Source organism: Solanum verrucosum, unplaced genomic scaffold (assembly GCF_900185275.1).
Source record: "Solanum verrucosum unplaced genomic scaffold, falcon-dt-bn FXZP01000022.1, whole genome shotgun sequence".
NCBI classification, from domain to species: Eukaryota; Viridiplantae; Streptophyta; class Magnoliopsida; order Solanales; family Solanaceae; genus Solanum; species Solanum verrucosum.
The window spans coordinates 1,567,634-1,689,529 of NW_026020086.1; the positions used below are offsets into that span (position 1 = coordinate 1,567,634).

General features: G+C 33.4%; 10 protein-coding genes, 1 long non-coding RNA gene, 7 other non-coding genes and 4 pseudogenes across 22 annotated transcripts; 15 read left to right on the forward strand and 7 right to left on the reverse strand.

Annotated features, from left to right (window-relative positions):
• Positions 1-634: 634 nt before the first annotated feature.
• LOC125824623 (uncharacterized) lies at positions 635-1,377 on the forward strand (annotated as a pseudogene).
• Positions 1,378-6,657: 5,280 nt separating this feature from the next.
• Positions 6,658-6,851, forward strand: LOC125824717 (U2 spliceosomal RNA). The gene has a single exon (XR_007442797.1). It is a non-coding gene; the product is annotated as a U2 spliceosomal RNA (small nuclear RNA).
• Positions 6,852-7,245: 394 nt separating this feature from the next.
• LOC125824729 (U2 spliceosomal RNA) lies at positions 7,246-7,410 on the forward strand (annotated as a pseudogene).
• A 13,360-nt stretch (positions 7,411-20,770) lies between these two features.
• On the reverse strand, positions 20,771-21,142 carry LOC125824624 (uncharacterized). Its single transcript, XM_049504022.1, has one exon. The coding sequence runs from the start codon at positions 21,140-21,142 to the stop codon at positions 20,771-20,773; it is 372 nt and encodes a 123-aa protein (XP_049359979.1).
• Positions 21,143-22,966: 1,824 nt separating this feature from the next.
• On the forward strand, positions 22,967-23,161 carry LOC125824713 (U2 spliceosomal RNA). The gene has a single exon (XR_007442793.1). It is a non-coding gene; the product is annotated as a U2 spliceosomal RNA (small nuclear RNA).
• Positions 23,162-23,620: 459 nt separating this feature from the next.
• LOC125824728 (U2 spliceosomal RNA) lies at positions 23,621-23,785 on the forward strand (annotated as a pseudogene).
• Positions 23,786-24,492: 707 nt separating this feature from the next.
• LOC125824705 (U2 spliceosomal RNA) lies at positions 24,493-24,688 on the forward strand. Its single transcript, XR_007442785.1, has one exon. It is a non-coding gene; the product is annotated as a U2 spliceosomal RNA (small nuclear RNA).
• A 414-nt stretch (positions 24,689-25,102) lies between these two features.
• Positions 25,103-25,173, reverse strand: TRNAG-GCC (transfer RNA glycine (anticodon GCC)). Its single transcript has one exon. It is a non-coding gene; the product is annotated as a tRNA-Gly (tRNA).
• Positions 25,174-26,825: 1,652 nt separating this feature from the next.
• Positions 26,826-27,021, forward strand: LOC125824732 (U2 spliceosomal RNA). Its single transcript, XR_007442804.1, has one exon. It is a non-coding gene; the product is annotated as a U2 spliceosomal RNA (small nuclear RNA).
• Positions 27,022-28,783: 1,762 nt separating this feature from the next.
• On the forward strand, positions 28,784-28,979 carry LOC125824698 (U2 spliceosomal RNA). The gene has a single exon (XR_007442779.1). It is a non-coding gene; the product is annotated as a U2 spliceosomal RNA (small nuclear RNA).
• Positions 28,980-29,464: 485 nt separating this feature from the next.
• On the forward strand, positions 29,465-29,646 carry LOC125824730 (U2 spliceosomal RNA; annotated as a pseudogene).
• Positions 29,647-30,704: 1,058 nt separating this feature from the next.
• Positions 30,705-30,900, forward strand: LOC125824706 (U2 spliceosomal RNA). The gene has a single exon (XR_007442786.1). It is a non-coding gene; the product is annotated as a U2 spliceosomal RNA (small nuclear RNA).
• Positions 30,901-35,811: 4,911 nt separating this feature from the next.
• Positions 35,812-37,016, forward strand: LOC125824364 (defensin-like protein). The gene is made up of 2 exons (XM_049503735.1): positions 35,812-35,931; positions 36,671-37,016. The coding sequence occupies exons 1-2, from the start codon at positions 35,868-35,870 to the stop codon at positions 36,835-36,837; spliced, it is 231 nt and encodes a 76-aa protein (XP_049359692.1). The 5' UTR covers positions 35,812-35,867; the 3' UTR covers positions 36,838-37,016.
• Positions 37,017-42,950: 5,934 nt separating this feature from the next.
• On the reverse strand, positions 42,951-44,545 carry LOC125824357 (uncharacterized). Its single transcript, XM_049503725.1, has one exon. The coding sequence runs from the start codon at positions 44,342-44,344 to the stop codon at positions 43,142-43,144; it is 1,203 nt and encodes a 400-aa protein (XP_049359682.1). The 5' UTR covers positions 44,345-44,545; the 3' UTR covers positions 42,951-43,141.
• A 1,434-nt stretch (positions 44,546-45,979) lies between these two features.
• Positions 45,980-53,676, reverse strand: LOC125824348 (putative chloride channel-like protein CLC-g). Of its 2 annotated transcripts, XM_049503713.1 has the most exons (8): positions 53,473-53,666; positions 52,523-52,723; positions 51,929-52,106; positions 50,425-50,687; positions 48,274-48,543; positions 47,042-48,170; positions 46,284-46,454; positions 45,980-46,035 (listed from the first exon to the last, which is right to left on the reverse strand). In XM_049503713.1, the coding sequence occupies exons 1-7, from the start codon at positions 53,655-53,657 to the stop codon at positions 46,320-46,322; spliced, it is 2,361 nt and encodes a 786-aa protein (XP_049359670.1). In that variant the 5' UTR covers positions 53,658-53,666; the 3' UTR covers positions 45,980-46,035; positions 46,284-46,319. The 2 variants fall into 2 exon arrangements, with proteins under 2 accessions (XP_049359670.1, XP_049359671.1); XM_049503714.1 differs by lacking the exon at positions 45,980-46,035 and having other exon boundaries at positions 46,204-46,454; positions 53,473-53,676.
• Positions 53,677-65,766: 12,090 nt separating this feature from the next.
• On the forward strand, positions 65,767-67,558 carry LOC125824366 (uncharacterized). The gene is made up of 2 exons (XR_007442766.1): positions 65,767-66,071; positions 67,354-67,558. It is a non-coding gene; the product is annotated as an uncharacterized LOC125824366 (long non-coding RNA).
• Positions 67,559-71,798: 4,240 nt separating this feature from the next.
• Positions 71,799-83,437, forward strand: LOC125824352 (synaptotagmin-5-like). The gene is made up of 13 exons (XM_049503717.1): positions 71,799-72,003; positions 72,824-72,928; positions 73,027-73,077; positions 73,184-73,304; positions 75,999-76,120; positions 77,083-77,184; positions 77,688-77,762; positions 78,499-78,578; positions 79,649-79,799; positions 79,882-80,112; positions 80,933-81,217; positions 81,336-81,449; positions 82,998-83,437. Exons 1-13 carry the CDS (start codon positions 71,899-71,901, stop codon positions 83,142-83,144), a joined length of 1,689 nt encoding a protein of 562 aa, XP_049359674.1. The 5' UTR covers positions 71,799-71,898; the 3' UTR covers positions 83,145-83,437.
• A 112-nt stretch (positions 83,438-83,549) lies between these two features.
• On the reverse strand, positions 83,550-94,002 carry LOC125824354 (bifunctional purple acid phosphatase 26-like). Of its 3 annotated transcripts, none has more exons than XM_049503720.1 (10): positions 93,805-94,002; positions 92,221-92,460; positions 90,799-90,999; positions 89,867-89,978; positions 88,663-88,889; positions 87,525-87,663; positions 85,316-85,536; positions 84,594-84,715; positions 84,355-84,516; positions 83,550-83,871 (listed from the first exon to the last, which is right to left on the reverse strand). In XM_049503720.1, exons 2-10 carry the CDS (start codon positions 92,383-92,385, stop codon positions 83,787-83,789), a joined length of 1,434 nt encoding a protein of 477 aa, XP_049359677.1. In that variant the 5' UTR covers positions 92,386-92,460; positions 93,805-94,002; the 3' UTR covers positions 83,550-83,786. The 3 variants fall into 3 exon arrangements, with proteins under 3 accessions (XP_049359677.1, XP_049359679.1, XP_049359678.1); XM_049503722.1 differs by lacking the exon at positions 93,805-94,002 and adding an exon at positions 93,464-93,599; XM_049503721.1 differs by lacking the exon at positions 93,805-94,002 and adding an exon at positions 93,502-93,522.
• A 5,169-nt stretch (positions 94,003-99,171) lies between these two features.
• LOC125824356 (uncharacterized) lies at positions 99,172-100,498 on the forward strand. The gene has a single exon (XM_049503724.1). It carries the CDS (start codon positions 99,224-99,226, stop codon positions 100,460-100,462), a length of 1,239 nt encoding a protein of 412 aa, XP_049359681.1. The 5' UTR covers positions 99,172-99,223; the 3' UTR covers positions 100,463-100,498.
• Positions 100,499-105,201: 4,703 nt separating this feature from the next.
• On the reverse strand, positions 105,202-112,952 carry LOC125824347 (translocase of chloroplast 90, chloroplastic). Of its 2 annotated transcripts, none has more exons than XM_049503711.1 (4): positions 112,821-112,952; positions 112,236-112,273; positions 111,082-111,213; positions 105,202-107,869 (listed from the first exon to the last, which is right to left on the reverse strand). In XM_049503711.1, exons 3-4 carry the CDS (start codon positions 111,206-111,208, stop codon positions 105,591-105,593), a joined length of 2,406 nt encoding a protein of 801 aa, XP_049359668.1. In that variant the 5' UTR covers positions 111,209-111,213; positions 112,236-112,273; positions 112,821-112,952; the 3' UTR covers positions 105,202-105,590. The 2 variants fall into 2 exon arrangements, with proteins under 2 accessions (XP_049359668.1, XP_049359669.1); XM_049503712.1 differs by having other exon boundaries at positions 112,236-112,281; positions 112,821-112,931.
• Positions 112,953-113,775: 823 nt separating this feature from the next.
• On the reverse strand, positions 113,776-118,386 carry LOC125824351 (ubiquitin C-terminal hydrolase 22-like). The gene is made up of 3 exons (XM_049503716.1): positions 117,300-118,386; positions 116,641-116,765; positions 113,776-114,930 (listed from the first exon to the last, which is right to left on the reverse strand). Exons 1-3 carry the CDS (start codon positions 118,232-118,234, stop codon positions 114,158-114,160), a joined length of 1,833 nt encoding a protein of 610 aa, XP_049359673.1. The 5' UTR covers positions 118,235-118,386; the 3' UTR covers positions 113,776-114,157.
• LOC125824625 (uncharacterized) lies at positions 118,258-119,426 on the forward strand. The gene is made up of 4 exons (XM_049504023.1): positions 118,258-118,291; positions 118,405-118,530; positions 118,910-119,124; positions 119,220-119,426. Exons 1-4 carry the CDS (start codon positions 118,258-118,260, stop codon positions 119,424-119,426), a joined length of 582 nt encoding a protein of 193 aa, XP_049359980.1.
• The last annotated feature ends 2,470 nt before the right edge of the window (positions 119,427-121,896 follow it).

Genomic DNA, 121,896 nt, shown 5'->3' on the forward strand with positions numbered 1-121,896 from the left:
CCCTCAAAAGTATTTAAAATTTTCAACTAAAATTCACACACATATGCACGCACATGCGCACACACGCACACACATACAAAAGATAAGATACAGACATTATTATATATATATATAATACCTCTTCTATTTAAATAATATTTAGTGTATTATTATATTTTGCATGATCTCGCGAAGCAGGGATGAGTTCACTTGTCTAAAATTAAAGAACAAATATCATTATCATTCTTAGTGTTGAAGTAACTTTTTTTTAGCACTAGTATTGATTTGATTTTAATTTGAGTTTTGTTAAGAGTTACTAATATCTATGGACTATAACCTTTATTGGACCATTCAAAATTCAACTCTCAAAAACTAGAAATAGTATGATAATAGATAAAAACTATGAAAAAGTATATGAAATATTTTTAAAAATAATACAAAGTAAATACTTTTATGTATAAAAACTTATAATTTTAAAAATTATATATATAATATCGGGTTGGTTTGATCTCGAATTGACATTTTTTTTTAGATAAAACCAAACCAATCAAGTATAGTTGTGGAATGGACCGAAAACCACAATTGACATTGAAAACTACCAATATCTCTTTTTTAAGTTTAAATCTGGACTCATGGTCCATTTTATTTAATAAAAAATGGGCTCCTAAACGGATCCACACATAAATATACCAAAAAAAGAGATGGTCGGCCCAAAAGTGGTCAGACCAGGTGAATATAAAAGAACCCTAAATGATAGGGTTTTATGATTTGTGCTCTCCGCCTCTTCTTCTCCATGTTCTCATCGCCTCTGCGGCGATGTTCTCTCTTGTGCTCCCCAATTGTAGCTTCTTCCCCCTTTGGTTATGGGGGATTAACATTCCCCACCTTGATGTTGTTGCTATTTTTGTTGCTGTTAAGATCAGCTTTTAAAGGTTAAGTTTTTTAGCCATCTGGCTTCTTCATTGTTTCGTTTTTCAACTGACTCTGCTTTTTGTTTAAAGGTGTACTACAAATTATTAATTATTGGGAAAAATGGTGGAGATGGAAAAAAATTGATGTTGAGATTTTATATGCAAAATCCAACTGATTCAGGATTGAGGTATTATTGTAGTTGTTGAATTCCTATTTCTGTATTATTACTATACTGCATTTTCTTAGAAAAGGAAAAAAAAAGTATAACGTACTAGCTAGGCTAATCTTATTTGCATCAATTTCACGATCCAAAATAGAGTAGAAAATCCTAAAACTGCCAGCAACACTACGTGTGAAAAAGAATTCAGACTCCTCCTTTGTTCTAGTCTGACCTCAAGTTTGGAACCTTCTATTTCAGGAGACAGATGCAACTCTTTGGATAGCTACAAAAGTTTAACTACTAATGGTAATAATACAAATACTTAGTTTCATTCTATTTTTTCCCTCCTATTTAAGATTAAGATGATATATGTTGAATTCGATCGGTTAAGTATCCACTCTTTCGTCAAATTTCTTTCTACGCCTATATTGACTACTTGTTTTTATGCCTTTTTAGTCATTGTTCTCTAATTTGGCGTTGCTTCAATAAATTAATTATAGGAAGAAGGTAGTTGAATTTGCTTAATAGAAATGTTAAAGAAAAGGCATTTCATAAGGTTTGTTTAACTCAAAATTATAAGAGATTTATAAAAATTAGATGAGACACTTTCTCATAAGATCAGTGTAGTAATTGCTCATGGACTTTAAAGATGTTGTCAAGTCATTACATTGAATGAAGAACTGAATGTTGTCATTACCAATATACTTCCATTCCCCCCTGAAAATATATCAATTAAACCTTAACCAAAGAAACTTAATATTCAGGGAGCAAGTATCATCTGTTTGTTTGGTGAATCTCACGAAATTATAAATTGGAAAACCGACATGAGGACCTATTTGGTGGAAGGTGATGCAGAGTTGTGAGATTCAACCTCTTCTGTTTCTCTTGCTAATCCTAGTGAAAATGATTTAACTACTACATTGACTCGCACAAATTTTAATTAATCACCTTATTAGAATTTTTGATATATTAAAGATATATTAGAAGCTTAGACTTGGTAATGGCAGGATTTGTGTTGAGTGAGTCTCAGAGTATTATTGCTCTTGATCTCTTTTACCACTAAGAGAATCAGAAGGCTTGAATTAATAAAAATACAAAAGAGCATGTGAAGATTAGGAGAAAAGTGATGTTTGATTAGGTGGTTGAATGTCTAGAATTCAGATGTAAACAGAGTTTTGGCCGAGGTTTTGAAGCTTGGGCAAAATGGACAACATTGATCAAAAGGAATAAGTGGTTGTCCACTTTTCCCAAGCTTCAAGACCTCTGCCAAAACTCTGTTTACAATCAACTGAAATTCAGACATTCAGCTACCAATCAAACAATACTCTTCTCCTAATCTTCAGATGCTCTTCTGCATTATTAGTTCGAGCCTTCTGATTCTCCAACTGGTCAAAGAGATCAAGAACAATAATATTATGAGTCTCACTCAACATAAATCTTCTTGTTACCAAGTCTGGGCTTCTAATTATATCTCTAATATATCTAAACTTCTAGTAAGGTGATTCATTGAAATTTGTGAAAGTTGATTTAGTAGTTGAATTCTTTTCACCAGCATCAACAAGAGAAACAGAAGAGGCTGAGTCCAACAACTCTTCATCACCTTCTACTAAATGGGTCCTCATGTAGGTTTTCAATTCATGATTTCATGTGATCCATCAGACAAATGATACTTGCTTCTTTAATCATAAGTTTCATCAATCAAGATTTAATTGATATTTTTTTACGGAAAAAATGAAAGTATACTGATATCATCACAATCTGAAATGGCAGAGAAAAAAAGGAATGAAACTAAACATCAGTATTATTACCATCAGTAGTTAAACTTCTATACATTTCTAAAGAGTTGTAACCAGTGCTTTCAAAAATGTTTTTTGGGCGAGTCTCAGGGAGGAGCGTACCAAAAACGCTACGGGCCAAATTGATAAGTCCTAGAATTTGGGGCGTAAAAACTAAGCATAAAATAATAAGTTCTGGGCGTAAAAACATATGTCCTGAGTGTTCTTAATTATTATTTTTTTATCTTTTTTTTTGCTTTAAATCATCCTTTTTATTATTAGTGTAGTGATATTTCTCAAATAGTAATTATAATACTTTTTTTCTTCATTATTGCTTATTAATATTTATCTCAAATAAAAATCATAATAATTTTTCTATATATTATAGCTTATTTATAAAAATTTACTTGTAAAATCATTGAAAGTTTAATTCTACTTTTGCTTATTTTCGTAGTAATAAAATTATAAAATTGAATATACATGAGACTATGCCCCGTAGATCCATGGGACTTACTCCCTATGTCTCGGGGATTACGTCTCACCCTGTACTACATAAAACGTCTCGCCTCATGCCCCCGCCCTGTCACTCTCCGAGCCTACACCCTGGACGTGGTCGGCACTCGGAGACCATTGTTAGCCCAAGCGAACCCTTGGTCTGGCTTACTTACTCAGCGGAAGACAATATTCATATCTGTAATGATAAATGAACTTAACTGAACTGAATAACAAAATAACTGAGAATGTTTTAAAGATTAAACATTCAACTTGGCCAAAAGTGGCAACCCAAGTCTTAACAATAAGAAAAGATAATGAAAAGACTCAAGGACTAACATTTGACTGTCTATGAAGCCTCTAATAACAACTAAGATGGATGTTGGGACAAACCCTACAACATCCTAATAAACTAAACTAGAAAGCAATGAAATGGATCCTCCGGAAAGCAAAGAGGCTCACCAATAGACTCTGAACTGCTCACTGCATCAACGATGCATCGGAATGCCGATCCTAGTTACCTATGTCTGCATCATAATAAGATGCAGGCCAACTGACATCAGTACATTGAATGTACAAGTATGCGAGTTGGAAAGCTAAAACAACATAGGCTTGAGAGGGAAATTTGAAAGAAACACTTACCTTGGCTCTTCTCAAGTCATGAATACTTACTGAACTCATTTCAATATAAAGAAATTTAAACAAGTGCAATATAAAGAAAAGTTGTTTAAAAATATAATGTCAACTCTGTGTATATACAATGATACAACATAACTCTGAAATGTATGTAAGAATACAATAAACTGATGTATATAAAAATACAATAACTTATGTGAGAGTTTCTCTAACCGACAACCATCACATAAGAGTTATAGTGATGATACAGCGATCTACCTCACGCTGCCAGCGCATCCTATACCTGGCCAAATGTATAGAACCTGAACTGCCTAATGGATCCACTAGTCTATTGCGAAAAGGATTCATCTAAAAAGTATGACCCTTTTCTACCCATGATGGCTACATGGTTCTATGGTGACGTGAGTTATCTAAACTCATGCTCGTCCCCAATTCGGTGCTCCATACTACTCCCAAAATATACTGGCTCTTATGTTTTAAAAAAACATACTTCTTCTGTGATTTGAGATTAGTGCTCAAAAACTTAGCTCAAAGGCAATCTTGGAAAGCAAAGTTTCCCCTCTTGCTTCATTTAGAAAGCAATTTCTTTTTCTGAAAACTAGCCCGAAGGCTTTTTGGAAATCTCAGTTTCCGTTCTTCTTTAAATGTGAAAACAATTTAAATCTCTTTAATTTGGGAATACTTAGTCCCCATATACTTTTGAAGAAATGAACTTCAAACTTTACTCTTTACTCTTTACTCAACTTGAACTTTAAGTCTTAAACAAAGTTAAAATATTTGGAAAAGATTCTTGGAAAACTCTTGGAACTTATCTTGACTTGACTCTTACTTCTCTTGACTTTGATCTTAACTTTCCTTGAATTGGATTATGGATTCAAGATTCATTATCTCATGTTTATGGATGATTTCATGATGTTTAGATGTACCTTAGAGTGTTAGAATCAACTAGGAAATATAGGTACATCACTTAGGAACTAGTACAAAAAGGTGGGGGAAGAATGGGGTAAACTGGCGTCCTTGGCGCTCTGAGAGGCGTGGGGCGCCAGAGCACAAACTTCAGAGCTGAAGTTGTTGCGCTCTGGCTGGCGCGTCGCCCCAGAGGCCAATCTTCAGACTCTGAAGTGGGGCGCTCTGAGAGGCGCGGCGCCCCAACCCCTTGGCCAGCAAACTCCGACTTTTCTCCTTCGTTTTTCATCTCTAAACCCTCTAAACTTCTATGGTTCTTTCCCCAAACACTTAGGATCATTAGTGCCCTCAATACCCAATAGATTTAACTCAAAAAACAACCCGGAAACACGAATCAAATCAACACTGGCATTCAACAATCAACCAACAAGAATTCAAAATTGTTCTTCAAGAACTTCACTTCTTAACATGTAAACAACTCCAAATCGCTGAATTGAAACAAATTGGTGTGTGGGTGAACTAACCCATCACTAAAAGATCTCACATACCTTAATAGACATCACCCCCGACGAATTCCACTTCAAATGCTTGACGTTCTTGGCGAAATCTTGGCTTTTCTCCTTTCTTTCTTCTTTTCTTTTTTGTCCAAGCCTAAGCGTTCTTAAATTTACCAAAAACTGATTTAGGTTCTGTTTTTACCCCAATAAACCCCTAAAATCGAATTAGGAAATAACTTAGAGAAAAGACTACTTTGTCCTTCCCTAAATCCGGATTGGAACTTCCCGCAATCCAACAGCCCAACTTCCGAAAGGCATATCTAACTCATACGATGTCGAAATTGTGTAATCTCGGCGGCGTTGGAAACATATCTCCAAGGGATTTCCAACCATATCAAGATCTACTACTAACTCATCCTGAGCTAGGAGTTATGGCCGTTTGAAAATGGCCAAAACTCACTTTCTTAACTTAGACAAAATTTCCAGATTTCCTTATTCTTTTCAAAAATCAATATTTTCATATTTTAAACTCTTTATAGTTGTTTCTAGGTGCGAGATGTTACACGCCCTTTAAAACACTGGTTGTAACTGCCTCCTGAGATAGAAGGTTCCAAACTTAAGTCCAGATTAGAACAAAGGAGACTAAATTCTCTTTCACATGTAATGCTACTGATAGTTTTAGAATTTTCTATCCTATTTAGATCCTGAAATTGATGCAGATAAGATCAGTCTGGTACATCATATTGTTTTTTACCTTTCTAAGAAATGCAGTACAACTATAATACAAAAATAGCAATTCAACCATTGCAATGATGCCTCAGTCCTGAATTAGTTGGGTTTTGCATATAAATTCTCAACATCAATTTTATTCCATCTTCACCAAAAAAAAATCCAAACTAAATAATTTGTACAATGAAACAAACTAGAGATATTGGTGGTTTTCAATATCGATTGTGGTTTTCGGTCCATTCCACCATCATGATAATCTACCAACCACGTAGATATGGATAATCGAGTTCACCAAAAACATAAGAAAATGAAAAGAAATCACTTGATACTTCTCCTCCTGGAAGATATTGAACTTAATCACTGGTGATTTTTATCAATAAATAAAGAAAATCCATCGACGAATCAAAAAAACAATCAAAAACTTTGTTTCCATAGCCTTAATTTTGATAGATGAACTTCTTAGAGTCCTTCTAATTTTCCAGAAACACAATTTTATCCCACACTGCCTAAAAAGAGAGATTCAATTTAACAAGTGACATATAAAATATCCCGGCATAACACATGGAAAAGCATACCTTTCTCGGCCTTTTGGCTAAGATCAAGTGTAGTATCTGTTCTTATCAGTTTAATATCTGATATGTGGGTCATCGACTCACACGATATTAACTCTATTTTTAAGGGGGAGGTTCACCACGGTAGCTTGCTATCGGGACCTGCATGAGTCGCCCTGGTGTTGCACTACTGCCTTGGCCTGGCTCACCCCACCAACACTAGTTCTAAAAAACTTTTTTTTCATAACAGTACAACTTTCAGTAAGTTGTACTGTGCTACTCCTAAAGATAAATGGTGACCCTATATATGGTTTTAGCAGAGTCAATTTCAGTATGATCCAATATATAATTGGACCAAATTCGATTTCACATCTTGTAATCTCTAACAACATTAAAAAATAATAATGGAAAAAGAGACTCAGATGCACTATTTTGTCATCTAAAATCAAACACAAGGTGAGCACCCAAAGTTCTCACTGACTGCACAATTTATCTTCACAGCACTCAGATATTTTCACCAGCCGGGATTCGAACCCAGGACTGTACAATGGCAGGGTACTGGTGCTTGATGTTTTAAAAATACCATTTTACCTACATAGTCGCAAAGTACCACCTCTAATGTAAGATCAAGTGTAGTATTTGTTCATATCAGTATATTACATTATATTGACTCTATTTTTTAGGGGATGTCCATACGGTAGCTTGCTATTGGGATTCAGGACCTTCAAGCGTCCTCTGGCATTGCACTACTGTCTTGGCTTGACGCACCCCCACTAAATTTAGTTGTAAAACTTACTTTACATTATCACTTATCATTTTTTTTGGAAATATAACGTCATACTCAACATTCTGAAATCTCTAGATGACCAAAAGATTTGATTTGTGTTATTGATTGACAAATCTTTGAAGACTCGTGAAAAAATAATTTATGTGTTTCTTCTTAGTTTTCAATATTGTTCACAACTAAGGAATATGAGGGGAAGGTCCATCACGGTAGCTTGCTATCGGGACCTTTAAGCCTCGCACACCCCACCAATTTTAGGTTGTAAACCTTTCTTTCAATGGTTTGTTGAAGGAGTTTCTTTCCGATCCAGGACAAAGATATTAGTACGTAGGTTTTTTGTTAATTAGCCTTCAACATTTTTGGAGCAAGATCAATACGTTACGTGGAAAATGTTATGTAGGCAAAAAATTGTAATTTACCTCTCTTGTTTTCTATCTTATTTTGGAGTGATGAACCTTAGGAATAGACAATGGACCTCGGTAAACTTGTTATGTCCAGATGACTTTTATAAGCCATCTGTATAATTGATCAACTTGTCGCAGGATAAATGAGGCTTGCTCAAGTGGTTGAGCATCTTCACATCAACCTGTAGGTTGACGGTTTGAGTCATGTTGTAGGGTAAGTGACATTACTATTGATCCTCCTGGGGTACGGTCGGAAAAATAACTTCTTTTTGAAGAGCATATTGATACTAAAAATCTTCTTCTCTGTCAGTAATGCAGCTTAGGAATAGGCAATACGACTCATGTTAGCACTCACACAATGCAATGCACAAGCCAGGAATCGAACCACTCTGTTTTGTCATCTACTATCAGACAAGGTGAGGACTTTTTTTTTCCAGTAAGATGACCTATAATAATGTGTAATACTACTGAGTTCGATTTCCCATCTTGTACTCTTCAACGACATTTAAAAATGATAGTGGAAAAAAGAGAGGGCTCAGACGCACTATTTTGTCATCTTTTATCAGACAAGGTGAGGACCCAAGTTCTCACTGATTGAACAATTTATCTTCACAGCACTCTATAATGCACCAGCCGGGAATCGAACCCCGATCTGTACCGTGGCAGGGTACTATTCTACCACCCCTAAAATTTTGATTATCAATAAATTGAAAACGAAATATTAAGTGTAGTATTTGTTTCAACCTAGCATTTGGCACCTTTTTTTTTTTTCTGTAAGATGTACTGTACTACTACTAAAGACAAATGGTGATGCGAAGAGAGCTTTAGTGAACAACTAACGCTACACAACATTTATAATAGAAAAGAATGATGGATAACAAAAAAGAAGAAGGCATAGATGCAAGAATTATCAAACTACTTTTGATACGAAAAAAGATTTTGAATAGTGATAGACTTGAAGTGAATATCAACAAGAGTGATGCCTCTATACTTTTGTTTAAGAAAAAAACTCATGAATATTGACAGTCTTGTGAAGTGGATATCAACAAGATCTTACACAATTATGTATTAATTTTATTTTTCCTTCTATTTTTAACTATTAAAGTCGTAATGATACGTGTATTGTATTATTTCTTTCTTTTTCCTTTCTTTCTTTCTTTCTTGTGTGTCTTTATGATGTCTCTTAAGTTTAATTTTTATGCCAACTTCTGATTGGTGTAAGTTTATAATTTCTTTTAGTTCAAATTAGTATTTTAAAATGCTAGAGTATATCCTAAAGAGATACCACTTCCTCACGAATTTATCTTAATTATGGTTGAAATTCTGCTTAAGTATAAATCAAATTTAAAATTTATAATTATTTTCTCTTGGTTCATATTCGTAACTTAATTATGTTGAAAAAACTGCTAATTACTAATCAAATTTTAAAATTTATAATTAATTGCTTAAAAGAAATAAATCTTAATGATTAAAATATATTCTTTATTGGTGTTTGTTATGTAAGTTATAAAAACTATCGAGAAAAATGCATGCGTGAAAACTTTTTTAAAAATTATATGCGCAAAAAAAATATATATATATTTTATTTAAAATAATTGAGACATGATCATTATAAAGAAATGATATAACTTACTTTTTCATCATAAGATTAAGTTGTATTACTTTCATATGACTCCATAATAATTGTTTATTATATTTCTACAAAATTCAATTCATTAAACATAATTATGATTCATATTTGGTTAGAGAAGGGTGGAAAAGATCGAAATGAATAAAGTCAAATTGAATTACGCAAATACATGATATAAAGTATTAACTAATATTAGTTTGTTTTATACTGAGGGAATTATAAATTAGTGCTAGACTTATCACAAAAATTTAAAATAAAAAGACGATGTATGTATATATAGTCAAATATATACGTAGAAATTTCCACGATTAAAAAATTACTCGCTATTTAATTGTAACCATTACTTATTACAATAAAAATATATTAATTATAATAAACAAACTCAATATATCTAATCTATTCTTCAAAGTATATTTATTTATTTCTTCTTCAGTTGCTTTTTTTTACATTGAAAATTGTATATTTATGTTATTTATTTTGAAATCGTTATAAATTACAAGAATGTTCCTTCACTTCAAAAAAAGATGATTACACGTAAAAAAAATAATGTTTTTTCCCATGGAACCAAATTATACATCTACACATTTATAGGAAGGTATAATATAATTATTTCATTTTATATTCTTTTCATGTAAGAAGAAACCCTCAACAGTAATTAAAATATTCAACTAAAATTCACACACATACGCACGCACATGCGCGCGCACACACACACATACAAAAGATAAGATACAGACATTATTATATATATAATACCTCTTCTATTTAAATAATATTTAGTGTATTATTTATATTTTGCATGATCTCGCGAAGCGGGGATGAGTTCACTTGTCTAAAATTAAAGAACAAATATTATTATCATTCTTAGTGTTGAAGTAACTTTTTTTTTAGCACTAGTATTGATTTGATTTTAATTTGAGTTTTGTTAGAGTTACTAATATCTATGGACTATAACCTTTATTGGACCATTCAAAATTCAACTCTCAAAAACTAGAAATAATATGATAATAGATAAAAACTATGAAAAAGTATATGAAATATTTTTAAAAATAATACAAAGTAAATACTTTTATGTATAAAAAATTACAATTTTAAAAATTATATATATAATGTCGGGTTGGTTTGATCTCGAATTGACATTTTTTTTAGATAAAACCAAACCAATCAAGTATAGTTGTGGAATGGACCGAAAACCACAATTGACATTGAAAACTACCAACATCTCTTTTTTAAGTTTAAATCTGGACTCATGGTCCATTTTATTTAATAAAAAATGGGCTCCTAAACGGATCCACACATAAATATACCAAAAAAAGAGATGGTCGGCCCAAAAGTGGTCAGACCAGGTGAATATAAAAGAACCCTAAATGATAGGGTTTTATGATTTGTGCTCTCCGCCTCTTCTTCTCCATGTTCTCATCGCCCCTGCGGCGATGTTCTCTCTTCTGCTCCCCAATTGTAGCTTTTTTCCCCTTTGGTTATGGGGGATTAACATTCCCCACCTTGATGTTGTTGCTATTGTTGTTGCTGTTGAGATCAGCTTTTAAAGGTTCAGTTTTTTAGCCATCTGGCTTCTTCATTGTTTCATTTTTCAACTGACTCTGCTTTTTGTTTGAAGGTGTACTACAAATTATTAATTATTGGGAAAAATGGTGGAGATGGAATAAAATTGATGTTGAGATTTTATATGCAAAATCCAACTAATTCAGGATTGAGGTATTATTGTAGTTGTTGAAATCCCATTTCTGCATTATTACTATACTGCATTTTCTTAGAAAAGGAAAAAAAATGTATAACGTACTAGCCAGGCTAATTTTATTTGCATCAATTTCAGGATCCAAAATAGAGTAGAAATTCCAAAAACTACCAGCAACATTATGTGTGAAAAAGAATTCAGACTCCCTTGTTCTAGTCTAACCCCAAGTTTGGAACCTTCTATTTCAGGAGACAGATGCAACTCTTTGGATAGCTACAAAAGTTTAACTACTGATGGTAATAATACTAATACTTAGTTTCATTCTATTTTTTTCTCCTATTTAAGATTATGATGATATATGTTGAATTCGATCGGTTAAGTGTCCACTCTTTCGTCAAATTTAATTCTACGCCTATATTGACTACTTGTTTTTATGCCTTTTTAGTCATTGTTCTCTAATTTGGTTGTATAGCGTTGCTTCAATAAATTAATTATAGGAAGAAGGTAGTTGAATTTGCTTAATAGAAATATTAAAGAAAAGGCATTTCATAAGGTTTGTTTAACTCAAAATTATAAGAGATTTATAAAAATTAGGTGATACACTTTCTCATAAGATCAGTGTAGTAATTGCTCATGGACTTTAAAGATGTTGTCAAGTCATTACATTGAATGAAGAACTGAATGTTGTCATTACCAATATACTTCCATTTCCCCCTGAAAATATATCAATTAAACCTTAACTAATGAAACTTAATATTCAGGGAGCAAGTATCATCTGTTTGTTTGGTGAATCTCACGAAATTATAAATTGGAAAACCTACATGAGGACCTATTTGGTGGAAGGTGATGCAGAGTTGCGAGATTCAACCTCTTCTGTTTCTCTAGCTAATCCTAGTGAAAATGATTTAACTACTACATTGACTCGCACAAATTTTAATTAATCACCTAACTGTAATTTTTGATATATTAGAGATATATTAGAAGCTTAGACTTGGTAATGGCAGGATTTGTGTTGAGTGAGGCTAAGAGTATTATTGCTCTTGATCTCTTTTACCACTAAGAGAATCAGAAGGCTCGAATTAATAAGAATACAAAAGAGCATGTGAAGATTAGGAGAAAACTGATGTTTGATTAGGTGGTTGAATACTGGAATTCAGATGTAAACAGAGTTTTGGCCGAGGTTTTGAAGCTTGGTCAAAATGGACAACATTAATCAAAAGGAAGAAGTGGTTGTCCACTTTTCCCAAGCTTTAAAACCTCTGCCAAAACTCTATTTACAATCAACTGAAATTCAGACATTCAACTACCACTCAAACAATACTCTTCTCCTAATCTTCAGATGCTCTTCTGCATTATTAGTTCGAGCCTTCTGATTCTCCAACTGGTCAAAGAGATCAAGAACAATAATATTATGAGTCCCACTCAACATAAATCTTCCCGTTACCAAGTCTGGGCTTCTAATTATATCTCTAATATATCTAAACTTCTAGTAAGGTGATTCATTGAAATTTGTGAAAGTCGATTTAGTAGTTGAATCCTTTTCACCAGCATCAACAAAAGAAACAGAAGAGGCTGAGTCCAACAACTCTTCATCACCTTCTACCAAATGGGTCCTCATGTAGGTTTTTCAATTCATGATTTCGTGTGATCCATCAGACAAATGATACTTGCTCTCTTAATCATAAATTTCATCAATCAAGATTTAATTAATATTTTTTTTAAGGAAAAAATGAAAGTATACTAATATCATCACAATCTGAAATGGCAGAGAAAAAAAGGAATGAAACTAAATATCAGTATTATTACCATCAGTAGTTAAACTTCTATACATATCTAAAGAGTTGTAACCAGTGTTCTCAAAAATGTTTTTTGGGCGAGTCTCAGGGAGGAGCGTACCAAAAACGCTATGGGCGCAAATTGATAAGTCCTAGAATTTGGGGCGTAAGCGCTAAGCATAAAATCATAAGTTTTGGGCGTAAAAACGTATGCCCTGAGTGTTCTTAATTATTATTTTTTTATCTTTTTTTGTGCTTTAAATCATCCTTTTTATTATTAGGGTACTGATATTTCTCAAATAGTAATTATAATACTTTTTTTTCTTCATTATTGATTATTAATATCTATCTCAAATAAAAATCATAATAATTTTTCTATTTATTATAGGTTATTTATAAAAATTTACTTGTAAAATCATTGAAAGTTTAATTTTACTTTTGATTATTTTCGTAGTAATAAAATTATAAAATTGAATATACATGAGACTATGCCCCGTAGATTGATGGGACTTACTCCCTATGTCTCGGGGATTACGTCTCGCCCTGTACAACATAAAACGTCTCGCCTCATTCCCCCGCCCTGTCACGCCCCAAGCCTACACCCTGGACGTGGCCGGCACTCGGAGACCATTGCTGGCCCAAGCGAACTCTTGGTCTGGCTTACTTACTCAGCGAAAGATAATATTCATATCTATAATGATAAATGAAATTAACTGAACTGAATAACAAAATAACTGAGAATGCTTTAAAGATTAAACATTCAACTTGGCCAAAAGTGGTAACCCAAGTCTTAACAATAAGAAAATATAATGAAAAGACTCAAGGACTAAGATTTGATTGTCTATGAAGCCTCTAATAACAACTAAGATGGATGTTGGGACAGACCCCACAACATCCTAATAAACTAAACTAGAAAGCAATGAAATGGATCCTCCGGAAAGCAAGGAGCCTCACCAACAGACTTTGAACTGCTCATTGGATCAACAATGCATCGGAATGCCGATCCTAGTTACCTGTATCTGCATCATAATAAGATGCAGGCCAACTGACATCAGTACATTGAATGTACAAGTATGCGAGTTGGAAAGCTAAAACAACATAGGCTTGAGAGGGAAATCTGTAAGAAACACTTACCTTGGCTCTTTTCAACTCATGAATACTTACTGAACTCATTTCAATATAAAGCAGTTTAAACAAGTGCAATATAAAGAAAAGTTGTTTAAAAACATGATGTCAACTATGTGTATATACAAGGATACAACATAACTCTGAAATGTATGTAAGAATACAATAAACTAATGTATATAAAAATACAATAACTTATGTCGGAGTTTCTCTAACCGACAACCATCACATAAGAGCTATAGTGATAATACAGCGATCTACCTCACGCTGCCAGCGCATCCTATACCCAGCCAAAGGTATAGAACCTGAACTGCCTAATGGATCCACTAGTCTATTGCGAAAAAGATTCCTCTAAAAAGTATGACCCTTTTCTACCCATGATGGCTACATGGTTCTATGGTGACGTGAGTTATCTAAACTCATGATCGTCCCCAATTCGGTGCTCAATACTACTCCCAAAATATACTGGCTCTTATGTTTTAAAAAAACATACTTTTTCTCTGATTTGAGATTAGTGTTCAAAAACTTAGCTCAAAGGCCATCTTGGAAAGCAAAGTTTCCCCTCTTGCTTCATTCAGAAAGCAATTTCTTTTTCTGAAAACTTTCCCGAAGGCTCTTTGGAAATCTCAGTTTTCGTTCTTATTTAAATGTGAAAAAACAATTTAAATCTCTTTGGGAATACTTAGTCCCCATATACTTTTGAAGAAATGAACTTCAAACTTTACTCTTTACTCTTTACTCTTTACTCAACTTGAACTTTAAGTCTTAAAACAAAGTTAAAACATTTGGAAAAGACTCTTGGAAAACTCTAGGAACATATCTTAACTTGACTCTTACTTCTCTTGACTTTAATCTTAACTTTCCTTGAATTGGATTATGGATTCAAGGTTCACTATCTCATGTTTATGGATGATTTCATGATGTTTAGATGTACTTTAGAGTGTTAGAATCAACTAAGAAATATAGGTACATCACTTAGGAACTAGTACAAAAAGGTGGGGGGAAGAATGGGGTAAACTGGCGTCCTTGGCGCTCTGAGAGGCGTAGGGCGCCAGAGCACAAACTTCAGAGCTGAAGTTGTGGCGCTCTGGCTGGCGCATCACCCCAGAGGCCAATCTTCAGACTCTGAAGTGGGGCGCTCTGAGAGGCGCGGCGCCCCAACCCCTTGGCCAGCAAACTCCAACTTTTCTCCTTCTTTTTTCATCTCTAAACACTCTGAACTTCTATGGTTCTTGCCCCAAACACTTAGGATCATTAGTGCCCTCAATACCCAATAGATTTAACTCGAAAAACAACCTGCAAACACGAATCAAATCAACACTGGGCATTCAACAATCAACCAACAAGAATTCAAAAATGTTCTTCAAGAACTTCACTTCTTAACATGTAAACAACTCCAAATCGCTGAATTGAAACAAATTGGTGTGTGGGTGAACTAACCCATCACTAAAAGATCTCACATACCTTAATAGGGATCACCCCCGATGAATTCCACTTCAAACGCTTTCTTTCTTTTTTTCTCTTTTCTCCAAGCCCTAGCGTTCTTAAATTTACCAAAAACTGATTTAGATTCTTTTTTTACCCCAATAAAACCCCTAAAATCGAATTAGGAAATAACTTGGAGAAAAGACTACTTTGTCCTTCCCTAAATCCGGATTGGAACTTCCCTCAATCCAACAGCCCAACTACCGAAAGGCATATCTCATTCATACGATGTAGAAATCGTGTAATCTCGGCGGCGTTGAAAAGATCTCTCCAAGGGCTTTCCAACCATATCAAAAGCTGCTACTAACTCATCCTGAGATAGGAGTTATGGCCGTTTCAAAATGGCCAAAACTCACTTTCTTAACTTAGACAAAATTTCCAGATTTCCTTATTCTTTCCAAAAATCAATATTTTCATATTTTAAACTCTTTATAGTTGTTTCTAGGTGCGAGATGTTACACGCCCTTTAAAACACTGGTTGTAACTGCCTCCTGAGATAGAAGGTTCCAAACTTAAGTCCAGATTAGAACAAATGAGACTAAATTCTCTTTCACATGTAATGCTACTGATAGTTTTAGAATTTTCTATCCTATTTAGATCCTGAAATTGATGCAGATAAGATCAGTCTGGTAAATCATATTGTTTTTTACCTTTCTAAGAAATGCAGTACACCTATAATACAAAAATAGCAATTCAACCATTGCAATGATGCCTCAATCCTGAATTAGTTGGGTTTTGCGTATAAATTCTCAACATCAATTTTATTCCATCTTCACCAAAAAAATTTCCAAACTAAATAATTTGTACAATGAAACAAACAAGAGATATTGGTGGTTTTCCATATCGATTGTGGTTTTCGGTCCATTCCACCATCATGAAAATCCACCAACCACGTAGATATGGATAATCGAGTTCACCAAATGTAAGATTAAATACTTTTAGGATCTTGAACATGATGATCTTACATATAGAATGTTAGAGGCACATACCTGATGCGGAAGGCATTATCACGAAGTGAAGTGGAAGCGATAGTCGTAAATTGGTTTCTACCTCCTTGCCCTAACTTTATGTTACCACAACCGTCAGCGATGGAATTAATGTAGAGAATATGTGGTAGCCCTAATGGGTGGAGGGAGGACCAATTTATAGATGTTATGACTTAATCTGGTACGTCCAGCAAGTAACCAATGTACGGACGAGATCTATTCCTTATTAAATATTATTTATGGTATTACTTTGATTCCAAGTAAACTTGGGCCATAAGTAAGAAATAATTAATAGTAAATAAATAATAATTCTTACATTCTCCCACTTGGCCCAATGACCATATAACATTAATATTTAATAAACATTAGTTGCGCGTCAAATAAATCTCTTTTATAATGTCCATCATAAATACCACAATATAACAAACTACGAATGCGAGTTATGGCGGTTGTACATAATTTTTAAGCTACATACTTCCTTCCATATACTACTGCATTAGCAACTTTATCATACTAGGTTCTTAAGCTATAAAAACATATAACATTTTATGGTCCACAATAATGTCTCATAGAGACTTATCTTGTGATATCTCAAACAATAATGTGTACACCATTATGAGAAACAAGCAATTCATTAATGTATATCAGAAACACATAATTTGAGCTCAGAGTGTAAAAATATCATAAGTGCATCAATCATAAGTACAACCAAGACCCATTCTTTGAACATGTTCTTTAAATGTCTTTGGTTGTAAGCCTTTTGTTAACAGATCTGCAATCATGAGATCAGTTCTAATATTCTCAAGTAACACTCTTTGTTTCTGAACTTCTTCCTTGACGGTAAAGTACTTTAATTCCATATGTTTGGCACCTTTGGAGTACTTATCGTTCTTGGAGAAGAATATTGTTGCAGTATTATCACAATAAATTTTCAGCAGCTTGGTAATGGTGTCGACAACCCCAAGTCCTGAAATGAAGTTTCGCAACCATAATGCATGAATTGTGGCTTCATAACATGCCACAAATTCTGCTTCCATTGTGGATGTAGCAATGACGGATTGCTTAGCACTCTTTCACGATATTGCTCCTTCAGCTAATAGGAACAAGTAACCAAATGTGGACTTTCTAGTATCAACGCATCCAACAAAATCTGAATCCGAGTATCCAGTAACTTCTAAGTGATTGGATCTCCTATACATGAGCATGTAATCCTTCGTTCCCTTCAGGTACCTTAAGACTATATTTGCAGCTTTCCAGTGATCAATTCCAGGGTTACTTTGATATCATCCTAGCATTCCGACCGCAAAACTAATATCCAGTCTTGTGCAAGTTTGAACATACATCAAACTTCCAACAATAGAAAAGTAAGGAATTGTTTCCATTTCTTTTCGTTATATATCATTCTTTGGGCATTGCATGAGATTAAATTTGTCCCCTTTTTGAATAGGAACTATTCCTGCTAAACAATTGTTCATGTTAAATCTCTCTAGAACTCTTTCGATATAACCTTTTTGAGACAGTCCCAATGATCCTTATGATCTATCACGGAATATTTCTATCCCTATCACATAGGATGCCTCACCCATATCTTTCATTTCAAATTTCATAGAGAGAAAGTCTTTCGTCATACGCAATATGCCTAAATCATTAGCAGCAAGTAAAATGTCATCAACATACAGGACTAAAAATATAAACTTATTCCCACTAATATTTTGGTATATGCACCGATCAACGGTAATTTCCTTAAATCCAAAAGATGTTATGGTATCATTAAACTTTATATATCATTGTCATGAGGCTTGTTTGAGTCCATATATTGACTTCTTTAGTTTACACACCATCTGATCTTTTCCTTTAATTTCGAAACCCTCTGGTTGGTCCATATAAACACCCTCCTCGAGGTCTCCATTAAGAAAGGCAGTTTTCACATCCATTTGATGTAACTCTAAATCATAATGAGCTACTAAAGCCAAAACAATTCTTAATGAGTCTTTCTTTGAGACCGGTGAAAAGGTCTCTTTATAATCAATGCCTCATTTTTTAATGTATCCCTTGGCAACAAGCCTAGCTTTATATCGTTCAATATTACCATTAGAATCGCGTTTGGTCTTGAAGACCCATCTACATCCAATTCTTTTAAAACTTTCTGGTAATTGAACAAGATCCCAGATTTTGTTGTATTCCATGGATTTTAACTCTTCATTCATGGCATTAATTCATTTATCAGACTCAGTGCTTTCTATAGCCTGTGAAAATGAAACTGGATCTTTATTAATTCCAATGTCAAAATCTGACTCTTGCAAATAAATCACATAATCATCTGAAATGGCCGATTTTCTTTCTCTTTGAGATTTTCTTAATGGCACTGTTTGTGATTCATTTGCGTCAAATATTTGTGAGTTAGTTCCTTCTTGAAGTGTTTCACCCAAATATTGTTCAATATTGTTAAAGTGTTTTTCAACAAGAGGAACAACATTTGTTATTGGTGCAGAAGTAGGTACATTTATGGGCAATGAAATATTTACCCTTACCTCATTAATTTCCACACTTTGTCGTTCAACACTCCCACTAACTTCACCATTCTCAATGAATTTTGCATTATCGGTTCAACAATTCTCGAACTATGATTTGGACAGTAAAACCTATACCCTTTAGATTTCTCTGGATAACCAATAAAGTAACCACTTACCGTTCGAGAATCTAATTTCTTTTCATGTGGATTATAAACTCTAGCTTTCGCTTGACAACCCCAAACATGCAGGTGTCTTAAACTAGGCTTCCTTCCCGTCCACAGTTCAAAAGGGGTCTTTGGAACTGTTTTACTAGGAATCCTGTTTAATAAATATACACCGGTTTTAAGAGCATACATCCACAATGATTTGGGTAATGAGGAATTACTCATCATACTCCTAACCATATCCATAAGTGTTCGATTACGCCTTTCTGCAACACCATTTTGTTGAGGTGTTCCAGGCATAGTATAATGTGCACATAAGCCATGTTCTTCAAGGAATTTTGCAAATGGACCTGGACATTGTCCTGATTCGCTATACTTTCCATAATATTCACCACCTCTATCTGACATAATGATTTTCACTTTTCTATCTAATTGTCTTTCAACCTCATTAACGTACACTTTGAGAGTGTCCACTGCTTAAGATTTTTCTTTCAACAAATAGATAAATCCATAACGTGAAAAATCATCGATAAAGGTGATAAAATATTTTTCTCCTCCAAAAGATGGAACATCAAAGGGTCCGCAAATATCAGTGTGTATAATTTCAAGAAGCTAAGTGCTCCTTGTGGCACCTTTTTTGGTATGTTTGGTTTGCTTTCCTTTAATGCAATCCAAACATATATCAAGATCAGCAAAATTCAAATTCGGAAGAATTTCATTCTTTACTAATCTTTTTAATCGTTCTTTGGATACATGACCCAAACATTTATGCCACAAATAAGCAGAACTTTCATTTAGTGAACTACGTTTAATTCCAATATTTTGATAAATAGTAAGCAGGATTCAAAAAAATTATTATCGAGTTTCAATCTATATAAACCATCAATAAGAACAGTAATAGTATTCTTATATAAATTGAAACATCCATGTCCAAACTTAAAATCAATCCAGAAACATCAAGTCTTGAAAGGAAAATCAAATTCCTAGAAACTGAAGGAACATAAACAGTCTGTAATAGATCAAGGTGATGTCCAGTCTCCAAGATCAATCGATAAGTCCCTATGCCTTCAATTTGAGCCTTCATGCGATTTCCCAAAAATACGAAATCCTTATTTGGATTTGTAGTTTGGATCGTAGTGAATCCCTACAACATAGTGGATACATGAGTAGTTGCACCAGAATCAAGCCACCAAGTATAATTAGGAACTTCTACTAAATTTGATTCGAAACATACAAAAACACTAAATGTACCTTTCTTTTCAAACCAAGCTTTATGTTTCAGGCAATCTTTCTGATAGTGTCCTTCCTTTTTACAGAAACGACACACATCAGCCTCGAGTTCCTTATGAGCATCCTGTGGAACTTTAGCGGGTGCTTTCTTTTTCTTAAACTTGTTGGCCTTCACTTTAAGTCTTTTACCAGCTCCTTGACCAATGAGGTTAATGGAATGACCTCCTTGTTTCTTAAGTCTTGACTCCTCTTGAGTAAGCATACTGGACAATTCACTAACATCCCACTTATCCTTAATAGTGTTATAGTTCATACTCAAGAGGCAATGAGTTCAGAATGAACTAAACCAAGAAGGTGTCATCCACTTTCATCCCCAAGGTCCTAAGTCTTGTTGCAATGTTAGTCATCTCGATGATATGATTTTGCATACTACGCGACCCATCAAACTTCATGGTCGTAAGTTCAGCCATTAGTGTACCAACGAGAGACTTATCAGCAGAACGAAAATGTTCTTCCACAAACTTCAGGTATTCCCTGGCACTTTCTGTTTGTGGAATAGTACTCTTAATGTTGTTAGCAACAGTCATTCGCATGAACATAAGGCTTAATTTGTTAGAGCATTCCCATGAATTATGAAAAGACTTCTCATCCTCACTGCTCTTATCAGTAATTGCAGTAGGTTTGTCATTCAGCAGAGCCAAGTCAAGATCCATCACACCTAAGTGGAACTATACTTGTTCATGTCATTCAGAGAAGTTTAATCCATTGAACACAGTAACAAACGAAGCATGCGAATGAAGAGGAATAACTGCAAAATAGATATACATGCATGCTCACAAATCAGAAAATAATGTGAATTCAGTAAAGCGATAAAAATATATCGTAATTCTCCTTTGGGTAGATATTACGACATATTATCATAATTAAAATGCCAATTTTATCTTTAATAGGTAATTGAATATTTTTAATCAAACATATATGACATCTTTGGATATACAATATAGGTTTGACTAAAAAGATTAATTTACCTCATAATTTTCACTATTCGTAGAATGATGGATTTACCTTTGGGTAAATTCTTAAGTTCTAGCAATAGTGAAAGTCAATTTATCTATTTATTTTTTCAATAAATAGGCATTTAATTAACCTTCATAGATAACTGACAGTTTTATGAATGCATATTTTTCTTAACCATACTAGTTTAGCCACTTTGGTGACTAACATGCTATATGAATACAAATGCATACATAATCTCATAAAATTTTGTGCACGCAAATAATTTTAAAAATTTTAGTTTGGCCACTTCGGTGACTAACAAACTATAGAAACATAATACATGCATCAAGTGATCATAAGCATGATATGTGTAAACGTTAATTTCTCTAGTTTGGCCACTTTGGTGACTAACAAACTATTTTGCACAAAGTACACACATAATATTTATTGTTTAGTATAACGATCACTTTAATTTATTGCACAATCTAAAACAAAACATAACCATTACATTAAATTAACTTGCAAGTTTTCCGCAAAAACTAGCTAAATCAGTTATGGACTAATATTGGACAGTGCAACTTTTGCTTTCCCTATAAATTATAATGGGTCGGAGGAAAGAGATCTACTTCAAACATATTTTAATAATAATACTAGTGTTATGAAAATATTTGTTTCATACAAAATTAATAATTAATGGTTTTCCATTATTTCAATAAATCAGTATATCTTTGATACATATGAAAATAATTTCTATGAAGAATCTCTGGGAAGTTCCGTCACCAATACATGCAATCAAGCACTAAGATATGACGAATACATAATTTTTATTTATTTTATATACGAAGATTATCCATTCAAACAATCTAGGCTCTGATGCCACATGTAAGATTAAATACTTTCAGGATCTTGAACATGATAATCTTACATAGAGAATGTTAGAGGCACATACATGATGTGGAAGACATCATCACAAAGAGAAGCGGAAGCATTAGTCGTAAATTGGTTTCTACCTCCTTGCCCTAACTTTATGTTACCACAACTGTCAGCGATGGAATTAATGTAGAGAATATGTGGTAACCCTAATGTGTGGAGAGATGACCAATTTATAGAGGTTATGACTTAATCTGGTACGTCCATCAAGTAACCAATGTACGGACGAGATCTATTCCTTATCAAATATTATTTATGGTATTACTTTGATTCCAAGTAAACTTGGGCCATAAGTAAGAAATAATTATTAGTAAATAAATAATAATTCTTACACCAAAAACATAAGAAAATGAAAAGAAATCACTTGATACTTCCCCTCTTGGAAGATATTGAACTTAATGACTGGTGATTTTTATCAATAAATAAAGAAAATCCATCGACGAATCAAAAAAATAATCAAAAACATTGTTTCCATGGCCTTAATTTTGATAGATGAACTTCTTAGAGTCCTTCTAATTTTCCAGACACATTTTTATCCCACACTGCCTAGAAAGAGAGATTTAATTTAACAAGTGACTTATAAAATATCCCGGCATAACACATGGAAAAGCATACCTTTCTCGGCCTTTTGGCTAAGATCAAGTGTAGTATCTGTTCTTATCAGTTTAATATCTGATATGTGAGTCATCGACTCACACGATATTAACTCTATTTTTTAAGGGGGAGGTTCACCATGGTAGCTTGCTATCGGGACCTGCATGAGTCGCCCTGGTGTTGCACTACTGCCTTGGCCTGGCTCACCCCACCAATACTAGTTCTAAAAACCTTTTTTTTCATAACAGTACACAATTTGTCCCTTCTAATTTTGGCAAGTTTGATCCATAAGAGCTACTGAGCTAATATTAGTTCTTTTCTTTCAGTAAGTTGTACTGTGCTACTCCTAAAGATAAATGGTGACCCTATATATGGTTTTAGCAGAGTCAATTTCAGTATGATCCAATATATAATTGGACCAAATTCGATTTCACATCTTGTAATCTCTAACAACATTAAAAAATAATAATGGAAAAAGAGACTCAGATGCACTATTTTGTCGTCTAATATCAGACACAACACTGACTGCACAATTTATCTTCACAGCACTCAGATATTGCACCAGCCGAGAATCGAACCCAGGACTGTACAATGGCAGGGTACTATTCTACCACTAGACCACTGGTGCTTGATGTTTTAAAAATACCATTTTACCTACATAGTCGCAAAGTACCACCTCTAATGTAAGATCAAGTGTAGTATCTATTCATATTAGTATATTACATTATACTGACTCTATTTTTTAGGGAATGTCCATACGGTAGCTTGCTATTGGGATTCAGGACCTTCAAGCGTCCTCTGGCATTGCACTACTGTCTTGGCTTGACGCACCCCCACTAAATTTAGTTGTAAAAGCTTACTTTACATTCTCACTTATCAATTTTTTGGGAATTATAAAAGGTCAGTCTCAAATCTCTAGAGTATCAAAAGATTCAATTTGTGTTATGAATCGACAAATCTTTAAAGATTTGTGAAAAATAATTTGTGTTTCTTATTAGTTTTTAAAATTGTTCACAACAGAGGAATATGAGGGGAAGGTCCATCACGGTAGCTTGCTATCAGGACCTTTAAACATCGCCTAGGTGTTGCACTACTACCTTGGCTTGGTGCACCCCACCAATTCTAGGTTGTAAACATTTCTTTCAATTGTTTGTTGAAGGAGTTTCTTCGAGATCCAGGACAAAGATATTAGTACTTAGGATTTTTGTGAAGTTATTATTAACCTTTAACATTTTTGGAGCAAGATCAATACGTTATGGTGGAAAATGTTATGTCAACAAATTGAAATTTACATTTCTTGTTTTCTATCTTATTTTGGAACTATTTTGCAGCCAACAAAACGTAAAATATTGTTTCATTCACTACTATTTGATCAATGGAATTATAGACGATTAATGGGATTGAATTAGTTTAATATATAAAACCAGAGAAGATGATTACTAGCTTAACATATAGAAGCTCTTCTAGTCCCATACTGACTGGAAAGAGAGATTTTATGTAACAAAGTGAATATAAAATAGCCCGGCATAACACATGGAAAATCATACCTTTCTCGGCCTTTTGGCTAAGATCAAGTGTAGTATCTGTTCTTATCAGTTTAATATCTGATATGTGAGTCATCGACTCACACGATATTAACTCTATTTTTTAAGGGGGGAGGTTCACCACGGTAGCTTGCTATTGGGGCCTTCATGAGTCGCTTTGGTGTTGCACTACTGCCTCGGCCTGGCTCACCCCACCAATTCTAGTTCTAAAAACCTTTGATTTCATTGCAGTACATAATCTGGCACCTTTTTTTTTCCAGTAAGATGACCTATAATAATGTGTAATACTACTGAGTTCGATTTCCCATCTTGTAATCTCCAACGACATTTAAAAATGATAGTGGAAAAAAGAGAGGGCTCAGATGCGCTGCGCTGTTTTGTCATCTACTATCAGACAAGGTGAGGACTTTTTTTTTCCAGTAAGATGACCTATAATAATGTGTAATACTACTGAGTTCGATTTCCCATCTTGTACTCTTCAACGACATTTAAAAATGATAGTGGAAAAAAGAGAGGGCTCAGATGCGCTGTTTTGTCATCTACTATCAGACAAGGTGAGGACCCAAGTTCTCATTGACTACGCAATTTGTCTTCACAGCACTCGAATAATGCACCAGCCGGGAATCGAACCCGGGTCTGTACCGTGGCAGGGTACTATTCTACCACTAGACCACTGGTGCTAGACGTTTTAAGAATTCCATTTTATATAATTACTCGCAAAGTACCTCCCCTTAAATATATGATATCAATAAATTGAAACGTAAGATTAAGTGTAGTATATGTTCTTATCAATATAACAATAGTAGTAAAAAACTACTGAGGTCGATGGGGATAACGATTGCTCTTATGACTAGTTTGCCTACTTAAACTACATCATTGTGCCATACGACCTGGAGCAATGCAATTTATTAGTATGAATTTCTCGTTAGATCTAAGAGCATCACTATATATGAAAAATAACAAAGATGTCATATTTAAAAAAAAAAAACATATTCAATTGCAGTTCATGAACTAAGCCACAATTTTTGTTATAAAATTTTATTAGGGTCCATCCGTAATGAGGCACACTCCAATATTTTTTTTAAAAAATAATGTTGCGATTCGTTGAGTTATGAGCGTACTCTAATTTTTTTAAAAATAAATAAATTGATCCAACTAAGACAAAGCAGAACGTCAACGTTTCTTTTTTTATGAACATGTTTTCTGCTCACCAAAAACAATTGCATCCATCATTTTCCTGAAATAACAAAACAAGAAACAACTGAATACCAAATATTTTGAAGTGAACAAATTAGTTTTTTTACCTTTGAACGTGCACAACTCCAAAATTTACAACCAAGATTTCTTGGAGTCCTTGATATTTTCATTTTACAATACTCTTTGCATTTACAAATATCTAGTTCAATTGAATATACAAACTTTCCGGATTGTTGAGACATGTCTATCAAATTTCAAAAATCAGATAAAAAAAAGTAGAAGATGAATGAGAAAATTTGGAGTGAATAACACATATTTATTGTTGAAAATGGAGATATAGCTTCATGTGAGGAAGAAAGAGACATAGATTCACGTGAGGATCTAGTAAAAAGAACTGTAGTTTGCCCATTTGTGGGTGAACTACCTTTAAAGTTATGTAATATTATTTTGGATGTATTTAGAGTTAACAGAGATGACGCTATTAAAAGATGGAAGTTATAGTTCATTCATAAATGGGAGAACGGTCCGTTTTGGTGTGTGTTTTTAGAGAGGGTCCTTTTTGGTGTTTAGGGTTCAAAAAGTGTCCATTTTGGTGCTGGACTCCTCAAAAAATAGCTTTTAGATCACATGCATAAATCCCGTATCTTATGTGACAACATTCCTGATTCTATCACTGATAACATAATGTTAGATTTTTAGCAAAAGGTAGCTAAATAGATGAAATAATATTTGGGAAGCTCTCAAAGAATTAAACTAACTTGACAAGTAACCAACAGTTAATTTCAGCAAAATTGTTGAAACTATTATGAAGCCTACACCAGTTGTTTCGAACCATAGTTCTTCTTAAGTTTTAATAGTGCTCAATTCTCGAAAAACATCTAATAAATATCGAAAGATAAATTGTTGAAACTATTTTGCAGCCAACAAAACGTAAATTGTTTCATTCACTGCTCTTTGATCAATACTTACTATATTATAGACGATTAATGGGATTGAATTAGTTTTATATATAAAACCAGAGAAGATGATTACTAGTTTAATATATAGAATCTCTTCTAGTCCCACACTGCCTAGAAAGAGAGATTTTATGCAACAAGTGACATATAAAATAGCCCGGCATAACACATAGAGAATCATACCTTTCTCGGCCTTTTGGCTAAGATCAAGTGTAGTATCTGTTCTTATCAGTTTAATATCTGATATGTGAGTCATCGACTCACACGATATTAACTCTATTTTTTGAGGGGGAAGGTCCACCACGGTAGCTTGCTATCGGGACTTTCAAGAGTCGCCTAGGTGTTGCACTACTGCCTTGGCCTGGCTCACCCCACCAATTCTAGTTTTAAAAACCTTTTGTTTCATAACAGTATACAATTTGTCTCTTCTATGTTCCATTGCAATCCACATTTGAATTAAAATCAGATACTGAACTATATATTAGCTATAAGCCTATAACTCATAAAATCTTTAAACCAATGTTTCAACCTAGCATTTGGCACCTTTGTTTTTTTCCAGTAAGATGTACTGTACACTACTAAAAAAAAATGGTGACCCTATATATAGTCTTACCAGAGTCAATTTCAATATTATTTGATATATAGTCGGATCGAATTCAATTTCCCATCTTGTAATCTCCAACAACATATAAAAATGATAATGGAAAAACAGAGGCTCAGATGCACTATTTTGTCGTCTGTTATCAGACAAGATGAGGACCCAAGTTCTCACTGACTGCGCAATTTATCTTCACAGCACTCCATAATGGACCAGCCAGGAATGCACCAGACGGGAATCGAACACTGGTCTGTACTGTGGCAGGGTACTATTCTACCACTAGACCACTGGTGCTAGATGTTTTGAGAATTCCATTTTAAGTAGTTATTCGTATAGTACGATCAAGTGTAGTTCTATTCTTATCGGTATATATCTTATACCAACTATTTTTTAGGGGCAGTCCGCACGGTAGCTTGCTATTGGGATTCAGGACCTTCAAGCGTCCTTTGGCGTTGCACTACTGACTTGGCTTAGCGCACCCCACTAAAACAATTGTAAAACTTACTTTACATTATCACTTATCATTTTTTTGGAAATATAACGTCATACTCAACATTCTGAAATCTCTAGATGACCAAAAGATTTGATTTGTGTTATTGATTGACAAATCTTTGAAGACTCGTGGAAAAATAATGTGTTTCTTATTAGTTTTCAATATTGTTCACAACTAAGGCGTATGAGGGGAAGGTCCATCAAGGTAGCTTGCTATCGGGACCTTTAAGCCTCGCGCACCCCACCAATTTTAGCTTGTAAACCTTTCTTTCAATTGTTTGTTGAAGGGGTTTCTTTCAGATCCAGGACAAAGATATTAGTACGTAGGTTTTTTGTTAATTAACCTTTAGCATTTTTGGAGCAAGATCAATACGTTCCGTGGAAAATGTTATGTAGGCAAAAAATTGTAATTTACCTCTCTTGTTTTCTATCTTATTTTGGAGTGATGAACCTTAGGAATAGACAATGGACCTCGGTAAACTTGTTATGTCCAGATGACTTTTATAAGCCATCTGTATAATTGATCAACTTGTCGCAGGATAAATGAGGCTTGCTCAAGTGGTTGAGCATCTTCACATCAACCTGTAGGTTGACGGTTTGATTCATGTTGTAGGGTAAGTGCATTACTATTGATCCTCCTGGGGTAGGGTCGGAAAAATAACTTCTTTTTGAAGAGCATCTTGATACTAAAAATCTTCTTCTCTGTCAGTAATGCAGCTTAGGAATAGGCAATACGACTCATGTTAGCACTCACACAATGTTAGATTTTTATCAGAAGTAGTAACATAACAAGTGATCTACTCTTAATTTCAGCAACATTGTTGGAACTATTTTGCAGCCAACAAAACGTAAATTGTTTCATTCACTACTCTTTGATCAATGGAATTATAGAAGATTGAAGGAATTGAATTAGTGTAATATATAAAACCAGAGAAGATGATTACTAGTTTAATATATAGAAGCTTTTCTAATCCCATACTGACTGGAAAGAGAGATTTTATGTAACAAAGTGAATATAAAATAGCCCGGCATAACACATGAAAAGTCATACCTTTCTCGGCCTTTTGGCTAAGATCAAGTGTAGTATCTGTTCTTATCAGTTTAATATCTGATATGTGAGTCATCGACTCACACGATATTAACTCTATTTTTTAAGGGGGGAGGTTCACCACGGTAGCTTGCTATTGGGACCTTCAAGAGTCGCCTTGGTGTTGCACTACTGCCTTGGCCTGGCTCACCCCACCAATTCTAGTTCTAAAAAACTTTTGTTTCATAACAGTACACAATTTGTCCCTTCTATGTTCCATTCCAATGCACATTTGAATTAAAATCAGATACTGAACTATATATTAGCTGTAACTCAAAAAATCTTGAAACCAATGTTTCAACCTAGCATTTGGCACCTTTTTTTTTCCAGTAAGATGTACTGTACTACTAAAAATAAATGGCGACCCTATATAGAGTCTTACCAGAGTCAATTTCAGTGTGATCCGATATATAATCGGACCGAATTCAATTTCCCATCTTGTAATCTCCAACAACACATAAAAATAATAATGCAAAAACAAAGGCTCAGACGCACTATTTTGTCATCTTTTATCAGACAAGGTGAGGACCCAAGTTCTCACTGATTGAACAATTTATCTTCACAGCACTCTATAATGCACCAGCCGGGAATCGAACCCCGATCTGTACCGTGATAGGGTACTATTCTACCACCCCTAAAATTTTGATTATCAATAAATTGAAAACGAAATATTAAGTGTAGTATTTGTTCTTATCAGTATAATATCTGATATTAACTCTATTTTTGAGGGGGAGGTTCACCGAGGTAGCTTGCTATCGGGATTCGAAACATTCAAGCATCCTATGGTGTTGTTGCACTACTGGCATGGCTTGGCGCACCCCAATAAATTTAGTTGTAAAAGCTTACTTTACATTATCACTTATCAATTTTTTGGGAACTATATGGCCATACTCAACATTGTCAAAACTCTAGATGATCAAAAGATTCAATTTGTGTTATATATTAATTGACATATCTTTAAAGACTCGTGAAAAATAATTTATGTGTTTCGTATTAGTTTTTAATATTGTTAAGAACTAAGGAAATATGAGGGGAAGGTCCATCACAGTAGCTTGCTATCAAGACCTTTAAACGTCGCCTAGGTGTTGCACTATTGCCTCAGCTTGGCGCACCCCACAAATTCTTATTGTAAACCTTTCTTTCAATTGTTTGTTGAAGGAGTTTCTTCGAGATCCAGGACAAAGATATTAATACTTGGGATTTTTATGAAATTATTATTAACCTTTAACATTTTTGGAGCGAGATCGATACGTTACTGTGGAAAATGTTATGTTGGCAACAAATTAAACATTTTTACATATTTCAATTAATAACTTTAAGCTCAAGTGAATTTCTTCAAGCATTGAACAGTTGAATATATATTTCAATTTATATATAAACAGCTGAGTCCCTTTAACATAAGGAAAAGGTCGATCTTTTGAAGCCTCAAATTTAAAGAGGGTCAAAAAGTAGCTTTTAGATCACATGCATAAATTTCGTACCTTATGTGACATTCCTGATTTTTTCACTAACTGCATCACCTCTTAAAACTAACCTTTTTGCTTTTTCATAGTAGAATGTTAGATTTTTAGCAAAAGTAGTAAAATTTGATAGAAATATTTGGGAAGCTCTCTATGAATCTCAAAGAATTAAACTAACATGACAAGTAATCAACTGTTAATTTCAGCAGAATTGTTGAAACTACTTTGCAGCCCCCAAAATGTAAATTGTTTCATTCACTGCACTTTGATCAAAAATTATATTATAGAGTATAGACAATTAATGGGATTGAATTAATTTAATATAAAGTATAGAAGCTATTCAAGTCCCACACTGACTAGAAAGAGAGATTTTATGCAACAAGTGACATATAAAATAGCTCGACATAACGCTTAGAAAATCATACCTTTCTCGGCCTTTTGGCTAAGATCAAGTGTAGTATCTGTTCTTATCAGTTTAATATCTGATATGTGAGTCATTGACTCACACGATATTAACTCTATTTTTTTAGGGGAAAAGTCCACCACGGTAGCTTGCTATCGGGACCTTCAAGTGTCGCCTAGGTGTTGCACTATTGCCTTGGCCTGGCACACCCCACCAATTCTAGTTCTAAAAACCTTATATTTCATACCAGTACACAATTTGTCCCTTCTAATATTGGGCAGTTTGATCCATAAAATCTCATATCTATAGCTATAACTCATAAAATCTTGCAACCAATGTTAAATGGTGACCTTATATATTGTCTTACCAAAGTCAATTATAGTATGACCAAATATATAATAATTCGATTTCCATGTTGTAATCTCTACCGACATTAAAAAAAAAAAAATAGCGGCTCAAATGTGCTATTTTGTCATCTAATATCAGACGTGGTGAAGACCCAAGTTTTCACATTTGCACAATTATCTTCATGGCACTCAACTAATGCACCAGACGGGAATCAAACCCGGGTCTGTACCGTGGCAGGGTACTATTTATCACTAGACCACTGGTGCTTTGATATTATAATACTTTCTTTGTTTCAATTTATATGCCACCATTTTAAATTTACGTGCATTAAGAAAGTAAGCAAGTTTACTATTCTTTCCTTATTCACCCCATATTAGTTTCTATATTGGTCAAATGAATATTTTCAAGACTAATAACTCATAAGGGTAAAATAGAAAGATTATTTTAATTATTTATGTATTGATTTTATGAATGGCAAGTATTACGAGTCAATTATTTATAGTAAGGATGACATATAAAAATGAATAGAGGGCGTATATTTCATCTTCTTTACTTAGCAGCAAGGTACCACCCCTAAAATATTTTATATCAGTAAATTGAAAATGTAAGATCAAGTGTAGTATTTGCTCTTATAAGTATAATAACTAGATATCGGAGCCCGTGCTAGTACGGGCCCAATATGTATTTTCAATTTATGTGACAAAGACAAAATTAAAGAGTTAATCAAACTTTAATATTGATTTAAAATAGTTTAAATTTTTAATTATTGTTAACTATGGTAAAAAAAATATTTATGTCTTTTAACATTCTAAATTGCTAATTATTGTTGTATGATTTGTAATATCTCTTACGCAATTTTGAAATAATAAAGGTTATTTCTTCTTTCTCAATTTATGTGGTACTAATAAAATTTAGAGATTCAATCAAATTTTTTTTGTCTTTAAAATATTCTATTGTTAATTACTATAAATTATTGTACTTTCTAAGTAATTTTCAAATAATATATATTATTTTATTTGTCCAATTTATGTGTCACCGATAAAATTTGAAGAGTTAATTAGATCTTTTACATATTTTTATATCTTTTGAATATTTAAGTAAATAATTATTGTGATTTATAATATTTTATACAATTATTTTTAAAAAAAATAAACAACAAACAAAACGAATTCATCATAGGAAAATTACTAAAGCATCCTTGAATACATCAATAATGGGTCCCACTTTTTGTTTAAAAAAATATGCATATTGGGAGGATATTTTTGTCCAAAGTTGAAAATAGAATAAGTATAAAGCATTAAAGTCTTTTAAAATTTTAAATTGTTAATTCTTATGGTATGATTTGTAATACTTTTATGTCATTTTCAAATAATAGAGGTCATTTCTTATTTCTCAATTTATGTAGTACTGAAAAAACTTTGAGATTCAATCAATTTTTTTTGTCTTTGAAATATTTCTAGTTGTTAATTACTATAATTTATAGTACTTTCTAAGAAATTTTTAAATAATATATATTATTTCATTTGTCCCAATTTATGTGTCACCGGTAAAATTTAAGAGTCAATCAGATCTTTTATATATTTTTATATCTTTTAAATGTTTAAGTAATTAATTATCGTGATTCATAATATTTAATACAATTATTTAGTATAGTAAAAGAAATTTAAAAGAAACAAACAAAACGAATTCATCATAGGAAATTACCAAAGCATCCTTCAATACATCTTGTCACGCCCCGAGCTACCCCCGAGACGCGGACACGGGACCTAGGACCACAAGTGATCCCAAGCTAACCCTGCTGGCATGATCATGAGCATACTAAAGAAAATAAACTGATGCGGAAGCTAATTCATAAATAAATCTGAAAAGATGGGGAATACCCATATACTATAGCTGAATATATCAAATCTGAGAGTTTAATACAAAAGAGATATCAAACTCAAAATACTAGGCTGAATCTAACTATGTCTGAAATAAGCCTCTAAACTGACTAGAAATGTTGGGACATGCCCCAACTAGATCTAGCAAAACTGAAACTAAAGACTAAAAATACTGAAAAGAAACTCATGACTATTGTCCTCGGAGAATAAGGACTCACCACTGATTCTGCTGAACTGGAGATCGGGAACCGACTTAAGCGTGATCTGGATGCTGAGAACCTGAACCTACATCACGAGAAGATGTAGCGCACGTATGCGTCAGTACTTGAAAGGTACTGAGCATGCAGGATGGGGTAAAGCTGAAATAACATATAACTGAACAAAGCATACTGAGCAATGATATAATCTGAACATGATATAGATACTGAAATACTGAATACTGAGCTAACTGAATGCAATGACCAAATTTATAACAAGCTGAGACTGAATACTGACTGTACTGAAATATGGTCAATGCAATAGAGTCTGACTGAACTGTGGGAGCTACTAATAACCGACATAAAACCACATGAGCTAAATGTGGAGTCTGATGTATACGCCCCATCGAGAGGACCCAATATACCCTGCCAGAGGTATAGAGGCATGCTGGCGTGATCACTAAACTGATGTTGCCCACGGAGGGGACTTACACCTACGTGGCTCGTAGTTCTGGGACTATATGGGTACGCTGAAACCCTAGTCCAACTCGGTATTATGCTACTCCCAATGAATTAAGTAGTTAACTGGTTATGACTGAGTTTCTGTAAATACTGGATAGCTCGAAACTGAACATGCAAACAGAGAATGCAACAATTAATCTGATAATGATGCATTCATAAACTGAGGCATGTAAAACTGAATACTGAAATATCTGACCTAGCATGTGTAATTCAAGAACTAAAGAAATACATAGCTAGGGTTCTGAAATTCATGCGATAAACTGAGCAATAACATGATAATCTGATTTGGAACATTTAATTAACTAATTCATAATGATCTGCTGTAATTCTAGAAACCCTAGGTCTGTTCATAATCATGGAATCAAGAATCTGACTGAATTCTAAGGACCTAATGGGCGAAAGGAACCCACTAGTGAAATCCCACATACCTGGTGACGAATTCCACGGAGAAATCTTTCGATTTCGGGGCTGGAATTGATGGAACCTTGCTGCGTTCTTGAACTAGGGTTCTTGGCCTTTTTCTCCCTTCTTGCTTCTAATTTTCTAAGTTTTGATTAATGAATTTGACTTAGGTAAGTTCTAGTTATGTTTCTAGGTTTAAACTGATTAAAACCTCATGATTTAGGGTCTAAACGACGTATCTTAGGGGTTAAACGAAATAAGAAAAGACCAAAAGACCCCTGAATTAACTGCTGTCGGAGTGACCGACGGTTTGGACCTACGGGCCGTAGGTCAATCTACGGTCCGTAGATTGGGTCCGTAGTTCGAGTCTGCCCGACAGGTCTACACTAAAATGGGCATAACTTTTTACTCGGAGGTCGGAATTTAGCAAACTCGGTGGCGTTGGAAAGGTAATTCAATTATCTATCTAACCATAGGTTATGGGACACATAATTCATTTTGTGCTAAATGTTATGACCATCTGAAGTTGACCTATCAGAATTTTCAGCTAACTGGCTGCTAACCTTCGATCTACGGTCAGACCTACGGACCGTGGATCGATTGACGGTCCGTGCTGGTCGACCGTAGTTCGTGTCAGAGGCTGGGTAAAGGAGGTCTTGATCCACGGACCGTGGTCTGATCTACGGACCGTGGGTCTGTCCGTGGGTCGAGACTTAGCCAATTTTTTTCTGAGCTGGCTGGGAGGGGTTGCAGTGGTGAACCACGGACCACCAGCACGGGCCGTGGTCTGACCTACGGTCCGTGGATGGTGACCGTAAGTTGCACCTGCAACTTCTCAAAATCTGCATTTTTGTCTATTTCGAATACGGGGTGTTACAAATAATGGGTCCGACTTTTTGTTTTTAAGAAATTGCACATTCGAAGGATCTTTTTGTCCAAAGTGAAAATATTGTGTAAAAAATGTGTATTTATTGTGATTTTGAATGTTTTGTGGGGTAATAGGACGCACGCAAAGTTAAGGTGTCTTTTTGTAAATCTGGGACAACTTCAAGTATCACTTAATGTTTTTCTCAAAATCTAATTTACTTTGGAAAACTATGTGTCAGATCAAAATCAGATTAACAAATTCAAAAGGAATGAGTAATAAATAGCTCATACAATGACATATTTATTATTTAACTAAATAATAAATATGTAACTAAAAATCTTATTAGCTTTTGGTTGAAAGCTAACAAGATAGTTACAATGATAGTTGCATTGTGACTTATTATATATAAAAATATCTTATATTAAACTTTAGTTAAACTTTCCAAAAAAAAATATTTATAGTAACTCGACACGGTATAGTCACTATTAAAAAACTATTATTTTCTCCACTAAAAAATATTCAGCTGCAGATACTTTGATTAAATCGATAATAAGAGAGAAAATTAGGAAACTTTTCATTATTTTAGTGAGATTTTATTGTCCATCACCCTGTATTTTTTCATTAACCTGATTCAGTGAAAAATGAAAAGAAAAATCATATTCTATTACATTAATTTTTCACTGATTCATGTAAAAAAAAAATATTTGTTTCTAGTAGCACCCGACCCCACACGGATCAAATTTAGCCATGAAAAACCCAAACCAATTGAACATGGTTTCCCAAACCCAAACCTAAACAAATCGGGTTGTATTTTTGACCCGATCTGATCCGACCCGACCCGACAACTGAGTATCTATAAAAAGGCCCCTTCTAGTTCTAGTTTACTCTCTACTCATAAACTTCTCAAATTAAATCTCGTTTCTCCCTTCTCTCTCTAAAACTATCTCTCTCTCTCTCTATAAATATGGGAAACTCCCTACGTTTGTTTGCAACTTTCTTCCTTGTAGCTATGCTGCTTTTGGCCACTGGTTTGTCTTTCTTTTTTTATCAACTTAATTGTAAATTTTTTTTAGGAATAAAAGTTCAAATATATCATCGAATTTTGATAAAAGATAGTCTATATTTAAAAAAAAAAAAAAAAAAAAAACTCATTTATGCATGTCGTTATTTGTTAACTTAAATGAGCAAAATTTTGAACAGGTGATATATATGAGCTTTTTTTGTTAAAGTGTGATGACATATTTGAAATTTTTTTCTTTTCAAAAAATTACTTAATTAATGACGTGACTAATCATAATTGATCACGTGTATAAAATGATTTTTGCAAGATCGAAATTATTTTCAGTTAACAAATAGTGTCAATATGGATGAGTCCGTTCTCAAATGGAAATGCACAGATGAGTCAAAATTTTAATGAGCGTATAGATGAGCCTTTTCTTAAAGTTTGATGGCATATTTGAGCATTTTTCCTTTAATTAATGACGTGATTGAATTATAATTAACCATGCATTAAAAATAATTTTGCAAAATCAAAATTATCTTTCATAAATAAATAATGACATGTATAAACTCTTTCTCAAACGAAAATAACATAACAGGAATGAGCTAAATATTTAAGGAATGATATAAATGGAGTTTTTCTCAAAATTCTATTTGAATTTTTTTTTCCATATCAAAAACCATATGTGTAACTTGAAGTCTATCTTATCTTAAAAATAAAAATGACATAATAATATAAAAATAATATTTCGAACTTTTATTATACAGGACCAACAACAAGTGTAGAAGCAAGGACTTGTGAGTCGAAGAGCCACCATTTCAAGGGGAAATGTCTTAGCGATACCAATTGCGGTTCCGTTTGCCATACCGAAGGGTTTACGGGTGGCAACTGTCGTGGCTTACGCCAACGTTGCTTCTGCACCCGAAACTGTTAATAGAAGAAAATGATCTTTTCAGAACTATCGCTTTAAAAGTGTATGCTCTATCAATAAAACGCGTACTCTCATATATATGGTTGTACGTTATGTTGTTTTATTTTCTTTGTTAAATATTTTGTATTTGATATGTATTGGCTTGATAAATTCAGACTCGCATTACAATAATAATAATAATATGCTTTTTTTTTAATGTTGTTCGTCTGGTCAATGATTAATTTGGCAAAAGTTAAGGTTATATTGTTTATATTTTTGTATAACTATTTTTTCATATTAATTTTTTGTATTATTACTCATTTTTTTAGTGGCCTTTTTTTATATTTAGTTTACGTAGTTTTACGCAACTTTGGTTTACTTTTTTTATATTCGATTTATGTAGTATTATGCATTATTTTGGTGATTACTTTTTATATTTTATTATAAAACAAGATATACGTAAATGTTAAGCTATTTTTATTTCTACTTTTACCATAATAATTTTAAAAATAAATGAGAAATTGAAGGAAAAAACAATTTTAATTTATCCAATACACTTTTTAGTAAAAAGGGGATGCATGGATTATTAATGTTCATGCATTCTATCCTCTTGCCAAACGTTGATGGTATCTAAACACATGTAATCAAGATGGACACGTGTTAATCAATGGGAAGAGCCTCAAGCTATGCAAAATATATATATATATATATATATATATATATATATATATATATATTTATTTAGGTTTTCAAAAGTCTCAATCGATCTCTTTTTGAGTCTATAAATAATCATATAAATTTGTTTAAAATTAAATAAATAGACATACAAGTGTTATATAATATAAAATATATAGGATGTCAGATAGGAAATAAATAATTGCGTAGAATAATAAGTATGACACATGTGTCTATTTGTTCAAGTTAAATGACTTTTTTATATATAAGCTAGTCTCCTATCTTCATTTTTCTCCTTTTAAGTATTACTTATATTACTTTATTTTGTGTTTCTTTTGTCATATTTTGATTTGACATAAAATTTAAAAAAAAAACAAAGCTTTTGAATCTTGCGTTTTTAGAGTAAAAATATATTAAATATATCAAATGTCCTTGAATTTTATGACTTTAAACATGTTATGTAAAATTTAAATTAAAAAATTATAACAAAACATATTATTTTCCAAACGAATAAATAAATTATTGAGAATTTATTAAAAATATCATCTCTACTTACATAAAATCTAAACAAAAAAAAAATTGGAATTTTAGATTAGTCCAATACTCCAATGTACGCCACGTAATCATTGAAAATGTGAGTGGCAATTTTTGTAGGTTTGTGTAAACCGAATGCCTTCCTTGTAAGAAGAGGTTGCACGAAACTCTTTAAGGGTACTGCCAATAAATCTTCTTGAATTTAGTGATTGCTTTTATAAAACGATAACTCGGTGCATAAAGTATCTCTCGCTCACATATAAAAGTGGTAATAGAGTGGAGCGGGTCTAAGACTATACGGGTTGAGACTTGAGAAGGTCTTACGATTGTGGTGGACGGTAAATTTTTTAAAACTAATATAGATTACAGATCTATACAGTTTTATGCGAGTTTAAATTTAATTTTAATTTTTTCAGCTGTCATAAGAGAGTGATAGTGCAACCTTCAAGAGTAAGAATATACAAAGCTCATGATAAATTCTTTATTTTTTATTCAAACAAATATTAATGGAAAGTTTCTTTAAATTCTAATTCAAGATAATAAATTAAAATGATTCAATCAAAATTAATAAAGTTTCTAACATGCTTCCAATTGACCTGTGAAAAAATAATATTTTAAGTCATTATCTATTAAATTAAATATTAATTTAATAAAAAAAATTATTTTTGATATTAAACGTAATTAAAAAAATAAAAATTGAAAAAATTATCCGGAGCAAGTATATGCTGATGGAGTGGGTTGAAAAAGAAAAAACTTATATCCATAAGAAGTGATTTCACTTTTTTATTGGATCCGTAGCAAAATTATGTATATATATATACATATAAACATTTTATCACGCATCCTAAAATATTGGGATTATTTGATTGGAAATAAATTATTCTAAAATTGTTTAATTTCTGGATAAGTTATTTTGGTATAGATTATTCCACTATGTATATGGGATTACTCATTTCATTACTATGACAAAAATGGTGGGATAAATAATCTAAGAGCTACCAATACCTCCAACCAAATATGAAACAAAATAATTCTACATTTTATCCTGAAATTATTATACCTCAAATCAAATGACTCCTAATGTTAAGCCAGTTCCGGTCCTTCCATCTGCCTCTATCTCAATAGCTTTCAAAATCGAGTGATTTGATTAGCTTATATCGGAGGATGGTCTAAAGCAGGCCCTTGCTATCAGTCCAACCAAGGGCACCCCTTCCTAGTCCACTTAGTTGGTTGAGTAAACAAACCCGGACCACTGGCCGACATAGTGAACTATTTTATGATCTTTTAACAACATTTTTCAACAAAGCAATGTCGATATCACATAATACCGCCTCAACTAACCCACATCCGCCTTTAATTTACCCTCATTATCTTCATATCCTAAACTCGCCTCTATATCTATAAGATTGATCAAATATTTTATCACCCTGAAATATTGGAATCATTTAGTTGGGAACAAATTATCCTAAAATTGTTAATCTTTGGATAAGTTATTCTGGTATAGATTATTTCACCATGTATATAGGATAACTTATTCCATTACAATGACAAAAATGGTGGGACAAATAATCTAAGGGCTACCTAATACCTCCAACCAAGTATAGAATAAGATAATTCTACATTTTATCTTGAAATTATTATACCTCAAACGTTAAGCAATGTCGATGTCACGTAACACCGCCTCAACTAACACACATTCGCCTTCAGTTGTACCCCTATTGTCTTCAAATCCTAAACTCGCTTCAATATTTATAAGATTGACAAATGTCTAACCCAAAACATATTAGCAAATGTCAAAGACTAAAAAATTACTTCAAAAGCAACTCAAAAAAAAAAAAAAATCCTCTTATGTGTTGTTCTGCTGTAAAATATCTCACAAACTAATTTTCTCTTTATCATAACTTTAACATATTACAATGAATGAATGCTTATCAAAATAATAATAGTAGAGCAATCGCCTGTATTATAGGTAAAAATAAATCTTTAATAAGAATTACGATTTTTGTTTGACGTCTAGATGTTGAATCCTCTTGATTTTTTTCATATATTTTACTTCTCTATATTTTGAAACTCCTTAAGCTACATCACTAAGACCACACAAACATATAAATGAAAAAGTAAGGAGGCAAACATGAAGGTGATATAAAATCTCAACCAACTCCTCTCGTTAGAATCAAGTAGCTTCCAAGCCCTCTCTGTAGTTACGGAGTTCTTCTTCTAATCTCCGAAATAGAAGGTCAGTTGACCGAGGAGTTAGTATTCATTCATGTAAAGATGCTCCTTTGAAGCTGGGGTAGGAATTGTCCACCTTATCACCCCGAAGAACAGTGGCTCTGTTGTTTTGCAAATTGCACGCCTACAAAGAGAGAATCCAAAAGTATTGAAGCTCACTCGAAAGAAAGAGCAATCAACTATATACTTAACTCATGCCACAGGAATTGTGTCTTCCTAGACACAGAGAGTGGAAATAAGCTAAAATCTCAACCAAACAAGGCATTGATCCAAAGACACTTGCATGACAAAAAAATATCTCAGGCAACGGATCAAAAAGTAAACACGACCATGGCAAGAAATCAGGATCAACAGATAATATTGACCAGAATACGCAGGGTAACAACAACATATCCTAGAGAGGGTAGAATGTATGCAGACTTTACCACTGCCTCATGGAGGTAGAGAGGTTGTTTCCGAAAGACCCTCGGCTCAAATGCCACAATTCCAGATACCAAGAAGAAAATATAGCATGTCACAAGGAAACAGTGAGAAGTCTACCAAAAGGGAAGAATACGCAGGGTAAGTATCCAGAAAAATCTAAACATGGATACCTAGCTAACTTGCTCGCGTTCGTGCGATCATGAATAACCTCATTAAATTAACAAATGATCATTCTCAACTATTTGAAAAGGTAAATTCTTGTAAAAACTAAAGATACTAAGAACATTAACATAAATCAGATGATTTGGCTAATGAAATAATCAATCTTACTTCTTCTTTTTTGTGTAGACACGAAAAAGTACAAAATATCCAATTACAATGGCATAGATTACACTTGTTATTAAAGCACCTCATACGTACAAAAACCAACAATAAGTTTAAATGACCAACAGGACATGCATAGCAGACAAAAATAAGTTGAAGCAAGACAAAATGGAACGACACTTTTCATAAGAATTCACATAAGCAATAGGTTAAATATCGGAGAAATGGTCCCAGAAGTACCTTGTATGTGTATACTCATTACAAAGAGTTCATAAGGCGAGATAAAATATCATTGTATTTGTATATCTGAAGTAGAAGCTAGTCTGGGAAAACAGTGACATCTTTGCGTTAACATAGTAATATTCTGAGTACAATTGTAAAATGGCATGGCTGAGAAAAATGAAATAAACCGCCATTACAAGATTTAGATACAAAAGTTACCCATTTGAGGCCAAATTCTCATCATCCTTCAATATTGATTCCTTAGTGTTCCGACAAAATAAAAGAAACAACATTTCTCGAATAAATCTGCAACAACAACAGGAGAAAGTTTGTCTACAAAATTTCTCCGATAAGACAATTTTAACAGCCATGAAATAGAAACAATAAATGGTCACAACAAATTGAACACACAAAACTAAAAGGTTTGTATCAGTGTTAACTACTACTAACAATAACAGAGCAAAAGACTGATACCTAAATGAATACTGAAGAACATATTAAGAATTCATACGGTTAAATAATGTACTCCTAGTATGAATACCACCAGAGATGGTTTATTTTCATAGGAGTACAGAAATACATCAACTATGAAAAAGAGAGTATTGGAAGGAAAAAAGTGCTTAGCCAGTGGAACTTGAAAGTATATTAACACAGCAAAAGAAAAAAGGCCTCGCTTTTCTTCGCATGGTGCAGACTACTGTTATAAGATATGAATTTGAAAAAAAATATCCAACCAAAGCATACAATTCAAAAACCAACATGATAGTAATGCAAGACCAAAAGCATACAATTCAAGAACCAACATGATAGTAACGTAAGAAAGTCAGATGGAAAGACCAAACACTTAGTTACCTTATTTCATTTTGAGCTTAAACAGTTACTGTGTGAGACTTTAAATCGAAAAGGATGAAATTGAATGAACCAAAGAATTCAGTGGGCGACAAATTAACAAAAAAATGCAATTTTGATTCTACAATTAACATAAAATCAAGCAGCAAATCGAGAAATAGAACATTAAGAGAATGTTATCAACCAAACATGAAAGAAAACTAGAGAATCTCAAAAGAGAAAGAGGAAATGTACCTTGGTGGCGAGGAGTATATTGTGGGTGAATCTGTGGAGAAGAAGTATCCTTGTTAAGGAGAGTTTTTCCCTAAAATAAATTCAATGTTACAGCCAAGTTTCATTCTAGTTACTCTCTACTTCTTTCTACCATACTATATATTCCTCCATTAAAATAAGACGGGTGGCAATAAAAGTAATTTCTACCATACAACTCTTTTCAAGATGAGATAGAGTAACAAGATGTAGAGAGGGTGTCCTTGAAACGAAAGAAGAAGAAGGGGAAAAGTGGAGATGTTGGGCATTAATTAGAGGAAGAGGCGTAACCAGAATAGTAGAAAAGTCGAGAGAAAAAGAAACAGAAAATACAGGAAAAAAGATAAATAGGATTTACAGACAATGAGATGTGCCATTCACTGGCTTAATGTCTTCCATTTATATATAAGTTTCAAGAAAAAGATAACTTATTTGAGTTAAAATGTACTGCTAAAGAAAATCAATGGAGAGAAAGCCAACTATCTCAAGTCATCAGACATGTTATAAAGGCACAACCTGACGAACATAGTGAATACTAAAACCTAAATCCTCAGAATCTAATACAGGAGATATTATCTCTGTCAAGCTATTGAAGAATTGCTAAACAATGGAAACAAGCAATACAGAAATGCTTCACCATGGTGGATACAAGTGCCTTGAGTATGTAACCCACAAGTTTAATAAATAGGAAATCACAATAACGAAGAACAACAAAAGGAAACTACATTTGAAACAACAGAACAAAAGCCAATTGAGGTGTTCAAATTCTCATTCTCTTCTCCACATTACACTAACATTATGCAACTCGCAACGACTTGCACTAATAAATATAAGGAATAAGCTTGTATCTAACTTTACTTGCATACTCCATATATCTCTCACCAAAGTTCTCTACCATCAAACTTTCCTCTAACTTAGCTTTATTCCCATAGTACACTGAACAAACAACAGCAATGAAGAGAGCACTCAAAGGCGCCCTAAGAGCAATACAATAAGTAACAAACAAGAGCATGGTTGAAGCATAAATAGGATGGCGAATAAACCGGTACGGACCAAACTGTACGACAGCAGTAGGCACAACCACCTTCTCTGAGTACTTGGCTAAATACAATGTGGAATGATATTGCATAAACAATGTCATCACAATCAAACCCCAAATACCCAAATTGCTCCATCCACCAGGGATAAGATGCAACTCTGGGCCTTCAAACGCTGCAAGCCAATGACCAACCATAACTCCAACACAAAACAACAGCTTCTGCCAATCGGGTAGGCTGATATCCCATCTGGGGTCATGCTCTCTTGGATTGTAATCACCATACAAACGTTTTCGAATACTCACATTCAAGAAAAAGAAATAATGGTACACCAAAAAGAACACAACAGGCCAGCCTTCAAGAAAACCATTGAAATGTGCTGGTGGGACAAGTGTAAGCCAAGTGAAAGCTGAAGTAACAACTGCAAATTGCTCAAATACATTTGCATCCCCACGTAAATGCTTGTTTAAGCAATAAAGACTGTAACTTGCAAGACTTATGGCCACCAACCATGGCCAATATAACCATGTCATACTAAAATACATCCAAAAGAATGGATTCACAAGTACATTCATTGTCCATTTGGACGCAGCAATAGCAACAGAAAACAACAAACCCCACTTTAACACTTTAAACGGAGTCAATTGGGAAAAACCCATCTTCACTGACTCCAAAGATAACCCCTTTATGCTTTCAAATACCCTTTTTGGACCATCTGTTTCTGTTGCATTTGAATATGAACCCGAACACTGAACTGGCAGTAACAACGACCGAAACCCACCAATATATGGCCGTACAGGAGAAGAATTGACATCACGGATGGAAATTGATAAGGAACTACGCAAGTGGGATTTGGGTATTCCAAGATTTAACTTGCTCACCAACTGTTTGTGGAAAGGTCTGTAAGAAAAAGTGTGTTGTTTTGATACATTCCCGCCGAACGAGGAAGGTAGCTTTGAACAGACCAGAATTGGCGATGCTTCCATTGATATTAGTAGCAGAAATTTTCGATTGAAGAAAACTGGATCAGCTCATTAGAGCGTTTAGTAAGCTTCTTCTCCTACCTGAAAATTGGTCAGTTTTATTACCTTCAAGTTCTTTATCGTACCGGATAGTTCACGCTTGGTCTTTTTTTATCATCGGTATTCTTGTAATTTTTTCCCGGCGAAGCGACGGCGCCGGCGTCGAGCAAAATGTATGTGTTTTGTTTCTGGGCGTGAAGGGATAATAACAGATTTGCCCTCTAATTGGGCCTGCTCATATTCAAATGATGGCCCAATGTAAAGAACAACTTGCACAAATAGCCGGTTGAAGCACCATTGTTTAAATAATAACCAAATTTTAAGTATTTAATACTTAGCTGCTTTAGAATCACTTTCAAACTTAAAGGAACTGAAGTTGAAAATCTCGATTTGAAATTTGAAACTTAAAAGTAGGGGTTTGTCAAGCCTAACTTCAGACTCACATGTCTGAAGTCAATAATGTCGCATTGGGAATTCAAATCGAAAATAAAGAATAAAATTTGAGTTAAACTTTATTTCTAATACTCTTTGAAATAGAGTTTATAGTTTGTCCTCTGTTTTTTTCATATTTATCAAACACGTACAAATAACTATGCAATAGAAGTACAAAGCGAGAGTAAAAATAAAACATCAAAAAGTAATAAGGTTGATACATGATAACGAAAGCTAAAGACAATTTAGTCATTGACAAAAAGTTTTGCAAAGCAACTACAGTAACTTTTTAGATCAATCATATTATTCCATTTTAATTAAAATGACCATTTTGCCGTTGAAATCATAAGTAAGCATGTTAATGTGCTACCTGCTTTACCAACAAGGATTGTGGTAGAGTGGTAAGTATTTCTTCATTCTTAATCAAAATGTCTCAAGTTCAAGCCCCCTTGGGTACAGAGTCGCCTTTGTTAGGGAGCGCTTTACCCCCAATGTGTGGGACTTCTCGGATTTATGGAATAAGTAAGGCAAATTCTAATTTTATAATTTTATTTTAAAAATTCTCGAGACAGGTAATATAACTGTAAAATAGTTCAAGTCAAACGTGTGCATCATACAACAATTTTTTTTACTTGGACTAATAAAATGGTGTTAGCTACACTTTGGAAAGGTTGAGTGTGCATAAAGTTGGATGACATTTGTTTTCTATACACATTTATTATGTACCCATTTTGCAATCAAAATGTATCAAATCTCCAATTGGTAATTTGGTATGGCACATTATAGTTTCCTTCATACCTAACACACCCCATATGTATTTGTGTAAAAATGCATAATGCAGTCTACATAATATGAAAAGCAACAGTTCTACAATGTTGGATTAAGGATAGTATACAGACGAGAAGCTTGTACCCCCTGACGGAGGATAGGTCGACGAGAAGGACAAGAGGGGTGCATATTACATCTCAGGTGAATCTCACGTCAAAATTGGAGAGAAAAGTGAAGATGACACAAGGTTACATGTACACACATTTTTTTCATCTCGATAATCACATAGTCCGAGGAACAAATATGCAAACGTCTGTTGGGCCAAAACGAACAATACATGCAATGGGATTTGGTCGTGACGGAGTTGGCAAAGCCTTAAGAAAAGAAGAAAAAAAAAAGTCGTCCTGCCCTTGTTCTAATTGGCACTTTTCTCTAATTTCAACAGATTGTTAAACCTGTCTTCCTGGCAAGTGCAAAGAAAAATTACAGAACATCAAAACTCAAACTGTGGAACTTCATAGCTCCGTTTACGAAGAGATTTATTCACGAGAACGGAACAACTATAACCGAATTGATTAATCAAGGGCAAAATAAATACAAAATCACCCTTGGGATCTTTGAATTTGACAAGAAATATTAGGGAAGAATGAGCTTTACTACCTAGCATATTGCAGTCATGTTGTACACAGCTCTATTCACATACCTCAGTAGGACTAATTTTAGAACGTCGATGTAGTCTCTAAATGATTTTAACCCCGTGAGGTAATTTCACTCTTAATCTTTTCCACTTGATCTTAGCCAAGGATGGATGCAAGCTGAGCACATGCTCTGGCATGAAATCATGCCTTGTAATTATCCCCACAACAGGTATCCTCTGCAGACAAGAGACAAGAACCATTTATCAGGAAAATAAATGGAAAACATGTTTGGTTCCAAACAAGTAACGATTATACAATCAACATGGTAGATGAAATAGGGAGAGCAAAAGAAAATTTAACTGTGAGGGAACGGTTCATACTTAATCACCATCAGTGGATGATGAGAATGTTGATCGGTTGATGCAACCAGGAAGATATTCAAAATGTAAAAATAAACAAGACAACGGGAACTCAAAAATCACAAGGCTGATTCAGAAGAATTTAACTCTTACAGAGAGGTATTGATCATTGAACCTATTCGGTTGTCTATAAAAAAAAATAATGGACAATTTATTTCACATCAAATACCTAAAAAGAACGAGATTTTGGTGAAAGATTTCATGAATGAATGAATATTAAAAATTAGCGAGGTCATACACAAATGCACTGAAACATGCATGCAGAAAGCTGGGTAATCTATCCTTCAGGTTATGTTAATGTATCTTTTATCAACTGTTAAATTACTTTTAGGGATAAGATACAGCATCTAAGTATATCATTGAAAAAGAATTTGAAACAGAAAAAATGAGGAAACAGTTCTTACCCCAGAAACCTTGGGTATTACCAGAAGGTGCCTTAAACCAACTTCTCGGAAGAGCATCAGAGCCTTCGCCAAGGACATAGTCTCTACAACAGTGAAAGGCGAAGTGTTACAAAAAGGATGCAGATCTATAAACATATCTATCTCTTCATCTGTCAGTTGTATATCTTCCACTCTGTCTCCATGGTCTAAACCTTTCTTTGCAAAATCATCAGCTGAAAACTGCTCAAAAGCGTCAACTCCAGCAGGTACAGGATTTTGAAGAAATGCTTTCTTCTTTAGCAATGTAACCAGATGTGCACGGAGTACCAAACCAAATAGAACTGGTGCTGCGGAATGCGGGGGCTCATCCACCACTGGAAAGCCATTATGCCCGGTGGTTTTGAGAACATGAACTATGTTACCAACTTTCTCAATGCCATTAAAGAACTGGAGTGGACCTGTGACCACATCACTCACTGATAGTTGTCTTAAGTAAGGTTCAGCATGACGTTCCAAGTAAGGGAAACCCTTCGCCCTCATTATGAGGTCATATATATTCCTATTAAATGCATCAGCTACAGTTTTGGAGATAAGAAGAACTAGCATCATTAGAGGTAGCAAGAGGAGGTCATTAGTCAATTCTAGGATAATGACGCATAAGGAAACTGTCATTCTCATAGAACCCCCAAGAAAGGAAGCTGAACCTAAAACAGCAAATAGGCCATGGTTAAGAGTTGAGTGCGAACCAAACATCATCCCAATAAAACGACCATAAGCCGCACCTGTCACAATGACAGGCACAAAGAGACCTGCAGGTGCGACTATCCCATAACTAAAGATGCTCAGGAAAAAACAGGTGATAAAGAAAATCAGCATTGAGAAAGGGTGAAACTCGGCATCAGTGTTCTTGCTGAAAAGGTTCTTGATGGCATCATCATTCGTGTTAAAAAATAAACTGGCAAGATCATTGTAGTGACCTGGAGGACACTGAAACTTCTTATAGTTACCATTCCGTCCAATTGTGGGGCAAGGTTCTGATGTATCTGAAGGGCAAGGGCGGCAAGGTGCCAACCATGGTAATCCAAAAAGAAGACAAGATGTAAAAATGGAGACTGTAAGAGCCAGAACTATTTTGTAAGCAGCTCTTCTCCTAAAAAGAAAATGAAAAAGAAGCCACATAAAAACATTAACTTTATCATGCCGTGAAAAGGAAAGGAATATATGAAAATCTAAAAGCCAAAGTGAGATCATACTCGTTAATTCTGTTATAAATCCGCAGAACCTTATCCTGTAAAAAGTTGTACAAACTTGCCCATATGCCTCCAATAACTGCTAGCAAAAGAACAGGAGGCACATCCCAGATCTGATATGCAACGTTAGCTGACGTGACATCGAACATTATGAGACCTCCTTTACCAAAGAGTCCACATTTCCCACTTAAGCAAACATCAATCAAAGCACGAAGGACAATTGCAACCACAGCCGTAGTAAAAAAGGCTCTCCACAATAGAGCACTTCTCCACCTGCAACACAAAGGAAGTGCGTACAATGTCAAAAAACAGAAAGGAAAACTACAGCATCCTTTTTAATCACACCAAACAAATCCATATTTCAGTATACATCACATCAATCTACTACCGTATGTGCGATATATAAGAGATGAGAGACCTGATAAAGGAAATTTTCAAATTGTTTAATCTCCAAAAGCTGACTTGGCATAGCCATCTATCCCATGGGAAGAAAACCTTACTCACTTAAGTCCACACATAACTACTTATGAATAAATGTTCCTTTGATAGACCATTCCTTTACCATTTAGACACCCATTAAGACTCAACTTTACAGGAAGTTCACGTCCAGCAAAATCAGCTCAGGCAAAACTATCTCCTCTTAAGTATGTTGAACGAAATACGATTCAAGAAAATCAAAAGCGAGTTTGGACCATCCCCATTGCCTAATCGTCTTTCAGAGATCATTGATAGTGTCTCCACTTGGGAGCCGAATATAAAAATATCAGAACTTATGGTCAAAATACATTAATGATTAAACGACAGCATCAATCACTTCAACAATATGCTTTTGGCCTTGGATTTAAGGCAACACTTGCTAACAAATATCTAAAGCCACAGAAGATGTTAAAAAAAAACATGAAACTAAATATCAAAAAAATTGAGAAAGATAAAATTAAATATAAATAAAAGGAGCATATTTCAAGTACCGGAAGAAACTTTCAATTATTTTGAACAATGAAAAAAGCCTCAAAAATTCAATTAATATGGAAAAGAGGGAGTAATAATTAAAGCTTCTCTCTCTCTCATAATCTTCAATCATCAACAGTCAACATATAGGCTATTTTGCAAGACCAAATCCTCTCCCAAGAGCCAACCTAACAATTCAGTAGTCCATGCACCACATTTTTTGTTGGACTACAATAACTGCTTTAGATATTCCATCCTTTAAAGACAAATTATAACTTACAAGAGGAAGTGCAAAGCCACCAATTATAAGGCAATCCAAAAAGTCCCAGTCGGACAGTGAAGTCAATTTCAATATCAACGTTGTGCGTAATGTGCGGGCATACTAGAAGGGATAGGTTTAGGAATGAAGTTACACAAGACAAGGTGGAAGTGGCCTCCTTGGCAGACAAAATAAGGAAAGCGAGGTTGAGGTGGTTCGGGCATGTGAAGAGGAGGTGCACAAAAGAACCAGTAAGATGGTGTGAGAGTTTGGCTATAGCAGGTTTTAGGAGAGGTAGAGGTAGGCCTAGGAAATAATGGGAGGAGGTGATTATAAAGGGTATATCACACCTTCACCTTGTTGAGGACATGACCGTATATTGGAAAGTATGGAGGTCATGGATTAGGGTAGAAATGTAGTAGGTGGCTGAGTGTTATGGTACTTTTACATGGCAGAGGCAGGGGTCTAGTCTCCTCGTCTCATCTTCTCCTTAATAAGTAATCTTATGTATTCACATAGTATCTTATTCTCTATTTTTACTACTACCTGTTGCTTCATTTGCTTTGTTTACCTTGCTATTTTTACAATCGTTATTTCCTTCAATTTTGCTCTGAGTACACTTCCTTTGAGCCAAGGGTCTATCGGAAACAACCTCTCTACCCCACAATAGTAGGGGTAAGGTTTGCGTACATCTTACCCTCCCTAGACCCAACTCATGGGAATACAATTGGTATGTTGTGCCAATTGTCCTGCCGATACTCGATAGAAATATCGACTTTACAAAGGCTAGCGGGTGTTGTTGAGTTGTGCATAGTATCAACCATCTGAGAGAGAATATCTACTATCATCTTACTAACACAGATATAGCGATAAAGGCTATTATCTTCCGAAAACCTGTTTGTTTACCAAGAATCAGCCTAAAGCATGTTCATTTGTTTTAGATATACCAAGATGCCATTTCTTCGAGAGCAAACAACAGACCGCCAACAGGAGCTCGGAAAGCAGCAGCCATCCCAGCAGCTGATCCACATGTTACAAGATCTCGTCGATCTCTATCATTTTTAAAATACTTCAGCCATTTCCAAGTTAATCCATACTTCTGTGACCCGCCTTGACTTATTAGTGCTGCAATGCAAGCACCAGTATGAACCATGGGGCCTGCTTTTCCGATTACCAGAGATCCTGATACTGCAGAAATGCTTCCAACAATCTGTTCATTAAAGTTTCAAGTAAGGCTCTTACTCTAACATGTTGCACTAGGCCTTCGAAAAAGAGAAATAGAGGAAAGACAGACAGAAAATATGATGCAACGACAACATACCGAATATATTCCCACAAGTAGGGTCTAGGAAAGGTAGAGTGTAAACCAAACCTTACCTCTACCTAGGGAAAAAAAGAGACAAAACTCAAAAAATGTTTTATCAACTATTCACAGACGTGAGATAAGATGATCATAAACACTATGGAAGATTCAAATATCCATGCACAAACTGTAGACAAGCCCATGGTTAAATTGAAAAGGAAGTATCTTCAATAGGAAACAAATAGTTAATTGATTGATTTTGCAGATTTAAAAGCTCATAATTCATAACTTCACCACAACCCCAGGTAGAACACCTCCCAAATGTTATGAACAGTTTAAAACAGCACTGTTAGCTGCAGTTTAAGTCTGTTCTGGACTACGAATGGACAAGATTTCTAGACAACTTTTAGAAGTTAGTTGAAACTAAAGTTAGAAGAACCAAATGTTTTGATATGGAACAAATATAAGAGCTTATGTCAGAGGTTGGAGATCAAGCTGCTTCCAAGCATTGTCTAGTGAGCATTTATGAAGCACTAGGATGAGGAGGAAAAAATGTATGTATCACTAGGTTAAGCATGCACAGGATTCTCTTTCAAATAACAAACAGGTCTAGCTTCACTTGATATCTTGGAAATAACAGTAAAGCCTGAGTGTTTCTTAGGGAGCTCAAGATTTTTCACATTTTAAAGGTGCTTTGTGTCCAAACCAGTTGATCTATAATCTGAACCTCGAAACTCGTAAGAACTTCAAGCTTATCCAAAATCATTTAAGAGCGTCCAACAGCAACATATCCAATGTAGTCCCACAAAGTGGGGTCTAGGGAGGATAGAGTGTATCCAGACCTTACCCCTACCTCAGGGAAGTTCCATAAACCAGAATCTGCCTCACCTTATAAAATGAAAATAAAAGTAACCCTCACCCCCCAAAAAAAAGAAATCCTCTATGAGCTCACTTATGTAGTATGAAAGGCAATCCACATATCACATTAATTGATCAACCACGCAATTACATAATCCTTAATTCATGCAATCGTTCCCAAACACATAAATACACCACCAACACTAGAACTGAACATTAGTAAATAACATGTAAAATTGGGATAACGAAAAAAGGCATCTATATGAAAAGGCAATTCAAGGTCACGTTACCTTGACAAACAGTGTTCGCAGAGAAAATATTGCTGGTGCATCTACGCCATTCAAGTAAGCCTTAACTTCAGGTATACCTGAACCAGCAGCCTCTGGTGCGATAAAAGCCGTAATTAGACCGGCAAATAATGTCAGTCCGAAATTGGAAGAAGCAAATACAAGAAAAGCCGTTGTATACCTGTTGCATTATATCAAGAGTCATTCACCTCAAAAACATATTTATACAAGTACATGGAGTACTTTCTATTTATTAATACAAAAGAAATCATAGTATTCCACTCCACAAATTTAGAACACAGAACAGGGTTATTTCCATATTCCACAGTTCAGTTACCCTCAGAAACATATGCATAACATATACATGTATTTATATGACCATAAAATTCCAGTAAATAACCTCAAAAATAACATTTAATATCAGGATTGCACAAACAATTGATTATATCTTTTAACTAAAAGAACTTCAAACAAAAATTAGATGAAATAGCAGCAGATATCAGTTTGTATTATTTAGTTCAAGTAACTTCAACACAACAATCGAAGTCGTAGGAGGGCATTATACATCAAATCTAAAAATGAAAGAGAAGTGTATACCTTCTCGCACGCATCAGATCAGAAGTCACCACAAATTTCATTCCAGCAATGTTCTCAACAGCAAGATTGTTACAGAAACCAACAAGGCCAACAAGCAATCCAATGAAAAAGCACATCATCCATTTCATGGATACGTACTGCAATATTTGAATCTTCTCTCCACGCCTCCAATCTTGCTTGAAATAATCATTCTCCATGATTCTTCAACCAGGCAAACACCATTATTAGGCTTCTTTTATTTGCCAATCTAATCAGAGAAAGGGAAAGAACAAGGAAACATTTTCCAACCAAAAATATACCGAACTCAAAACCAAAATCTCCTTCCAGGAACTTCAAAACTAGAAAGAAAAAGGAATTGTACACACTCTTTATCATGTTTAACTCCAAGCTTCCAAGCATATCTTTCTACCTTTCCGGGTTTTTTTTCACCCAACAATACTTTAATGTAAACACTCTCATATATTTGCTCGAATACAATAATCATCATAAAAGTATCAAAATTCTGATCTAATTTTTCCTACTAGACTTGGACTTACCAAAGAATATGGATGAGTCTTCAGCTAATTCATGGACTTATCAGGTAAATACTGATTTTTTCTCTCTATTTTGTGAAATCTCTTAGTGTCCTTTCCTATCTCCCATATTCTCTTAGTGAAATCTCTTACGAAGCACCAGATGATTACTTAAATCCCGAGATTTTCTAAGCACAAAACTCTCTACCCCTAAAAAATCGATAGACACAGTAGAATAACTATTATCATGAATTATATGCTTCTGTATAGAAACAGTTGAATTCTCTCTCAGAGCATCAAAAAAATTCCATTTCTAAGACCAAATAATGAAGGGCTTCATCTTCATACCGAACTCCGTTACTATTAATTTACTGCAAATTAAACAATACATTACAACGTATACACGAATAATAGGAATAGAGAAAAGGAGAAACGTACTCGTAGTCGAGGCTTTCAATAGGGGAGACACTGGAGCCGACGATAGCGACCTGAGAAGTGTTGTTCGATGTTGATCGAGAGAGGCTGTTAAGCAGTGGATGAGTTAGCGACTCCTCGTCTTCCTCCGTCTCCGGCGCCGGCGCCGATGAACCATTGAGAAGAGCTGGAGAGATTAGTACGGACATTGATAGGGGTGGGGAGTTCAAAAGGAGCTGGTATTTGATGGCAGTTACTACACATTGATGAAGAAGAAGAGGAGGAGTTATAAGGATTGAATATTTGAGTTTCCAAAAAAGATTTAAGATATCTAATTTAAATTTATAATTAAAGAATAAATATATATATATATATATATATATATAAATATAATAAAATAAAATTATTATTTGATGAGAAAAATGAAATATTTTTGTTTGTTAATGATGGTAGGAATGATTTATGGTTGGTGTTAGTGACAAGTAATGGTGGTGGTGATTATTGTGATGGTGGAGGTTGTTGTTGTAGTGACTGGCGTGATGATAGTGATTCTTGGTGATTAAAATGGTGAAGTTAGTTGATGTTAGTAGTTGATTGCGTTAATTGTGACGATTGATGATATGTTGGTGTTAGTTGGCGAAGGTGATAATTATGATGGTTAATATGGATGGTAGTAAGGATATATTGCCCGATAGTGGCTGATAATGGTGGTTATTGGTGATTAAGTTGGTTTGCGTTGATTGTGGTGGACTGGGGGTTGATGATGTGTTGGTGGTAGTTGGCGAAGGTGATGGTTATGCTGGATAGTAGAAAGGATATATTGACTGATAGTAAATGACGGTGGACTTGGCGACGTTAACGGTAATGATAGTGATAGTGAATTTATTTATAATGATAGAAATGGTAAATAGTGATCCATAGTGATAGTGGTTGTGATAGCAAAGGTAATCGGTGGTTGGCGACACTAATAGGTGTTGACAATTGTGGTTGTAATTGTAAACACGGATATGGTTAGTGATGGTGGCAGATGATTGTGGATAGAGTGATGGTCAAAACTATCCATCTAAAAAAAATTTTTAATGACATTATAATTTTCTTCAAAATCTTAATAATTAAAATCTATTTAGATCAAATAAATACTTAAATCTTAAGGTTTAATGACATAAGGTTTTGCACCATTCAAATTTGAATCTTTATTGAGTGCAAATAAATAAGAACTTAATCTTCAATTAACTTAAATATGTGTATTTTGTCCCTTTATATATGTATAATATTTGATTATTTTAAAAATCTATGTTATTTTCGAATATAAAATAAACAATATACATGATACATTTATATTTGAATGATTTCTTATTTGTGCTACATAAAAATAAAAAGAACTCCTACAGAATTTTGTGCTACACATTAGGGAAATTTCTTATTTGCATTTTTGTGATAACAAAGACCAAAATTTCCTAAATGGGGAAGTTTCCTTTTAACAGCTTGTATATAAAATTTTGATTTTGTATTAATTTTACGAATTCACCAGAATTCAGTAGTTTTATAGTTATGTTTTGTATTTCTATTTAATATTATTTGATATGTATACTAAGTGTTTGGATTAATACATAATTGAGTAACATCTAAAGTTAAGTTGGTCATTTCCACTTGTTAATTATCTAATTAAATTAATTGATGAATTTATTAAAATAAAAATGAATTTGAACTAAAGTTTTATTAAACAATAAAGACAAAGGATTAACGACAGATATATGAGACAAGGTTAGTTAATTAATTTTGAAACTAACATTGATTTTGGTACCCCAGTTTATTTCAATTTCTTATGAAAAAAATAGAATAATTAGAACTAAATAAAGTTTCTTGATAACTAAAATCCAGTTCAACTTTTATATATTTTACTTGTTTATATAAAAAAAAAAGGGATAAATATATTTTTTAACTTTGTGATTTAGAGGGCATATACTCCTCTTTAGAAAAAATCATACATATATATCCTCATCATCCAACAAATAGTACATATATATATCGTCATCCAACAAATAATAGTGCATATTTATCCTTTTCATTAACATACTAAATTTTAAAAATAATAATTTTAAAATTATTTTTTTAATTTAAAAAATGTCATGTGGGTTTCAAAAATTATCTCACACATTTTTTTTACCCCTATAGACCCAACCCAACTAAAAAAAATTGATTCCTCTTCTATTCGTATTCTTTTTTTGGTTTCACATCCGGTGTTTGGTACCTTCATTGGAGCCCGATTAAATTTGGATTCCCACCAGAAAGTCCCACATTAGGGGATAAAACACTCCCTAACAAAAGCAACTCCGTACCCAAGAGGACTCAAACTTGAGACATTTTGATCAAGGATGAAGAAGTACTTACCATTCCACCACAACCCTTGTTGGTTTTTCTATTCGTATTCTATCCAAATCATTTTATGACTAGGAAAGGAGTTAGTTTTTTCTCATTTAGGTTAGGTAGGGGTAAAGATAAAAAAAATGTGAGGTAATTTTTTAAAGGTACGTAATATTTTTAAAATTAAAAAATCAGTTTTAGGATTTGGTTCCCTTTTAGTTCAGTAAATATAAATTCGTTAACAAAAAAAGATAAATATGTATCACTTATTAGATGACGAAAATATATATACACTACTTTTTAACAAATACTATATAGTCACTCTAAATTTTATAAATTTTAGGTTAGGTTTTATAAATTTCTTATTCCTTATATCACCATCTATGTTTTCTCAACAACCCCAATGGTCATTTGTAAGATTTTAATTAATACTCATGGTGAAAGAAAGAAGGGCATAACCACTACAAAAATTATATATATTTAGACTAACTACTAAATAGTTTATTATTAAAAGATTATTTTTTAATAATTTCTTTTAGTTTACTATATTTTTATGATAAGAAGTTATGTTTTAATTCTTATCAATGTGATGAGAAAGTTGAGAATCTTTGTTGGAGTACATGTTTTTGAAATGGGCTCCATTATTATAGGAAAAAGCATTTTGAGTGAGTTTATGATAGGTAGGTGATTAGAATATATGAGGACATAATTTTTTCTGAATATCATAAATATCCGTTCCTTCTTATCTCCTCTTCTTTCTATTTATAAGTCACTTATTTCGATATTTTTATTAATATTTGAGAAAGAAGTTGACATACTACAAATTGTCATATTCAACCTTTTCGCTAAATAAGATAACTATTACAAAATTGATCAGTCATTAATTTTTATGTTTGTAGCTGGTGAACGAGCTAATGACAATTATCAATTCATTCAATCACGTTATCCCCACAAACTTGCATGTCTTAGATTAATTTTTCGAGTTTAATGCTAAATTTGAATATTTCACTAATATAGATATCGAATAATTGTGTGAGAATATTGCCTAGTATTTATTATTATTATTATTATTATTATTATTATTATTGCATGAACCGATGTTAGACAATATCTTAAGCAAGTAGCATTCCTAGTCATCATATGAATGATACCTTTTCCAAGTAGAAAAGGCTAATAAACAAATAATTGTGTAAATATCCCAATTATATATTTTATTTTATTTTTGTGTATTAGATGGCCAACTTGATTATCCACTTGTGACTAATGATCCAATAAGGCCATTGGTGAAATTCGTCATTCTCCACTTACAAAATTCATTTTTTTAAAAGAATCTTTTAGAATATTCTAACGATTTCAAACAAAGATAACTAGCGGATCGAGCTTCAAGTTATCAAAAAACAAAATATTTGTTCTTTTAGAATATTTGATTATTTAATCGAGATAAAATAATATATTTTGACATAAAAATCGAGATCAAGTATTTTTAAAAAAAGTATTGTCTTATGTACATGTCTCTTAGCAATTTCGAGTAGCCATGACCCAAAATAATTTATAGGCAACTTGAGCAGTCTCTTAGGAGCCCCTTTTCTAACTTCAAGCTATTTGTCCTATTTTCTTGTTATGTGTTAATTTAAAATATGTTTTTCATTTCTTAATACATTTTAAATATCACAAAAAGCTTTATAGGATCCATGTTTCACATTTTCTTTTGATAGCTTTTATCATAAAATAATACCACTTCTTCAACATAAAACAAAACAAACAATCCCCCTACCCCCCCCCCCCCACCCCCAACCAATAACCTAGCATGAATAACAACATTAACTATGTCCTAATTTTAAATGTAAGTTGGAATCGATAATATTAATTTTTATTGATTGTATTTCTTCGTTGAATTTTAACTCATATCATAGTACTAAAATGACTTATAATTTTAAACACTTTCTTGATAATTTTATCAATTAAAAAAATGGAGATATAACAATGTGTAATGTGTTGGCTATAAGAGTAAACCATTTCAACAAGTACTACACAAAATTATCCACATATGCAAATGTACACTACACATGTGTTTACGACAATAAATAAAGGATTTCTCCATAATTATTTAGTTACAATAATATAATTGTCGCTACACATTATATTTAGCGACAATAATATAATATGAGCATTTATAGCCAACACTATATACAAACGTTAATAAAATCTTTAACGACTCTAAATACAATAATATTAACTCAATTGTCGTTGAATGTATCTATTGCCACCAAATATCTCTTTTCGTTGCTACATATGTTATCATAACCTTCTTAATATTATGAAGTTTTGTCCCAATCTTGACAATTTACCATTTTTGGAAAAGAGATACAACCATAGGTAGGAAATTTCTTGAGGAGATGGAATTTTGGAAAAGGGAAGTGGTTACTCTTTTCTCATTTCATAAAAGTCCAAAATGAATCCAATCTTCATGCAAACCATTCACTTTTTGGTTCAAACACATCACAAAATATCATTAATTGGTGTTTGTCTGTTTTCCTTAATAATTTGTTTATCTTTCATGTCATTTGGGGGATTCCACTTTTGATAAAATTTCTCTAATTCACAAGAAATAAAAATTTCAAATTCATAAACTTTAAATACTAATTTCATGATTTGGTGAGAATAGAGATGCTTTCGATAGGTAAAATTTTATCTCATTAGTAAGCTCACGTGATATGAATTTAGAAGTTGAATTAATAAGTATCGAAGACTAAATGGTTAAACAAAAAAAGAAGTTAAAGATCATCCCTATAACCTTTTTGGTACTTGCGTTTGGGATGAGAGTACTTTTAGGAGGCGTTTGACCATGAAAATTACGAGTATTTGGAAAAAAAATATAGTTTTTGTTTTCATAATGAAAAATGATATTTGAAAACTGAAGTTGTATTTGTCCGTGAATACAAATTGAAGTTATTTTTAAAATTTTATGAGTAATTTGAAGCAAAAATAACTTTTTAGTGTTTTTTCAAATTTCTAAAAAAATTAAAATTCAACTTTTGACTTCAACCATCCTATAGACATAGAATATAATCTCATGGGCAATTTTGCATTTTTTGTCAAAGAGATAAGTTGGACAGTAAGCCCAACTTATGGTCTTTAGCCCAAATAAGTTGGCCCAGCAATGTCACTGGGCACAATTATAACAGTGGAAAATAGTGAAATGATTAAAAAAAAAAAAAGTCACAATTCAAGTCATGATATGTATCATCGAGTTTAAAAATGTGCTTATCAAGTGAGCTTTTGTTTGTCTTTTTGATGTGAGATTTATTTAAGATGTCATGTGTATCTCTTTCTTTAGAAGCTTACCAAACGTAGAAGTATGTTATTCCTTCTCTTTGGTCTGCTCTTATCATCCCGACTTCTATCATGATCACCCCATCATAGGGTCTTAGCGTACTCACTGAGATAACCCTATCATCATTGATCGTACTACAAAGGTTAGATTTTGATATCATATTTATCATAATTCATACCATGTATTGTTTATTTTGGATTCGTATCTAGGGGCTATATTATCATCGAGTTTCTAAATATATGTATAATGTTAACTAGTGTTATGTTTTATACGACACTTCATATTTTTTTCTCTTTTCAATATGACATTATCTAAGATATAAACTGTACCCCTTCAACAAAAGTTTATCAGTTTATAAAAAAATAAATGACTAGTACAAAGTGCAATAAAATTATTTAGTTATCAAAATAACATATTTGGTAATTAGGAAATTAAGGGAAAACTAAAAATAAAGTGATAAATAGAATAGTATTAAGTGACTCCTTATATATGACTCTACTTAATTGGATGCATTTTGTTATATAGTATGTGTAGACATTGAAATTTTATGACACTCTACAAAATGTGTTTATTTTCAATTTGGACTCTACAAGACGTGTTGAACTTCAATTAGGTTCTTTGAGGCTACTCAATTGTAAATCATAGTCCATGCCTACATTTAAGGTAATATATTTCGCTTGAAAAGACATCTCGAATATCTCATAAACTCTTAGGATATTCATAAAGAGATCAACTCATAATATATGCGGAAACATAAAAATGTCTCTTTTTGCAACCACGTATATAGAACAAGTTTATAAAAAAATTCTTAACATAGACAATGACAAAAATGATTAGGAGGTGTTTTGCCGATGACTTTGCAGTGACCTCCCTTACAATTTGCCTTGCAAATATTATCACATTTTGTATCATCTTCACTGCCTGGAATGCAACGTCCAATGTGATTGTCTGTGCAACAATTCAAACCATCTACTTGAAATAAACCTGAAATTCAAATTTTATTATATGTATTTTTAATATCTATGTCCAAAATCCTCTAAGGTAAGGTAACATAATAAATATAAGAAAAAAACATAAGTTAATTATTTGTTTATTTCTAGAATTGAAATAGATTTATTGTTATATGTTAAATGATCATTTGCACACTTCATTAGTTGGTAAAATATAATAAACTCTTATACTAATTTTTAAGCAAACAAAAAAAATTGTAGACGGAAGAAACAAACCTGTTGATGCTATCAACATAACTAGGAGAACAGAAAATATCAAACTATTCAATTTACCCATCTTTTCTTTCAAATTATATTGTATTTGTTGTTGTTTATCAACTTAAGAAGATGCTATTTATATAGTAAATTTTCTCAAGAGTCAAAACAACTTTTATAGAAAAAAAATAATGACTAGCACAAAAATGGTAATATGATGATTTTCATCACAATTTTATTCTTTTACTCATTTTCTACTTGGTAATAAAATCTTTAGTTACCAAAAAAAATATTATTTGATCAACTTAGACATTTAAGGAAAAATAAAAAATAAAGTGATAAAAAAAAGTAGTACATGACTCTATTTAATTACATGCATTTTGTTATATAGTATGAAATCCCCAATTTTTTTAATATAGAAGTCAAAACTTTTCATATATAAAAGGAATAAAGATAAATTATTATGATTTTTGGAGATATAGACATTTTAGGAAAAGAGGATATGGCTTAGTATACATGCTATTGTTGTGGATTTAAAGCCCTAAATTTTTTCGATTTAATTTTTTTAATTTAAGGGGGCAAACTATCGATATATAATTTTGATTTAGATTAATATATGAAAATTCTTATATTGAGGAGAATAAATTTATGTCATAGTCTAATATTTTAATTACTTTGCCAAAATTGACTTTTCAAATTTACATTTGACTTTTACATTAATCTGACATAATCATAGTGAATAATATTATGAAATATTTAAAACTAAAAGTTCACAAAGTCTTCATTCTTTATTAAATTTTATGTCAAGTCAGGTTGTGATAAACATATATATATATTATGTGTTTCTGATTTAAAGTTTATATGAAATTCTCAAAATCTCTATAGTCACTTTCTTAATATAACCAGTAACCGTATATGTTATAATAGTTACTTCAACCTCTTTATTTTTGACAAAACACTTTTTTATCGAGTTCATTTTTTTTATGAGTGCTTGACAATCTTCATTTTTCTTTACTATCTTTTTATTTATATGTTGATCAAGTTTATCTACATATCATTCCTTTTGTATTTTTGTTACTCATTATTTTCTCTTATGGGGAAAATAATGATAATGTGAATTTTCTCAAAAATACAAAATTAAACTTTAAAAATATCTTATAATCATTGTATGATATTGTTTTAAATATTCATTTTTTTTTATCATACTTTCATATTATTTGGTTTATAAAAGTGGTCAGCTTTGCTTTTGGAAAGCTAATGAGGAGTTGTCTATATTTTTTGAGATGCTAAGAGGTTTATTTCATCAAGTTCCTATAGTCAAACTTAAAGATTTTTAAAATATTTGCTTTCTTTATTTTATAGTAATAATCAAAACTTTATATTTTACCGGCAATTTTAATATTTTTTTGGACACCCCCTTTCACAATTTTGTAGTTATGATTTTTTTTTCCCTCTTTATTTGTAATAAAAATTGTTTATTTTTTTGTGTATTTAAGTTTTTAAGGTTCTCTAATTGTTGCAAATGATAGGCTTTGAGCAATTGAGAATTCCATAATATGTTTGAAAAAGGTATAATTTTAAATGGAAAGAGATGAAGTATTTTTATTTAGTGTATTATTATTATTATTATTATTATTATTATTATTATTATTATTATTTAGTGTATTATTATTATTATTATTTAGTGTATTATTATTATTCTTATTTAGTGTATTATTATTATTATTTAGTGTATTATTATTATTATTATTTAGTGTATTATTATTATTATTTAGTGTATTATTATTATTATTTAGTGTATTATTATTATTCTTATTTAGTGTATTATTATTATTATTATTATTTAGTGTATTATTATTATTACTATTATTATTTAGTGTATTATTATTATTATTATTATTTAGTGTATTATTATTATTTAGTGTATTATTATTATTATTATTATTATTTAGTGTATTATTATTATTTAGTGTATTATTATTATTATTATTATTATTATTATTATTATTCAATATATTTGTTAAATAGTCCAAAGATTTCATAGACAAATTCAGTACTATTTTTATTTATATTTTACTTTCTACAAATCAACTAAGTAATAATATTTTGATATGTGCTAAAAATATATAATGTGAGTTATACTAAATTTTTAATATCTTATTACTATTCTTCAATGAGGTATAATTTAATAATGTAATTAAAATGAATTTATCATTGAAAATAGTTTTTTCGACGTTAAAGGTACATTTAAGGTTATGACTATATTAGGAAGGATTTGCCAAAAGAACTATTTACGATTGGTGCTTCCCATAAAAAGAAAAAGAAAGTGAAAGTATTTTAAAATAACTCGATTATAATGAATGCATTCTTCTAAAATATCTTGTACTATAATTGCTAATCAATTTGATCGTATCAAGGGTTGTCATAGGAGCAATAAAAATCTTAAGGTGTTTCCACGGTTCCATCTACAAATTGTTGTTATTAGTTTCGATCGACGATCTTTTAAATCTTATGTTCACGCTTATGATTGTTAATACATTTACTTTCATTTTAGATTAAATGGATTAGAGTTAATTGTAAATTCAACTAATCTTTTTATGACCGCACGAAAAGCGGACTTGTTCACTAGTAAATAGATAAATCTTAGAAGATATAGAATAGATAGTGATTCACACATTTAATATGAGAACATCTATAACACCAATGCAAATAAAGAGTTTTAAAACGGGTTGTGATTGGAGATTAAATTGAGCTCAATTAAAGATTCATTTAAATGGGTTAAGATTCGAGTGGGTTGAGATTGTGTAAATTCAAATTTTATGCAGATATACAAACAGAATCATTGATACATATATAGTAGTTATATATATATATATACACAATTATCTAACCGATATACATATATAATTCACCTCTCTTCATTCTCTGCTTTCTCTCGCTCGCCTCTCTCCCCTTTCTCTTAATCTTGTTCTCCACTCTAGACTAACACAAAGAACATATACATATACAAACACAATTTTCATAGCACAGACGCCCGATTTGTACAAATTATTGCGATTTATACAAATTAGATGCTCTATAGCAAACTATGTTTGCTATGAGCGCAAATATCAAAATTGTAGCTATAAAGCGCTAATATGATTTTTATGTTTGCTAGTCTCAAAATTTACTCTTCAAATTATCTTGAACCCAACTCATAAAATTATGAGCGGGTTACCTATATTTGAGCTCATTTTGACACCCTTAGTTAGTGTTGTGGATTCAATGTCCTAGAGTTTTTCAATTCGGTTTTTGTATATTAAAGGGGGCAAATGATCGATATCTAATTAATATTGATTTCATTTAATGTTTTGATAATTCTTTTATGAAGGAAAAAGCATTGATCGTCTTAGTCCAAGATTTTAACCACTTTGTTGGAATTGACTTTGGAAATCAACATTCAGATTTTACGTACACTACTTTAACCTATAAATTAAAATTTAGGAGAGTGTTCATCTAAAAGTAACTAACCATTCTAAACTCAATATGCAACGTCAAGACTAAATAATCTATGTATAATTTTACATAAACTTGTATATATGTGGTGTATAATAATATATAAACTTGTATATATAAGATGTATAGTCATTTGACTCGTTATAAACAGTGTTATCGTCTTCATAACACTTTCTAACTCAATAATAAGAAATTTCTTGAACCGCAAGGTATAATCATTGAGTTTAAACTATATCTTTTTTACACAACCAAGGGCAATTGATAATGTTTCGGCTACTTCCTTGACTTGTCTCCGTTCACAAAAAAAATATACCAAATGATTTTGGTTGTTGAACAGAGGTAAGTTGAAGTAGTAGCCAAAACAACTGTTTGGAACATTTATAGTTGCGTATCGATCAAGCATTGCTTCAAAGTATATAGTAAAGTTAGAACAAAATATGTGAATCAAAAACTCATCACACAAGCAAAAGAGGAAAATAACTATCGAGATACTATAAAATGACACGAAATTAGCCCTCTACAAAGTCTACATAGATATAAAAATATGTGGTACATCCGCAGACGGATCAAGAGATATAGAAGGGTGTTCATTCTAATTCACTCGATAAAAAATAACACTAATATAAAAAGGTAATTTTTGAATATTTTATGTTTATATCAAGAGTTTAAATCTCCTAAACACAAGATAAATGATTGACTCAGTAGTTTAGGGAGTTCAAAATTTACCTTGAAATTTTAACTCCAAATAGGTACTACATTTTTATTTTTCGAACCCCCTTTATAAAAATGATAAAAGTGCCACTCGATACATCAACAGTAAAATTCAGTAGGAATCAAATTAAAAACAGAGTTATTAAATAATGTACAAAAGCAATAATATTTTTTTCCGATTAGAATTAGAACTTTATTATTTTTCTTTTTAATTGTTTTCACTACCGTCATCAACCGTTCTCTTTTTTTTTATTTGATTACCAATACATTTTCATAAAAGATCTTCCCACGATATATAATTAGTTGAGTACATATTCATGTCCAAGAATCTTAGGGGAATTATTTAAAATAGTCGACTAAATAAATAAAAACAAAATTAGGCTGATCCCACAAAAATGTCATCATCATCGAATACAAGTATAGTATAACTTTCAAATATTCTTTTTATTTTTAAAAAAAAAACTATTTTCTTTTTAAATTTATCTTACTCTTTCAAATTTTGTATTATAAGATCATATATGTATAATTTAATTAAAAATATTTAGAAGCTTTGGGTAAGAGTCATTGAATTATTGGACTTTCCAAATAAAATCTACGGAATAAGACACAAGTACCTCCTAGACTTTAATCGAAATCTCAGAGACACACCTTAACTAAATTAATGTTCTATTACCCCTCAAGCTCATTTTTATATAATTTTATACACTTTTTTTTTTTACTTATGTGGCATCCATTTTCCACACGCGTCAACTATGTGGAGTCACAGAGTGTGCCACGTAAACCAAAGGGTGTATAAAACTACAAATAAAACGAGTTCGGAGGGATAATACGACCTTAATTTAATTAAAGTGTGTCTCCAATGATTTCGATCATAGTCTAGGGCTACTTGCATCTTATCCCGAAAATCTATGTGAAACATGGAATAATAATTGGGATGATCTTAGCTGTACACGTGTCATGTCGGCAAATGGCGATCTTCACACTTAAGGAAAGTGGCGATGTCTGTCCAAATCTTAATAAACATAAAGTAGTATGAATATTTCTATTTCTATTATATAGAAAAGTGAAGCCGACCAGACGACCAATGGCAAACCTGTAATTATACATATTATGCAAGGGTAAATTAAACAGAATGCTTCTGGATCATTCTTTTTTTCTTTTCTTTTTCATCTTCTCAATCATTCTTCAGGAGATATTTTTACAGAGAAACGATACTTTAAACACCCAATTGATTTTATCAGCAAAACATTTCATACTTGAGTCATTGGCTCATTGCCCATTAATGGAGTGTTTTTTTTTCCGAATTTTTAACCCAGATTGAAGTTCCCTTCATTGTTCTTTCGAATCAGTCAGTGTTGTGGATTTAACTATAATCATAAGCACCCAATCGATTATCTTTTATCATTTTTTAGCTCTGAAATAACCTATAGTTAAAGAATCTCATTAATGGAGACTCGAACGGTTATCAATAATGGAGGATTTTGAAGTTTTCCACCAAAACCTTCTTCTATTCGGTATGTGCGTGATCAAAACACGCACCTTCTCGATTTAGTTGATATTGATTTACTTACTAAGGTATACTTATTTAGGTATGAATAAATTTGAGGAATTTTATTTTATATTAGATGCACCTAATAGTAGTTTGATAGTGTCTTTTTTTTAATAATGCAACGGTGCTTAGCTTTTCTATGTTGAGCATTCATAGTTCATGTATAAAAAATATTGGTACAATTTTTTATCCTAAATTTTGCTCTCTTTTAATTTTTTATGGCTGTATAGAGGTGATGAATGATTATAAGGTCCATGGTTATTTATGCTTGTCATGGCTCATAATCAAAGATAAAGATGAAACTTTTAAAACCTCAATGCCGATGTCATCTTTTGGCTTTTATTATGAAAAACTATAACTGAAAGATCCATTTGAAAAAAATATATAACTAAAAGTTGCTTACTGACTTTCATATGTTATTTATGTAGGTTTTGATAAATTCACTGTCTGTTTTGTACCAGCAAGAAAAATAAATATTATAAAACTATGAATTAATGATCTAGACTGAGTTTTTGCTGTCTTTTAATTTAACACATTTCACTACCATGTTTTAATCATATTGTTAATTTCATAGAGTATTATTTATGTAGGTTTTGATAAATTCTCTGTCTGTTTTGTACCAGGAGGAATAATAAGTATCATAAAACTGTGAATTAACAATCTAGACTAAGTTTTTGCTTTCGTTTCATTTAACAAATTTCACTGTCATAATGTGTTAGTTTCATATGTTATTTATGCAGGTTTTGATAAATTCACTGCTTGTTTTGTACCAGCAAGAAAAAGAAGTACCATAAGACTGTGAATTAACGATCTAGACTCAGTTTGTGCTTTCTTTTCATTTAACACATTTCACTGCCACATTTTAATCATAGTGTTAGTTTCATTTGTTATTTATGCGGGTTTTAATAAATTTCCTGTTTGTTTTGTACCAACAAGAAAAATAAGTATCATAAGACTGAATTAATGATGTAGACTAAGTTTTTGCTTCTTTTTCTTTTCATTTAACACATTTCACTGTCCCGTTTTAATCATGTTGTTAGTTGATCTTATTTGTTTTTTCTATGTGTAAAAATTTATAGTTTTCATGATTCATTTTTCTTGATATTAGGCTCAAATAATTAGTAGGACAAAACGGCTAAGAAATTCTTGAGTATAGCTAGCTGTCAAACTTCATCTTCATTACTGAAGAACTTATAGCATGTAAATTAATTTCTAAGAGTTTCTCAGATATATTGCTCTTTTTTCAGAAATTTTTCAATAGGAAAGCACCATTTCTCAAGGCAATATGGTAATGCCATTATCTATGAGCAGCAATATCTATAGATGCATACCAATTTTTTAAATGTTTCTCCCACAAAATGATCAGTTGAACATCTTTCGAAGAACTGCGGTCAGCCATACTGCAAATGCAGTTGGAAGAACCCGTTCGACGATGCAATTCAAAGTAACTCGGTAAGAAATTCTTCTCATCCTTTCCGCAACTCTCTATGAGTTTAGTTGAACAAATATTATTTATTTAAGTTAAACAAGTAACTGATAGTATTCCTACTCTTTTTTGAACCACCACGAAGCCAAAAAAAGAAGAAGCTAAGCTTATATATGTCATGTACAGGCAGGTAGTGGTAGAAACTAAAGGAGTTAATGTTGCTGAACTTCTTCTTTTTAAATTTTTTTTTTTTTTACCCTTAACTCTATGGACCTGATTTCTATAATTAAAATGGTAAAATGGAGGAGATTGTTGCTTGAAAGTTGTTATTGAAGGAATTTACTACTACTGAATATCCCATATGCCTAAATCAACCATGCTGCATCATACATTTCTATTCTATTTTTTTTCTTTATACATGCAAGATATTTTGTACTTCGGCTATGTCATGGTACAAGTTCTAACACGCATTGTGTTGTGAATGTGAATACTAAGAGAATCCTCCTTTTACCTTTGGAGTTGGTGGAAGGTGTTGAGTTTAAACATCAAAAGGTACATATATATTTAACATTCAAAGTTTTAAATGTAAGAGAGTGACTTTTGATGAGATTATATATTAGATGTACACAAATGTATTTTAGGATGGATAAGATAGTTAATATATATTGTTAGTGATTGGACAAGCTATAGATGACTTACATTTTTGTTTTAAGACGAGAGTTGAGATGTAACATTATCAGTTTCAAGAAAAAAATATGAGAGTTGAGATGTTCTTACTCCTCCTCTAGATGTTACATTTATAAGAGTAAAGAGGCAAACATGAATTCCTTTTCTTTCTTTCTAAAACAATCTGCTACATGAATTTTTTATTCCTCAGCATAAAGTGCTTAAGTACCATTATGCTTTTCTAAATGGTATGAGTTTCGTTATGCTATTGTTTTTGGCACATAGAGATCTTCCTTAATCAAGATTCATTATGTCGGGTCTGTGCTTACAACATGCTTCTCCTTTGCATCACCACCAAGTAACATTTTCTAGGAGCATCTATAAGGGAGCTCCTAGAAATATAAAACATTGGCCCATCAGAGTAATCAGATACACAATTTGAACTAAAAGTACAAACAATAATTCTCAACAGATGTATTGTGCATTTTTTCTCAACTCTTGAGTCGCAAACTTAGCTTTGCACTTTTTATATGTCAAATGATAATTTGTATATGTGCAGGAGAAAAAATTGACTGAACAATGTTGAAGCTTAACAAAGAATAAGGTTAACATTTAAACTTATATCATCACTTTTTTCATTTAAACCTTTTTATGTTTTGTTCTTTTACTTAGATTTTACAGTTGTGGTTATTTTTAAGGGTATTTTCATGAATTTAAGGTTGTACAATAGAGATCAATGGTAACTTAGAGCAGGTTTATATCTATTGAATGAATTTTATGATTATTCATCTTCATTTCTTCTATTATAGCTAAACTTACTGAAATACGTATAATATATTTTTATATTACAAAAATCAGGAAGGAAATTTATCATTGAAAAAACTGCATAAAGTATCAACATTTCCTAATGGATTAGTTGCATAAGGCAGTGATGCATAATCTTTAACCCAATTGAATGTACTTCATTTAGGAATTGATTAATCTAGAGTCTTCACTTTAATTGACCCACCAGTCTTGCTACTACATGTAATTGCGATACATTCTTTGTGATTGGATTTGATGGAAAAGCTTTTCTTTTCGACTTAAGTTATGAGGATTTTTTCCGGAGATCAGTTATACAACATCAATTAAGTTGATATTTTTCTTTTCTATAAAAAAACTATGAATGGTCAAGAACACAGAGAGATATTTGACAATAAAAATACATTGAATAAAAGTAGGCTTAATATCTCTTCTTATGATTTCAACAAAATAGATTTGATCTAAAGTGTCATATTGTGATTGGTCAAACTAATATATAGTTTGCAGACTGTCTAAACTTTCATGCCTATTGGATTTTCAGATTTATATTTTAGGTTTTTATTTATTTTTTCCTTGGAACATTTTATCTTTGCATCATTTGGGAGCTCTTCCTCTTATTAACACCATATTAAATTTGAAAATTTTAGAGCTTCGTCCAAGAGATTGCATTTTAATTATGAATTTGATCATACTATGGATGCTCTTCTTCCTGTTGAGACAACAGGTATAGTTTTAATCAATAATCTTACATGCTTTCATGATTTTGTTGCGGATACCTTGACAAAATTAGTTGTAGGAACAAGTGTTTCTATTATTTGTAGTTTTATTTAAAGAGGACCCTAACGACTATTCTTTTCTTTACTTTTTTAACAATAATAATCTATTCATATTATATTTTCTACCGTGATTATGATTGTCTTTTCGCTATCTGAACCTTCATCTGCTCTTCAGTTCAATCTTTTTTGTTATAATGTTTCTACATTAAAAGCTTAGATTTAAAATGTGTATCTGAATTTTTTCTTCCTTTTGTTTTTCTTTTTTTAGTGTATGACACCTTGCATTAGATTAATATACTTGGATGTTCTCACTACTATTGATCTTATGAACCTAAGGAGCAAGTACTAAGATCCTTTTAAATTTTAAGGATAATACTGAATCAAATTGGAAGTGCAAAATACACGTAATTTTAGATTAACTCATGAAGAGTACAAAAAAGCTGCAAATTGTCATGGTACTGAAATTTTGTGAACAAGTAGCTTCATGCTATATGACAGTTGCTTAAAAAATACTATACGTATCAAACCTGTCAATTTCTTATATATATATATATATATAAGAATCTTTTTTGATGATATTATTTATTGATGATGTGAAATAAAGTTTCAAGTGGCTTGGTACTGAATTAACAATGTTGTCTTTATCCCTGTTTTCTTTTTTCGGTTGACAAGTTTTAATAAATTTAGATTGAAATGTATTCTAAACATATTATTTGATTAATTATTTTCCTGAAAATACAAGTGGTGATGAAACCTAGATATGTTTTCTAGAGATTCTGTGTTGATCTGTTTATCAACATTTTTGATAGCTTAATTAGGTGATCATTAATACATTTATTCATGTTGCCCAGTTTGAATAAGACGCTACAATTGAAATGAAGATAGAGTTGTGTCAACAACCTATATTGTTTGTTTACTTTTTCTTATCAAATGTTGCAAGAATTTTTAGTTTCTTATTTTACTTAAACTTTCACACAAACAACAAAGGGTACCTAAGAGGCAATTTGTAGTATATTTATAAATTTAAATTTGCATTCCTTACAATTTTGTAATACAAATAATTTATTTTAAATATCTCATAATAATTAAATTTTTCTCAAGTAAAATGTATCAAAAAAATTCATTAACCAATTTGTTGGGCCCGTGCATTGCACGGGCTGCACTGATCTAGTAATAATAATAAAATACACTATCTGTTTTTGTTTTCCATGAAAAAAACAAAAAAAAAACAGTTCATAGCACAAAATATTTCACGTTAATAAAATTTATAAAAAAAACCACACTTCAAGGGGTGTGTAAACATTTTATCTTAATGCAATTATTAACAACTATTTTCATTACTCAAAAACTTTACTGTATTTTCGTAGCTCACTTAGAAAATTAGAAATCATTCATAAGTTTTTATTTTACACTTAATGAGAGTATATTATAACTACACAAATTTTATTCAAAAAGGAGGATTAATATTAAAACTATTTTCATTGTTATTATACTAGTATTAAATATTATTTATCATGTTTAAATCATTATTTTTATTTTCTTATGATTATGCTTCTTCTTTTTTTGATGAAGGAAAATCTGCAACCGCTACTCTTTGGGTGCGCATAGGGTAAAACCCCTGCTCCTATGACATCTTTTTATTCATTTTAATAAACATTTCTTAAATTGAAAATCTTTCAAAAATATATTCTGTACCACAAGATAAAATTACGTATATTTTATTCTTATCATACTCTACCAATAACATTTATATCTTGTTGTATAGATAAAAAAAAGTTATTTAAACTTAAAAGATGAATAATCCAAACAAAATCTTCACTCTAAAATCTCTTCATTACCCTACAAGACAACACAAAATTAGTTACATAATTTATCGATAATTCCTAAGTAAATGAATTAACATGACATTACAAGATTTTTATTGTTTAGCTACGAAATTTTATCGAAAACTTGTAATCTTTATGAGTTATGACCCACCACCTTTTTGTTTAATTATGTGAAAACCCCACAAGCACAAAAAAACACAACAAAAACACGTTCTAGTAGTCTCTTAGCTTCACTTTCACTGAATCTTGAAAAAAAGAAGAAGGGAACTTTGGAAGAAGAAGAAGAAGAGCTAAACGATGTCGTTTGTATTGGGTGTTGTGATTGGGGTTTTAGTTGGAGTTGGTTTGATAGTTGGCTTTGTTAAATCTGAAAATTATCGATCCAAATGCCGTTCTGAACTGGTTAGTTGAAAATTGAGTTCTTTTACTTCTGTTTTAGTTGAATTATTAGTTATTAAGAAAAGGGTATCTTTAGTTTTTTTTTGGTTTTGAGTGAAATTTTTTTGGTTGCATTTTTATGTATGATTTGTGTGGTTGTGTGTGTAGTATTTTTGCGATGACTTCTTCATTTTCGTTATTTATTTTTCTATACTGTTTTGAACTGTGTTTTTCATGAGCTGAGGGTGTATCGAAAACAACTTCTTTACCTTAGTAGGAGGTAGGGTAAGGTCTGCGTACACTTTCACTTTAGCATTCTTAGACTATGCTTTGTGGGATTATACGGGATATGTTGTTGTTGTTGTTGCATTTTTATGTATGATTTGTGAGGTTCATTTTTGTTATTTCTTAATCTATACTGTTTTGAACTGTTTTTTCATGCGCTGAGTGTCTATCGGAAATTGCCTATCTACCTCGCTACCTGAGTTCACATAAGGTGAAGTGTGCGTACACTTTAGCCTCCCTAGACCTTATTTTGTGGGATTACAGGGATATGTTGTTGTTGTTGTTGCATTTTTGTGTGTGATTTGTGAGGTTGTCTACAGTATTTTGCGATGGCTTCTTTATTTTTGTTATTTCTTTCTCTTTACTGTTTTTTCCGTGAAGTGAGGGTCTCCTGGAAACCGCCTCTCTTCCTAGAAGGTAGGGGTAAGGTTTGCGTACACTTTACCTTCCCCAGACTCTACTAAAGACTTCATTTTGTGGGATTACATTGGATATGTTGTTATGTATGTTGTTGTTGTTGCTGCATTTTTATGTATGTTGTTGAATTTGAACTGTGAAGGCTACTACAATTGCGGCGTTTGCTAGAATGACAGTGGAAGATTCCAGAAAGATTTTTACACCAGAGCAGTATCCTCCTTGGGTTGTTTTCTCCAATCAGCAGAAGGTTAATTTTTATTTGAACTTACTTTTTAATGTTAAATTTCTTCATACTTATGATTAGTGATTTTTTTAATGTTTTTTTTTCATGTTTAACACTTACAGTTGAATTGGCTTAATTCTCATCTTGAAAAGATCTGGCCTTTTGTGGATGAGGTTAGTCTAAATGTCTATGCATCTTTGGTTATGTTAATTTTTGAGTTTCCATTGGTTTTTTCCTACTCCTCCGTTTCAACTTTTGAGTTTCTCATCTTGTATTCAGGCAGCATCAGAACTGGTAAAGTCAAGTGTGGAGCCAATTTTGGAACAATATAGGCCTATGATTTTGGCATCATTGAAATTTTCCAAGTTCACTCTTGGTACGGTTGCACCTCAGTTCACAGGTTAGATGATGATGGCCGGTATTAACGTTCTTCAGCAGTTGCATTTTCTATTTCTGTGTCATATTGTCATATTGTCATATAAGGAAAGGAAATAAACAGCATAGAAAACTTAAAAGTGGCTGTTTCTTTCCAAATAAAGAAAAAGATAAAACAATGAAGTAGTTAGCTTTCACTCATACTCGTCCCAATTTATGCTTTTGCATGTGTAAAATTTATATTTAGAAGTAACAATCTATTTACGTATAACTTAAAAATGTTTATTTAGCTTATATATACAGATTAAACCTTACAGAAAGTGCAGATTTTATCTCTTAATAATTGTATTATGCTGCAAAAAGCCTTTCGTTCCTCCTTTATAAAACTTTCTTGAGGAAGGAATGAAGCTCATGCAACATTCGAAATGATGAAAAATGGAAATACAGCTTCTTCTGCTGCTACTAGAGCAGTCTTCTTCTACTCATCAGATCCTCCCCGTAGGTACTTTCTGCATTTCCTGTCAACTGCCTTTAACACACTTTGGGGTAGTATATATACTGAGCTGTCCGATCCCCAAAAAGTTGTGTAATGGGGAAAGGACTGAGTTGAAAACTTGTAGTCTTCTAGCATATGATACATGCCTAGCAGGAACTGAGCATATCTTAGTTGTGATCTTCTCCAATAATTGGTGGCATTCCAATTTAGGACATTTCTTTGGAGACAATGGTAGTCCCAGTCATCTTATATAGGGAAAGATCCCAGGGAGAAACCAGTCATCTCCAGTAGGCTGTTCACTGTATCGTCATCAACACCACCTAGAAAGATACTGGGATTTCTCCAAATAGCCACTAAATCAGTAGTCATAGTGCAGGGGTGGATAGCCTCCATAACTCTGTTGATAGATGCTTGATTCCCTTTGATTATTCTAAAATTTTGCATTTAGATCATCTAAGAAATTACATGGACCAGTTTTATCCTAACCAAAAGTCATACTCATTAGTGTTTCAAAGGGTGCGGGCATGAGGAGAGGTGTTTTACCTGACACAGGGCGAGGTGTAAGCCTGAGGCTTGGGGCGTAAGTTCCTTGGATTTTTTTAATAAATGTTTAATGAATTAATAAGATAAGCATATAATAAATTCAAATTGTAGAAATTTCAAGTTTATAAAATTAGTGGAAAATGTATATATGTACATAGATGTGCTAAGATATGCACAAACATTACAAATAATTTTCTTTTACAAACTTGGACAAGTGGAAAAACCAAAGAGTTCATTACACTTGTAGTGTGGTAGTAATGGAACATACTTAGATCTAATTCCATTCACAAAGTAAAATGGAATTGTTTGGTATCTTTACTTTTTTGGTGTAAACAACTCTGCATAGAAGATGTAGATCAAATTATAGAATTAATAAGGAGCTTGTAATTTCGCTTAGGGCTGTAAATTTTGAAGGTGGCCACCATGTCCTTAATTCTGAAGAATACAACTTACCAATGTTCAAAAAAAAAAAAAAAAAAAAAAAAAGTAATGGAACATACTTAGTATTGTAAAAATGTTATTTCCTAATAATTCAGAAAACCAATTACAGATACTCATTATCATACAAATAAAGCATTTTTTGAAAAAAGTATCTACAACAATATCTAAACTTAAGTGTCCAAAAGGAATTGCAAAACATAACACTAACATGAAAAGAATAAAGAGACAGCAAAAAAGAAATTCGTACATGGACGGTAGTTGGAGTCGGCGGCTCTCCCAATTCTGACAAAAATAAAGCATGATGAATAATCCTTCTACGAGAAGCGTGGGAGCAGAGCAAGTGTTGGAAGACAAAAGCTTACTTTGCAGCTGACAATTTGCTAATAAAGAGCCAAAGAGTATTTGGTTGCTTAGTAAACGACAAAGAGAAAGGATTATACAATCAGAGCTAACAATTATAAAGCCCTTGATCTTTTGAGTTCTTTTGAGAATTTACAATGAGTTGACCTTTGTGTATTTTAAGTCTTAAAAAGGGACTTATTTAGCAATTTACTCCCAATTTTGGAGAGTTCTCTTGGCTTATGCTCCAAATGAAGGACTGAAAGTTTGGGACTTACGCCCCATGATTTTTGCGAGCCAGTCCTCCTTGGTGCATTTTAGCCCCTTCTCCAAGGAAGGGCCTTTGAAAACATTGATGCTCATTATCCTTAACTTCACCGTCATAGTAGTCATAACGATTCTCCAATACCATTGTCTCTTTGAGAAGTCAAAATGTGAATGATCAAGATATGTTAAAGAATGGATCTTGGGTCTAACTCAACCCCAAAAATTAGCTCATAGGGTGAGGATTGTCCAAATCCATTTGAGCAGACCAAATATCGTTTCCATAACTGATGTGGGACTCTTAACACTTCCTCGCACGCCAGACCTTCTTAACTGGAGCATGGACAAAGAATTGTGATGGGTCTGACTCTGATACCATGTTAAAGAATGGATCTTAGGCCTAAACTCAACCCCAAAAGCTAGCTCACGGGTGAGGATTGTCCAAGGCCATATGAGAAAACCAATTACTCATCCCATATTAGACAAAATAATGGAGAAGACAACTGAACCTGATGAAGCTATTTAAACAATAATTTAGTGTGTCATCTCACTTAAGCCGTGTAAAAAAATTGCCTGTGAGGAGAAATACATTTTATTCGACACATTCTTGGTGCTCATACTGGTTTTATCTTTCAGGAATTTCTATTCTTGAAGGTGGAAGTGAAGGTATTACCATGGAATTAGAGATGAATTGGGATGGGAACCCAAGCATTATACTCGATATCATGACATACGTTGGTGTAGGATTACCAGTGCAGGTAATTTAGTTGGTACTTGCTGATTAACATTACACTGAATAGCTTCTGCTCCTCAGAGTTGGTGACATTTTTGTTTCTTTGCTACACTTGATATGATCTCGATTGTGCTGACATGCTAATTGCCTCTGAGATATCAATTGTTTCCATTGTAATTTTTGTTTCATTGCTACACTTGATATGATCTAACATTCGAGCTGCATGCTTAGTGCCTCTGAGATATCAATTTGTTTCCATTGTAAATAACTCAAATTTATAATGACTGAGCTATTTGTTACCATCTTTAAGGTTGGATATTTTTTTTGAGAATGGTAACATAGCTTGCATTTGTTAGTATCAGGACCCAAACTTGGACCATGACTGATACAGCTTTCCACTGTGCAAATCTGCTGATCCAGTACTCACAACAAGAGAAACCTAATGAAACCTTCACAGAATTCTCAAAGAGCATATTTAAGCAAAAATAAATATCTAGTAACAGAGTACTTAACAACAAGAAGGATCAATACAAGTACTTCTTAACTATCCACTAGACATTCCATTATGCTAGAGTTCTCTGGTAGTGTTTTTTCCTTTTTTATTCCCACCCTGTAGAATCTGCTTGTTCTAGGACTCCATCTTAGAAAGATGGCTGGCCCTTGGTTTTACTTCTCAACTTGTCCATTTTAACATGTTTATTTTGCCACCTATCTGTATTTTTATTTATAAGTTTACACTGCCACCTATGTAATGACTTTCTATTTGTTTCCAATATATTACATTATTATTTCTTCCTTGAGCTGAGGGTTTATCGAAAACAAGTCTACCTCCCAAGGTAGGGGTAAGGTCTGTGTACACACTATCCTCCCCAGACCTCACTTGTGGGATTAAACTGGGCATGTTGTTGTCATTGTATATTATATTATTATTTCTTGCTTTTCTCAGGTAATTTGATTTCACGTTGTGATTATTTTCTCCCTTTTTAGGTGAAAAACATTGGATTTACTGGGATTTTCAGGCTGATCTTCAGGCCGCTTGTTGATGAGTTTCCCTGCTTTGGAGCTGTTTGTTATTCACTAAGGAAAAAGGTGTTAATCTTATTTCTCTTTCATTCTAAAAGGCTATTGAGCGCACTGAATAATTTGTTCTAATACAAGTGAGTGTGATCACATGTGTACATACACGTGCCAAGTTAACTTATGAATGTTACTTGCACAATATGGAAGGAGACATGTTACGTAATGCTTGGGTTTAGAGTTAAGGATTTGGATGATTATCTAACACCAACTTGGTCAATAGCACATGGATTTGCCAACTGATTCGTGGATTTAGATGCTGATGTTTCAGGATTTTGTTTTTTTTTTGAAGGAGAATTAAGTCCAAATCTGTATCTTGATGGACATGCATGAGTCATGACACCTAACATGTCCAAAATTAATAATCCTGTATATTGGTTTTTGTTGAGGTGTAGCCCTGTAAGGTCCACATCAGATGCAAGCTCGCCTGGACAGCCACACACACATACACACCTAACACCAGACCTAACTTATATAAGGAAAAGAATGACAATAAAATCTTTTCTGGTCTGCAGAAGAAGCTGGATTTTACGCTTAAAGTGGTTGGCGGTGACATGACAGCAATACCTGGCATTTCTGATGCAATTGAGGTTTGGGAAAAACTTTACCATCTAATTTTGTTACTCATATAATCATATCTTCTTATCTTTCATTTACTTCTGCAGCATGATTAGATATCATAACCCATAGATGTTCTAGAAGTGGATAATGCTGCCATGGTCCGAGACTTATCTTGTGTTTCGTTTCCTTTCTAGAAAAGGGTGGAAGAAACTGAATGAACATTAAATATCTATGTGATTAGTACAATGATAATTTTGTGTTTTTAATTTCATATTCTCAATAACATTGTGTATTAAATCAGTAAAAACGTAGTTATGTTTCCACTTTTTTAAACAATGGAAAAAAGCATTCATACATTAGCAAGGTCCGGGGAAGGGCCGCACCCCAAGGGGTGTGACATAGACAGCCTACCCTAATGCAAACATTAGAGGTTATGACTCAACCTGTGACCTATACACAGAGACAACTTTATCGTTGCTCCAAGGCTCCCCTTCATAAATGTAGCTATGGTGTACTAATGACAATTGAATATCTAATGAGAGTGAAGATGAAATTTTTTCTAGTATAAATTGATTTTTTTTTTTATCTTTTGGTGTATTTCAGAACAACTGTTTTCATTCGTAAGAACATGAGGACGAGCCATTTGTTTGTTTGAATTGTTCTCTCATGATTTGTGATTTTTGCTCTCAAGGTTTGGGAAAGTTATAAAAGTGTTTCTTATGGCTTCATACTGTCCAGGTGTACTAAGTGAATTTCTCTATGCAGGGCACCATCCGCGATGCCATTGAAGACTCTATCACATGGCCAGTCCGAAAAATTATTCCCATTTTGCCTGGGGATTATAGGTACTCCTTTCTATAAGAGAGACTTCAAACCTTGTCATTTTCACTAACCCAGTTTGTTTTGGCTGTCCGATATTGGTTCCAATTGAACGCATTCACTTTCACATGTAATCGAGATGACTTTCTTCCATTTTCCATCTAGTCTCTGACGTAAAAAATTAATATGTTTAATTTTATAATGACCCCATGTCTTCGTGGAAGGTGTTAAATTAAGATGTTTATCTAAATATTGACCCTGAAAAGACAAGCTAAACGTTTTAATCTGTTAAGGCAAAACCTGGACTTTGACTGCTTTTTCAGTTTTATTAAAGTCAACTTGTCATGGGAATGGGAATCTATTAGAAATATACAGCAACAGGTCAGTTTCTATTGGATCCTGTGTATGTCGAGGCTACACTGTGATCTTACCTTTTACTGAACTTCAATGTTATTTGGATCCTTCCCTGTAGCACCCGTGTCAATTCAACACGATTTGGGAGTATTTGGTTTATCTCATATATATATATGTAAAATATATAACATAAAGTACTAGACACTTTGCTAGATAAATTATGACTAAATTAGTAATGATTTACAAAGAATTTAGTTATACTAGCTTTAATTTAATACAACAACATACCCCCAGTATAGTCCCACAGTCCCACAAGCGGGGTCTGGGAAGGGTTGAGTTTACGCAAATCTTACCCCTGCCTTGGCAGGTAGAGAGGCTGTTTCCAATAGACCGTCGACGCAGTGAAAACAAAAACACAACATTTATGAAGATATAAGCAGTAACAACAACAGGATAACTCCACTTAATTGTGACACAATATATTCTTATTAGCCATATTGTAGCACCAGACAAGTACTTTGAACCGTAATCGTAGAATTATGTGATGAAGAGTCCAACCTCTAGATCTACATCTGTATCAGATTCCCGCATTCGTATCCAAGTAACATAGATGATTAATAGAATTTTGTAATTCTGTGAATAAAGAAGAAAACATGTATTTGTTGACTTTCTTCTCTACTTATCTAACCTTGCTGGCCTGAGACGCCATTTTCTATTTGACAATCTACTTTATTGTTATTAGTGACCTTGAACTGAAACCTACTGGAGTATTGGAGGTGAAACTTGTTCAAGCAAAAGAGTTAACAAACAAAGACATCATTGGTAAATCTGATCCTTTTGCTGAGTTATATGTACGCCCTGTACGAGATAGAATGAAGAAGAGCAAAACAATTGTAAGTATTTCGTCTGCTATATAGAAGAATTTGGGTAATACATGTATCGAGTTAACATTTAAATGACCATTGTTCTTTTCAGAACAATGAACTGAATCCAATCTGGAATGAGCATTTCGAGTTTGTAGTTGAAGATCCATTGACACAACACTTGGTGATAAAGATCTATGATGATGAAGGGCTTCAGGCAGCTGAACTAATTGGATGCGCACATGTTCGTTTGAATGAGCTTGAGCCTGGTAAAGTGAAGGATGTTTGGTTGAAGTTGGTGAAAGATTTGGAGATCCAGAGAGACCAAAAGAATAGGGGCCAGGTGACACTTGCATCTCCTTTTGTTTTCTGTGATCCTTCTCCATATTGGAACTTGCCACTATCAATTTATTGTACATACAACTTCAATTTTGATGGAACATATATATATATATATATATATACTAGTGGAGTACCAATCTATATGTTTGAGAACCAAGTGTTTTTTCAACAATAATCAATTCATAATGTAAGTGGTTTGTTTCAACAATAATCAGATCAAACTGCATATAATTGTTGTAGATTGAGTGCCATACATAGTCTAGGTGAATTTTATTGAGTTTGATCCTACAGACGTTACCCAAAAAAAACTGCAAATAACAGTTCTTGCTGATTCAATCCACCTTTACTAAACAAGACAGTTAACTAGCGGTGAAACCTCCAATTATATAATCAATATCTCAATCAGTCCGATAAACTTTCGTGTATGAGATCTACATCAGTGACTTTCTTCCTCTTAAAAACAACGATTTCTCACTTGCAAATGTAAACAAATTCATGCAGTACTCTATTTTTAGCATAACAAAGCATTCTGAACAGTAACTATAGCAAAATAGTACTTTGATTATCACATTATTTTGTTGTAGTTACTGTTCAAAATGTTTTGCTATGCTTTCACTTTTGTTTATTCCTTTTCTGGTCTTTTTTTCCTTGAGGCAAGGGTCTACGAAAATGGCCTCTCTACCTCTGAGGTAGGGGTAAGGTCTGCGTACACTCTACTCTCCTGTCTCCTCACACTGCACTTTGCAGGACTACACTGGGTATGTTGTTGTTGTACTCCATTTTTAGCTCTCTGTGAACTATTCCCTTCATCTTTGCTTTAGGTGCACTTAGAGCTATTGTATTGTCCTTATGGCACGACGAATGGATTTAGTAACCCTTTTGCCGATAATGTACAATTGACTTCACTGGAGAAGCTTCTTAAAAGTGGAGCAGAACCTGCCCAAAATGGAGGTGAAATCAACAGGAGGAAGGATGTAATAGTACGAGGGGTACTTTCTGTAACCGTGATATCAGCTGAAGATCTGGCCCCAACTGATCTAATGGGGAAAGCTGATCCGTATGTTGTAGTTACAATGAAGAAGACTGAAACAAAGAACAAAACCAGGGTATCATTTCTTATTATTTGAATATCGAACAAAAATTATCCATTTCTAAAGTAGTTTGCCTTAAAATTCTTAATCAATAACTAGGAATAATGTTGATTATATTTTCTTTTCATTTTAGGTTGTACCGGAAAGCTTAAATCCAGTATGGAATCAGACTTTTGACTTTGTCGTTGAGGACGGATTGCATGATATGCTAATTCTAGAAGTGTGGGACCATGACACTTTCGGAAAGGTAAGAGTACTTCCCTTTAATCAATTCCAAAATACTTATCCTATTGCTATTGGTCTTGGTACAAAATTAACGTTGATAAACCAGGACTTAATATATCTATTCAGATACCAATGTTTCCTGATGTGAGATTTTCTTAAGCTGAGATGCCTTATTTTGAGTTGTCTGATGATTTCGGACATACTAGAATCGTTTTGGAAAATTTAAGTTCTGATAGATCTAAGAATACCAACAACATGAGCAATTGAAAGAACTAAGAGTTAGCCCTCGGTATTACAAATGTGTTCATCTCGTTACGGTTTTCCTGAATTTGAATTGAATGATCAGCATTTAAATTTTGTTAATAAATTCAACATGATATTACTGTGTTTAAAGAATAAGATGATTAGGGAGAAAAAAAATTATGCCTTTATTAAGACCAAAAAAAATCATGTCTCGTCATTTCTCCAAGGATCATTTGCCTTTGCTCGGCCTACCAGCAAAACAATGTGGTCATCTTCAATTGTTTTCTTGCTATACAAACACTATATTAGTACAAATGAACTGCCAAGGGTAATGGTGGAAGAGGCTGGTCTGAATTAAGCCTTTGTTACCCTTTTTTTCCATGACTGTGGCATTCAGACCATCTTGTGCGTACCTCCACTATCACACTGGTACCTGCTATCCCACCAGCTTGTACGCACCTTAACTCATACTGGGTACTTGTGCTCACCTCAATTATCACACTGGGTGCCTACTGTCCCCCCACCCATACATTTACTGTTTAACTTAGTCCACCAAGGCTTAAGATCAACTATTCCATTGGGTACCTGCCATCTCCCCACCCATACAGGTACCGAGTAACTTAGTCCACCAAGGCTTACTGTCGATCGAAGGTGCTATGATATTTGAGCTCAAATCTAACCTTTAAATCAAGGCTTAGGCAGATTTGAAGAAATTACCTAGTGTATTTTGCCTTCGTTGGGGTTTGAACCAATGACTTCATGTTTCTCCTCCCACTTCATTGACTAGAACCACCAATGCTATATCCTTGGGCCTTTGTTTCTTTGTTTTTTTTATTCTCCCTCAAATATACTTATGCTATTCAATGTGTGGAGATAGTTCCTATTCCTTTTCAGTTTACCCATCCGATATCCTAAGTCCACTGAGCCTGACTAACTCAGATTCACGTTGAATAGCGCTCACCACCAAAAGGTTCTCCATAACATGTGAAACATTAGGGTTATTCGCTATATAGTATACAGAAAGAGATCCATCTAAGTATTAAGAACAAATCCTATGTATTAAGATATAAGATGGTGTTCTTGAGGAATTTCTCCCTTTCAATTTATTTTTTGAAGTACCACTGCTACATCAATTCTAAACAACAATATACCCGGTGTAATCCCACAAGTTGGATCCGGGGAGGGTAGTGTGTACGCAGACCTCACCCTTACCTTGGAAGGAAGAGAGGTTTCTGATAGACCCTCGGCTCAAGGAAATACATCAATCTAAAGTCTTCCTATATTAGCTGCATTCATTTCCAATACTAACAATTTCTTTTGTTGGCAGGATTACATGGGAAGGTGCATACTGACATTGACAAGAGTACTAATGGAAGGTGAATATAAAGACACCTTTGAACTAGATGGAGCTAAATCGGGGAAACTGAACTTGCATCTCAAATGGGCACCACAGCCCCTATACAGAGACTCCTAATGATAAATATCATGTGATATGTTTTTGTTCTTGTAAGAGTTGTACAGACACAAGTTGCTTCGATTCTGTACGTCGATAGTAGGCTATATGAAAATTTGTATAATAATAGTAGTACATTTTTGTAGATAATTGTTTTGTCAATGTTGAGTTGGTTTACATAAATAGTTTATAGAGTAAAGCATTTTGCTTGGTTAAAAGGAATTTATGTAGAGAGGTGGCATAAGGCTGCAGTTTCTTTTTAAGAAAAATTACAAGGTGTAGCTAATTTTTTCACTATTCGGAAAATTACCATTCGTAGCTAGACTTTGAATTCTGTAGCAAATTCCCTAATTCATTGTATTTCTGTATTCTGAAGGACGTATTTCTGGTATATTTGCAAAACACTTGACAGAGATATCAATCAAATAATACAAACAATGAAAATCTAATATGAAGTAGCTATTTCAAATTTACAAGAGCTATACTTTCCATAATGCTGTCATATAAACAGCACAAATCCTTATTTTACATGAACCAATACACTGGGAAAATAGCTTGATCCACTCTCTCCAACAAAAGTACATAGATTTTACAATATAATACATACTAGGATCATGGCATAAAATTACCCATAGTTTGACAACATGTTTTTGAGAAACTCTCTCAGAACCGCGTAGTGGAGGGCCTTTCGGAAATGACAGAGTTTAGATGATTCTTGTTCAACTTTCTCCTGCGAAGACCACTTCCCCTGCAGAACAATGGCCCTTGTTAGTATCGAGAGTAAACAACAACGTTTACTACTTCATAGCACTCAAGAGTGTGGCTTAGCCGTCAACTATATGGTATCAGGGTTCAAATTGCAGCAGAAATAAAAAGGTAGGTGGGTAGAGTTACCCTATACCTTTGCTGATGGGAGATCACGGTGCATACAAGATGGTCTGGACACCATCATTATATAAGAATGATCATAAAACCAATTTGAATTTCAAGTAATGAAATGGTTGCAAGAACTAGACCAGAACTAAGACAACTTTTAGCATTGAGAATGATATTCTTGATTACAACTTACAAATATAAAAGAAACACCACAAATAGTCACTGTTTTATGGCATGGATCTAAAACTGCAAGCTATATGAGTTGGAAGTTCTTCAATATCATCAAGTTCAAACTAGATGGGAGATTCAATAAAGAAATTAAAACGCGAGAGATGAAAAGAATGTAATTACTCACCAATACTGGTTGTGCAATGTAAATGAGTCAGTTGTAATGTTATTTCCATCATCATTTCGATTCCAGTGGTAGATAGCATGTGTTCTATTCTTGATATCTAGAGTCGAATGACCATAGCTGGCTTCACGGAAAGCAGAATATTCTGGCTGGGGATCTCTAAATCTGCACAGAAAAGCAAATGATTATATAGTTCAACAGCAAATAGAAAGTCATATTAGTTATATTTTCATGTAACTTACCTTGAAGCAAGACCTTCTGAATTTCCTCCATCACCAACAGTTATGTAAATAGGAGCTGCCTTATCTGGTACGGGATAAGCATCACCACCCGAGACATTGTAGTGTATATTAGATATGCGATACTGAAAATGATAAGAAAATTGGAAGATAACATTAGGTCTTAAGCAATGCAAATAGAGTTGAAAGGGAAACTAGGAAGATAGAAGAACTGTGCAACTGATATCTGCGACTAATTCTTTCTAAGGCAAACAGTGCCTCACATACAATGATTCATAAATTTCATCTTCAATAAAAGAAAAGGAAGCATCTCTCTAGCCTATATCCTGATAGCCCTCCCATTACTGCTAGTTGGGCTCAATTTTTCAAGTAAAATACTAGGCCGTCCAGGCGTATATCAGTTTGAAAATAAACATGATACCTCTTAGTGTATTATTCCATATATACAAAGCATTCTTTCTGGGGAAAAATCAGCATTTTTTACTGTGCCTAAAATCTATATTTTTGTTCTTGTGTTGCGTGTTTCTATTGCTGTCAGGTGCTACCGTCTTTGGTTGATACTGTTATGATATTGTGCTCAAAGATATAGAGCATTGAGGATTGATCTTTGTTAATTCTAGCTGAGTTTTTTTTCTTCCGAGAGTTAATTTTGGATATATGAAAAGGTGATCTTTACTTTGAGAGACAAGCAGGGACGACAAATATGATGAGATAAGACAACTTACTGATCTTTCATAAGCATGGACGTGGCCAGCAAAGATCACATCGACTTTGTATTTGACAAACCATCTTTCGTAGGCGGATCTCATACTTTCCCCTTCCATGAAATGGGCTTCATTACTGTTGTAGATAGGAACATGCATAAGGACTATAAGCCAAGGAGTTTTCTCTCTGTTCACCTTTTTAAATTCCTGTTTCAGCCAATGCCATTGAGGTGTATATTTTACTGCATGACAAGAGACAGCGAATAAGTAGCTATTCAATCAAAAGAGCAATTATTACAGAAAATGATTCTTAAAGGTATAACAAACTGCTAAAATGGCTCTAGAGACTAGCAACAGATGATCAGAGCTTATGGAAGGACATTATCATTGCAAGATATGGAAAGGAAGGACCATGGACTACTAAGGAGGTTAATACTCCTTATGGTGTGAGTCTATGGAGAACTATTAGAAACCAGTGGCTAGGAATGTGGAGTAACTCTGTAATTAATGTGGGAAATGGGAGGAAAACCTTGTTCTGGAATGATATATGGGTGGGACAAACACCTTTGAGACATTTATATTCTCAATCAGCAGAAAATGACTACAATTCTAGAAGTCAGAAATGAACAAGGATGGAACCTGACTTTCAGAAGGTTCCTCAATGACTGGGAAGTGGAGAGAATGACTCAGTTCTACAATACTTGGAACAAATCAAGAACCTCACTGGTGAGGAAGACAAATTGATATGGAAGCTTGAGCAAGATGGCAAGTTCAAGGTGAAATCAGCCTACAAATTACTAAACATTTCAACTGAAACCAAGGAGTTGTGGCCTTGGAAGATGATCTGGAAAAGCAAGATACCACATAAGGTGGCTTGTTTCACATGGCTTGTTGCAAGACAATCTGTTCTGACTCGGGACAACTTAATGAAAAGAGGAAATGGACTTATGCTCCAGATGTTTTTTTGTGAATCTGAGACAGAGACAATAACCATCTTTTTATGCATTGTAAAGTGACTGAGATACTATGGAAGTATTTCATTAACTTGAGAGGTATCACATGGACCATGCCAACAGATACTGCAGAAGTCCTAGCATGTTGGAATAGAGATGGAAATCAGTCAGGACACAAGGAGAGATGGGAGATTGTCCCTGCCTGCATCTGGTGGACAATATGGAGGGAGAGAAATCAGAGATGTTTTGAGAACAAGAGCATCCCTTTCCAAAGCATTAAAATGAACTGTTTAGTGACCTTTTACTTTTGGTGTATCTATACTATTCCCAAGGATCCGGGGGACATCACCCTATTCTTAGATAGTTTACGAGGGAGATAGGTGTTTAGATTCTTTTTGACAAACCCTCTACTTCTCTGTTTATAATATCAGTTAACTTTCTCAACAAACAAAAAAAGTACCTTCTCAGATTTCTATAAAATTCAAAACTAGGCCCTAAAGCTTGTGCTTTGCTTTTAGAAAACCGTGAGAAATTACTCTCCGGAACTTGAAGAGACCTGTACGAGTTTCCCCGGACAAATGCACCAAATAATTACAGGAAAACTTTCTTCCTTCCATATGGACATCGTTCGGCAGTAAAGGAACGAATAATTGGCAATCAAGAACACAATTAGCAAACAGAATATTATAGATCTTCTTAGCAGCACTGCAATGCAAAAGCTAGTGAGCATGAGTTTGAGAATTTTAACTTATAGATGCATATACTTAGTTGATTACATGATGTTTTTTTTTAAAAAGTTCATTAGTGAGATAACGCCTTCTATCTTTACAGTTAACACTGTATGTTAGCTGGCTAATTAACTGCAAAGTCCAAAAAATAAACCAAGTCTACAGTTAACACTGTATGTTAGCTGGCTAATTAACTGCAAAGTCCAAAAAATAAACCAAGTCTTAGGCTCCCTTTTTTTGACAAATTTTTTTCAAATCACAATGAGGAGATTTAACGAAGTACTGTTAGCATGTCTAGTGTGCGGCATCAACTCATTGAAACTTCTTTAAGTCTTCTGAAATTAGAAAATTTGTACATTTCAGAATCCTGATTTTTAGTTTGTGGTGGTTCTATTTGTCGTTAGGTGTATAGTTTTGCAAAATCTTCAATTTACTCAAGATTTAGCACAAGCTAGTAGATTTTTCAGAACTAGATCATCAAATTAGTGTCTAGAAACCTAGTTAGAGAAACAAAAGAAAACAAGCATAAGAGAGGGAACAATTACTTACCAAAAGGGGAATAGCTTGATAGGACAATTATGTGAGCAGATGCCCTTCTAATGGCATACCAAAGGGGATTACTGCTTTTTGAAGCTCGATAAGGTGTGGGGTATCTAGATAGAAACGATCTGAATGGAACTACTTCCCCCTGTACATAATGATAAATATAGTCAATGGGCATCAAATATTTTGAATGAACTTAATACAAAGTTCCTTGGGATGGGAGAAATTTTACATGATTCATTGGTGGAGTTCTATTTTATTTTGATCAAGTCAGTACATTTCAAGACATTGCTCAAAAAGCCCCAAGCACATTGGAGGTCAAGATGTACAACAAGAACAACATATCCAGTGTAATCCCACGAGTGGGGTCTGGGGAGGGTAGAGTGTACGAAGACCTTATCCCTACCATGCAAGGTAGAGAGGTTGTTTATGATAGACCCTCGACTCAAGGAAAGGGATATAAAAGCAGATCGAAAAAGAAATAATGGAAGTGAAGAAATCATGGCAAAATACTATAGAAAGCATGACAAAACATTCAGGAAAAAGGAACAGTAACTACAATAAAATAGTGTGATAATTGGAGTACAAGAGACATTGGAGGTCTAGAAATGAAAATGGAAATATTTCTACATTAGAATTAGAGATCATGCTTTTGCAAATCTAGCCATCACGGCCTTGGATCCATCTGAGAACTGTGAGAGAAAAGTCAATGTTCTGCATAAGCACAGAATATCTTCAGTTCATCTTTGGTTCAAGTGAATGGCGTGCTTGTGGCTACTAGAATCTTTCAACATGTACTGATATCTCAGAACAACGTAAATCTCACTTTTTCACAGGAAAGCAGTAGTAACAACGAGAATAAAACATGTCCTACAGTAGAAAACCTCTTCAGCAACAATGTTACAAATTTACTAGGTTTAGTGACCTTGATTATAAAAGATGACATCAAGGTAAAATTCTTTTTTAACCTAAAGAAGACAGTTTTTTTTTTTTTTCTATTTTATTCACCCTTGCATGATTCTACTGAGTATCTACATATGTAGTCAGAGACTTAGGATGTAGCCACTTAACTGACATTATAAGGAGACCCGAAAAAACTTTTTGAAATAAACGCAAGGTCATTAGCTGTATTACAATACATTACCATAGATGGAAAGTACTCTATCTCATGATTCCCAGCAGACCAAATCCATGGCTGGTATGCTGTACTTTGTTCAACTAGGCGGCCAAATGTATCCCAGCGGACTCCAACATCATTATACTGATATCTGTCAGCATAGGAGAGGTCTCCAACAAACAAGACACTCTTTGCTCCACTAGCCATATAATGCTGAAGAGTTGAAAGAGAATTATATGTTTGACCAAGGTCACCTGCAAAGGATGTTGGACGAACTGTATAAGAATCCTGACACAATAATGAGCGTGTTTGGCTAAGATTATAAGCTAAGCACTTGGTAAATACTGAAGTGCTTAAAAGCTAAACTCATCCAAAAGCCATAGGCTGTTCATCCCCAACAAACAGATTTTCAGCTTATAAGCACTTCTGTTTTAACCATGTATTTTACTAGTTTATCCTTGATATTTTTCTAAATCTTTGCCAAAACAGAACTCCTAACTTGTTCTTCACTCTGTATTCTTGGTTCCTCCTTTTCTTTACGATAATTTCACATATATTATTTTTTGCAAAAATGTTAAAGGTATTTTGATCAATCTAACATAAGAATAGCTTATCAACACATTTTTACCTAACACATCTATTGCTTATTAATAGTTTCAGCACGTCTATCCAAACACGTAATTGCTTATTTGTAAAATTAGTTTCAGCATTTAAAAAAAAATTTAAGCACTTAAAATTAATCAGCTATTTACTGTCAATTAATCCAAATGGGCTCACATACAGTATGTGAATAATTAATACTTTATGATACAGTGTCATTGGTCTAAATGTGAAACATTTAAGTAGGTGCAGTGACATCAAGATGCGGTAAAACAAATAAGAAACTATAGCTGACTTGCTATTCAAAAGAGAGTCAAAGCTTTCTAATTTTGCTTCCTATGAATGGTTGGATTTATGTTACATTACCAAGAAAAAACTCATCGCTCTTCCATGAACGAAAAAGTTTGGAACTAATGTTCTTTTTAATCTCTACCATTCTATACATTTTCTTTCAGTTCTATATTGTGAAAACAAATAAACTGTATTTCCGTCATAGCGAAGTTATGTGATGTTATGGTGTATAACCCATCTTATAGCAAATTACAAGGATATAACCTGTTCTTCTGAAAAAGATAAAACACCCGAAAGAAATACTTAGCTAACCTATCAAATAGAAATTTAAACTACTTACCTATGATGCCAAATTTGTAAGAAGCATCTGGATCAACTTTTGGAGGAGTTTCAAACCAAAACTTCCGTGCAGAATCTCCTTTTCCAATTTCATAGTAGTACTTTGTGTCATACTAAACCAGAAGGTAAAACATATTGTGTCAAGCAGATTGATAAAGGGCGAGGGGATAACATTTAAGGCATCCATATGTCATTATCGCCATGCAAAGAGATTATTAAGGAACTTCTTCCATGTGTCTCTTAATTACTAGTGCTCCTGAGGCGAAAGATGTAAAATACGTAACATGTATAGTATCTAAAATTAATCTGACAAACAAAAATTTGCAATCATCAAATAAGCTAGATGTAAACCAAAACTTGATGTTTTCTATCAATCCAAGTTTTTCTCCAAACTCTTATGTTATAATTAGATTAGAAAAAAAATAGCATAAGGAAAGTGTTGGTTGTTATGTACAACACAATAACAAACTGTGCAGATTATTAATAAAATTTATCATGGCGTCTATATCATTTACGTTGGTGCTAGCCATGTTACACCAAAAAAGGAGTAAAGAGTGACAATAAGTTTATATCAAACTCTTGTAATTACACCATACTTCATTTTTTGTTTCTACAACAGTAATATGTTAGTCGACCTATCCTTCTTAAACTTCTTTTTTCTAGTAAGTCCCCTTGTTGTTAGTCTTTGCTTTGTGGAAATGAAACAGAGAATATGAACTAAGAAGAGATATCAGGCTTGCCAATTTTACTGTGAGATGAAATACAGAAAACTAAGAAGTACATATTTTGTCTGGGAAAAATATATGAGAATGCTCACCTATACGCTACGTTAAAATGCACTTGCATGATGCATATTAGCCCATAGCCGATAAGATAAAAATGATCACTGTTTCATTTTTAAAAAAAGGATAACAAAATGTTGGTCTTGACTACCTGAAGGCCAGTTACAAGGCACTGATGTATGTAACCGGACTCGTACTTGTAGAATGTGTAGTTATTTAGAGTCCCTTCAACAGTAACGTCATATTTCCCTTCAGATAAGCCATATCGCACTTCGCTAGACCCTGGTTCATCAGCAGTTACCCATGAAATAATGACAGCTTCCCCATCATAGTCACCTTGTGTAATATGTACCTAGAAGAATGACTGAAGTCGTTAGCACTTTAAAGGCCACATAAACCCATTGTCATCTCAAAATCCATGTTTATGAAAGAGAAAACACATGAGAAAAACTAGGGATGACAAGGGGGCGGGATGAGTTTTTGCATATGCAGGGCAGGGCGGGTTGCTGATCAATTTGTTCATGGCATTACTCACAATAAAAAAAATTCACAGAATATCTTTGTAAAATCCAATCATTGTTGCAAGCACAAATCTAGTAGTTAAGGACATTGATCTGAAAAAGAAAAGAAATTTCTTGACAAGTACTTTAATACAGAAGCACTTTGACATCTACTATTGCAATTCTGTGACCTATATCCAAATAATACATAACTAAAACTAATTGATATTCCATCAAAATAATTATAAACAACTTATGCTAAACTGCATTGATTGTATAAAAAGTACTATTAAACAGTTAGTATAAGCAGCTTAATCTTTTTCTAATTAAGACAATGAAAAATAGTACAGTACAGATTTGGATCCAATTCTCTCAACATTATGAGCCAGTGAAAAGGCAATGCACAAAAAATTTACAGCTCTTGCATTATATATAGTAGAAAAAATGAAATAAGAAAAAAAAAAACTAAGCTCTAATCTAGTCCATTCAATGCTGCATCACATATCTTCATATTATAAAGAAGAAGTGACATGAAGAAATTCATGTGGGGCGGGTTGAAAATTTGCGGGTTAAGGCTCCCCTTGCCATCCCTAAGCAAAACTTCTGCATAGGAAACAGCTTGGAATTCGAAATAGAAAAGAATATATAGGAGCAAAATGTTTAACTGGTCTCTAAGCAACCATGGAGCTTGAAATTAGTCAGAGAAAACAAAATGTGGAGTTCGAGCTTCTCATGTTCTGCAAAACAGATGAGCATGACAAGAACGTCCTACTTATAAATTTATAGCAATATTATAATGTTCTTTAAATCACAATTTTCTAGTATCTCAAGAAAGTGGTTGTAGAGAACTTTGCAAATCGGAAGATTGAATATCATGCATTGAACTAAGACTTGGATTCAAAGTAATTGAACAAGAATTGACTAGGAAAGGACTGTAGCCGAACAATAATTGACTAGGAAAGGACTGTAGCCGAACAAGAATTGACTAGGAAAGGACTGTAGATGAACAACAAACCTGCTAAGAAAGATTTGACCAACACAACAAAAAGTAGGTCTTAAGACTGTAAACTTACTTGCTGTGGAGCGTTATAACCATTTGGAACTGAAAGTACTTCATTTTCAAGGGGAATATCAACAGACGGAAACTGAGTTCGAATGAATGCACTTGTTATACCAGCACTCCCATTGTCTATAAATGTCAAAAAGAGAGATAACAAAAAGAAGAGACGAAGCAACATTGTCTCCTCTCCACTAACTTCCAAGATAAGCACTGCTCGATCAGAGAGAACTCAGGCAAGACCAGTTATAATTGACTGCATCCAAGAAGAACCGACACAACGATCAGAAGGTTAAGGAAAAAACATAACTACTTAATATATGAGAATATACAATCTAATTCCATCTCAAAAATAGATTCCCTTTTTGCACTATCAACTAACTCATCAAACTACAAATAAGAAACAAACTCGGAGCATGTAAAAGCATAAAATCTCTTACCCCTTCTCCTTAAAATGAGTAAACAGGAAGACAAAAGGAAAAGATTAAATAACAGAGAAAAAGTAAAATGTAAACATTACAAACACATGCTGAGAAATTTCTCAATAAATGCCACAATGACAAAGAATTAGCACAAAGGCCCATCACTTGAGAAAATCATCTAGTAACTCCTTTTTGCCCATCTATTGGTTTTACCTCTCTTTTCAAGGCACTAGTGTAACTTAAATTACAATATAAAGCATAAACAATTCAGCATCTCTCAGCAATATCTTTATAATATGAACGACGTCTATGCAAACTAAACAAAGAATTGGAGGTTCTTAACTCAGTATCACTTATCTCCAAGACTCATTCCAGTTCAAAGTACATAAAAAATGCATAAATAAGTGTATCATACTTATTTATATCACAGTTAAACATAAACAACAACTATGCCTCAACTAACTATGGGCGGAGCTAGAAGGTTACCTATGGTACTCAGTAGCTTTAGTCTAAACTTTGAATCTGTATTAAGAAATCCACTAAATATGCACCAAAAAAAGTAAATCTAGAACCTAGTTACTAAAACTAGATGTCTCTATTCTGGAATGTCGAATCCATAAAGTTCAAATCCTGACTCGCTTATATCCCAAACTAGTTATGATCTGCTATTTTATTTAATAGTTCATAAAATTTGGGAACAAATAAGAAAAATTGAAGATCATATCAATAATATACATCAAAATGCAATCTTTTTGAATTGGGTGTACTAGAATCATCACAAACCTAGCATAAAATGTATGACATTCACTCCTATTGAAATTACACACAGTTTTTAACTCTGTCAAAATACAATCTTTCATAAAATGCAAACACACCCATATGAAATAAATGTGATTAGAACATCAAGAAAGTGAGAACCAGCAATCTGAAGTTATTTTATACTATCAGCAGAGATTGTGCCTTCATCTATACTAAAAATGCAATCTTTCTCAAAATTGGTATATCAAAAACTTAATCTTTTGAATTGGGTATAGTAGAACTATCACAGACCTAACAGAAAACTGTACAAAATTCAAAGTTCTTAATTATGTCAAAATATAATCTTTCATAAAAAGCAGACACACCCACATGAAAATAAATGTGATTAGAACATCAAGAAAGTGTTGGGGGTAGAGTACCTTTGAAGGCTGAAACAACAAGGGAGTGAACCAGCAAAAATCTATGATATTTCTGAACTAAAAATATAATCTTTTTGAAATGGGTATATCAAAAAGATGATATTTTTGAATTGAAATAGTAGAAGTACTACAAATCAAGTTCAAAAAAACATGAATATTCAAGGGAATATTTGTTCTTAATCAGTTCGATGAGTGTGTTGTTGGTTAATTTAATTGCTTAAAACTAAAGGAATGTAAGGAGGGATGCTTGGTTACGTGGCAAGATATGATTGGTGATCTATTTTGGGAATTCGTGCCAATGTTGTAGGTCCCCTATGTCTCACTAAATGAAATATCTTGGGGTAATACATGTTTATTGATTAGAATGGTAAGTTTAAGAATTATGATGATAGATGTACCTCGGATACATGGGTTAAAATAAGGTGTAATTTATTTTAAATACATTATATTTAAATAATTTGCACATATTTGATTCTCTCGCTGACCTCTTTTCTACCTTGATCACCTCTCTTCTCTCTCGATTGCCTATTCTCCATATATCTATATTTTAGAATGTATCTAAAATCTCATATACATGTATTTAGAGGGCGTTTGAATTGACTTAAAAGTTGGTCAAACGTACTTTTATGTTGGTTTTTTACTTTTGAAAGTTTTTGACAAATATAAAAAATAACTTAAAATAAGTCAGGAAGTGTTTGATAAAATTAAAAATAACTTAAAATAAGTTTAAAATGACTCAAAAATAAGTTAAAAATCAAAAATAGGTCTCCCTCTATTTTTTATTTTTTGACTTAAAAGTTATTTAAGTTTGACTTTTTTTATTTTTGACTTAAAAACTATTTTTTTAAGGCAATCCAAACGGGCTCTTAGTATGATTCTCATATATTTGCGATACATCGATTGATTATCTCATTTGTCTCCCTCCTATCTTGCACGTTTCTCTCCCTATTTTAGTTTATCTGGTACCAATATACATGTATTCAGTTGTATTTGACTTGAAATCTGATATGACATTATTAATCAATAAGACAATATGTAATTATTTCAAACTATAAAGAGTATTAGTAAACATAACGGGAATGTTGTTTCTTCCATATTTTGGACCTTAGCTCCATGGAAGAATATGTTACTGCTGAAACACGGAAGAATTGAAATCTTAGATCAAAACACTATGTATGGATGGTATGAACTGCCTAAACAAGAATTCTTGAACAGCAAACAACCAGTTCAGATATTCACTACCAAGAAGTACTGGATTCTCTTTCGGATAGGCCCTGAAAGGAGAAGGAAGGTTGGAATGCCAACAGGCGTCTATTATATTGAATTTACCCGACAGAGGGCTCGTGGTACCTGCTGCCCACCCTTCCTCCTCTGCTTTGAGAACCGTGTGAACGGAGAGTGGGCAGAAGAGAAGGAGGTCCTCATACGGAGTCGCACACTTACTTGATTTTAATTTCTAAATCGAAAGATTCTTTTCTTTCAACCCCTATTTATATTTTGACCAAAAGCAAAATCTTTCTTTGAATTTTTAGTCATTCTATTTATTCCGGGAATAAGTGATGATCCGAGGATTCTTACTCAGGGAATCCTTGATTAATAACCACTACGTGCGTTTCATTCTCTTCGATCTTCTCTTTGATTGCTTTTTATGAAGTCGCACCGGGAGCTAGTGCTTGCTATCTAAGAAGGCCGTTTGTAAGTTGGATTAATTCGCTTTTCTGGTTGAACCAACAACATACTTTTTTGTATTGATTCCCGTTAGTAATTTGCTATATATATATATATATATATATATATATATATTTAATGGATTCTCAATATAAATATGAGTTATCGAAAATCTATCCCAATATTCTAAATTCATCCATGTTAGAAAGATATATAATCATAAAAGAGAAATCAAATATAAGTTATAACACTTCAACTATTTAAAGGATTTATTCTTGATCAAATATTTTTTAATAAAAATATGAATCTGATTTTGAAGAATGAGAAAAAGAAGAAGCCCTTATTGCACGGAAGGTCTATCAAAATACTTCAATTTTAGCCGAAATTACTGTTACGATACCAAACTTTATGGAGGACCTTTTGCCCTCTGTACTATATTTAATAGTGTATTTTAAAGGTATATATGCAGAGGCGTATCTAGAGGGGGTGCCGTGGGTTCACGTGAACCCATGCTCCCCTCTCTAGATCATATATAGTAGTGTCATATTTTAACAAAAATATTTAAATATAAATGTGTGAACCCATGTTCAAAGTATCATATAATAATACGATGATGATGATTGGATGCACCTATCTATGTGAGGATAGAGATTTAAATTTTATATCTATGTTGTCCTTTTGAGTAACACCTCTTCAAGTGGTTCTCAGTTATACTTTTGACGTTTCAACTAATTTTGCTTTTTTTCCCCTTTAATCTTTCAAAGTTTTCAAGTGTGTTACATTGCAAATTCCTAAAAAATTTAGCATTGTAAATTTTTTATATAATTAAATCAAATGTGTATATTAAAATTTAAAACTAGTAGTATTATATATTTTGGACCTATAGGTTTTAAAATTTAATGGTTCATATTAATAATCAAAAAGTCAAATCGATCAAATTTATATTTAAAATACATTTTTTCATAATCGTGCACCCATCTAGCCGAAATCCTGGATACGCCTTTGTATATATGTGCTCATGTGGACACATTACTATTTATAATGATGCAATATTTATGATGTCCACGTAAGCACATATATACCTTTAAAATACACTATTAAATAGTGTAGGGGTAAAAGGTCTTTTCCAAAGTTCAATATTGTTACAACAATTTCGGTCAAAATTCAGATATATTTCAGACCTTTTTCTCAAATAAATATGCAGAAAATTAATCATAATAATTTAATTTGAACTAACAAGCTTATAAATAAATAATTATTTTATTTTATTTTTAAAAAAAAGAAAAATTGTGTTCATATGCCTTGGGTCGATTCTGATAAAACCCAAATTGGTTGGCATGTTTAGAGTCCACTCGAATAATTTCAAACAAGTTAATTTTATTCAACAACAATATCATATAATGATATATTCGAGATGAATCGTTGATTTACATAACTAGTTCATCACATTTGATATAGTAACACAAAATTATCGTGTATTGAATCATAACGAAAGACTTCTAAGTTAAAATTCAAACTAGAAGTGATGCATGCGCAACACACTTGTCATTCGCTTGCCGACAGAAAAAAATAATCATGTATTTTTTAAAAGAAATTATTATCTTTATTCCACCGACCAACTATTCCTAATATTGTAGTTTCACCATTTTGAACAACTATTAGGAATTGTGGAAGGGTAGATGTTGACTTTTGCCCCACACAAATTGAAATATGTTAATTAATTAAATGAAACATCTGTAGGATATTCGAATCTACATATATCCCTTTGGAATATGTCATTATTATTCATTAATTTGGGCAATCCCTAAATTAATTATGTGATCTGTCATTGGCATGAGAATTTTTTTTGTTTTTTGGGTTCCCATTCGGTGTTCGGTATTCATATTGGAGCCTGACTAAATTCGAATACGCGTCGGGAAGTCTCACATAGGAGGTAAAACACCCCCTAACAAAGGCGACTCCGTACCCAAGAGGGCTCGAACCCGAGACCTTTTGGTTAAGGATGAATAAGTACTTACCACTCCATCACAACCCTTGTTGGTGGCATGAGAAAGTTGATGAACAAAGTTAATGCGTATAATAATAATAATAACAACAATATATTAAATATATTATCATAAGTAGATTATGAGAAAGATAAAGTTTACGCAAAAAAATTTCTAATTATAAGATAGAGAAATTTTTTTGATAGACTTTCAGCTCAAAAGAATCATTCTCAAAAAAAGATTTGAAGGAAAAGAAATATTAAAATATCAAAATGACAATATTGAAGAAAGAATAATATATTATATAAAAATTAAGAATAATCAAACTAAAAGAAATAATAATAACAATAAAATACTAGTAATATTACTAGTTTGATAAGATAACAAAGTAGAGAAGCTTTAGACTAGAGTCTTGCTCTTCCACTTCTGCCTCCACTGTATCTATCGATCGTTCAGACTTCTAATTATCGACTTTCATATTTTCTTATTCAAAATAATGTCTTTGATTTGTCGATTCACAATTTTCTTTTTGATCCATCTCTATCTCTCTTCAGATTTTTTCAACAAGTCAAGAATTAATAAACCACTTACACTTTCTTTTTCATAATTAGATCAGTAAACATTCTATTTTTGCTTATGCTTTAGTTGTGACATTTCATTTTTCTGGTTTCTAATTGATTTAATCATCCCCATTATTCAATTATTTAGAACCAATATTTTAAATTCATGTAACAAATGAAAAGCAAGGGAAGTCAACAAAAACAACTTCAACCACGTGTGAATCCCTGAAATTTGGAAGAAAGCGTGTTTAAGTTTTCATAATAGGTCGGATTCAAAGAAGGATGACAATTACAAGAATTTATAGTACGCAACATAATTCAAAAAGAAAATTATGCTAAAGTATGAAATTTAAATCTTTTTTTTTTTTTTTTTTTTTTTTTTACAAAAACATGAAAATCCCGCAAATTGTAAAATTTATAAACTCTTATATAATTTTATCAAATGAGCAAACTATAGTTTATAAACAAGATATCGAAATATCCTAAAGTGTTGCATTATTAAATCACATATCTCCATATTTCTTTTAATTATAAATAAATGTTGTGATTACAAACTTTCAATACACATAATTTTATAAAAATTCAGTAGTCATCAATTGCGCTATACAAACAATTTCTTCATGCCGAACATGAATTTTTCTTTAAAATTAATATTATATAAATTTATGAATCAAATTTTACATTTATAATTGTTAAAATCATACTTTTTCTTTTAAAAAAAAAAAGAGATTTGAAATCATAATTCCATGCTACATGTTATTATTTTCTTTTCGGTGAGTTATATGTTTAAATACAAAATTAAATGATATTTTGATAGAGTAATATTCTATATATCTCTAATTTTAGATCACACATCAATCTGATACACTAATTCCGACTAGAATCACAAAGGTCTAGGTACACTAAGCTCTCGAATCATAAATGTCTATTCTACCCAATGTGCAATTTCATAAAGTCATTCGATCTGAATACTAATGAGGAGTCGAATGAAACTATCTAGGAGACTATTTCCACATACATAAATTCATGACCTCCTTATAACATGATAGTAACGTTACGAATTATATGCTCCCGTTCTATTTTATAGTCTGTGTCAAGTCAAAACGCGATAAATAAAATAGATTATAATATACTCTTCTATCCACTCCATTTGTCTCCATTTTCTACTCACATAGCTTCCATTTTTTCTCTTCTCCAACATCATCAATGGAGGACGAAGAAGAAACACAACAAATACTAAAAGTTCTCGAAGCACTAAAACAAGCTTCACAACAACTACAATCCAACCCAGAATCCGATACATCCGAATCCGACTCATCTTCTTCATCCGCCATTAAAGCTTTGCTCGAGCTCGACACTTACTCCGACCCAAACCTCTTAAACCTATCTCACCATCTCTCCGATCTCAAAACCCTAATTTCTTCTTTAGATAAATCGAAACACAAACATGGTAGAATCAAATCATTCCTCACTCGAAGAGTCAAAACTCATGAAATCACAAAAGTCGCAGAATCAATCGAATCAGAAATCCAAGCTTGGATTGATCGAGAATCGATTACAAATCTCACTAATCAGCTTCAACAAATCCGTTTACAATCAAATTCATTGCAATACGAAGAAGAAGAAGATGAAATTGTTGAGAAATTAACTATTTTCCATGATCGATTGAGTCAGGGTTTCAACATAAACCTTCAGGATTTGTTGTTGAAATCAAAAATATTCTCCGAACTCGAATTTCTCCTCTGCTGCAACTGTAATGTGCCACAAAAAGTGCGTGAAAAAGCCGGATACGCTTTGAAAGAAGTTGTACTTTTCAACAAAGACGTATTCGTTGGGCAAGTTCTAATAGGTCAAACAATAAAAGCTTTAATTTCCATGGATTCATTGTGTTCATTGGAAGTCTTATCTTCTCTTATAAAAGCAATTAGAAGTCCTCTTGTTGATGTAATCGAATCCGTTGGTGGAATTTCAAAGGCAATTTCATATTTAAACTCAGATGATTTGCCATTCAAGGTAACTGCGATGGATTTTGTACTTGAAATTGGCTATTTTGGGAGGAAAGAAGCTGTAGAAGCAATGTTGAATTGCGGGTTGATTAACAAATTGGTGGAATTACAGAGGTCTGATTTGGGTGGTGATTTGATTGATTTGGGAAAAGTTCATGAGGATAGTGAAGAAGAAATAGACGAAGATGAACCCGAAGAAAAAGGGAAGACGAAGAAGAAGAAGAAAAGGGGAAATAGAGAAAAGAGATTTTTGGAGAAGCATCCATTTGCGAGCTGTGTAGCAAGATTTACAGTGCAATTGGAAGTAGGAGAAGGATTAAGGCAGAGAGAAAAAAGAGGATTTAAACAGGAGATATTGAAGAAGATTAGAGAAGCTTGTAATACTGATGCTGAAGCTGCCACCATTGTTGCTGAAGTTTTATGGGGTTCTTCACCTTGAACTTGGTTTCAGCCTGCAAGTAAGCACGCGAGTCGCGTACGTCTAACACTTCAACTCGTCTTCTATTGTGTCCAGTTGAACACTCTAACTTATAAAATGATTATCTAGATATTTTCAAAATTTATGTGTCACGTCAGTATCACAGAATGAACGAGACATAATGGAGATGAGTTGAAGTGTTTAGTTATGTTTGAAATCAAGTTAAAGTGTGTGTAAATGTGCATTCTCAAAAGTTGAAGTGTCTACTGGCTTGAATGCCAAATTTCAAAATTATTCTGTGTAAGTATGATTTTTTTTTAAAAAAAACTATTGGGGTAATTTTGTGGATTAGTTTTATGTTTAATTGTTAATGTATGTACTTCTTGTTGTAAAGGGATCCTGAAATAAATTCTTACATTTTTCCTTTAATTTTTTTTTTAATTTCTTATATTTGGTTTACAGTACTAGAACTCAATTTATCTAATATTTTTGTCTGAATTTTATACATATATATATATATATATATATAGCTGAAATTTAGTTATTTTTACTTGAACTTCAGGTATAAATATGAAAACTTCAATCATATATAACTTCAAAAAGTATATATCTGAGATTGTTATGAAATAATGGTCATGCAATTTATTTTTTTACAGGTTAAATAGCAGTGTTTAAATAATATCCTTATGAAAAAAGTCTCACAACTAGTATCAAGTTTGGTGAGAGATCAAAGAAATATTTCTTTTTAATTATTATGTAACTCACATATAACATTTTTTATTATATAAAAACTTATTTTTTGTCTCACGAAAAAGTGAACCTAAATCTTATGCTTTATGAGGTTTGTAAAATGCTTATAAATTAACGCATGGTTGTGCCAATTATTGTGTCCTAATAGTTATGATTATTTCTAAGCACTTATTAAAAACATCCCTAATACTCACTTCGTTTCTTTTTAGTTGTTTTATTGCATTTTTTGAAAGTCAATTTAGCTCATTTTCAAAGTTAAATAAGATTACATTAATATATTTAAAACTAAAAATTTAGATATTCACAAACTATAGAAAAAGTACTATAAATTGCAATTTTTCCATATGAATATGATAAAAAAAATACATTATAAAATGTTAATCAAAATTATTATCATTTGACTCTAAAAAAGAAAATCATGACAATTAAAAAGAACCAAAGTGAGTATTAAATAATGGAATTTCTTAGTATATTGGTTTGATTTTATTAAATGAATTAATCTCAAACAAAATGATAATTGTGGATTTTTAATAATTACTATATTGCATCTTTCTGTCCCCTCCCTCTTTATTTATTCATATGGTAATTAGTTGCAATAAAATATATATTTTTATTAAAAAAAATAAATGAAAGATCAATGGGATGACACTGCAATATATATATATACAAATAGACAGGTGGAGAAAACACTAGCAAAGATAAATACGTAATTATTGTTTAATTGGTTATAAGAGATAACAACTTATCTTGACTTCTTTACGCAGGGGCGGCTGGTAAGTTGAAAAAAAAAGTCCTTGGCCATTGGGGGCCCCATTTTTTAGTTAATTAGGTAGGTTTAAACTTAAAAAAATAAATAAATTAGAATTAAGACAACAAATGCAAATGACATTAATGAAGAGATAGATATGACAATTACTTTTTCCCTTTTCAATAAAAAGTTGTGTGCTTTTTTTTTTAATGTACAAGTTATGTTTTTATTTTTACCTTATTCTTTTTCTAATTTTATTTTTATATATTCCATCATCCTCTCTTCTTCTCTTCTATTTCTTCTCTCTCTTTTCTAATATTATATCTCTCTCTTATTCAAAGCTTAAGAATTTACTTGTTCTATTGATAGTTTATATTTTAAATTTGGAGAAAAATATATTGCAGCAGCCCAATTCATTTTCAGAAATTAAGTCTTCATCGTTCTTGAATTCGGTAATATCATTCTAATTTCTAATATTATTTTTGTTTTGTGTCATATGCTTATTATATTTTTTATTTGATATTGTAAATAGTGTTTAAAATATTTGTTAGAATTTATAATGTCAACAAGAAAATATGACTCCAGTCATTCAAAACTTTAAAGAAAAAGAAAAGTCGATAACTTGATAAAATCTCAAAAAGGTGCTCTTGATAAATTTTAGAAGTGGTTTGGCTATATTATCGATTGAAAAAAAATTATTAGAAGAGATTGACTACACAAAAATTATTAACAACTTTGCATCTCAAAAAGCTAGAAAAATAGATTTAAAATAAAAACATTTTTAATTTTTTTTTTAAGGCCTCTAGTTTGATTTTGGCCTTAGGCCACCAACGGGTTTGAGCCGCCCCTGTTTACGTTAGGAGTTTTTTTTTTTTCGAACTAATTTGTAGTGTTTTTACTTGAATAAAAAATCTATAGAAAATAAATTTTCTATCTAAACATAAGAATAAAATTTGCATAGGTACACTATTTTCTTCGATCTTGTGAAATTATATGAAGTAGGTTTATTATGATTTATTTGTATTTTATGAAGTGACATCGTAGGACAAAATAGTCAAATATCCCATGTAGCAAATGGGGACAAGACGTGTGGTTTATAAAGAGTCCTTTTGTATTTTGGGAATTTTGGATGATGGATTTCTTGTTTCATTATAATTTTGGAAAACTTTCGTAAATACTCATTATAATAAACTTAATTATGCTCTATAGCTATAGTTTGCATATTTACGGAATGTAGTTACAGTTTAAGTTGTCTCGTTTGTATAATTCGTAGATTTGTATAGTTCGCAAGTTTGTATAATTCACGGGTATATTTGTATAATTCAGTTATTTTTGTATAGACTCGAAATAACGAATTTATACAATTACAAACATCAAAAGTGTAAATAGTTATACAAATTATATTAAACAAATTCCAAATTATACAAAACTAAAAAGTTGAGCCGTATAATTGTAGCTAAAAGTAGATTGCGAATTATAATTAAGGCAAACTATAGCAGCTATGTTAACTAATTAACTAGTATATCTTTGCTTATACGCGTAATTTTCCCTAATTTATATGACGTGCAATTAGAGGTGTTAAATGTGTGAGTTAGATGTTTCTCAAGATGACAACAAAAATATTTAAAAATCAACCAAATATGAAAAAATTAATAAATATTCCTCTATATCAAATACACTCTAGACATTCCCTCACTTTTCATATTTTACTCATATTTACTTATATTCTTTTGGGTTAAATATGAATTGAAACTTCTTCTTTTGGGTTAAATATGAATTGAAACTTAAATTTTATCGATTCAAAAAATTATTCCCAAAATATAAGCTGATTAGATAGATAATAGAATATGAGCTCATTTTAATGTACTACGTGTGACAAACAAAGAAAAAAAGAGAAGAAGATAAAAGGCATATTGCATGAATATTCTCTTAATATTTTTCATTAAAAATAATAAAATTGACTAGCATTATCGAGACCATTTTGGTATTTATCTGTTTGTCATACTGTAATGGGAAAAATGATAAATATACCCTGAACTATCATAAATGGTAGCAGATACTCTTTATTATATTTTTGGGATATTGATATCCCTGCCGTCCAAAAACTAGAGCATATATGCTCTACACTCTAACGGAAGATTAAATAGGGACACGTGGCACAATCTTATCCTAAAAGTATGACGGAGGATATTTACATACCATTTACGATGGTTCAGGATATATTTATCCTTTTTCCCTACTTTAATTGACTAATAAAAAAATAAAAAAAAATAAAAAATGTGCATGTCTTCACGTCACTAATTAATATAAGAAATTGATGATATGGGAGGAAGCTACCTGTGTGAATATAATAATGGAAAATTGCTGAAGTCATTTTTTTTTTCTAAACATCATTATTTCTATTGACTATTGGGAGAAAAATATTTTTTAATACAGTTATATACATATTTTAAATAAAATTTATACATGAAGCTATCGACAAGATTCAAAGCTAGATTTTGTATATGTTTTTGAAATAAAACTTATAGAAAAAAAAGGCCACACCTTTCATCGCAATTTAAGTGTATTGGACCTTATTTATTTTTATTAAAATAAAGACGTTTGAATTTGAATGATCGAACGGTTTATTTTTCAATATTTGAATGTGCATAATTTATTTACTTTTAAATATAATAAATATATTTTTCAAATAAAAAATAGTAAGATATTAGAAAAAAAATGTTCATTTAATAAAATTACATTATTATTTGATTAAAAAAAATGTTTTGTGTTTGCTAGTAATAGTGGAGATGATTTGATATGGTGTTGGTGGACATGGTTTGTAATGATAGTAATAGTAATAGTGATGATTGGTGGTAATGACTAGTAATAGTGGTGGTGATAGTCGTGATGTTGCAGATGGTTAGTGTTGTAGTGACTGACGCCAGTTGGTGGTAGTAGTTGTGATGGGAAAGTTGGTTGTTGTTAGTAGTTGATGGTTGTGACTAAATAATGTGTGGTAGTAGACGATAGCATTGATGACAGTTAGTGATAGCGTTAGTTGTAATGGTGGAAGCGATTAACCGCGATGGCAGTAGTGGCTGATTGTGTCGTGGTGGCGATTGATGGTGATAGTCGCAATGATGAAGTTGGTTGATACGAGTAACTCTATCCACCAATAGAGATACGAGTAACTTTATCCACCAAGACTCGGTGAAAGAGAAAGATGGATGTTATTGCTCAAAAGAGCACAATAAATCATCTAATACTCGAAAATGCATTGAAAAAAGATCATCCTTCTGGCATCACAACTGGGATCCTGCTAGCTTTTTTCAAGCTAATTATTACAAGATCTGCAGAAAACTTTTGTATGCTCTTCTAAGTTACTCTACTATACAATTATTACTCAGATACAAAACTACTACAGTCATCTCCACTTTACCAGACACCAAAAAAAGTGTCTTTTTACCTATCCTGGATTTGATAAAATTGATCAAACGACAATGAAAACATATCAAGCTTTGCTTGTTGCCATACTGCTTCACAGAAAATACCATGTGGAAATCAAACTCTTCGGCAGCTACTACATTTCTTGACATACTTCTTGAAAGCCTAGAGAGGCTGGCACCTAAGGAAAAATTTAGTGGCCTACTTTGAATCCAAAGGAAAAGTTCATCTAGCTTCCGGAGAGTCTTCAATAAGTTGGTCATTTCTCTTTCTGCGCAACAGGGCTCTCGCGATGGAGAAAAGTGCAATAAAAGCTATTTCCATGCGCTCAGAGCTGCTTGTCTTGATGGAAACCTGGCCCATCTTCCGGTTATTGAGGTTTGCGCTCACTGACATGTTTGTACCTCGGCTCACTCTGAAGTCAGTTTGTAAGTTTCCGCTCAACACCATTTCTTTGTTGAGAGAGAGAACTGTCATCGAGAGACTCAGACTTTCGTTTCTCACTGGATAATCCCTTCCTCTTAAAGTGGCTACAAAGCTCCCGCCATAGGCTGCTTGCCCAGCACCCCCCATCCGACCAGCGTTCACATTAAACTTCAGTCTCTTTCCAATTGTAAAACTGTCTTCACACTTGGCACCAAGAAAATACTTATCCCCGAATGGTATTACAGAAATACCGCATTCAGTGACATTAGTTCTTAAATTTCTTACCTTTGCATTACTGTGGATAGTGCAGATCAGCTCTTTATTGGCAGATTGAACATCAAGACCGACTGCATAAGTGGGCCCACCTGGATTGGTGAAAGCTGCAGCAAACTCAGATTGAATACTGAAGTCTTGTTTGTCCTTGCTCATTTGTCCATTAACCGAGGCAAATATGTTTTTTCTTATTTCTGCACTGCTCTCGAGGTTAATTCCATCAAAGCTCACATCATGGTCCCATCCATTGGGATCAAGGACTGGTCTTGCAAGCCACTGTTCACTGGTAATGAGGCACCTGTATCTGTGGATAGGGCAATCTGAATCAAAGCTTGGAGGAATAGCCATATCTGGCAAGAGAACTGGCTCAGGAGGGCCCTCCTGCTGGTTATCAGACTCATCATCAGGGGCCGTTTTACCCTCACTTGAAGAAACTCTCTTTTCTCTTTGTCGATGAGCTTCTTCTATCAGTTGTTTTTTCAAATAGAGGGTTTCTCGGTAGTCTAGTTCGTCAAGATAATCCTTCTTTTGGGAACCACTCAACCTTCCAAACTGAGACTTGGTCAGTATCCGAATAGGAGGTAACTGATCATATTCGTCGTCTTCATCATCTGAGTCTAAACGAGAAACCTCATCAATTTCATTCTCAGCTCCACCGTGTCTTATCTGAGCACGATGCTTTAGAAAGGATGAGAGAAGATGCGGAAGAGAAGGCAATCGTCCTACATTTGATTGCCCCACCTTTAGGCTGTCTTCAAAGTCCAATAGGGTATTAACATCACTTAGAACTTTGGTGCATATGCACAACAATAATAACTGAGACTTCCACACCTGCCCATTAGGGAGAATCTTCTCTCCAGCATTATTGGTCTTACAATTGGGATCATTCTCCACCAAAATTACAGGATTTTCAAGCTTAGTGTCAGAGACTGCCTGGTGAATATAATGTTGGACCAAATCTGTGCAGGTGGTGACAAAAGATTCATAGTTCACAGGATATCCGTTTGTTCCTTCGGGAAGATTGAAGGAAGAATGAGTCATGAGAAGGATAGTATTAAACCAAATTGCAGGACCAAAGACTTCCGTTATAAGCTTCAACAAGGGGAAATCACTGTAGCCCGTGTTGATCAAATCCAGGCGCTCAAAATACAGTACCATATCAGGCGTTTGTTTCCTTAAATATCGTTTCACAGATTGCAATATCTTCTTGTTTTTTCGGATATTACTGGGTGAGGGAGGCAATAAACCAGGAGTGTCAATAAACGATACTCTGATGCCATTTACCGTTCCCACAATCTCTTGAATATGGTCAGTAGCAGGCTTGAACGCGTTGGTTGCTGCTCTTGATTGGTCAAAAATGGAATTTATGGTTGAACTCTTGCCAACTCCAGTTCTACCCAGTACAAGGATCTTAAATGAGAAATCCAGTTGTGGTCGGCCAGCAGCTTCTTGTTCTGCTGCTATTACACGGGCTCTCTCAATTTTAAGATTTGCCCTTTTTAAATCTGATTCTCTAGCCCGTATCAGTGATGCCAGCTGGATCCGGTATAAGACTTTTGATACCAGAAGGTTGTCCTCGGACAGGCCAAAACGTTTAAGAAGGCGCAAGAATGTAATCTGAAGGGCTTCAATCTTTACCACTGGACTAGGTTTCTCATCAACCCTAAAATCCGACTGAAAAGAATCTTCGCCCATCCGTTGTTGTGAATGAAAATTATTTGTATTCTCTGTATGCTCTTGATTATCATTGGAAGATTGTATTGTATTGGCTAATCTAGTTGTTGTAACCAAATCAGCAGTGTGAGCTGAACCAAAAGAAGAAAAGAATGCCATCAACAATTTGAGACAACAGCGATAGATGTGGAGATCAACAGTCAATTAATTAAAATAGCGAAGTGCATATGGGCTAGCATTATTCTACAAATTCATAAAATTCTTCCAAAACTATCCACTATCCAGTTAACTAGTAGAACAATAAAGTCCAAAAGGATATGCCAAAGTAAGATGCTATTTCAATTGTAACTAGGGATCCTAACATAACAACCTTTACGGCCATAACAGGATCTGCATACAAGCACGCTCCTATCAACAGATAAAACATTGATACATGGTTTTATTTGCTGTCATTATCTTTTACACAAACCAACAGTAATTCTGGTCTTTTTGTGCTTCTTTTAGTTTTCGAATGACTTGATATTCTAGGGAATGTATTACTTACCAGAACAAAAGAAAGTGCCTAACCCATTGAATGTGTGAAATGTGCCTTAGAAACAAAATTTTGGAATTAATAGCAGTCCCCAATGAACCGTTGCACTTTGGATGCACACAAATTAATGGTGTACTTGAATAATTTTGATAAAAGGTCTACATAAATAGCACACACACAAAACCACGTAATGATGATAAACAAGGAATGTAGGACTCTTTTTTTTATTTAAAAAAACGATTGTGATAACTCTCTTTCCCTCCCTCCCTCTCTCTTGCTTTCAACCATTCCCTCGGTAAAAATACAAATAATTAAATAAATAAGCTACTTCACGTTGAGAGTTGAAAAAAAATCTCCCATCTCTACAAGTACTTAATTATCTTGTTATTTTTCTTTCTAATAAATGCATTTGATTAAGATGTTTCCAATACTATAGATTTTGTTTTCAAAATATGAACTACTTCCTTTGTCCCAATTTATAAGTTTGACAGAATTTTGTTAATACACAAGCCTCCCAAATTTCAAAAATTTAACTCTCGTATCAAATATCAATTGGTTTTACTCTCGTACTCTAAAATGTTATGTTGCTCAGACTTTTCTAAAATGTAAAGGGGTGTGTATCGGATTCGCCAAAAGTAGTGTATTTTTGGAGAATCCGACACGGGTGTGGCATCGAAAGTGAAGAGTCCGCGCAACATAAGTGAAGCATGTAGTAATAGTTAAGCTGAACACAGTATTTGTGATCAACAAAAATCAAAACTTCACTTTTTTCTATATAATCAACACAAGAATAGTACAAATGTAGTGCACCCAAGGGTGTGGCCTAGTGGTCAATGAAGTGGGTTGCAAACCACGAGGTCTTAGGTTCAATTCCTAGTGTAGCCAAAAAACATAAGGTGATTTCTTCCCATTTGTCCAAGCCCGGTACATGTGCTGATGAGAGAAGTAGCAGGTACCCCGTGGAATTAGTCGAGGTGCGCGCAAACTGGCCCGAACACCACGGTTATAAAAAAAGAGAAAGAACGGTAAAAATGTAGTAAACTAATGAAATAGAAGAGTCTTGTTACGCTTCTAGTAGCAAACTAGTTGATTTCGAGGAAGATGTTATGACTGATTTGCAGTGCCCAATGATATTAACTATGATTATATAGAGTATAAAGTAATAGATATCTCCTCATTCAGCCAAACAAGAACTCATTAACTCACCAATTTGTAGCCTAGGACCATTCAGATTTATTTCCTTCTATAATGTAACAAAATTATAAAGCCTAAAGTAAAATAGCATTATCTTAAAAGGAAATAGTTTAAAAGTTTAACAATTAGCTACTCGAAAAAGTTATACATGTACTCCTTGTTGCACGAGAGGGCAAAATTTGTAGTCAGTTCAGAAACCATAAGATGGGATAATGTAGAACATCATTCAAAAAAACAAGGAAACTCTGAAGTAGATTTTTCACTTCTACACTACAATTTCTTTTGCTTATTCTAAAGAGAAACGAACTCATAATTCCGTTGAGTTTCTTTTAAATAGTTGTAGATCTATCTTCTAAGGGCTGAAAAGGCAAACCATCTAAGCAGTAGCAATAACAACATACACAGTGTAGTCCCACAAGTGAGGTTTGGGGAGGGTAGAGTGTAAGCAGACGTTACCCCTACCTTGGGAAGTAGAGAGGGTGTTTCTGATAGACCATCCCCTACCTTGGGAGGTAGAAAGGTTGTTTTCATAAACCCTCGGCTCAAGGAAAAACATTTCAAAGCAGGTCGAAAAAGAAATAGCGGGAGTGAAAAAGTCATGGCAAAATACATATGTCTAAGCCTTCTGTGGAAAAAAAAGGAAATGTAACTACAACAAAATATTAAGATGATATAAGTGCAAGAAACAACTAGTACCAAACATTGAAGGATAAGAAACTACAGGAGTAATACTACAGCCACTAGTATGGAAAGATAAGCGAGACAACATACTACTACATTCTAACCTACCACCCTAATCCATGTCCTCGAAACTTTCCTACCTAAGGTCATGTCCTCGGTAAGTAAATAACATAAAATCTAGCATAACCCAACTTGAACCCCAAATGCTGGAAAAGTAATTTAGTTCCGTTCTTATTTTTAATATAATCTACAGTCGTTTCTTGTTCCTTGCAACTTTGAAATGGTCCTAAATAGGGAAATACATAATGCCACCAAATTTCTGCAACTTCCTCTATTCTCAGTATTCATCACTACCTTGTGAGTCTTGCCCAATGAAAACCACCAGCAAGCACACAACTGTCACACCCAAGGGTACTGAACACTATAAATATACCTCATATTTTTCAGATCAACATGCTATTACTTTTTGAAAACCCAACATGAATAGATAAACAAAAAGAGCTACCCACACTCTGAACTTGTCAGAGTACCTAAAGCTGATATATTGGTCAAAAACTTGATTCAACCACCAAAAAATTTGTTTCACCTGTTAATAGAAACTATAAATGAAAACCAAATATCAGGTCAGCTCTCACTTTATAGCACAAAAACACTACTTCTTGTGTAAAACTTCAGAAGATCTCTGTTTAAGAACATAAAGCAACTTCAGCTGGAAAGTCTACATCAAGCTCCATCAAACAAATTAGACATGCTTTAACTACTGTGTATACCCAAGAATGCAAAGCAAAAACCAACAACAAAAAATTAACAACAGAAATGTTGAAGCTATAAGACAATCAAAAACACCATTGCCAGGCTAACATGCAGCCATTATTCCAATGAAATAAAAAGAAATTACAGGTGAATTATTAATCATAGTGCATGAAGGACAATTACCTGGGCGGTCAAACCCTTGATCAGGATGTTCCTCTGATAAAAAGTTATCTGATGCTAAAAGTGGTCTTGACGAGGCTACTGACTTGGTTATCAACTGTGACAGGACCCAGTCCTTGAAGCTCATCATGTTTCCTGCACACAAAAGGACAAGGACTATCACAATTAATTCAGCTTGCTCCTTGTAGTATAAGACTTTAGGTGGCAACACCAACTGAAGATGTTCATACAATTGCATCATAGAAAGAATGCAATAGCATTCACCAATAAATAGACTACAGAGAAATTCTTATATTAAAATCATGATTGTGATTGGACCTGTCTGGTAAAGAGAATAATCTAAACAACAACATACCCAGTGTAGGAGGGTAGATATACCTGACCTTACCACTAAGACAATGTTCAATTGGAATGTGAATATGTGATTTAGTTAGTCCTAATTACTTTTCGGGGTGAAGTGAAGAAGGGGAGCTCTCAAACTGCTTGAATAAGAACACTACCTCAAGATGATTCCAGGATATTTCAACCAAATTACTGGACCAAATATGGAACAAAAAATATGGTGATTCACCATCTATTGATCCTATTGATCAGTTTACTTCACACTATCAGTATCGTAGTTTCACTCTAATGTTTCACAGTTGCAGAAATGCCAAGTAAGGCTATGTACAGTACGCTCAATGTGCTCCATCCCTTCCCTGGACCCCGCACATAGAGGGAGTTTAATGCACCAAGCTTCCCTTTTAATATTTCAAACTTGTCATTTATTTGATGAGTGATATTTCCTACATAAATCATATCTACGTGGAAAGTTGCGAAACATCAACCAAGAAAAAAATAAGAATACCTAGTTTTAACTTAAGATGCAAAAAATAAAATAAAATAATCTACAGTCCTTATTTATGCCTTTTCCTTAATCAAGCAAGATATGCAACACCACCAAGTGAACTATGCTTTCTAGATCAAGGCAGCTTTCTGAAATAAACTTACAAATCAACAAATACAACAACAATAACTATATCTCAATCCTAAACTAGTTGAGCCTAGCTTTATGAATCTTTAAATCTTTAAAAATTCATAAAAATCATCAATTTCCTTCTGCATGTCAACATCCAGGAAAACAGGAAAGAGTTAAGAACACGTGGTCAAATACATACCTGGTTAACACTTACTTCCCATCAGCATTGAAGAAGAGCTTCAAAACTACAAAAATGAGCCAAAAATTAGCAAAGTATACATGAAACCCAAATCACAGACCAAGAATCTTCCTTTTTATGGTTTATCTACTGAATTAAGCAAAACCAATTTCAAAAAATCAAAGATAAAGCAAATCCCAGATGCTAAAACTGGCAAAATCTCCAATTCCAATTCAAAATAACAAAACCCAGATGTTAAAAACTGACAAAAACTCAAATTGCAATTCAAAATAACAAAACCCAGATGCTAAAAACTGGAAAGAACTCAACTTTCAATCCAAACTAACAGAACCCAGATGCTAAAAACTAGCAAAAACTCAACTTCCAATTCAAAATAACAAAACCCGGATGCTAAAAACATGCAAAAACTCAAATTTCAATTCAAAAAACAAAACCCAGATGCTAAAAACTAGCAAACACTGACAAAACCCAGATGCTAATAACTGGCTAGAACTCAAATTCCAATTCAAAATGCTACAAAATTAAAAACAAAATGAGTATATTCATGACAAAACAGAGAATATAGAAAAAGGGAATTTTTTATACCAAACTTATGATAGAGTTCAAGAATTGGGTTCTCGTGGATCGAAATTGATTGTGAAGAGACCAAGTTTTTTTTGGTTTATGAGATAAGACACATGATTTTGTTGTAGTGATTCTCCGCCCTAAAATATAATAATTCCCACATAAGGTTTTTGTCTTTTGTTTTTCATTTTTTTCCCTTTTTTCCACCTTGAAGAAAAAATAAATAATAAAAAAGGAAAAAATTAAAATTTGTTTTTGAACTATGATAAATTATTCAAATTTATGTTTTGGTAACAGTGATATTGGAAGTAGATTTTAAAGTTTTATCTTTAAAGGCTTGTTAGTCGAGGGTTGTTTTGCTTTTCGAGGATTTATGTTTTGTTTAGGTTTATCTTTGTACTAGTTGTATTATTGTAGCTTCTTGATTTTGATATATGTTATTGTATGTTGTTTACTGTGTTTCAATTATTGCATTATTTTGTTGTTTCTTGTTTTTTTTTTCTTGTAGGTTTTGGACGGATTCCTTTGTTTGTTAATATGTTCTCTCGTTTTTTTTTCTGGTAGGTTTTGGACAGGTTCCTTTGTTAGTTAATATGTTCTCTCGTTTTTTTTTCTAATAGGTTTTGGACGGGTTCCTTTGTTAGTTAATATGTTCTCTACATTGTCTGCTTCTTCTTTGTATTTGGATTTGCTACTCCTTGAGCCGAGTGTCTTTCAAAAACAATGTTTCTATAGGTACTGCTAGGTCTACTTATGCTCTATTCTTTCCAAACCCCATTTGTAGATTTCACTTTTAAGTAAGAGTTCAAAGTGGTGCTATGACGGTGAGATGTTGTATGTTGGAAGGTGGTGATTGCTAGTTATGAAACTTGTTTTCTCTATTCCTATCGGGAAGATCATTTTTCTCATTTTTGAAAAACTTCTTTTAAAACCAAACATAAAAAAATTGAAGAGCGACCAAACACACACAAAGACATCTATCCAAAAACATTGAAACTTGAATATCCAAGAAAAAAGACATGAAAGAAGAAACATGTTCCTTCTCATTTGAAGTTGCTAATACTATTATTTATCTATGGTTAGCCACAAAAAAATAGAAAGGTTACACTAATTATCTCTTTTGCAAGGGATAATATTTTTTGTTGCCAAAATTTCCTGAATGTAGGAGAGTATGTGTGCCTTTTTAAAATTCAGGCTAAGATTACACTCCAACTGAGAATTGAAAACTCAAAGCAGCAGCAGCAGCACCACCACCACCACTACCACTGTAGAGCAAAAAATGTCTACATATCGCGAGCTTACGGGTGATTTCAATCTGGCGTTGCTGCATTGGTACTTCGCGAGTAGTGAGTTTCCTTCTAGCTAACCTGTTTTTCACTAGCCTTGTAGTAAAGCATTTTCTGCACATAGAACATCATGTATCCTTGTGCAGCTCTAACGATGTTCTCACTCACCTGAGTGATCCAAGCATCATCGCATTTGTACCATTGATTACTTAACCTCAGATATGTTACGTAATGACCAGCATCAAGTTTACCGGTATGGGTGATGACAGCAAACAACTCAAATTCCGAGGATGATTCACAGGATGTGTCTTGCTCGTCCCCTTCAAAGGAGAAGATTCTATTTCCAAATCGACTCCTCAAGATAGACGAAGAGAGGTAAGGCGACATGTCCAATGAAAAAGGAAACTGTAGGTAGTGATCAACCTTCCTCGACATTTTCTTGATCATGGAATGCTCAAACCTTTTGATATGGAAGCAAGAAACCAGAGGCAGTTTTCTTATGGACATCTGTTTAAGAGATTCCTGTCTCACTTGACAATGTTGGCAGAAGAACTTTTGATCAGAACCCAATTTCTCAGGTCTTGTAAAGTGATCTAAACATCCTATCAACGTAGAAAGTCGACCATTTTGGCTAGACTTTCCGGGTTCTGCTTCTTTTTTCTTGTGAGATTTATGAGACTTCTTTGATGTTACCTTTGCTGAAGTCCCCTGGCTCAGTTCCAAGTCCAAGGAGATGTCGATGCATGGATCATATGTAGTAGATGTGAAGCCACAAGCTGTACACATGACATCAGACCGCAAGATTCCAGAAAATACTCTGTGAGCAATGCAACAGTCTCCGCTGCCTGTGCCAAAGAGAAAGATTCGGTAAATAAGATGAAAGATCGCAGATGGACAAAAGGAAATGAGTGCTCCAAACAAGTTACATACAGTAACACATACTTCCATATACACTGTTTTAAACGTTCAAAACACTTCATAAAAAGCAAAAAGGCCCTAGTCACATCATAACGTTTTATGAACTATTGCTAACAAAACAACAAGGGTCCTATGAGGAAAGGCAATCAACACAAAGAGTAGCTTAAAATTAATATGGTCTTGCAAGGCACATTTTTTGTCTTGAAAGCTCTAATATTTAGAACTATAGGCTATAGCTCCTTGTACACATTATCTAAATGCTAAATAATGTAAAGTGTGGACAATCTATTACCTCAATTCTAGCCCGTAGCCTTGTACTAATCTTAATCCTCTAATTTAGAGGAACGAGTGTAGGTCTGGATGCTTTTTAATCATAGTGCAGGTGACTTAATTGAAATTAAAGTACAACATTACGATATCACAAATGAATTGCTGCTAAAGAGTCACCCCTCTAATGATTGCTCTTCAAAAGAAATGCAAGGAACCAAGAGATTAGACCCACAAGAACAATATGACATGGGGGCTAAAGACAATGACAAAGCTTTCTTGAAGGTTTACCCTAAAACATGGTAAAAGTGTAAGTTAATACGAGAATTATTTAGTAAAAGATAACTCCTATTCTGAAATAAAAAAGACTAACCAAACTGAGACTTACTCGGGAGAGTAGGAGGAAATCTTTTCGCTTTTGTGAAACATCTCTAAGCCTGATAGCAAATATCAACTGGTATATTGCCTATGGCAAAGAAAGGACCTAAACCACAACCTGCAGTCAAATGTTACTATCCTTTTTCAGTGACGAAGGAAGTATGGATCGCCGTGAGAGAAGAGATTCTAGAACAACAAAGATAAGCCTATCAAGTAGATCCTAAGTGCCTACCAAGATGCTTGAATACATTAATCTACTTCCGACAGAAATTGCCACTTCCACCCCCTCCTCCTACTCCCAAGAAAAATTCAACAATTTCACCTGCTTAGGTACCTTGACTTTTGCTGTAACTAATCCACTTAGTTATTTGGGGTTTTTAGGTTTATGTTATTATACTTTATTACATTACATATTACAACAACATACCTAGTGCAATACCACAAGTGGTTAATTCAGGTCAATTTAAAACAATGATAATTTATAAAATATAGAAACTTTGCAGCTAACAAAGGTTATGAAATATAAGGCTTGAAAACCCAAAGCAACTTTTGACTATGTCATCAATTGTCATGACCAAGATTGAAGACTTCTCATATTTAACTCTATTACTCAAGCATAATACAGTAAGAAATTTCTTAGTGAAAAACGAGAAAATTTGCAAACAGTGTTCTTACGGCGGCTACACCAAGGCCTGAAGGACCACACAAATAATAGATCAGGTACTTTATCTCTTTTATAAATATTAAAATATTAGGTATTAGGGGTTATGTTTCTCCAACAGATTATTTTTTTTAAAAGAACTTTTTACATTGCTTATCACAAATTTAAAATAGCCTGATAAGCATCATGTACAAGCAAGAACTCATGTCAAGGTCAAATATGCATACAACAGAATAGGCAACAAAAATGCAAGAGTCGAAAAATAGGGATTTTGGGTGATGGGGGAGAAAAGATTGAAACTAACAGACTCTACCGCAACAAATAAATTTACCTGGACTTGGGCCCTTCCCCTTATCATTCTGCATTGTTTCATGAATCCCATCAAGCACGGAAATGAAAAACTCATGAGCATCCTGCTGTTCATAACTTGCAAGATTTGATGCATGCTTCCACCAGCTGTTCGGGAGAAAATTTTACATCCATCAAAATCAGATTTAGTATAGGGCTGCAACTACATACTCAACAAAAAATCTACATCCAATTAAACAAAATACATCTACATTATATCACAACCAAGCTACACACCACTGGCTAAATCTCACTTTTACGAAGGGAAAAGGGTGAGACATACAACTCCAACAATATGAATTTGATCTTGTCCCAATATCATTAGTAATGAAGAGTACAACCAAGCTAAATTAATGAACCATTTGAAGTCAGAGGTGGACCCAAAACTTAGAGCCAATGAATTCACAGTAGGTGTAGTCTATTATATACAGTTAACAACATATTACGCTGACCTTACTCTTACCTAACAAAAAAAAATAGATTGTTCATGATAGGCCTTTTAGCTCAAAACAGATGAAAAAGACAGACAGCAGCAACAAGCAGGCTATCAAATATACATTATTCTATGCAACCATACCATAGTTTCTACAACAAAGCCAAACACAATCTCAATAAACCAACAAAAGACGACTAAATGCAAACCTGTAGAGGAACTTTGCTGGACTAATAGGGGTCTGATTGCCAGAGAAAACCGCAGAAAACACTGCATCCAAATCACAAGCCAAACACAACACAGGGTTCTTGTTTGTCTTATCACTACTTCTTGTTACGATAGTACTATTCTTTCGTTGGCAAAAATATCTATTATGTTTATCACTTAGAAAGTAATTCCTCAATGGTGGTGTATGAAGCAATGCTTGAAGTACTGAGTTCATAAAACAAGTGTTTCCAAGATTGTTAAGTCCCCTCAAACCCCATTGTACTTCTGGGGTTGTTGAATCATTGTTCATTTGACTTGGAAATGGATTCGAATTCCCAACAATCAAAACTTGTTCATTCACATCAGGGGTCCATGGCTTATACTCCACCCGCCGCCTCTTTCTGGTACTCTCCACCGGCAGCAATGGAGTTTCTTGCATTGATCCAATCACAGCAGCCTCCGTTTGCGCCAGTACCACCGCGGCATCGAAATCGCGGTCGTACACCTGGTCCCTACACCCACAGCAGAATAGCTCAGCACGGTCGATATCCACAGCAATGTAATGCAGTGAACGATCAGAATCATCCACATCCACATCCGCAGGATGCGACGCCACGTGCACGTGACAGAACACTGCCGCGCACGTGACGCAAGTATAAAGACGGTGCGGCGCTTGTCGACACACGCCGCACCGAACCAACGCCTGGGGCGGATCCCTCCGAATAGAGGCCCGCCCCAATGGACGGACCTTCACACAGTCCGGGAAGTTACGAAACGGATTTGACCCGACTCTGGATCGGAGCTCCGATAAATGCTCGCACGATGCCCCACCGCCAGTTGTAGCGGTGTAAACATCCGGTGACCCGTTTTCCGGCGCCCGATTATCGATCTGAGGATTTTCGGATTCGGGTTGGATCAAATGATTGTTCTTAGACATTGCAGCTGGAAATGAAGGGCAAAATGGAAAAAACAGAGCAATCAAAGATTGAAGCTTGTAATCTATGTTAATAGAAAACTTCACGGATCAAAGTAAACAACCAAACTGAAAAAAAGATATCCATGGAGTTATCATTTTAGTATAAAGTTCAGATCTGCAACAATTTTCAGCCATTGATAGAAACAAAAATGGAGGAGAGGTTGGGGTGGAGTGGGGGAGAGGGGTTGTGGAGTGGGGTGGGGAGTTGGAAGTGTTGATTTTCTTGTTGCTATTTGTGAAGAGTTTTGATCCAAAAAGTAAGGAAAATGTTTGGGGCAAACAAACATTTTATTTCAAGAATTGGATCTAGACAATTTCACTTTTTTTTATTGGCAAATGATTGAGTCGATGGTCTATCAGAAATAATTAAAGGTAGATGTAAAGTTTCATAGAATTTAATAATTGACAAATTTTATAGATTAACAATAAAATTTGTCGCAAATCTTATTTAGCAACGAATTTGTGTTAGCTACTAACAGATATCAATGGATTAGCGACGGAGTTCGTAGAACTCACTTCATAGAATTATGTTAGGTATGTTGTTAGGGAGTGTGTGGTGGAGTTTAGAAGAATCAATGATAGGATGATGACGATTATGCTAGTTGTTGACGTGCTTAGTTTGAACGTTTCAAGTAGGTCTGGATGAGCAGACCAAAAAGCTCTTTTTGGAGGATTTGGATGAGGCAATAAGAGATATATTGAACACCGAGAAGATTTTCATTGGTGGAGATTTTAATGGTCATATCGGTGTAACTTCTAGTGGCTTTGATAATATTCAAGGAGCCTTTGATTATGGAGAGAGGAATAGAGGTGGAGCGTCGCTTCCGAATTTTGTTGAAGTCTTTGAGTTGGTAATTGCTAACTTGTGCTTTCCAAAGAAGGAGAACTATTTGGTTATCTTTCGTAACATGATAGCTAAGACACAAATAAATTACTTACTCCTTAGAAAGGGGATAAAGGCCTTAGTAAGGATTGCAAGGTTAATCCGAATGAGAACCTTACTATCCAACATAAGCTTTTGCTGATGGACTTAGAGATTAAGAGAGATAAGATAAAGAAGACTATTTATGATCGACCGATGATTAGATGGGGTGGTTTGACCCTTACCTTTTCTCGAGAAATGGGAGAGAAGCTGATTGGGATGAGGGGATGAAGAAATAGCAGGGAAGTGAACAACATGCGAGATAAGATTGATAATTACATTAGGGAAACAACTGTAGAGGTTTTAAGAGAATCGAGAGGGAACTTTGGTGGTCATCAAGCAGATTGGTGGTGGAACGGTGAAGTCCAAGAAAAATTAGAAGAAAAAAATGTGGGTTATACTAAGTGGGTGGAGTGCTTGGACTGAACGCTTAAGGAAGCCTATAAGACAACGAAGACGAAAGCTATATTGGCAGTTACAGTTCCTAAGATGACAGTTTTCGAACGCTTGTATGTCGAGCTAGGACACAAAAGTGGGGATAAGAAATTGTATAGGCTTGTGAAAGCGAGAGAGAAAGGTTCACAACTTGGATCAAGTGAAGTGCATCAAGGATGAAGAAGACAATGTGTTGGTGTAAGAGACCTCCATTAAGCAAAGGTGGCAGGCATACTTCCACAAACTCTTAAATGAAGAAGAGGACATAGACATTGTGTTGGGTGAATTGGTATATTCTGAAGATTGCGGGACTTTGGGAATTGTAGGTGTTTTAGGGTTTAAGAGGTTACATTTGTTATTAGTAGGATAAGCAAGGGAAAAACGACTGGACCCGATGAGATTTCGATGGATTTTTAGAAAAGCACGATCAAGACGCGTATGGAGTGGTTTACTAGGTTGTTCAATGTTATTTTCAATACGGTTAAAATGCCCAACTAATGGAGGTGGAGTACTACGGTTTCATTGTAAAAAAATAAGGGTGATATCCAAAATTGTAACAATTATAAGGTATCAAATTGCTAAGACATACTGTGAAGGTTTGGGAGATACTGGTGAAGAAAAGGGTGAGGAAAGGAATATCAATTTCAAGAACTAATTTGGATTCATGTCAGGTCGATCGACTACTGAAGTCATATATCTTATGCAGAGACTGGTGGAGAAATATAGAAAAAATAAGAGGGACCCACATATGGTGTTTATTGATCTTGAAAAAAACTTATGACAAATTCCTGAGAAATTTCCTCTAAAGATGTTTGGAGGATAAAAGTGTACCGATAGTTTATATTAGGGAGATAAAAGATATGTATGATAGAGCCAAGACTCGGGTTAGAACGGTGGAAAAAGACTCAGAGACCTTTCTAGTTAAGATTGGGCTACATCAGGGATCAGTTCTTTACCTTTTTCTATTTGTCTTGGTGATGGATGAGCTAACTCCATCTATTTAAGAAGGTGTTCCATGGTGTATGTTATTCGTGGAGGACATAATACTGATTGATAAGGCACGAGACAAAGTTAATGATAAGTTGAAGGTATGAAGACAAACTCTGGAAGTCAAAGGGTTTAGGTTGAACAAGAGCAAAACATAATATTTAGAGTGCAAATTCAGTGTTGTGTTGGACGAAGTGGACATGGAAGTCGCACAGACTATTTCGAAAAGAGAAATTTTAAAATATCTTGGGTTTGTCATCCAGGCCAGCGGGGACATGGATGATAATGCCACACATCGAATTGGGGCGGCTTGCATGAAATGAAGGCTTGTCTCTAAAGTCTTATGTGATAAAAAGATACCACATGAACTTAAAGGTAAGTTCTACAGAGTTATGATTAGACCGTCCTTATTGTATGAGGTGGAGTGCTGACCAATTAAGAACTCATATGTTTAGAATATGCATGTTGCAGAGATAATGATGTTGATATAGATGTGTAGGCATACTAGGAGTGGCAAGATCAAGAATGAGATTATCTGGGAAAAGGTGATAGTGGCCTCTGTGACAGATAAGATGAAAAAAGTGAGATTGAGATGTTTGAGCATGTGTAGAGGATAGGCATCGATTCTAGTAAGGAGGTGCAAGAAAATAGTGGTAAGGGGTACGCAGAAAGGTAGGGGTAGACAGAAAAAATATATGAACATGTGATTAGACAGAACATGACACAACTTCCTATTACTGGAAACATGACCTTAGATAGGAAAAAGTGGAGGTCGCGTATCAGGGTAGAAGGTTAATAGGGGTAGAGTGTTGTCTTACCTTATGTAGGTCTAGTCATAAGTTCTTGTCATATGTTGTCTATTGTATTTCAGTTTTCACACTATTTTGATGTTTTTATTGTACTGCTCTTGTAGACTTTGCATTTCTATGCTTATTAACCGTTATGCTTTCTTCCACTATTTTCGTCTTCTGTTACTTGGGTTTGATGCACTTGAGTCGAAGGACCTTCTGAAGCAGCTTTTTTACCTTCGCGAGGTAATGGTAAGGTCGTACACTTTACCCTCCCAAAACATCACTTTGTGGAATTTCACTGAATATGTTATTGTTATTGTTGTTATTGTTGTATATTGGCATATGACAGACTCACTAAAATTATAACAGGACAATTTTAAGAGGCTGTCTATTTTTGTTAGAGAGAAAGAAAAAATATTATATTCTAAGTTTTACGATACTCATAACAAATAATGATTTTTTGTGTGTATCTAAGTGAAAAATCGTAC

Excerpts from the sequence above, each read along its gene's own strand:
- LOC125824624 (XM_049504022.1), bottom strand. The coding sequence starts at position 21,142 with ATGGATCTTGACTTGGCTCTGCTGAATGACAAACCTACTGCAATTACT.
- LOC125824364 (XM_049503735.1), top strand. The coding sequence starts at position 35,868 with ATGGGAAACTCCCTACGTTTGTTTGCAACTTTCTTCCTTGTAGCTATG. Across the intron at positions 35,932-36,670 it reads TATGCTGCTTTTGGCCACTG|GACCAACAACAAGTGTAGAA; the intron begins GTTTGTCTTTCT and ends TTTATTATACAG.
- LOC125824357 (XM_049503725.1), bottom strand. The coding sequence starts at position 44,344 with ATGGAAGCATCGCCAATTCTGGTCTGTTCAAAGCTACCTTCCTCGTTC.
- LOC125824348 (XM_049503713.1), bottom strand. The coding sequence starts at position 53,657 with ATGTCCGTACTAATCTCTCCAGCTCTTCTCAATGGTTCATCGGCGCCG. Across the intron at positions 52,107-52,522 it reads GATCTGATGCGTGCGAGAAG|GTATACAACGGCTTTTCTTG; the intron begins GTATACACTTCT and ends ATAATGCAACAG. Across the intron at positions 46,455-47,041 it reads TAATACCCAAGGTTTCTGGG|AGGATACCTGTTGTGGGGAT; the intron begins GTAAGAACTGTT and ends TCTTGTCTGCAG.
- LOC125824352 (XM_049503717.1), top strand. The coding sequence starts at position 71,899 with ATGTCGTTTGTATTGGGTGTTGTGATTGGGGTTTTAGTTGGAGTTGGT. Across the intron at positions 72,004-72,823 it reads CCAAATGCCGTTCTGAACTG|GCTACTACAATTGCGGCGTT; the intron begins GTTAGTTGAAAA and ends TGAACTGTGAAG. Across the intron at positions 73,305-75,998 it reads GGTTGCACCTCAGTTCACAG|GAATTTCTATTCTTGAAGGT; the intron begins GTTAGATGATGA and ends TTTATCTTTCAG.
- LOC125824354 (XM_049503720.1), bottom strand. The coding sequence starts at position 92,385 with ATGTTGCTTCGTCTCTTCTTTTTGTTATCTCTCTTTTTGACATTTATA. Across the intron at positions 88,890-89,866 it reads TTACAAATTTGGCATCATAG|GTGACCTTGGTCAAACATAT; the intron begins GTAAGTAGTTTA and ends CATCCTTTGCAG. Across the intron at positions 84,716-85,315 it reads TCCATGCTTATGAAAGATCA|TATCGCATATCTAATATACA; the intron begins GTAAGTTGTCTT and ends TATCATTTTCAG.
- LOC125824356 (XM_049503724.1), top strand. The coding sequence starts at position 99,224 with ATGGAGGACGAAGAAGAAACACAACAAATACTAAAAGTTCTCGAAGCA.
- LOC125824347 (XM_049503711.1), bottom strand. The coding sequence starts at position 111,208 with ATGATGAGCTTCAAGGACTGGGTCCTGTCACAGTTGATAACCAAGTCA. Across the intron at positions 107,870-111,081 it reads TCAAGGGTTTGACCGCCCAG|CTCACACTGCTGATTTGGTT; the intron begins GTAATTGTCCTT and ends CTTTTGGTTCAG.
- LOC125824351 (XM_049503716.1), bottom strand. The coding sequence starts at position 118,234 with ATGTCTAAGAACAATCATTTGATCCAACCCGAATCCGAAAATCCTCAG. Across the intron at positions 116,766-117,299 it reads CCAGCAAAGTTCCTCTACAG|CTGGTGGAAGCATGCATCAA; the intron begins GTTTGCATTTAG and ends TCTCCCGAACAG. Across the intron at positions 114,931-116,640 it reads GGGGAAGGGCCCAAGTCCAG|GCAGCGGAGACTGTTGCATT; the intron begins GTAAATTTATTT and ends TCTTTGGCACAG.
- LOC125824625 (XM_049504023.1), top strand. The coding sequence starts at position 118,258 with ATGGAAAAAACAGAGCAATCAAAGATTGAAGCTT. Across the intron at positions 118,292-118,404 it reads GCAATCAAAGATTGAAGCTT|CCATTGATAGAAACAAAAAT; the intron begins GTAATCTATGTT and ends AACAATTTTCAG. Across the intron at positions 118,531-118,909 it reads GAAGAGTTTTGATCCAAAAA|GTCTGGATGAGCAGACCAAA; the intron begins GTAAGGAAAATG and ends CGTTTCAAGTAG.